Below are 143,055 nucleotides of genomic sequence, written 5' to 3'. Positions count from 1 at the left end.
TAGGAGACTGAAGGGCACCACAATCCAGGGACAGGGCTACTGTTACGGGGCGTCTCGGTGACAGATGACATCCTCCGCTACTTTGTGTGTATGTCTACCTGCGGGCATCCTTTTCCCTTGGGATGGTTTCCAGAGGTTTCTGTAATTATGACGATTGCTGGGCTTGCTGCTTCCCTGAACTTTGGGACTCCCCGCCTCCCACCGAGCTTTCCTGGTAGCTCAGTTGGTAAAGAATCCACCTGCAGTGCAGGAGACCCCGGTTCGATTCCTGGGTTGGAAAGATCCCCTGGAGAAGGGAAAGGCTACCCACTCCAGTATTCTGGCCTGGAGAATTCCATGGACTGTATAGTCCATGGGGTCACAAAGCAACTTTCACTTTCCCTTTCCCTCCCACCAGTTTCCATCAGTACCCCAGCTGAAGATAGCAAGGGTGGCCACTCAGACTGCACCACTCCATGAGGCACCAACCAAGAAGCACAACAGACACGATCTTTGTAGCCGTCATTATTATGCCAGTTCGATGCAAGAGGGACTTGAGCCACCGAGAGGTCACACACAGGTTAAGCAATTTGATTCCTGAGCCAGCACTCTTCCACGGGCCACCAGGGTGATGCGCTCAGTTGCTGCCAGGACCCAGGCCTGCAAGGATGGCAGCTCGAGCTGGCTGGGCAAAAGTGCTCAGGCATATGCGTTTGAGTGGAGGACATCATGGCATGTAGAAAAGGCGGCTGTCCGCGGGGAGCAATCACTAGAGTCTGCCATATTGCTGGGGACAACCTTGCCAGACCTTCCAATTTTTCAAGAGAAGCTAGGATCCAGAGTTGTAAGCGAAATCCCCTGGTTTTTGGAAACTGACTCAGAGGTTTTTTAAATGCTATGAGGCCAAACAAAACACATCAGCTGGCCAAATCTAGCCCCTGCGTCACCGGTCTGCCTCCACTGTACCGCGTGTGCCGTTTCTTTCTCTGGTTACATGCACATAGCAGACCCTACAAGGTGCATGCGTACTCAGTCTCTTCACTCATGTCCAACTCTTTGTGATCCTATGGACTGTAGCCTGCCAGGCTCCTCTGTCCACGGGATTCTCCAGGCAAGAAAACTGGAGGTTGCCATGCCCTTCTCCAGGGGATTTTCCCAACCCAGGGATCGAACCCGCATCTCTTACATCTCCTACATTACAGGCAAATTCTTTACTGCTGAGCCACCAGGGAAGCCCCACCCTACAAGGTAAATAGTGTTCATCCCCATTTAACAGACAAGGACCGAAAACTCAGAGGAAAGGAAGGGACTTGTCCACAGTCACTTAGCGGACACATACCTAACCTGGAGTCTGTGCTTTCTGCCAGGCCCTAAATTACTCTTTCAGGGACTGGTTGTTCCTGCAGATGGTAAAAGCCGGGGGCTCGTGGTTTCTCATACCCCTGGTGTCTCTCACTCAGTGCAGTGCGTGGAGTGAGGCCTGGAGCTCCACAGAGATGCTACTCCCCAACTGGGCTGCTTCAGTATCAGACACCACTCCTACTCGGACTCAGCCGGCATTGTCAGCCATTCCCCAGGGCCTTCTCTGAGTGACGGGGGAGACAGTAACCCTGGGGAGCCCTCAGCCTGGGTCACCAGAAAGTGGTAGTAGACCAGGTGGCCAAGTGCCCCAGTTAAGACAGAAACAAGAGGAACCCAATTTCTCCATCCAGAACCTGAGCTTCTGCTTCTGGGGATGGATCCCCTTGACTGAGCCTAGATGTTGAGACCATCTGGTCCAACTTTGTTTTGTGAACTTTATTATACACTTACAGGAGGATGTGAGCTGAATGCTGGTTCAATTAAGGAAAAGTTGTAACTTGCTGAACCCCATGAGTGCTGCTCAAACCTGGAAGAAGGTCTCTGGTGGGCAGCCACAGAGTTCTGTCCTTAACTTTGACCTGTATAACATTTTTGCTAATGACTGAGTTGAAAACATAACAGGCCTGTTCACCAAATTTGCAGCTGATTTAAAAAAAAGGAAAAAAGGAAAAAAATAAAAAAGGCAGATTGCAAAAACATCAACAGGATCCAGATGGCTCTAGACAGTCTGGACTGATGGGCTGAATCTAATAAGATAAAATAAAACAGAGATAAATGTCATGTCCTGAACTTGGCTTCAAGACAATAACTGCTCAAGGACAGGATTGAGGTGGACAGCACAGAAATGGGACTGAACAGTGGCAGGTTTTGATAGGTCATCCTGGCTGTGGCACTAAGAGAATAAGCCGGAATGTTCATCACAGCATTGGTTATTATGGCGCAACACTGGAAACAATCGTGGTCCAGTAATTATGGCTCCTCTGTACAATTGACAATGATACACCCATTAATAATAATAATGTCATACAAATACACTAAATGACATCAGTTCAGTTCAGTTGTTCAGTCATGTCCGACTCTTTGTGACCCCATGGACTACAACACACCAGGTCTCCTGTCCATCACCAACTCCCAGAGCTTACTCAAATTCATGTCCATTGAATCGGTGATGCCATCCAACCATCTCATCCTCTGTCTTCCCCTTCTCCTCCCACCTTAAGTCTTTCCCAGCATCAGGGTCTTTTCCAATGAGACAGTTCTTTGCATTAGGTGGCCAAAGTATTGGGTTTCAGCTTCAGCATCAATCCTTCCAATGAATATTCAGGACAGATTTCCTTTAGGATGGACTGGTTGGCTCTCCTTGCCATCCAAGGGACTCTCAAGAGTCTTCAACACCACAGTTCAAAAGTATCGATTCTTCAGCACTCAGCTTTCTTTACAGTCCAACTCTCACATTCATACATGACTACTGGAAAAATCATAGCTTTGGCTACACAAAGAGACATTTGTTGGAAAAATAATGTCTCTGCTTTTTAATATGCTGTCTGGTGATTCAGAGGATAAAGCGTCTGCCTGCAATGCAGGAGACCTGGGTTCGATCCCTGGGTTGGGAAGATCCCCTGGAGAAGGAAATGGCAACCCACTTCAGTATTCTTGCCTGGAGAATCCCATGGACATAGGAGCCTGGTGGGCTACAGTCCACAGGGTCACAAAGAGTTGGACGCTACTGAGTGACTTCACTTTCTTTCACTTTCTAGGTTGAGCATAGCTTTTCTTGCAAGGAGCAAGTGTCTTTTCATTTCATGGCTGCAGTCACCATCCGCAGTGATTTTGGAATCCCAAAAAATAAAGTCTCTCCCTGTTTCCTTTGTTTCCCCATCTATTTACCATGAAGTGATGGGACCAGATGTCATAATCTGAGTTTTCAGAATGTTGTTTTAAGCCAACTTTTTCACTCTCCTCTTTCACTTTCATCAAGAAGCTCTTTAGTTCTTCTTCTCTTTCTGCCATAATGGTGGTGTCATCTGCATATCTGAGGTTATTGATATTTCCTGCAGCAATCTTGATTCCAGCTTGTGATTCATCCAGCCCGGCATTCCTCGTGAGGTACTCTGCATATAAATTAAATAAGCAGGATGACAATATACAGCCTTGACATACTCCTTTCCCAATTTGGAACCAGTCTGTTGTTCCATGTCCAGTTCTAACTGTTGCTTTTTGACCTGCATACAGATTTCTCAGGAGGCAGGTGAAGTGGTTTGGTATTCCCATCTCTTGAAGAATTTTCCACAGTTTGTTGTGATCCACACAGTCAAAGGCTTTGGCATAGTCAATTAAGCTTTTTTGATGATCCAACGGATGTTGGTAATTTGATCTCTGGTTCCTGTGCCTTTTCTAAAACCAGCTTGAACATCTGGAAGTTCACGGTTCACGTACTATTGAAGCCTGGCTTGGAGAATTTTGAGCATTACTTTACTAATATGTGAGATGAGTGCAATTGTGCAGTAGTTTGAGCATTCTTTGGCATTGCGTTTCTTAGGGATTGGAATGAAAACTGACCTTTTCCAGTCCTGTGGCCACTCATGAGTTTTCCAAATTTGCTGCATATTGAGTGCAGCACTTTCACAACATCATCTTTTAGGATTTGAAATAGCTCAACTGGAATTCCATCGCCTCCACTAGCTTTGTTCCTAGTGATGCTTCCTAAGGTCCACTTGACTTCACATTCCAGGATGTCTGGCTCTAAGTGAGTGATCACACCATCGTGATTATCTGGGTCATGAAGATCTTTTTTGTATCATTCTTCTGTGTATTCTTGCCATCTCTTCTTAATATCTTCTGCTTCTGTTAGTCCATAGCATTTCTGTCCTTTACGGTGCCCATCTTTGCATGAAATGTTGCCTTGGTATCTCTAATTTTCTTGAAGAGATCTCTAGTCTTTCCCATTCTATTATTTTCCTCTATTTCTTTGCACTGATCACTAAATGACATAGTGAAATATTAAATGAAAAATAGCAGGTTACAAAGCAATGTGTGCAATTTGAGCCAATTTTTTAAAGGATTGGAGGGGAAAAGCTGTGGAAAGATAAAACCAAATGTGAGCCTGGCAGTTTCTGGGTGGTATTGGGGTGACCTGTATATAGGGAGAGGTCTCAGTAAGTATAAACTTTTGAAGGTTTTAAAAGGCTAATGCAATCCTCAGACATGTGCAATCTAGGGTCTAAAACGTTGGAGCAAGAAGTCCCATTGTTCTTTGCCACTATCAAGCCTGGGGTCTTGGGACCAGTTCCACGTACCTCCCTTTCACAAAGGACAACTTAGTGATAAACAGTGAGAGCAAACGTTCTGCATTCTTGCAATGTGCCTAGAAGTGTGCTAAGCTATTTTAATTGGTTGTCTCATTTAGTAGTTCCAGTGAGCCTCCCTGGTGGCTCACAGTAAAGAATCTGCCTGCAATGCAGGAGACTGGAATTTGATACCTGGGTCAGGAAGGGAATAGCTACCCGCTCCCATATTCTTTCCTGGAGAATTCCAAGGACAGAGGAGTTGGCGGACTACAGTCCACAGGATCGCAAAGAATCAGACATGACTGAGTAACTAACCCTTTCAGTAGTACTCCCTATGAGACAGGTACCAGTGTTTTCTCTACCTGTTTACAGACAACATTCAGAGAGGCCGAAGAACTTGCCCAAGGTCACACAGTTAGTGAACAGCAGCCCCAGGATTAACTGGATACATTAGGCAAGGAAAAGGAGACAGACAACTTCCCTGCAAGTAATGCAAATACTTCTGAGCATGAGGCATCAACCCCAGACCCACCCTGAGAATCCTCAATGTCAGGGCTGATTGCCAGGGGTTCTAACTGACTAAGGGTCCCTGGCCTGCTTGGGAGAAATTGGGAAGGCACCACTGAGACTGAATGTTGGAGCCACTGGGACTGAATTTCAGAACCCCAGGCTCCAGGATTAACCCTTCCTCACAGAAGGTGAAGAAAGCTTGCCTCTCAATTTTGGGGAGATCAAAGAACTTGCAACTGGGTTGGGGGTGGCAGGGAGTAGGAAAGTCAGCACAGGGTAATGTCAGAAAATTAGTCATCTGGGCTTCCCTGGTGGCTCAGTAGATAAAAATCTGCCTGCCAACGCAAGACACATGGGTTTAATCCCTGGTCCAGGAAGATCGCACATGCTGCAACTAAGCCCATGAGCCACAGCTACTGAAGCCCATGTGCCCTAAGCCTGTGCTCTGCAATAAGAGAAACCCTAGCAATGAGAAGCCCATTCACATCAACTAGAGAGTAGCCCCCCCATTTGCCACAACTAGAGAACAGCCCAAGCGACAATGAAAACCTAGCTCAGCCATAAATAAATAAATAAAGTTTGTATTTTTTTTAATTAGTCATCCTCCCACCTCATCCAGTGCCTCTAGTAGACTTGATCTCAGCTCCTTCTCATCAAGAACTGAACAGCCTAAAAGATCTACAACTCTGTGGGTGCCAGCCCATGTTAGACCAGCCAGAGTCTGCCATACCTTGGGGGAAATCTCCCTTGGTGAGGGGAAGCCCGTGACAGTGGGCCTGGAGAGCAAACCAGCACAGAGAGGCCACCCACGGTTCCAGGACAGGGGAAGGCATCTCTGAGCAGATCTTCTCCCTGGGGTCTGACCAAAGCAAGCACACTGGGACTGGGGCTTTGAAATCTGCTCTCCAATCTTGAAAACACGAATTAGTCTATAGGAGGAAGAGGCCTCTTCAGTGTGAATCCAGAGGGTAGTGCCAGCTTTAATGGGGAAGGAACAAGAGAGGCAGCTTTCAGCCCCTAGCCAGCAATGGGGCAGGTCTCGCATAAATGTTAGGTGGCCACAGATTGTCAGAGCAGTGTAGAAGGGGTTATGCTTTCCACTTTGAAGGCTATGAGGCTCAGGATTTGAGTGTTAACTCAACATCATTTCCCCAGGTCCTTAGCACATACCTGGATTACAATAGCTGCTCAAAAAAACACTATCTATTGAATTAATCAATTAGTGAGATGAAGTATGAGACCAGATTACCACTAAGGGCCCTTCTAGAACTATGTCTATGGTCCTGTGGAATTTATAATCAGTGTCTATAAAGTCCTGATTATTTTCATCATGACTCATTTCTTCCAGTGTGCATGTCTTCATTTAACCCAGCTGCAGTCCCAGTGGACAGGTCACTCTGCACTCCTTTCAGGTCATCACATCCCACTCTAGTTGCTTTACCCTGAGACCCCACATAGCACCCCGTGATGCCACCAAGCCCAGAAGTTGTACATTTGGTTGTTTACAATATTTTACATTTACAATGTACACAGCTACCACCGTGAGTGTTCGTTTGTTTTCCTTCTTGGTTATTTCCCTGGACTCGACTTTGCAAAAGGAGACTGTTGGATGTCTTTGCCCAACCAGTGACTAGTTCCTCTGGCACATTTGGGACCATAAACTCCAGTTCTTCCAGCTGCTGTGCACTGTAACGATTTCCCAATCCCAGAGCTAGCGGACAACAGACCCAGAACCTTCTAACTCAGAGCTAAGTGGTCTTAGAACATCCCAGAGTCTGCTGAGAATGGGAGCTCCACCGGGTTTTTCTTCAGCTCATTTATATCATGTCTGAGTTGCAAGAGCCACGATAAATGAGCTCCCCCTTCACACACCCATTCCAGAAGCTCTTTTGATATAACACCACAGTCTGGGCGATGGGTCCCAGGAGGCGGTCTCCCCGCACGAAATGATTCTCCTGAAATTCATTGTTTATTTCCTTCCTTCTTATAGCTTGTCAGTAGTGGGGGATGTGGGAAGACTGCAAAAGAAAGACATACAGGCGTCTGGGCTTCAGCAAGAGTGCTCATTTCAGATAGTAACGTTTATGGGCCTCAGACACACTGTCACGGAGAGTGAGCCTAAAACTGTCACGTCCAAGATTCCCAGCCCGGTGCAAACGGTCACATCTGACCCTGCCCAGCAGAGTAACTTAGCCAAAAATCTAAATGGTGTCCTGGCCCTTACGAGCCCTCCGGCAAGATGGGATGATTTCTAGGACCACCAACAGGGTACAAATCGTGCCCCTTCTTCCCACCATCCCCAAGTCAGCGCGCAGCAGGACTATCTTTTCTTGCTTGTTTAATGGCTGCCTAACGTGACCCACAAGACGCGAGAATGTGCTGTGTGTGCGTCTGCGGGTTGATGGATGGCGTACACTGCCGGGTAGATGGGATGGCTACAACAGGGACTGAGTCTCCCCCAACACCGACGCAGTGAGCTGGGGGCGGGGGGTTGCTGCCTGTCCCCTGCCTTCCCCATTATGATCCCTTCCTCTGGCATTTGCTTCATTACGATTTGTCACGCAAAAAGTTTTTTCTCTTTCTTGCAGTATATTCTGGGCTAATTTTAGAAATTTGTTTTCACCTTCCGACATTGACTCCTGGGGCAGCTTGCAAGCTGCCTGGAACGAAAAATCAATGGTGACAGCAGCAGAGTGGGCGCCGGGTCCTCATTAACCTGGAGCTTGGAGCAGCCCCAGCCCTGTCTTCTCCCGCAAGGCTGACCCTGGGCAAAAATGGGCAGCTGGGACGTCTTCCTCTGGTGGCCTTGATCTTTCTATTCTGAGCCCTCTCTGCCTGTTCTCTGCTTTCTCCTTTACCAAAACTTACTCCCCTGCCCCCACCCTTCAAGCATGGGGGATGGAGGGAGAAGATCTCTGAGTGCCTACCCATATGCCAGGCACTTGGCTAGGCAGTCTATATGCATGTTCCCATTCAGGGCTACCAATAATTCTAAGAAGTTGGTATTACCCCCATTTCACAGAAGAGGAAACTGAGGCACAAAGAGATTAAGAAACAAGCACAGCTAGTAAGGTGGAGCTAGGATGAGAGCCTCTGACTTCAACACCTGTGTCCTCGCCATTGCTTGCCATTACACTGGTACAGAAATCCATGAACTCTTGTTTGGGGGGTGGAGGGGGACAGCATGCCCCAGGGATACAGAAAGTGTGTTTTGCCCAGCACCCAGCTGCCCCCATTCAGTCAAAGGCTGTGCTGAGTTCTACACACAGGGACTGGCCCTAATGAAGTCTCCAGGGACCTCAGGCTCTGCTCTTAAGTCTTGGGCTCCACCCACAGGAGATGGCAGCATGGACCAAGGGAGCTCTAAATGAGAACTCACAAATCCCCAAAGTAGAATTGCAGCTCTCTGGCCAAGGGTTACTCACAAGATGTGCAGAGCAAGAGGTGGAGGCTGGGATCTTTGAAACGAGTCAAAGACAGCCAAGCGGATAGAGAGGCCAAGACTTCCAGAGTGGGGGAAATGCTACAGAAAGCTTAGATCAGCCTACCTCAGTAAAATATAATGGGAGCCATATGTCTATTGTTAGATTTTCTAGCAGCCACATTATAAAAAGTAAAAAGAAACAGGTGAAATTAATATTAATAATATATTTATTTAACCTAATATATCCCCAATATGATTTTAACATGTAATCAGTAGAAAATTCATTCATGAGATTTTTGCAATATTTTTTTTTAACTTTACAATATTGTATTGGTTTTGCCATATATCAACATGAATGTGCCACAGGTATACACGTGTTCCCCATCCTGAACCCTCCTCCCTCCTCCCTCCCCGTACCATCCCTCTGGGTCGTCCCAGTGCCCCAGCCCCAAGCATCCAGTATCGTGCATCTTTTTTTGTCCTAAGTCTTTGCAGTCTCATGTATGTATTTTACACTTATAGTCCATCTCAGCTTGGACTGGCCGACTTTAGGAACTCAATAGCCACACGTGGTCAGTGGATTCCGTATTATACAGAGCAGGGCTAGACCCACAGTTTTTAAATGATGTTCAGTGGAACTCAGTGTTCCTTAGAAGTATGCCTCACTGCCTAAATATTTGATGTTAATTTCATTTTGATGGATTTTTAACTCTTTAAAGTAGTCATATAGAAAAATGCACACTTAAAGATGTCCCACCCCAAACTTTAACAAATTGAAGACAATCAATAGGAAAGCTTGTGTTCGTATTTGAGAGAAAATATTAATTCATCTCCTTATACAAAAAAAAAAAAAAAAAGAAGAGAAGCTAAAGACAAAGGAGAAAAGGAAAGATACACCCATTTGAATGCAGAGTTCCAAAGAATAGCAAGGACAGGTAAGAAAGCCTTCCTTGGTGATCAGTGCAAAGAAATAGAGGGAAAAAATAGGGTGGGAAAGACTAGAGATCTCTTCAAGAAAACCAGAGGTACCAAGGGAACATTTCATGGAAAGATGAGCACGATAAAGGACAGAAATGGTATGGACTAACAGAAGCAGAAGATATTAAGAAGAGGTGGCAAGAAGACACAAAAGAATGATACAAAAAAGATCTTCATGACCCAATCACGATGGTGTGATCACTCACCTAGAGCCAGACATCCTGGAATGCAAAGTCAAGTGGGGCTTAGGAAGCATCACTGAAACAAAGCTAGTGGAGGTGATGGAATTCCAGTTGAGCTATTCCAAATCCTAAAAGATGATGCTATGAAAGTGCTGCACTCAATATGCCAGCAAATTTGAAAAACTCAGGAGTGGCCACAGGACCAGAAAAGGTCAGTTTTCATTCCAATCCCAAAGAAAGGCAATGCCAAAGAATGCTCAAACTACTGCACAATTGCACTCATCTCACACTCTAGCAAAGTAATGCTCTAAATTCTCCAAGCCAGGCTTCAACAGTACGTGAACTATGAACTTCCAGATGTTCAAGCTGTATTTAGAAAAGGCAGAGGAACAAGAGATCAAATTGCCAGCATCCGTTGGATCATTGAAAAGCAAGAAAGTTCCAGAAAAACATCTACTTCTGCTTTATTGACTACGCCAAAGCCTTTGACTGTGTGGATCACAACGAACTGTGGAAAATTTTTCAAGAGATGGGAACACCAGACCACTTGACCTGGCTCCTGAGAAATCTGTATGCAGGTCAAAAAGTAACAGTTAGAACTGGACATGGAACAACAAACTGGTTCCAAATTGGGAAAGGAGTATGTCAAGGCTGTATATTGTCACCCTGCTTATTTAACTTATATACAGAGTACATCACAAGAAATGCTGGGCTGGATGAAGCACAAGCTGGAATCAAGATTTCAGAAAGAAATATCAATAACCTCAGATACATAGATGGCACCACCCTTATAGCAGAAAATGAAGAACTAAAGAGCCTCTTGAAGAAAGTGAGAGGAGAGTGAAAATGTTGGCTTAAAGCTCAACATCAAGAAAACTAAGATCATGGCATCTGGTCCCATCACTTCATGGCAAATAGATGGGGAATCAATGGAAACAGTGAGACATTTTACTTTCTTGGGCTCCAAAATCATTGCAGATGGTAACTGTAGCCATGAAATTAAAAGATGCTTGCTCCTTGGAAGAAAAATTACGACCAACCTAGACAGCATATTAAAAAGCAGAAACATTACTTTACCAACAAAGGTCTGTCTAGTCAAAGCTATGGTTTTTCCAGTGGTCATGTATGGATGTGAGAGTTGAACTATAAAGAAAGCTGAGCACCAAAGAATCAATATGTTTGAACTGTGGTGTTGGAGAAGACTCTTGAGAGTCCCTCGGACTGCAAGGAGATTAAACCAGTCATCCTAAAGGAAATCAGTCCTGAATATTCATTGGAAGCACTGATGTTGAAGCTGAAACTCCAATACTTCGACCACCTGATGCGAAAAGCTGACTCATTTGGAAAGACTCTGATGCTGGAAAAGATTGAGGGCAGGAGGAGAAGGGGACAACAGAGAATGAGATGATAGGTTGGCATCACCAATTCGATGGACATGAGTTTGAGTAAGCTCTTGGAGTTGGTGATGGACAGGTAAGCCTGGAGTGCTGCAGTCCATGGGGTTGAAAAGAGTCGGACTTGACTGAGCGACTGAACTGATACAATAAGTTTGTACTATAAAACACTTTTTAATCTGTTTTAAATATTAGAAACATATATTAGATTTCAACTAAGGGATAACAAGAACAAGCAACATTTCTCACACATTTACTATGTTCCAAATGGTCTATGAGCATCAGCTCATCAAATTCTCACAACAAACCTATGAGGTGGGTAATTTCATTCCCCCTGCTTGCAGAGGACGGTACTGAGTCTAGGGAGTTCAGCGGCTGGCCCAAGGTGGCAAAAGCAAGGTCACGACTTTGAAGTTAACCCCAGCTGTCTAACTTTTAAATCAAAGCTCTATAAGCACCAGACTACAGTTAAAAGCAGAACAACCCACCATGCAGTATAAATTCTGGGCCTTGTCAAACTTCCATCTACCTCATATTACTTCCTCCCTCATCCAGGCTCATAGCCTAAGTCACTCACACTTTCATCTAGCCCTTAGACGCAGGCAAGCACACCACAGAGCATTCTGCTTAATTTAACAAACGTTTACTGATACTATTGAGACTATGTATCAGCACAAGCCGTGGTCCCTTCATAGCCAAGATATATTTCTCTAAATCCTGCCTAGCCCCCAACCACTGGGGAGAGGTTGGATTTTCCCCTAGAAATGATATGAAGTCAATGAAAGATTTAAGCAAAGGGGATAACCAAAAAGACCAGATTTGCATTTTAAAAAACTTATTTTGGTAGCTGCAGCAAGGGTAGGGTGGAGGGTCTTGGGACTAAAGAAAAGAAATCAATTAGAAAGCTGTCAGATTGGTGGTAGTAGATATGAGACAGGAGCACAAACAATAAAAATACGGGATCTTGGTGATTAAATAAATCATTGAGTTGGGGCCACAGAGAGAAAGCTGAGAAAGCTGAGGACTCTGGCTTCTGTAAGAGTGGTGAGTTAATGGTGAGACTAGTCACTGAAATAGGAAATACAGAAGGACGGCCAAGATTGAGGGGAATGAGTAGATGTGATGAGTTTAGCTTTTGATATGGGGGTTGACGTTGTAATTAATAGACTGCCCAACATCTACTCAACCCATCTGCCACCTGTCACACAGATTCAGTCTGGGGAATTCACTCCAGATCCAGGGTGGACATGACCATATAATTCAATCATAATAAGCCCATCCCATAATAATCCTCCTTGCCAATGACTGGTATGGCGCATAGGGCTAAGCCAATGAGCACATAGCATTCCCCTTGTGATTTTATTGGCATTGAGACCATAAGTTGACTCACTCAGACTGAAGGAAAGTATCTTTCTTCAACAGTTTCGGGCAAGGAGCTCTCCCTTGATAAGAAGGAAACAAGTAGTCCTGATCATTACCAAGAGCACTCCTCCAACTCAGAGGCTTGGGCTAAGACAATCCTAGGAAAAGAGTATAATCAAGAGAAAAACCCAGGCCCTGAATGAACTTATTGGCCCACTGGATCAAGCCACCCAGAAGCTCAGCCTGTCCTCCTCTGTGAGCCAACACATCTCCTGATTGCTTGAGGCATGTCAAGTTGAGTTTCCTGCTATGTACCCCTGCAAGTCTCCTAACTGATATGGATGTGTTGAATTGAGGTGGCCCAGTACCTGGAGCCCCCTGGAGGTGTGCAGTGCAGCATCCCCCAGGTGACCTTTGGAACGCTAAAGAAGTGGAACCCATCCGGCAAATGACATCAGTCTGAAGCTGAAGAAGGAGATCAAGCTGGAGATGCAGATCCGATGTCTTCAGATGGGATAAAAATTCAGAAAGTAGATAAGGTTAACCAAAGAAAGCACATAGAGTGTGCAGAGGGGAGAAGAGCAAGGTCAAGGACAGAACCCCAGGAAATGCTGACATTTTGAGGGCTCACTTGGAAGGGGTCTAAAGAAAATGAAGGAATACCATCAATTTAAAACAAAACTTTTAATCAGTTGATCATGAATTGTACACTTTAAAATGATTACAATGGTGAATTTTATGCTATGTGAATTTTGATCTTAATACCATCTATCTTTTTAAAAGAAAGGAATAAAAACAGAAGAAACAAGGATAAGTAAAGATGTTCTGACTGTGAGGAGGAGACTGAAAGAATATGGCCAAACCAGAGAGATGAAAAAATAAAAGGGAAAAGGACAGAGAAGGGATGGGGCGACTGCTGAATGGCAAAGGGCACCGTGGAAGGAGACATGGAAGAGAGCGAAGGATGAATGTTAATTAAGGTGTAGGCCAAGCTGCTTCAGCCATGAGACTCACAGCAGAAGTTCACGTCTCTCCCACACGCCAGTCCAGAAGGAGAGGCTGGTCCAGAACAGTAAGCTAGTGTTTTCTACAGGGTCTCGAGGGGCCCAAGTTTCTTCTCGCAGTTGCTCAGCTGTGTAGGGTCTTGCCTGTGTCCACAGAACCACAGCTGGCTCATCACTGACATTTCTAAGTTGCAGCCCACAGAAAAGGGGAAATGGACAATGTTCAGGGCAAACATTCCATATATGAGTGTGATCCAGTGGGAAGCTGAGCATGTGCTTTTGTCAATAACTTAGTACATGTCCATACATAGCTGCATGGAAGGCTGGGAGAGAATGGACATTTGGAGAGACTTAGCAAGCGCCAGCCAGAGGTCTAGGAAGATGTGGTAAGAGCTAGATAAGTGACTACCCCTCTCGTCCTCAGATTTGTCATCTAGGTTTATCAGCATCAACACCTGAAACTAGTCAAATAGATAATCATATGTCTAAACTCTGAGGAGCTAATATATAGCATGGAGACTATGGTCGACAATACTGTATTGTATAACTGAAATTTGCTAAGACAGTTGATCTTAAGCAGTCTCACAAAAATAAAAAGGTAAACATGTGAGGTGATGGATGTGTTCATTAGGTGGGTTGTGGGAATCCTTTCACAAAGTATGTTATATCAAATCATCACACTATATATTAAATATATTATAGCTTTCTCAATTATACCTCAATAAAGGTAAAAAAAAAAAAAACTTGGAAGGGATATGAAGAAAAATTTTCAGATTTAATATAAAGAAAAAAATAGATAGCCTTAGACAACCCTGAAGAATTTCAGGTTCTCTGATCACAGCGCATCAGCCACCACCCGCTTGCCCACTCAGGGGACAGCCTTGCAGCCCAGTTAATGTTGCATGACCTGCTGACTCTGTTGAACCTCTCCCTCCCTGCTTCCTGACCTGTCAGCTTAGCTCTGGGACTGCTCACCAGAACCAAGCAGAAAAGGAAAAACATCGCATTCAGGTACTTCGCATTATGTAGGTCATGAGTCTCTTTTTTATTTTTAATCTCCTTCTAACCACTGACTCTCCTCAAAATCCTTCCCTTGGCCTGGCCTCTGCTTACAACTATCCCTTATTTCTCTTCTTCCTTTCACCAATCCAACCACCAACTTGTCCCCAAGCCCCCTCCAACCTGGCATCTGCCCCATCACTCAGCTGAAACTGTCACCAAGGTCATTAAATTTAATGGCCTGTTCTCAACCCTCTTCCTCCTCCACCTGGCTGGGTCTCATTAGACACAATTGACCACCCCTTCCTTGAAATGCTACCTCTCTTGGCCACTGTAATGTGCCATTCTGCACACCTGCCATCCAGCCTCTCCCTCCCTCTCCATCTCGTAATCCTGCTGTGTGTCTTTCTTTCTGCTGCTGCTGCTGCTAAGTTGCTTCAGTCGTGTCCAACTCTGTGTTGACCCCATAGACCGCAGCCCACTAGGCTCCCCGTCCCTGGGATTCTCTAGGCAAGAACACTGGAGTGGGTTGCCATTTCCCTCTCCAATGCATGAAAGTGAAAAGTGAAAGTGAAGTCACTCAGTCATGTCCGACTCTTAGCGACCCCATGGACTGTAGCCCACCAGGCTCCTCCATCCATGGGATTTTCCAGGCAAGAGTACTGGAGTGGGGTGCCATTTCCTTCTCCAGTCTTTCTTTCTATGACACCTCAAAAGACAAATGCTAATGCACCTTTTACACAGGGCACTTACCCTGCTAGCCTGGCATAGTGGAAAAGTTATAACCTGGGCTCAGATCTCAGATGTGCCACTTATTTGCTGTGTGACCTTGGCGAGTTACTTAGCATCTCTGAGTTAGTTTCCTACCTGGAAAAACAAGGATACAGACACCCCTTTCAGGCTTTGTATTATCAAGTTAGGTAACTGCCTAATAACCAGTCCTTGAAACCTCAGTGGCTTAAAAAACCTAATGTTCCAGTCTAGTGGAGGTGAACAGGAGCCAGGGTTCTACTACATCAGATTCCAGAACAATTCAGTCCAGTGTCTCAGCCATCCCCCAGGGCTCAATGTTCTTCACTGGGTTTTCAGCAGACCCCAAGGGAAAGAGTGTGCATGCACACAGAGAAGACTGTCTGTGATATTTTTAGAGGACACCCTGAAAGTGGCATACATCGCTCCTACCCACAGTCCATTGCCTAGAACTCAGTCATGTGACTTGACCTGACAGCAAGGGGTGCTGGGACATGCAGTTCCAGGAAAAAGGAAAGGGGATTTGATGGATACACAGTATTCTTTCCTCAGCTTCCCTGGTGGTGCCATGGTAAAGAATCCGCCTGCCAATGCAGGAGTAGCAAGAGATGCAAGTTTGATCCCTGGATTGGGAAGATTCCCCTGGAATAGGAAATGGCAAGCCACTCCTGTATTCTTGCTTGGAAAATTCCATGGACAGGCGGGCTACAGGTCCAGGAGGCCCCAGAGAGTTGGACATGACTGAGCACACACCCGTGCCTTAGTATCCTCTCCATCATAGGGTTTCTGTAAAGATGGAAATAATAGGAGTAAATCTTGTGACATTTCTGGAGCATAGTAGGTCCTGTATAAACAGGAGCCATTTGCAGCTATTTTTTTTTTCCCCGCAGTTTGTCAACTTTCCCAAATGTTTAAGTCTAAACAGACAAAGGTTGAGATAAAGTAGGAGACTAGGGGAGAAAAGGGAGAAAGGAGGGAAACAAGTGTTGGGGACAGAAGCCGAAGCGCAGGCCAGGTTTGGGAGGTTAGAGCTTGGGCAGGGACTCACAAGGAGCGGGAAGCCCAGTGGCGTTGAGCACAACCTCTGATTTCCTGGCTAACTCAGGCTCCCACCTGAGCCAGAAAGGGCTTAGAAAGCTCTGAGTTTCCTTGGAAACCATTTCTCTGGCCCTCTCCACATGTTACCAGCCAAGTTGGTTGTAATCAAACCCCCACGGGGCAGAGAATGAGCTCTCAAACTGCCATCCTGGGGTTCCATCCAAATTGCTTGCATTTCCTATTTAAATTGGTAATTTCCCCACAAGTGTTCCTCCTGCCCATCCGGAGATTTGTTGGAAAAGAGAATGTTGGGACAGGCACCCAGACCCTACCAGGCCCCTTGGGAGAGCCTCCACACTGTCCTGAGTCCTTTGGCACTCCTCAGCACCAGGAACGGCCACTCCTGACCAGGACCCTGTCCTTGGGCCCCACTGGCCCACAGAGGGAAGAGCTTGGATGGCAGCATTGGAGAGAAGGCCTAACACGGCCACAGTGGGTGACTCCAGAATGGCAGGGGGCACCACTGTCCAGAGTGAACTGGGAAGACTTATGGTTGGACCTTTTCCAGGTACACACTTTCCAAGGGAAAGAGATGAGAGCAGGGCCAGAGCAACCAATGATCTCAAAGTACTCAAAGCAGAGGCTACGGGACTAGGGGACAGCTGGAGACATCCAGGGTGTTAGGCTGAGAGATTCCAGGAGGCCTTGAGCCGGCTCACCTGCACTCGCTTGGTGACAAGCCAGCCCAGGCCCTTGTGGAATGACAGGGAGCTTGGCCCCTGTCCCCTTTTCTTTCAGAGTGAACAGAGGGCCCATCTCAGACTAGGACAGACACTCACAGACGCACGCTCAGATACCTACACACGTGTATGCAGACACACACATGTATTAAGAGATCTGTCCTTGTATAGAGACAGACACACACCTGTGTCTCCAAACGTCATGTATCTGGATGCCCCTCACCAGCCACACCACACATGTTCATGTTCACGGTGGGCTGAGTGCCAGGCTGCAGTGAGCACATGGTGACAACCACACACGAGCCTCTGTGGACACACACACATCCCAGCACAGTCCAGCCAGCCAAGACGGTGTGATCACTGACTGGCACGTGTCCTCAGACACATGCATAGGAGACTGAGGAAGAAAGAGAACCAGGCCAGGAAATGGACCCCGCTGTGCAGGTGGCTGAGCGGGGTTGGGGGGCAACTTGGATTCCAAACCAGAAGTAGCTGGGCCAAGGAGAGGTGGCCGAACTGAGTCTAATTCAGCTGCACCTGAGGGTTTAATCTGGACATGAGTACAAAGTAGGGGTGGGAAGCACCATGGTGGGGCAAGGTGGGGCTTCCTGAGTGAAGCAGCTTCCCAGATTGCAATGGGGATCAGGGACCAAGAACAGCCCCCCAGGGGAGTGGGGGTGGGGGGCTTCCTCCCAAAGGTGAAGCTGGATATCAGGGCCTTTGCCCCGTGGAGAAACACAGGTAAAACCAGCAACCTGGGTACCTACAGTCAGGGGAGCCACTGGGTTTGTAGGCCCTGGGTGTCCAGGGTCCCCCAGCCTTCAGCACCTCTATCCAAGGAAGCTTGATTGTACCAGCCCCCACCCTCACTGCCATGCTAGGCTCCCCACTCAGAGCCAGGCTGGGCTAGGGTGGGCGCAGGGGCTTGGCAGGCAGGACCTGTGAGCTCCCTCAGTATTTTTCGGCTTAGGAAACTGGGGGAAGACCCACCCAGCCTCTGAATCAGCCCCTAGACTCGGTTATTCCTATTGCTGCCAGGAAGACAACTGGTAGACCCATCCTCCACCTCCAGATCCCACCCAAAGGCCTCACGGTCACCCCAGTTTAAAAGGGTCTTGGTCACACATCTTCACCAGCCCTTCCTCCCACTAAGCAGCAGGGAGCCAAGCTGCGTGACTGAGAGGGTGGGGAGCAGACGCTGGATTCTGACCCCCAGAGCGGCTGTCCCATCATTTCTCCTTCAGCCCCAGCATCGAGAAGAACCCCACAAAGCTTCACAGCCCACCTGCTCCTTTCTAGACAGACAGGTGTGAGAAGAAATGAGAACTCCAGGACAGCAGGTACAACCAGCTGTCTGCAGCTGCGGCTCTCCACACCTTCTGCACAGTCTGCTGTGGGGACAAGAGACAGGCCGGGTGACGTTTCAGAACGCTTGGAATTCCCCAGCCGCTCAGTGCCTTTCTCTCTGTATCTCTGTCTGTCTCTCTCTCTTGCCTTTTTATGTGCTTCTCTCACCGCCTAGGGTATCCTTTCACTGCATTTATCTCCTGGAAAACTCTTATTTAGCCTTCAAAACCCTGCTCAGGTTTCCCCTCTTCTAGGAAACATCTGCCTGGCACTCCCCCTGTCTGATGAATTACTCATTCCTTCTTCTGGGCTACCCTGAATCATAGCGTGTGTGACGATTATCTATTTATGGTGGGATGTCTGCCTTCCCTATTTGTGAGTTCCCTGAGGGAAGGAGCTGTATGGCATGTGTCTCTGCACCCCAGTATCACTCCAGTATCACCCAAGTATCACCCCAGGGTCTGACAGAACATGTCCAGGAGCAGCAGTGTAATACAGAAGTTAAGACAGTGGGCTCTGGAATAAACCAGTCTTGAGTTTGAATCCCAACTCTGCCTCTTCTAGCTATGGGACTTGGAGAAGTTACTCCAACTCTTTAAGCCTCAGTTGGCCCAAATATGAAATGGAAAGAATGATAATCATCACTATTATTATTTTGATAATCATCACAATCATCAAGAGTCATGATTGTCATGAGTAATAAGTGATATCATAAAAACTGAGAGGTTAACCCAGAGCCAAGCAAATTAATTACCTTTGGTATTACCTCATGAGCATCCATCCTGTCAATTCTTTGCTGAAAAGTCACAATGACTCCCATGCTGCCCTTCTGCCTAGAAATCTCACAAGCAGGTGAATACAGTTAAATGAGATGAGTTCCCTGACAGAGCAGGGGTGCTCTGGGAACCCACAGAAGGAACCACTCACTTTAATGGCCATGTGTTCTGGTGGTTATGTTCATGAGTTTGGTGTCAGAAAGGGTCAAGTTCAAATCCTGATTCAGATAGCAACTAGCTGCATTGAACTTTCGGAAGTTATATAAAAACTCAGAAATGCTGAAATGTGATGAAAATGTGATTATACAAATAATGTAAAATAAAATGTATCTGGAGGTGAGTGAGAAATACATCCCAGAGAAGGTGACATTAGCCTTGACAAATGAACAGTTTTCCAGGTGGAGGGGGGAACAAGGGCATCTCCAGTAGAGGGAGCAGCAAGTTAAAGGGCTCATGAGGGACTTTCCAGGGGGTCCAGTGCTTAAGAATCTGCCTTGCAACGCAGAGGACACAGGTTCGATTCCCAGCCGGGAAACTAAGATCCCCACGTGCCGCAGGGTAACTAAGCCCACGTGTTGCAACCACTGGAGCCTGCACACCACAAGCAGAGACAAATCCTCACAAAGAAAAGATCCCAAACGCCACAACTAAGACCCGAGGCAGCCAAAAATAAAGAAATAAATAAACACTTTTTTAAAAAAGATTCATGAATCCAAAGAACAATGAGAAGGTCCTAGATTCCAGATCACAGTGTAGAAACAAGCAGTGGCTGAAAAAGACCTAGAAAGAAAGGCAAGGGCCAGACTGGGACAGACCTGGAGTGTCATCCTAAGTGGTTCCTGACACAGACCTCCAATGACAAGAATCTCTCATCCAGGATATTCCTGGCATATATCTAGGGGCTCAATAGCTATTTGTAGGAAAAACAAATAAATAAGTTAGTAGCCCTGAGACCCTGACCCACGACTTTTTCTCTGTTGGAATTCCACTTCGGCAGGAAGCATCTGCCAGGCTTTGGGCAAGTCACATGACCTCTCCAGGCCTTGTTTCTGCACCTGAATTAGAAAGGGACTGGGCAGAATCATCACACACTAAGAGTTGCACAAGAGCTTGCCGCATTAAGCTCTAGAGTTCTTGGTTGCAATTCCCTCTCTGAACATAACATTTTTGAAAATGAATTATTTCCTCCATCACAAACAGCTTCATGCCCAACCCTGTTCTAGGAGCTTCATATACACTATCTCGCTGGGTCTTTGGGATCTTCCCATCAGGAAGGACTTCACTATTCCGTTTTACAGGTAACAAGCTCAAAGAGGTTAAGCCATGTGCGTAGTGCGCGTCGAGTCACACAGCTAACCAAAGCCAGAGCCAGGCCCCGAACCCCCTTTTCTCACTCCAAAAACTTGCCACCATGTTGAAGATTTTTTAAAGCCAATAAAAACCATTTTTCAAGTGAAACATGACATTGCTGGGAACCTCGATTTATAAAACATTAAAACCGGAGCTTCCCCTGTGGCAGACAGGGCAGGGGAGCAGCATTCTCGACTCACTTTTCTCTGGATCCCTACTCACCCTCCCCGCCTCACGGCCCACTGACCCCCACCCCAGGGCTCCACAGACCCCTGCAGGCCCAAACCTCTGCACTTCACCCCCTCCCGTGCAAGCCCCACAGCCAAGAAAACTGCATAAAAGTTAGACCCACTGAGGGCCCAGACATCAGAAGGATGAGTCCCGTGCTCCGCAGCTCACAGAAGAAAAATGTATTCCTTCTGATCCCTATCCATTCTCCCAATAAACCTGGCCTGCCATGTCTTAATATTCCTCCTACTAATGTGTCTGAAGTTCCCTCAGACGTCTGGTTCCAGCCTGTGAGTCTTTGAACTTGAGACATTCTGAGCACCCAGTAGTTGACTTAATAATTCGGGGAGACTTGAAAGGTGGTGCAGGCAGCGGTCAGCCAGATCTCTTCCACAGAACATGTGGGTAGGCTGGATGCTCTCCCTTAGGGCTCCTCTCCAGGGATGGCTGTTTGAATCAAAGAGTTAGGGATTGTGGCAAATTCATCTGCAGCCCCAACAGGATCCAGTGAGCAGGCTGTCCTGGGAATGAGAGGCGGGGGCAGCCCACCTACATCCCATCAGTAGCTGTGTCCTTGGACATTTAATAATCAGCTCTGCATGGCTTCGCACTATCAGAGCTTGGAATCGGGTTCTCTCTCCAGGCCCCATGGCTTCAAATTCATGTCAGAGGCAGGCTGACTCCCCTCTCTTCTGGCAGAAGACAAATCACTCCAGTTCCAGGTCATTGAGTCCCTTCCTGTGGCTGTAGCCCTGCTGTGACCCAGCCTCCTTTCTTGAAGAGATCAGGGTGCTGTGGGAGAGCTTGACCTCCCTCCTCTCAATAGCCCCCTCCTTGCAGGGAGAGAAGTTTCCTCCTCCCACCTAAGGGCAACCCTGCAGTCAAGAGGAAACACACTTCCTCAAAAATCTACACCTAGGACTTCCCTGGCAATTCAGTGTTTAAGACTCTGCACTTGCACTGCAGGGGGCACAGGTTCCCATCCCTGGTCAGGGAACTAAGATTCCACGTGCCAAAAAAAAAAAAAAAACCCACAAAACCTCTCCTCTGCCCTCTGGCAACAAAAAGGCTCAAGATCTCCTGATACTAATGGTGGCCTTTCCAGAGTGGTCCTAGCTTGTATCAGGTAGACTTGGATTCAAGGTCAGATCCCATTATTACCAGTTGCTTGATCTTGAGCCAGTCTTTTCATATTTGCATGTCAGTTTCCACATCTGTACAGCAGAAATTGTAGTCCCCATCTCAGAGAAAGGAGTTCTGTAAGATGAGGTGGTGATGCCTGGAAAGGGCTTAGCACAGGGACTGCTCTTTCACAACTCAAGGCTATTAAGTCATTATCATAAAATTGAGACACTATCCCATCAAGTATCTTCCCTGGTGGCTCAAATGGTAAAGCGTCTACCTACAATGAGGGAGACCCAGGTTCGATCCCTGGGTTGGGAAGATCCTCTGGAGAAGGAAATGGCAACCCACTCCAGTACTCTTGCCTGAAAAATCCCATGGACAGAGGAGCGTGGTAGGCTACAGACCACAGGGTCACAAAGAGTCAGACACGACTGAGTGACTTCACTTTCACTTTCATCCCATCAAGCTAAGTGCCTCTTTTCTTCCTTTCACTAGCAGATTTCTTATATTTCCTGAGCACTCAACCCCCCTTAGCCTATTTCAAACAGTACCCTGTCTTTACCCCTCTCAGTCAGGTCACCAATGATCCCTGGTGACCTAATTCAGTGGCTTCTTCTCAGCTTCCAATTGAGGCATTTGTTATTGATATCTATCTGTTTTCTTTCTTGAATTCTCTCCTCCTTTGGCTTCACAGCTACTCTCCTGGTTCTCCTCCAACTTCCATGATCAGTGGCTACACACCAGAAGCATCTGGGGAGCCTAAAATGGCAATGCCTAGCCTTGCGCCCTCCAGAAAGTCTCATTCAGTTGATATTGGAGAGAGTTAAGCACTCTAAGTGCATCCGGGTTTGAGAACTGCAGCCCTGGATGAAGAATATGCCCTTGACCTTTCTACTTGTTAAGATTGTTTTCAGTTTACAGAAGAAGAAACAAAGGAATGGTGGCTTAGATAAGAGAGTTTCATGTCTCTTGCAGGTATGGACTCTAGAAGTCTGGATGAGTTTGGTGGCTGCAGTCATCCGGGCTCAGATTCCTGCTGTCTCATGACACAAAAGAGCTGGTTGAGCTTCACAGCCTTGTTCCAGCCAGCAGGAAGGAGAGAGAAGTGAAAAGTGGTAAAGGTCTTCAGGGACCACCTCCCCTCCCTCCTCACTAGCCACAACTTAACACGTGGCCACACTCAGCTTCATAGGAGGTTGGGAAGTATAATCTTCATCCCCAGCTAAAACCTGGGGATCCTGATTCCTGAGGAGTAACAGTGGGCCCTGCCATGGTCTCTTCTCTCTCTGCAGCCCCTCATATGACAATCCCAGGACCTCTACCACTGCACCTGGCCACTTTCCCCAGCCACACCAGGGGCCCCTCCAATACAAGCTGTTCAAGCCTGATCTCATATTACCAAAACTCGAATGACCATGGATATGTGCTTCAGCTACTATAGGCCTTTATTTCCTTATCTGTAAAACAAGGTAAAAAAAATTTTTTTACATCATTGGGAAGATCAAAGGGTTGGCTAATAATATCCTGTGCCTTGTACACAGGAGGAGCTCAATACATGTTGATTTCTTTCCTCCCTTTTTTCTCTCCTAGTCTAGAACAACTATTCCCTTTCTCTATTCATGCTGTCCCCCTCCCAAACTGATACAAAGTTGGCCATTGAACCCTGAGGACAAGACCCCTAGATGTGGCACTGACCATACATGTCCTTGTTAGGACCATATGGCAGATGGGATGGGGATTAGAGCAACAGAGGAAGGAGAAATTATCTCTACAGGAAAGCTTATTCTCTTATCCAAACACTTCCTAGGAGATAGGACAATTTCTCAAGAACCAACTCTCTCTGATGACTCAGGAATCCCTCCCCCATCTGCTCTACCTCCCACATTTACCACAGGGACATCTCTTCTTTCTCCTTCACTCAAGGCTATAGGGCTGGAGGGCAGATGCACTGTTGGTCAAAGTCAAAAATCTGGTCAACTCCTAATTTCTCAGTTATGGACTGACCCAGTTCCCCAAGCAGAGACTGATCTTGGACCCTGGCCACAGATCACCCCAGACCCAGTCGCAGACTGCTATAGGTTGAGATTTCCTACACCTTTGCTAGTCAGAAGGTGGGGCCCAGCAGCACAGATATCACCTGGAAGCTTGTTAGAAATGCAGAACCCCAGGCCCACCTGAGCCACACTACACCAGAATCTGTATTAATATTAGTACCTTTAAAAAGCAACCCATTTGCAACAAGATGCAGCTAGAGATTATCATACTAAGTGAAGTAAGTCAGAAAGAGAAAGTCAAATACCATATGATATCACTTCCATGTGAAAGCTCAAATACGACACAAATGAATTTCTATGAAATGGAAACAGACTCACAGAGAACGGAATTGTGATTGCCGGGGGGAGGGGACCTGAGGAAGGGATGGCCTGGGAATTTGGGATTAGTGGATGCAAACTATTACATATGGGATGGATAAGCAATAAGGTCTTCTTGTATAGCACAAGGAACTACATTCAATATCCTTAATAAACCATAATGGGAAAGAATATGAAAAGGAATGTATGTACATGTGTACATACGAGTCATTTTGCTGTACAACAGAAGTTAACACAACATTGTATTTCAACTACATTTCAATTTAAATTTTTTAATTTAAAAAATCAAATTAAATTAACCCCATAATTTATCTCAACTTCCTCCAGGAGACAAATAATTTGACACAAATGGAGGGAGATTTTCCTTTGCATCTCCCCTTTCCTTCCTCTCACCTTCTCCAAGAACCCAGATCCACAAGGTAACGCATAGTATCCTCAGCAGGATTCTAAGTCCCTGTTCTTCCAGTCATAACTGAGCCAATCCCTTCCATCAGTCCTACCTGGCAATGAGCACAGCTGATGTGGAATCCTTTAATGCTGTATCTTCATTTGAATGATGTATTGTAAATTTATTGGGAGAATTAGAATAAAGCATGCAAAACCCCAAGAAGAATACCTAAAACATGGAAGACAGCCAGTAGGTTGGTGGTCATTACTAATGCCAGTTGTGTGGCCTTGACCGTCCCTGAGCACAACAGAGCTTCAGTTTTATCGTCGTCATTAGACATACATGACAACATAGAGTGGGTCTTACAGTGTGAGTCCAACCAGATTCCCAACTCAGTGCTGGGAGAGAGAATCAAATCCAGGATTAGTCAATGAAGAGAGGTGAGAAGACAGGGATATGAGTCCAGATATGAGTACGAGTAAACCCAGGAAGACTCTTGAGAGTCCCTTGGACTGCAAGGAGATCCAACCAGTCCATCTTAAAGGAAATCAGTCCTAGGTGTTCATTGGAAGGACTGATGCTAAAGCTGAAACTCCAATACTTTGGCCACCTCATGTGAAGAGTTGACTCATTGGAAAAGACCCTGATGCTGGGAGGGTTTGGAGGCAGGAGGAAAAGGGGACAACAGAGGATGAGATGGCTGGATGGCATCACCGACTCGATAGACATGAGTTTGAGTGAACTCCGAGAGTTGGTGATGGGCAGGGCGGCCTTGCGTGCTGTGATTCATGGGGTCACGAAGAGTCGGACACGACTGAGCGACTGAACTGAACTGAAACCCAGGATATGTTTGAGGAATAAGCATGAGGCCAGCTTGGCAGGAGCAGGTGACATTCAGAGGAGAAATAGATGATACAGAAGGATGATGGTGGCCAGCGATGGACCTTGAAGGCCAGACAAAGAAGACTGAGTTTATGCTGAACCACAGGAGGTTTTAGATCAGGAGGTAGAAGAGTGGCACCGAGGACAGAAAGAGACTAATCTAGGGCAGCCTGTGGTGGTAAAGCGTGGAGAGTGGATTCAGGAGAAATCGCTGTAGAATGTAGAGGGCTTGTTGACCAGCAGGGTATGAGAAGGAGGAAGATGGAGGGACAACTAGACAGTCATGATGGTGATATAATGACAGACAGGGCAACCCAGAGATGGAACTGTTTCCAGGTGGAAAGTGACGGGTTTTGCTTTTGAACTGTATTCTTTCATCTAATCAATATTTCTTGAGTATCTGCATGGGACTTTGAGTATTTCATGGTGTGCCAAGCTGACAGTTCCTGCCTGCCTGGGGACAGGATGACACCGAAGTGCCTATGGGGCATCTAGCTAGAGATATCTAGGAGGCAATTCAGAGAGGAGCCAGAGCTGGAGAAGATTTTAGGGTCATTTTCCCAACTGCCCTGGACATGCATTTCAGAAAGCATCCAGAGCTGGAAAAATCATCAGGAGCTTTCTTCAATGCCCAGACCCTGAATTGCTCACAATGCCCAGTCAAAGCCACCACAGTATCCAGTTTTGCTCTGCAGGGCCCCGCTCCAAGGTGAGCACGGGGAGAAGCAGCTCCTTTGGAGATGGATACCTGCCCCCAATTAACAGGGGCTCCAGCCTCTTGATTACCTGCTACTCATGATTGTAATCATCTAATTAGGGATTCATGCTCTTGACAGAGCTGAGCAGAAACATAGGCCATGAAATCTGGGCCAGGAGAGTCATCTTAGGTATACTGTGATGTGGACAAGGCTCTTCTTCAGCCCTGCCCCACCTTCAGCCCCATGCTGCCCTCCTTCCCTGAACTTCTCCAGAACACCCATATGCTAGCTGGTCCCCACTCTCCACCCTCCTAAACTCAGACTGTCTCCCTCTCTATGCCCCCTCCAGCCTCCCCTTTCAGTCTCCCATTTTCCTCATTCTCACTCCTGGCCCCTGTAAGCCCAATTAAGTCAACAAATCCTCAGGTAATTAAATACTGAGCATTTAGTGTGGGGATGTATCATTTGGAGGCAAGTTATATGAATGATACTATGGAATTATATTCTGGTGTGCTCTAATTGTAGGTACAACTTATCACTCACTGTGGCTTTTCTATGGATAATGGATATTTATATCTCTTTTACAGAATTCAGGGGCCAAAATAACTAGTGTAAATGATATAGAAGTTTAGGGTTGTATTTCTCTTTTAGTGACGTAGGATAGTCAGAACTGTAATTTTCTAGCATTCTTTCCTTAGAAAGAAAGCAATCCCTAGGTAACACAGCACTCCAGTGTAGAAAGACTATCTTCTCTGTCACCATATGCTCTATGATGCAGTTTCCAGGAATACACCATAGGAGGGACTCCCTTTCCTTCAAAACCTACTCCTCCAGTGATTTTTGTCAGTCTGGATCAAAAGTCTCAAAAAATATGCATTCCCTTTGACTCTGTAATTCTACCTCCAGAAACTTATTCTAAGGAAAACATATGTGCAAAAGTGTTTGTGGAGCACCGTTTAAAATAGCTGCTCATAAAAATGGAAAGAACTTAGGTGAAATATGTACACAGCGAGATGCTATGCAAGTTATTTACTTAATGTCTCTCAGCCTGAATCCACGCTTCTGCCGTCTGCTCCTGCTGCTGGGGCCAGTACTCTGCACACTCCCCTTCCCAGATTCCAGGTCTAGCTGGCTTCCTGTTAGGTTCCAGCTATGGGAGGCACTCAAAGAAGATTGGCAGGCAGGGCAAGACGAGACAGGACTGGGTTCCTATTTCTTCCTTCCCTGCCAGCACCACCCCCAGAGCGGCAGCAGCAGCAACCGGCTCCAGTCTCCACTTGCTTTCTGCACTCCCAAATCCAGCCTCTGCAGACTCCTCCAAGATACCAGCAGCAGCTGGCGGCAACCCTCTTTCTAAGTTCTGAGTGCCCCAGAGCTCTTAGGTCCTAATTTCTCCACACCTTTTCTTTTGTTCCTCTAGCCCTCACCTCAGAGTGGTACCTGCTTCCTGCAGTTATCATCTTTGATCTCTGAGTTTCCTTCTTGTTCTACCAGCTCCCCAACCTCTATGTAGCCAATTGCCTGTATTAAATTCCCTCTGTTTGAAGTACCTTGTGGGGTATCTGATGTCCTAACTGGATCCTGGCTAATACTGATTCCATTTCACATCCATCAGATGGGGGAAAATTATAAATGTAACAGTACCATGGGTTACTCAGGATTTCAAGAAACAGGAAATTTTACACATTGTTGATGGTATTGTAGATTTGTATAACTGTTTTAGAGAGCAATTTGGCAGGCAATATCTAGTAAAGTTAAAGGAATCAACCTTGCAATTTTGATTCGGGATATGAATGCTAAAGAAACTCCTACAGATTTCACAAGAACATAGCACCATTCTTTATTATCAGTAGAAAATGGATGTCCATTGACGGATGAATGGATAAAGAAGCTGTGGTACATATATACAATGGAATATTATTCAGCCATAATAAGGAAGGCGTTTGAGTCAGTTTTAATGAGGCAGAAGAACCTAGAGTCCATTATACAGAGTGAGGTAAGTCAGATAGAGAAAAACAAATATCAGATATCAATGCATACATATATATATATATATATACATGGAATCTGGAAAGATGGTCCTGATGAACCTATTTGCAGGGCAGCAGTGGAGACACAGGCACAGAGAACAGATTTATGGACACGGTGGCAGGGGAGGAAGGAGAGGATGGGACAAACTGAGAGAGTGGCATGGAAACACACACACGACTGTATGCACAACAGATACCCAGTGGGAATTTGCTGTATGACTCACGGAACTCAACGGGGCTCTGCAACAACCTAGAGGGGTGAGAAGGGGGGCAAGTGGGAGGGAGGTTCAGGAGGGAGGGGGAACAAAAGGAAAATGGATAAGTCAATTGTAGTATACTGATAATGGGATACTAGACTGCAGTTAAAATGAATAAATGAAAGTTACATATAGCAACGTGAATAAAATGTAGAAGCACCATTTTGAGTGAAGAAAGCAGTCAAGGGATGTATATAGTAGGATATCACTACATATATAAAGTTTTAAAGCCTACAAAGCAATACTATATATTACTGATAGTATATCTGCACACGGTAATGGGGATATTTTTATGTATGAGAAATGAGAAGTACTAGTTCTAGAATAATGGTAACTCAAGAACAGAAAAGAAAATGAAATCAGGAAAAGAAACACAGAGTCCTTTGGCTTTATTTCTTAAGCCATGGTGGTGGGTACAAACAAAATAAGGGTCCAGAAGACAGAGATTAAAGAGGTGGGTAGAGTCTGTGTTTAGAAGAAGGGAGGAAATGGGAGCCAGTCAGCATATCAAGCACCAATATCCATTAAAATGATTATTCAAAAATATAACATATCAACGTGAAGAGCTGTTAAGGACATAATAAGTTAAAATAGAGTACAAAACAGGATGTATTCATTAACCATTTTTTATAAAATACAATACATGTATATGTATATACACTGAGGGGAAATAGCTGGGAAAAAATACACCAAAATGGTAAGATGCCTACTCCTGGGTAGGAAGATTATAGATGATTTTTATTTATCTGTATCTTCTATTGTTTCTAAAACAAATAGGAACTTCTTATATAATAAATTCTTAAAGACTGTGTTTAACTTACTCCTACAGAAAACCCTCTCTTATTCACTGCTGTGATTGCAACATTCCACTGTAGCGTTTCCTAAAGCGTGGAATGTAAAATGTTTTTAGGTGATTCAATGCAGATTAAGCACTTCTTATTTTCATAAGTATATGTTTATTTTAACGTAAACTACAAAAATAAATTAGTTCCAACAAATGGAACTGAAACAACTGGACACCCACATACAAAAATAAATAAATGTAGACATAGACTTTATAGCCTTCACAAAAATTAACTCAAAATGAATCACAAACCTAAACCTGAAATGCAAAACTATGAAACTCTTAGAAGATAACATAGGAGAAAAATAAATTAGCACATCAAACCCATGATTCAGTTGATACTCAGATTTTTTAAAATGGGATTCTTGCAGTGCACGGGGACAAGGATTATCTTTTCAACAAATGGTGCTGTATCTGCAGGTTAGCTATATGGAGAAAATGTAATTTAGACCCCTACCTTGCTATACAAAAATCAATTCCAGGTATCCTAAATGTTAAAGATAAAATAAAGCTTCTATGTTAAACATAGGAGAATTTCTTGGTGACTTTGGGGTGCAAAGACTTCTTAAACAGAATAAAAAAATTACCAACCACATAGGAAAAGACTGAAAATTCAAACTGCTTTAAAATCCGGAACTTCTGTTTATCAAAGGACACCACTGAGAGAGAGAAAAAACAAAACAAAGAGTAGAAGATGGTTGTAATATTTATAATCAACAATAGACTTGCTTCTAGAAGATATAATGAAGCCCTACAAACCAACCATTAAAAGACAGACCACACAATTGAAAAATGAGCCAAAGATTTAAACAGGCACTTCACAGAAGATGCCCAATTATCTCACAAACATAAGACACATGAGCAGTTCTTCTGGAGAACTGTCAGAGCTCTCTCTCTCTCTCTTTTTTTTTTTTTAATAGTTAAATGATTTGTTGTTTTTGTTTTTTTTTTTATTCTCTTCCTTAATCTGAGAGGTGATTAGATGGGTCCATTTACTTTTAGAGTTTCCTGATTTTCAATGCATGATGCTGTACATTTAAGATTTGTGTACTCTTCTGTACATACATTATACATCAATAAAAAGATGACTTTAAAAAAGAAATTTGGGTAAAAACAATTTTTTCAGCCCTTTTGTTGATCTAAAGAAAGTTTGTGTTAATTGCTCAGTCATGTCTGACTCTGCAACTCCATGGGCTGTAGCCCCCCAGGCTCCTCTGTCCATGGAATTCTCCAGGCAAGAATACTGGAGTGGGTTGCCACTCCCTTCTCCAGGGGATCTTCCTGGAGTTTAGGAACATAATAATGCATCACATACCTTTCAAATAGAAACAATAGAAAGATAAGCCAAAAGCAAATAAAATTGATTACCTTTGGAGGGAAAGATGAGAACAAGAAGGAAATAGGAATAGAAATTAGATTTCTCTGCAGTGAAGCTGTTCATTTTTTAACAATCTTTATTCATAATCATGTAAATAGTGAAAGTGAAAGTGTTGGTCACTTAGTCATGTCTGACTCTTTGTGAACCCATGAACTGTAGCCCACCAAATTCCTCTGTCCATGGGATTTTCCAGTCAAGAATACTGGAGTGGGTTGCCATTTCCTCCTCCAGGAGATCTACCGGACCCAGAGATCAAACCCGTGTCTCCTGTGTCTCCTGCACGGCAAGCAGATTATTTACCCGCTGAGCCACCAGGGAAGCCCCAAATAGGCAATATAATTTTAAAATTCAGGTTGACTCTTTCATAATTTTTTGCTACATCTATGTGTTATCTTCATTATTATTAAACTGACTAATAGGTCTTAAAAATTAATTTATTTAAATAGGCAATATAATGTTAAACTAAATTAATTTTTTAAAACTATTAATCAATTTAATAAAGAAGGCAACACATAGACCAGCAAAAATTCTAAACGTGTCAACCTGAATTACTGGATTCACGTTGTATGAAAGTAAGATTTCCATATGAGTGGTTGTGTTGCCACGTCCCATGACACAGCCAGGCAGACATTGCTAATGCATCAGAGACCTTTCCCACTGATCCTAGATTTCATCTCAGACTCCAACTCAGCACAGCACTCTAGGAACAAGTGGGGAGAAGGAAGCAAGGGGCAAGACAAGGGTAGGGGATTAAGAGGTACAAACTACTATGGATAAAATTTAAAAGCTAGGGAATTCCCTGGCAGTTCAGTGGTTAGGACTCCATGCTTTCACTGCAAGGGAGCATGGGTTCGATCCCTGGTCAGGGAACTAGATCCAGTATGCCACGTGGTGCAAGTAAATAAATAAATAATCTACATGGATACATTGTACAACACAGGGAATACAGCCAGTTCAGTTCAGTTCAGTCACTCAGTCATATCCTACTCTTGGCGACCCCATGGACTGTAGCACTCCAGGACTCCCTGTCCATCACCAGCTCCCGGAGAACTCACGTCCACTGAGTCGGTGATGCCATCCAACCATCTCATCCTCTGTCGTCCCCTTCTCCTCCTGCCTTCAATCTTTCCCAGCATCAGGGTCTTTTCCAGTGAGTCAGTTCTTCACATCAGGTGGCCAAAGTATTGCAGTTTCAGCTTCAACATCAGTCCTTCCAGTGAATATTCAGGATTGATTTCCTTTAGGATGGACTGGTTGGATCTCCTTGCAGTCCAAGGGACTCTCAAGAGTCTTCTCCAACACCACAGTTCTTCAGTGCTCATCTTTCTTTACAGTCCAACTCTCACATCCATACATGACTACTGGAAAAACCATAGCTTTGACTACACAGACCTTTGTTGGCAAAGCAATGTCTCTGCTTTTTAATATGCTGTCTAGGTTAATCATACCTTTTCTTCCAAGGAGCAAGCGTCTTTTAATTTCATGGCTGCAGTCACTATCTGGAGTGATTTTGGAGCCCCCCAAAATAAAGTCTGTCACTGTTTCCACTGTTTCCCCATCTATTTGCCATAAAGTGATGGGACTGGATGCCATGATCAACTTTAAGTCAACTTTTTCACTCTCCTCTTTCACTTTCATCAAGAGGCTCTTTAGTTCTTCACTTTCTGCCATAAGGGTGGTGTCATCTGTGTATCTGAGGTTATTGATATTTCTCCAGGCAATCTTGATTCCAGCTTGTGCTTCATCCAGTCCAGCGTTTCTCATGATGTACTCTGCATATAAGTTAAATAAGCAGGGTGACAATATACAGCCTTGACATACTCCTTTCCCAATTTGGAAACCAGTCTGTTTTTCCATGTCCAGTTCTAACTGTTGCTTATATAAATAATTATAAATGGAGTATAGCTTTAAAAAATTGCAAATCACTAAGTTGTATGTCTGAAACTTTATAACATTGTCCTTCAACTATACCTTTAAAAAAAAAAAAAAAGCCAGTACTCAGGCAGCACCAACATAGGAATTAAAACATGTTTGCCATCCCCATCCTAGGAGAGCAGGTCTCAGAGAGTCAGGTAGAAACGGTTACAAACTCACCCAGGTCTCCTAAGTCCTCATTTCATCCACAGGAAAACTGAGGCTTTCCTAAGGACACACCAGGAGTTTAATTTTCCCCCTGCTACACCACTGCTGGCCTTAACATTCCAGCCTAAACCATGGGCCCCCGCACACCTGGGTGGAGAAGGCAGACAGAGCAGTCAGCTGGGATGATGTCTTCGAGGACTCCCAGGTAGGAACATCACAGTTGCCCCTCACAACAAGCCTGCTTCTGCATCCAGAGTTCCCTTCCCTAAACAACTGGGCCACTCTCTTCCCTAACCGCCATCACTGAGACTAAGACTCCTTTAAAGTCGTCCTTCCAGGCTCTGGAATGAAGTCGACCCACGGGGTGTGGTCAAGAGGCTCCAGCCAGAAGGATGGAGGGTTCCTGGTGAGGGGGAAGATAGATGGGCCACTGGGTTGGACCAGCTGTTATTTGCCAAGTGGAGTATCAACTGAAGCTTTGTTTTCCCCCAGACATTCCGAGGACAAAGCTAGTGGCAAAAGTTGAGCTCTGCTGGAGTAAAGAGGTATGACAACCACTCCTGAGGTCAAGGAAACTTCCCCTACTGCACAAATGCAAGAATATTCTTTGGAATTGAAAAGGGAGTGGGCACCCCATAATAAGTGTGGCCATACCCCCACAGGCCTCTGCAGTGGAATTTATCTTGGGAAAAAGTTGTGCACGCATCTTGGGGAGGCTTCTAGGGCAGGGCAGGTGTGAAGAAAGAAACAAGATAATGGTCAAAGGTAAACAAAGACCCAAAAGAACTGCCCTGCATACGTGATTTATACCTCCTCTTCAACGTGCTCCTCCTCGTTAGAGTGGACACCCATACCCTTTCTCTCTGGGTTTTGCCTCCTTGAAACAGTCTTGCTTTCAAAGAGGGGCAAAAGTCAGGGCCACTCTGCTTCTAGCCTCTATACTATGGTGGTCTAGTGGCTAGGGTTCCTGGTTTTCATGCAGGTTCAATTCCTGGGCAGGGAACTGAGATCTCTTTTCAGGACTGCTCACCGCTGTCTCTTGGAGATCACTGGGGCTGGACCCAGGTCAAAGGGCCAACACATGCTCTCGAGCTGTCTCAACCTTCTTTAGACAAAGGACCCTTTGAGAATTTGAATAAAACTATGGACCCTCTCCTGAGTTAAATACATCAAAACACAACATTTTTCACTTCATGTCGAAGGGCAAGGAGAAGAACTTAAGAATTCTACTGCATGATGCTGTGATGACAGTAACCATCTCCACTGTGTTTATCACATGGCAGGATGGTGCTAAGTACTACAGAGTTTAATCCTATTTAACTCCCTCAACACCAGCATGAAGTAGGAACCATGATCGCCTCCACTTTATAGATGAAGTAAGGCATAGGGAGATGATAGCCACAGGTTCAAAATTCAAATTCAAGTCTCTCATTCTTAAATGACTCACCCAAGTTTTTGATCTGGTGCCACTTATGTCAGAATTTCCTGGATCACTCATTTGAAAATGCACATTCCCCAGTCTGGGGTTCAGGAATCTGTATCCTTTTTAAAAAAACTATTTATTTATTTATTTGGCTGTGCCAGGTCTTTGCAGCAGCATATGGGACACGTGATCCTCCTTTCAACGTGTGGGATCTTTCGTCACAGCATGAGGACTCTTAGTTGCAGCATGGGATCTAGTCCCCTGACCAAAGATGGAACAAGGGCCCCCTGCCCTGGGAGCGTGGAGTCTTAGCCACCAGTCCACCAGGGAAGTCCCAGGAATCTGCATTCTTCTTTTTCTAATTTCTCTCTTTGGCTATGCTGCGTTTTCGTTGCTGCCCCCAGGCTTTCTCTCGTTGCAGCGAGCGGGGGCTTCTCTCTAGTTGCAGTCCATGGGGCTCTAGAGCACGGGATCAGCAGTTGTGACACACAGGCTTAATCGCCCTGCAGCATGTGCAATCTTCCCGGACCAGGAATCGAACCTGTGTCCCGTGCATTGGCAGGCAAATTCCTAACTACTAGACCACCGGAAAAGCCAGGAATCTGCATTCTTAAGGAGAGTCCCAGTTGATTCCCAGGTACCCAAGTTTGAAAATTGCTGCACGGTACCCAATAAGCAGTGGCCACACGGTCCAGTTTTAATGGCTGTATAACAAATCACCCAAGAATTTAGAGACGTAAAACAGCCGCCATTTTATTCTGCTCCCAAATTTGTGGTTCAGAAGTTCAGGTGGGGCGTTATTTCCACCAGACCCCATCGACCAAAGCACCGAGCTGGCCCAGATTCAAGAGAAAAGGAATCAGCCTCCACCTCTCCGTGGGGTGTGACCTAGTCCCACCGTGCACAAGCTTCTGCAATGAGCGCTCGTGTCTCCGCCATCTCTGCAATGAGCAATCTGCCCTTCGAAGCCCTGTTCACATGCAAAATCGGGTCAAAACAACCAGGCTGCTTCCATGAGAAGCCTGGAGAGAATAAAGCTCAACATTCATCAAAGTCGCTTTCTAACAGGCTTGCTCATGCTCCGTGGTTCGCCCCTTCTGCTTGGGGGAGAGCCGTGGCAGCTGCACCACACACCTCAACAGCCACCCTCAGGAAGTGCCCCAGTGACCACCTTTTCCGGGCAGCTCATGAGCTCATGGACTAATCAAAAAAATATGTGTTCACCCAGCTTTCTTCTTTGGTCAGGTGGCCTCACCTGGGGCATAGGGTAATCTGATGAGCAACCCAGAGTCAAAATGAAAAAGGTTCAAAAAGGGACGTCGTTGAGAGGGAAGATGTAAATTGGTACAACCTTTCCAAAGGGCAGCTTGGCCATATGTATCAAAATGTAAAATGTGTGGTCCTCTTTGACCCAGCACTCTCACCTCTAGAATTTAGCCCAAGGAGATAACAGCCCAAATGCAAGAAAACGTATGCATAAGCACTACGTGGGCAGGAATACACAGTGTTGTTTATAGTAGAGAAAAATTAGAAACAACCTCCACGCCCCCCTGGCAGTGATAGATTAGGCAAATAAACTGCCTAGTATTAATTTTCAAAGAGTGAAGTAGCTCTGTATGGAGTGATATGGAAAAATCTCTAAGACACACAGTTAAGTTGGGAGGGGGGTGAGTATTTGAACCATACATATCATAAATCATATTTATATAAAACTATATATGCTTCAGCACAAAAAGAGATGACTGGAGGAAGGTCCCCTGGAATGTAGCATTTGGTGTGAATTTTGGTTTCTTCTGTATTGTTAAACTGTTTAATAATGAGGAGGCTTATACTTACTATAGCTGTGAGCTGTTGTAATCCCCTTACTTATGTTAACTCACCTTATCCTGACAACAATGCTATGAAGTGAATACTGTTATTATCTCCATCTGAGAGGACATGCGTACGGAGGCACATAGAGACCAGTAGTGCACCCCCAGCCAGTAAACGGCAAAGACAGGAGCCAAACCAGGGAGTCAGGCTCTACAATCTGTGCCCTTATCCATTAAGCTACCCTGCCTCTACCCAGCAATTTCATAAAGCATATTCACCAAAACATTAAAGCCGTTTTTTAAAAGTCACCAAATGGGCCCTAACAATTTATTACGTTTCAAGAAAGAGTCTCCACGGGTCTCTGCAGGGGATTTTCCTGCCCTTTTATCCACTGGGTGTACAGACAGAATTCCTCCTGGGAGAAGTCCAAGGGATGCCACACAGCCTGCCTCAGGGAGGCCTGTGGTGCGAACAGGAAGTGAAGCAGACCCAGTGGGAGGCTTGTTCCCTGTGTCAGAGTGTGGGGTCCTTCAGGTCTGTGGCTGATCAAAGTTCAAGAAAGGAACCCCTGGAGCCTGCATCCTGCAAGCTGCAGCTCCTGACCTGAGGCTAGAAAAATGTGTTACGATAAATGTCTATTTCAAATGAGACCCCAGTGGCTAGACCATGAGATTAGCAGATGGTGGTATCAAAGGATGATCACCAGAAGGGGTGATGGGTGGGACCAAAGGATGCAGGGATCCATCCAGAGTCTGTCTGTGGACTCAGGTGTGCCTGCAAGAGGGCGAGGCCTCACACCAGGAGCTGTGGTATGAGGATGGAAGAAGAATAGGGGGGAAAACTCATCCTAAAGGAAGGGAGAATTGCAGCCCAGATCTTGGTCCAAAGACAAAGGTGGAGGTAATTCTGAGCACAGCTCCACTGTGTCACCTGGTTCCCCAGCACATCCCAACAGCCTCGGCCCTAGGACCTGACACGAGATGCCCCCATAAACACAAGCGGGAGTTTGAGGAACGTTTCTCTCCTACCTCCCTGGGTATCTGCCAGCAGCTGAGTCAGCAACAGACCCCCACTTTAGGACCCTAGGCACAGTGACACAGGAGTTGCAGCCCTTTCGGCCCAGGGGACTTTGCACTTCTGCAGGGTTGGGAGGGCAACAGCAGACACTGGTGGCTGTTGAAGGCACTTGAGGCGCTCTCGGGATGCCAGGAAGAACCTGAGAAGGGATTGAAGGTATCAGGACTTGCCTCAGAGCAGTTAAGGGTTAAGTTACCCAAGGAGGGGCTTCCCTGGGGGCTCAGCTGGTAAAGAATCCACCTGCAATGCAGGAGACCCAGGTTTTTTCCCTGGATTGGGAAGATGGGTCAGGGAGATCTCCTGGAGAAGGGAATGGCTACCCACACCACTATTCTTGCCTGGAGAATTCCATGGGCAGAGGAGCCTGGCGGGCTACAGTCCATGGGGTCGCAAAGAGCTGGACGTGACTGACTGACTAACACTTTCACTTACCCAAGGACAGTGTGTAGTGTGAGAAGCAGAGTTTCAGGTACAAGTTCGCAGATGGACAGGAGAGAAACTGAGCATGCAAGGAGATCAAAAGTGCGATCTTCTACGTCCTGGGGCTTCCATATCCTGGGGCTTCCCACCTCATCACCCCCAGGCCACCCCAGCCTGCTCCTCCTCCTCACACTCGAGAGCCCCCTCCCCAGCTAGCTTTCAGTGCCCCCTGCCCTGTCCACACCATCTCGACACCCTGGTCGGGGTCTTCCTCCCATTAGGAGTCCTCAAGGATCAGGTACTGCTGCCAGGCTGGAGGCAGAAGGGATCTTACTCTGGAAACTCTTTTTAAAGCAGAGCAAGAAACAAATGGCTCTGCAGTCCACCGGGATCACCTAGGATTGGAAATTTAAAATGCATTAAGGTTGAGAGACCTATAAACATGTCATAACATGCTCCGCAAGCTTCTGCCTCTGGGACTTGCAGGCATGGGAACCCCAATGGGCACTGGCAGACACGTTCACAGTGAACACAGATGGGCACACACGCCCATCAAGCCTATCCCTGAACACACTCCTTCACACCTGTGCTCCTATGTGCACACACATGACAGACACACACAGATCTGCACACACGGTCCTCCAAATAGAGGTGCACATACAGACCCTGCACACACACTCCCATAGGAAGCAATGCACAGCTACATTCAGCCCCACCCCTGGGTCTATTCGTACCGGCTGCATTCACACGTGCACACAAATTTGCACACTCATCACCCCACAACCTGCACACATCTTCACCCTGCATATAAACAGATGTACACACTCACACACACTGATCGCACCCACATCTAAGGACGTGTGTTCACTGTTGCTGTTGTTGTTTAGTCTCTACGTGTCTGAGTTTTTCAGACCCCATGGACTGTAGCCCTCTGGCTCCTCTGTCCATGGAATTTTCCAGGCAAGAATACTGGAGTGGGTCGCCATTTCCATCTCCAGGGCATCTTCCCAACCCAGGGATTGAACCTGTGTTTCCTGCCTTGGCAGGCGGACTCCGTACCACTGAGCCACAAGGGAAGCCCACACATTCGCATACACTCATCCAAAATGTAGACATTAATATGCATACACAGTCATCCCACACCAAACGTATGCATTCACTTTACTCAAAGCAGAGATGTGCACAAACATGAATGCGTGCCCGCCCACATGGAGTGTGTATACAAACTCAGTCCACCAGGATGAAACATAATTACATAAACATTCGGCATTCCCGCCGACTCCAACAGCCATCTGGGTGACCATCCAACAGCCTGGACTCTTGATTTTTTTTTTTTTAAGCTTTCTTTTCTTTGGAAATGGTGCCACCATTTGCCCAGTGACTCTTCCAAGAGCCTGAGCATCACCCTTGATTCTGAAATCTTCCTCGCCCTCCACATCTAGACCGACTGTAAAGCCAATCACTTCTCTCATCTCCGAAGCCATCATTCTGCTCCATGGCACCATCCCCTATCTGCACCACTGCTGCAGACCCCACCTCAGAGTTCTTAATTCCACTGTGGCCACCTCCAATCCCTCCTCCACACGGCAGCACAGAGCACAAGACCCTTCAGTGGCTCCCCTCACACTCTAACTAAGTGGGCAAACTCCCTACCCAAGTCCACAAGTGATCAGACCTCTGTCTCTCCCACCCTTACCTCACTTCATACCCTCTTACCCGTCCCCCTCCTCACTACACTGGTCTCCTTTCACAGACTCGAGCACCCAATCCCTTCCTCCTTCAGAACCTTTTCATAAACATCTCCGTCCACCTAAGATGCTCCCCACCTCTTCCTATGGCCACACACCCTCTAGGTCTCTACCAAAACGTCACCTCCTCCAAGAGGGACTCCCTTGATTTTCTAAACAGGATGTGTCTCATCATGTTTTTATTTTTTTAATTGAAGTATGGTTGATTTACAGCGTTGTGACAGTCTCTGCTGTATGACAAAGTGACTCAGTTTTACACGTACATACATTTTTTTTTAACATTTTTTTCCATCATGATTTATCCCGGGGGATTGGATATAGCGCAGTTCCCTGTGCTATACAGCAGGAGCTTGGTGTTTATCCATTCTAAACTTAATAGTTTGCGTCAACCAACCCCAAACTCCCCGTCTATCCCTCTCTCCACTCCTTGGCAAACACAAGTCTGTTCTCCATGTCTGTGAGTCTCTGTTTTGTAGATGTGTTCATCTGTGCCACATTTTAAATTCCACATAAAAGTGATATCATATGGTATTTGTCTTCTTCTTTTTGACTGACTTCATTTGGTATGATAATCTTGAGTTGCATCCATGTTGCTGCAAATGGAATTATTTTGTTCTTTTTTATGGCTGAGTAGTATTCCATTGTTTATATGTAACACATCTTTATCCATTCATCTGTCAATGGACATTTAGGTGATGCTGGAAGGGATTGGGAGCAGGAGGAGAAGGGGAAGACAGAGGATGAGATGTCTGGATGGCATCACTGACTCGATGGACGTGAGTCTGAGTGAACTCCGGGAGTTGGTGATGGACAGGGAGGCCTGGCATGCTGTGATTCATGGGGTTGCAAAGAGTCAGACACAACTGAGCGACTGAACTGAACTGAACTGATGTCTTGGCTATTGTAACTAGTGCTGCTATGAAAAAAGGGGTGCGTGTATCTCTGTGAATTACAGTTTTACTGGGGTATATGCCCAGAAGGGGGCTTGCAGGATCATATTCCCCATCATTTTGAGCCCATGCATCTTGTCTCCAGCACAGCACTTACCCCCATAAGCAGTTTATGTTCACGTCTGCCTCCCCCTAAGCCTGCACTACCCAGTAGAGCAGCCACAAGTGGCTGATTCAATAAAATCAAATACAATCACAATTTTAGCTCCTTAAGCTAGCCACATTTCAAGTGCTCAGGAGCCACATGCAGCTAGTGGCTACTGCACTGCACAGCATGAACATTTCCATCATCACAGAAAGTTCTAGACTGCAGCTTGGAGAGCAGGGCAATGTCTCCTCTACTCACCAACAGGTACTGTGTGATCACCGTGGTGTCTGGCACATAGTAGGGGCTCAAGGGATACTTATTGAATGAATTCACGCACGTGTACTCAGCCCTAAATGGAGAGTCCCTCTTCCTGTCAAAGACCCCTTTCAAATGCCACCTCTTTCTTGAAGTCGTCTCAACACCCTTCCCTTCCCCTTCCTCCCAGCCAGAACGCTTATATCTCTGTCACAGACAGACAGATCCTATGGGGCACCATCTTGCGTTTGCTGCAAGCACTTTTACCCCACACCAGCTATGAGATAAGACAAGAGGAGGAATGGGCCAGGCTGTATCCTCAAGACGCCCTTCCATCCATCTCTCTGGAGGCAGCAGAACAACTGCATTAAAAGCACAGGCACTGGACACAGCAACCCCGGCTCACACCCAGCTCGGCCTCTTCCTAGAAGTGACTTTGGGGAGCTGGTTAAACCTCTTTGAGCCTCCATTTCCTCATCTGTAAAATGTGGGTACTAATGCAAGCTTCACTGCTATTAAAAGTGAAAGAACCCGAGTCAGAAGTGTTGCAGTGTTCCCTTGAGGGCGCTGCCTACCTTAGCAGAAGGAGGATTCATTTACATCCCACCAGCTGTATACACAGCCTTATGTGAAAACCCCAGCTTGTTCCTAACTTATTCCAAAGATGTCTGAAATTCTTGATAGATGGGTGCTTCAGGTCACTGCCCAGATGGCCTAATGATTAACAAGGCTCTGATGCTAGCCTCATGGCTGCAAGTCAGGAGCAAAACAGCTGATGGCTGTATCTCAGTAATTAGTTTAGATTACTAATTAGATACTAAAAAACTAGTACTCATACCAAAATTTCGCTAAAAGCAAGCTATGTTTACCTCTGAGCCCCAGGCAAGGCCTCAAAGGTTGTATCACCCAAGATGGGGTGGGAGCCACGTCTGACCCTACTTGGTCCTCCTGGCTTGAGTCTCTCCAGGTAGGATGAGGGGGGAAAAGGCCCTGGCCAAAATGAATGATCAGAAAGGGAGGAGCAGTCCCCATGAGGATGCTCAGGAGGATATAGGAGGGGAGATTATAGGGAATTTAACCCTCGAGAAAAACACAGCATGTGCAGTGCTAAAGTCATGGAATTTGATGCCAAACTGCCTTGGTTCAATCCCAGGCTGATCCTCACTGGCTGGGTGACCTTGACCAAGTAATTTGTCCTCTCTATGCCCTTCTCTGTGTAAGCAGGGGAAATGGTAATACCTACTTCAGTGGTTCTTTGAGGGAGTGAATTAGTTAATATTATTTAACGCTTAGAATAAAGCCTGGAACCCGTTAAGGTCTGTACATGTTTGTTACACAAATTGGGAAAGAGAGTGGAGGAGGGCTAAGAACTGGGTCTGGGGAATCTCCCTCCCCCTTTGCCCTCTCCTTTTTCCTATGTCACCTTACAAAACCTCCTTCCCACTTTCTCCAAAGCCCTCTGCACCCAGCCATCCCACCCCCCAATTCTAGGCAGATTCCATCAGACCCCAAGTGGCTCGAAGGAAATACAGGGGATTGAAACATGGGGATAGAGGCTCATCGTCAGCCAGAGTGTGGGAATTAAAACTGCAGTGAGGGTTCTGGAAGGTCTCACAGAGGCCGAGAAGTGCTCGGAACACTTTCTGAATGAGTGCAGCTTTGTTCAATTGGAAATCTTAATGCAGCATATAATTCTCTGGGTAGGCCTCACATGGCCATAATTTGGCTTTTTTAAAATACTGAAATAACACTGGTACATTAGCAAAATCACCTACATTTCAGTACAACAATACACAGTACCAGAACACTGGCATATTAAATTTTAAGAAGTCTTAGAATCCCCTTATCACTCTCAGATTTCATGGTCAAGAGCTGCTTGGGAAGAGAATTCATGGCATGTCCACTGAGGCAGCCTCTCGGTTGTGAAGCCTGGGACCAGGGAGTTAGAGAGAAAGGAGAAAGAGAAGAAATCATTGAAATAGACAGATGAGCATCAGGCCTAAGGAAGGCAGCATAAGAGCCCCCAAGTTCAGTTCAGTCTCTCAGTCATGTCCAACTCTTTGTGACCCCATGAATCGCAGCACGCCAGGCCTCCCTGTCCATCACCAACTCCCGGAGCTCACTCAGACTCACATCCACATCCATCGAGTCAGTGATGCCATCCAGCCATCTCATCCTCTGTCGTCCCCTTCTCCTCCTGCCCCCAATCCCTCCCAGCATCAGAGTCTTTTCCAATGAGTCAACTCTTCGCATGAGGTGGCCAAAGTACTGGAGTTTCAGCTTCAGCATCATTCCTTCCAAAGAAATCCCAGGGCTGATCTCCTTCAGAATGGACTGGTTGGATCTCCTTGCAGTCCAAGGGACTCTCAAGAGTCTTCTCCAACACCACAGTTCAAAAGCATCAGTTCTTCGGCGCTCAGCTTTCTTCACAGTCCAACTCTCACATCCATACATGACTACTGGAAAAACCATAGCCTTGACTAGATGGACCTTTGTTGGCAAAGTAATGTCTCTGCTTTTCAATATGCTATCTAGGTTGGTCATAACTTTGCTTCCAAGGAGTAAGTGTCTTTTAATTTCATGGCTGCAGTCACCATCTGCAGTGATTTTGGAGCCCCCCAAAATAAAGTCTGACACTGTTTCCACTGTTTCCCCATCTATTTGCCATGAAGTGATGGGACCAGATGCCATGATCTTAGTTTTCTGAATGTTGAGCTTTAAGCCAACTTTTTCACTCTCCTCCTTCACTTTCATCCCCCAAAGATGCCCACATTTTAGTCCTCGGGATGTGTGAATGTAACCTTGCAAAGCAAGAGACTTCCAGGTGTGATTCCATTAAGGCTTCTTTCCAGATTATCCTGGGTCTTCTGCGAGGGCCCAATGATAATATCCTTATATCAGGATTCTGCAGGATCCTTATAAGAAGGGGGCAGGAGAATCAGAGTCAGGGAAAACGAGATGACAGTGATGACAGAAGCAGAAATTGAAGTGATGCAAGGCCACAAGCCAAGGAATGAGGGAGGCCTGGAGATGCTAGAAAAGGCAAGAAGACAGATTCCTGCCCCTACACAGAAGTAACACAACCCACTCACCCATGTTCTACTTCTGAACTCTAGAACTGCAAGGCCATACATTTGTTGTTGTCTTCAGCCACAAAGTTTGTGGTAATTCATCACAACAAGGATAGGAAATTCATACAGAATCCAGGGACTTCTCTGGGGGTCCAGTGGTAAGACTCCACACTCCCAATGCAGGGGGCCCAGGTTCAATCCTTGGCCAGGTAACTAGATCTCACGTGCCGCAACCAAGAGTTCACATACGGCAACAAAGACTGACGCTCCCACGTGCTGCGGTTAAGACCCAGTGCAGCCAAATAGGTAATTTTTTTAAAAAATACAGAATCCATAACCGATAGGAGGGTGATTGATTTAACAAAGATTTATTGAAGTCCTACCCTGTGCCAGGCACTGCTCTGGGCCCTGGGGAGGTGGACAAAGTCATTCTCCAAAGCTTCTCATTCTAATGAAAAGAGACAGATAAATAAATGAATAAAAAGTACATAGGGAAAATAAGAAAGGGTGACATGAACGCTACTAGTTACAGAAAGGGGCTCCTGTAGATTGCATGGTCAGGGAAAACTGTCATAGGAAGTAGCCAGAATAATGAAGAGCCAGCCACGTACAGATCTGGGAGGAGAGCATCTCAGACAATATGGTTAGCCTTTGCTCTGTAACAAACTACCCCAGAACTCAATAGTATAAAACTACCCTGTATTTGCTCCCAATTTTGCAATGTTGGCAGAGTTCAGTGACAACAGCTCATCTCTGCTCCATGTCACATCAGTTGAGATGATCCAACTGGGGCTGGAGAGGGTACTTCCAATATGGCTCACCCAGATGTCCCAGCAAGTTGGGAGCCAGACACTGTGCTAGGCGCTTCCACATCCACTAGCCTCCCTCTGTCTTCCCAACAGTAGAGTGATTAAGAATTGGGGGCTTCAAATGCCAGGCAGAATAATTTATACCAGGCACCCAAAAAGCTGCACGATGTGATCCCTGGTGTGTCACAGACACACAGTGGCCAGTTGTCAGCCCTGCTGCTTCCAGAACTCAGATCGCAGGAGCCACTTCCTGCATGCCAGGCACACGTTCTAAACTTTCCAGATGTGTTAGCTCATTATATCTTCACAGTAGCCTTATGAAATGAGTCCCCACATGACAGATGGGAGCACTGAGACCCAGAGTCACACAGTTAGAAACTGGCAGATTTAGAATTTGAGCCCAGGAAGGTTAACTCCAGGCACCATAACCTGTACTGCCACACAGCCAGCATCTGGAATACCCAGATCTAAGGATGGCTTCCCTCTTATGGGGGGAGGCACAGGAGATACCCCAGACTTTGCTGGAGAGGGGCACGGACCAAGGCAGCATGATGCTTGGAGTAACACACACACACTTACTATATATAAAATAGACAAACAACAGGGACATACTGTATGGCACAAGGAGCTACACTCAATATTCTGCAATAACCTCTATGGAAAAAGAATCTGAGAGCTCAGATGCATATGTGTAAAACTGAATCACTTTGCTGTGTACCTGAAACTAACACAACATTGTAAATCAACTATACTTCAATTAAAAAAAAAAAAAAAAGAACCAGCTTGAGAGTAAGATCAATGTGGGGCCAAGGTCTGACTGCCACTTCTTAGCTGCAAACCACAGCGAAAAACCTTATATTCACTGAGCCTCCACTTCCTTTTAATAACAGGGAGATCCTCATTTATCCACTCATGCATTCATTCAACCAATAGATGTTGCTGCTGCTGCTGCTGCTAAATCGCTTCAGTCTTGTCCGACTCTGTGCGACCCCATAGACGGCAGCCCACCAGGCTCCTCCATCCCTGGGATTCTCCAAGCAAGAACACTGGAGTGGGTTGCCATTTCCTTCTCCAGTGCATGCATGCATGCTAAGTCGCTTCAATCATGTCTGACCCTGTGCGACCCTATGGACAACAGCCCACCAGGCTCCTCTGCCCATGGGATCCTCTAAGCAAGAATACTGGAGTGAGTTGCCCTTTCCTTCTCTGGCAATAGATACTGAGAGTCTCTTATATGCCAGGAGCTATGCCACGAGTGCCACACATACACTCTCCCCTGTCCTCGTGAATCTGACATTCTAGCTGGGAAGACAAATGGGAAAACAGGTGAACACACAAAACAGAGTTAAGCCCTAATGAGCACCATGAAGGAAATCAGCAAGGAATAGAGGGGAAAGAGCAGGAAGGGGATCTCCTTTGGATGAGAATGGTCACGGTAAGCATGAGAAGGAGCTGGCCACGCAGAGAGGAGAAGCGAGAACACCCAGGCTGGGGAAAGGGCAGGTGCCAGAACCCCAAAGAAGTTTGAGAACAGCCTAGCAAAGCTGGCGTGCAATGAAGGGATCATCGCGGAAGACGCTCATCACTCTTCCCGGCTTGTCATGAGCTTGAAAAGGGATCCTGCTTGGAAGGCAGGCGGCATGACAACACCTGATACGCGGTAGACACTTAATAAATGTAAGCTCTCTTTTCTCCCTCCGCGAGCCGGGTGCTCTGGGTCCAGAGAGAAAGGTTCCTTCTCGGGGAGGGGGTGGGGGCAAAACTTCTGGGCATCTTCAGCCACGAAGCCCCGATGGCTCCTCGAGGTCCCCGAGCTCCAAGCCTGTTTGCCACCATCCAAGTGCGCACTTTCTCCCTTTGTCTAATTATTCCTAATTGGGAGAAAAATTGTTTGGCAAATCAGCTGGCATCTCCTCCGCTCCGGTGTCCTAGCAACCCAGCTCTCAGGGGTGACACGGGAGAGGAGACGCTTTGCCGCCTCCGCAACCGCAGGGAGCGCCAAGGCAGGGCGGGTGCCGCGGCGAAGCCCCCAGACTGGCGGCTCCCCCGCCCCTGCGCCCCTCTCCGCGTCCCCTCCCGCGTGCGCACACACCCGCGCACAGACGCGCGCACACTCCCTCAGCAGAGGCCACCGGCTCCGGCCCTCCCCGAAACGTCACCTCAGCCTTTCCGGAAAGCAGAAGGTGTCTCAGAAATAGATTTCTAATTTTCCAGCCACCTGCTCGGCTGAAAGATATTCTGGAGTTTATAATTACTTTTTAGGCACTTACTAGAGTCTAGTTTCTAGGGCAACTCGGTGCACCTCTTAGTACCCGTATGGATAAATCACAGCTTCCGGCTTAGCTGGGGTGGCCTGAAGGGCCCCAGCCAGGCCCCGGGGAGGAGACTGCCTTCCAGCTTCGTTCAGGCTGTTTAAGAAAAGCAACACTGACCTCGAGGGGTGTGGGAAGGCGTGAATGAGATGATGTGGGTACAGCTCCTGGAACAGGCCCCGGGAAGTTCGCCGAGATTATTTAGCAGCTGTAGTAACGGTTTTAATGAAAACAGATGGCATGGCCTCCACCTTCTGGAAGCATGCAGACTCGGGGGCCAGGCCTCCGAGGCAGAAACGCCTTTGGAAGCCAGAGAGTGTGGTGGCGGGACCAGAGTTCCAATCCCCACCGCACCACTAACTGGCCATGTGATCATGGCGAGTTATTCGCCACCTCTGCTCCTCAGCCTCCCCTCCCGGGAAGTAGAGATAATAATGGCTCCCACCTCAGAGGGCTGTGAAGGGGCTTAAAACAGTTAATTCATGGAAAGCGCTTAGCGTGGTACCTAGCTTATGGTGAGCACCAAGTATTCTATTACTGTTAATATTAAAAAAAAAAAAAGTCACAGAACAGCTCCACAGGGCCAAGAAAGCCCTTTGTGGGTAACAAGAAACACCAGTGGCTTCAGGGAGCTTACAAACCAGAGCAGAGGTCTCCCAGGGGAGGAAAAATACCCACATATTGTAATTTCCTCTTATATTTTTATCTCATCCTTTTTCATTTATATTTCTTGTATGTCTTACAATGAGTATATTATATATAAATAGCCTCATTTAAGCCTGTTTCAAGGACAGGAAAACATGATTCAAAAAAGGTAGGAGAGAGGGTGAGTAAAACAAATTATTTCAAATGGAAGGGGCCCTGGGAGTCATTCAGTCAACCCACAGACACTTTTCACACATGGAGACACTGAAGGCCAGCAAGGGAACCACACTCAACTCAAAGTCTCACCAGAAACAAGGAGCCAAAGCCCCGAGAAATCCACAGAGAGCCAAAGAAGCTGGAGCCACAGGACTCCTGGGAGACAAGGGTGCCCATGGGCAGTGCAATCAGGAAGGCTTCCTGGAGGAGGGCATGGGAACCAAACTTTGAATGAAAGAGCAGGGTCACATCTGGGCAAACCCAAAACAGAGAGAAGGAGCCATTGCTACAAAGCCCCCTACAGGGGTTCCCAAGGGTCATGATGTGGGTGGGCCCTCCCCCAGGTCCTGGTCCGCTGACCGTGGCACACACTCACTCTCAGTTGCCACCTCCTCCCCTCCTCCGCTTCGTCTGCCTGTCTTCTTTGGGTCAGTCTCTGTCTTTTCTGAGGTCTGTGGTCTCATTCTCTGACCTGGGGCAAGGGGCCAGGGGGCGGGGCGGTGGGGGTCTCCTCCCTGGATCTGTGCTGTGGGTCCTGTCTCTCTGGGTCTCTCGACCTTCTCAGTCTCTCTGCCTGGGAGCAGGCCTGTGGGTTGACCGGACTGTCTGTCAGCTCCTGGGCCTGTTTGTCCAAGTCTCTCTCTCTCTGCTTCTGAGTATGTATGAATGGGGACGATACATACCTGGGTTTCTTCATCTCAGAGTCTGTCTGTCCATCAGTCTGTCTGCTTGACGTCTCTCTGGGCCTCTCTTTAAGCTGGTGATTCTCAGTCGGGAGACCAGTAGCATTTCTTGGGAATTTGATAGAAATATATATTCTCAGCCCCTCCTCCCCACAAAGATTCTTTCTTTGACCAAACTCTATTCACACTCCTTTGAGCTCGTACAGCTGAGTTCTTTCCCAGTGGTTTCCACGTTCATCTCTGCATTGTCTGATTTTAGCAAGAATCCTGCTAAATCCATTTAACCAGAAGCCCCTACTCTCTCAATAGATATCTGATCAGTTTCCTCATCCTCCACCATCCCTCACTGGATGTCTGATCACCCTGGTCTGCCACCAGCAAGAGTCCTGCAAGGTTGATTTAGCCAAAATCTCCCCTCACCCCTGATGTTTCCCCTTAGCAGTTTTTCATCCACTGACCCTGCCCACTCTGCTCTTTGGCTGTAAACTCCCACTAGCCCAGTCTCTCTCCCTCGATGCAAAATCCCATGGCAGCACACTTGGTACCTATCTGGGTATCACCCCCACACCACACCCCAAATAAAGTCTTCCTTACTGTGCTCTAAGAAGCAGCATTGAATGTTTTTTTTGCCTTTAACACCCCAGACAGACCGAATCTGAACACTGGAGATGGGCCCAAGCAATCTCTGTTTCTATAAGCTCACCCACCCCCACCCCCGGGTAGCTGGGGTGTCAGATAAGTTTAAGCATCAAGTCAATCTTTCTGGTCTGTTCAGAGTGGGGGATGGATGGAGGAGGGCTCCTTACTCTCGGCCTTGTCTGTCACCGTGTCACTGTCCCTCTAGGTCTGTGTGACATCAGAGGCCACGAGACGGAAGCATCTGCATCCCCAGCGTGTCCCTCCCTTGCTGCCCCCTGTCCCCAGTGGCTCAGAGGCAGACAAAGCGCAGACAGCTGAGAAAAGGAGAGCTGCCCAGTTAGAAGCGCTCAGCAGCTTGTTGACTGACCACAAAGCCTGGGAAGTCTGCTCTGGATTAACTGGGAGAAGCATCCACTGCTCCTTCTGCTGGAGAGGGTCACACGGCTCTGGTCAGATCACCTATTCCAGCGGCAGCACACAGTCACCTGGAGCTTTAAAAAAAGCTGCCAGTGCAGCAACACAGACGGACCTAGAGACTGTCATACTGAGCGAAGTAAATCCGCCAGAGAAGGAGGAATAGCTTATGACACCCCTTATATGTGGACGCAAAAGAAACGATACAAATGAACTTATTTACAAAACAGAAACTGGCTCACAGACTTAGTTGCCAGAGGGGAAGAGACAGTTAGGGAGTCTGAGATCAACATGTACACATTGCTGTGTTTAAAAATGAGTAACCAACAAGGTCCCACTGTACAGCACAGGGAATTCTGCTAATGTTAAGTGGCAGCCTGGATGGGAAGGGAGTTTGGTGGAGAAGGGGGCCATATATATATATATATGAGTCCCTTTGCTGTCCACCTGAAACTTTCACAAAATTGTTAATCAGGTATACTCCAATATAAAATAAAATTTTAAAAATAAATAAAGCTGCCAGGAAAGACTGCTGGAAATTCTGATGCAGTTGGTCTGGGTGAAAGCCTGGGCATCAGCATTTTTAAGCACTACCTGGGTGATTCTAATGTGCAGAAAGCAAAGTCGGAATGTAACCCTCGTTACGTTCCCCTTAGAGATGGAGATAGAGATCCCCCTTTTACAGATGGAGAAACTGAGGCTCACAGAGGGAAAGGGCTTCAGCAAAGTCAGGTCACTACAGTGGCATAGCTGAAGTCTGAACCCAGAGCTGGTCCGCGGTCTTTATCCCACTGGGTGCTTGCATTTGGCGTGTAGCACTGTCATTCCGTGTGACTCGCTCACTTCTGGTCTCCCAGAGTGGTGTGTGCTTCGCTTTCCAGCCAAGACAATGGCAGCCCCCACACACACGGCCACAGTCCTCTGCCCTGGCCCTGGCCCACCAGCTCTGCATCTCAGAAACAGCTGACCCCTCCCAGCAAGTGAACTCTCCTCCCTGGGCTGCTTGCAAGATTATTATTTCCCCACCATGGAGATTTCCTTCCTGATAACCCCTGGAGTGCCTTCCTACATCCCTACTCCAAGTAAACACTCTTCCCCAGGCCCAAGCCCCAGAATCTGGCTGGCAGATTTCACCTGATAAAAGGCAGGTGTTTGCTTTCTCTTGAAGTCAAGCACCCCATGCTTTGCAGCTACAGGACTGACAGCAGTGTGATTGCCTGACAAGGGTATCTTAGACCTACTGCAGAAGTGCCCCAACCCACAGGAGTGACCCCAGACCTGCGCAGGGGTTGGACCACAGGCCCTCTTAAGCTCAAAATGTCTTTGAAGCCTCATATTTTCTCTTTAAAGCCTTGTCAACTTTGCATTCTACTCCATCATGCATCACAGTTTGTTTCAATATAAAAATCATGCCGATTGATTGAATGCTGACAAGGACCATGTATTACTTTTGTAATGTAAAATATTCAATTAGTAAGTAAATAAAAGGCTTCTAATTCCTTACCATCAAGTAAAACTGATGATCCAGTGAGATACCAGATTTCTCTATGGCTTTATGAATTCCCAACACACCTGGGGTGTCCCCAAGGGCATCCCATAATGTATTTATTCTTTCTTTTACTGACTCATTCAACAAATATTCTTAGTAACTACAGAGTCCCAGGCACGGGGCTCAAGTCTGAGGATATGATGGTGCCTAAAAGAGAAATGCTCCCTGCCTCCAGGGAGCTTCCAGTCCACTCAGGGAACCAAGATGTTACAACACACACGTACACACACAAATAAAGGTGTAATTAACAACATAATAAACGCACTGTAGAAAAAGCAAAGGATGCACTGAGCAAGATTAATGGAGGGAACTAAACTTATTTCCAAAGGAGTGACATATAAAAGATGGACATGATTTAGGCAGGTAAAAGGGAGCAGTGGGAGAATGTTCCAGACATAGGTAATAGCCCAGGAGAAGAAGGAAAAAGAGATAAACCCAAACCTTTCAAGAGGCTCAGAGATGACTCCTTCATCTTCTGCAGCCAGAGCTCCCAGGCTGGAGGTAGGAGCAGGCCCCTTCACGAGCCCTGGGAGACAGCCAGGCACTCTGCCAGCCACAATCCAGCTGCAGTCTCTGGGCACAAGGCCACCTGTGATCACATAGCCAGCTTCCAGCTCCACACCAGCCCTAAAGGAGAACCTAGAGCCAGGTGGGGTGAGGTCTGCTGAGACCCACGGATTAAGCCCTTAAGGCAAAGCACAGGACTGTGTCAACTCTAGATCAGGGCCAAACCCAAAGAATCCTCTGGGCTTCCCCACATCTACTCTGAAGTCTGACAATAGTATCTGCAGGGCACATGGATATAGGTGAACAGCCTTTAGGCACCATAGGCCCAGCTGCCTTCTGAGCCCAGGTCTGGTCAGAGGTTCCATCTGTTGCCAAAGTCAGCATCTCACCTTGTGCTCCAAGTGTGGACCTTTGGCCCCCGCTCCTGATTTGCTCCCCTGATGAGTGAGTGAAAGGCGCTTAGTCGTGTCCCACTCTTTGCAACCCCACGGACTACACAGTCCATGGAATTCTCCAGGCCAGAATCCTGGAGTGGGTAGCCTTTCCCTTCTCCAGGGGATCTTCCCAACCCAGGGATCGAACGCAAGTCTCCCACGGATGGATTACTTGCCAGAGAGAATCCTGGAGTGGGTAGCCTATCCCTTCTCCGTTGGATCTTCCCAACCCAGGAATCGAACTGGGGTCTCCTGCATTGCAGACGGATTCTTTACCAACTGAGCTATCAGGAAAGCAGCTCTGATACACTCCTGGCAAACCAGTCCAGGTACGACTGGGGACTGCCCCCGTCCTGTCTGGGCCAGACCTGTGTCCTGAGCACTCAGAAACCACAGCAGTGATGGGTTTCTTCGGGGGACCTAGCTGAGCCCAGTTCCTCCCCAAGGTGACTCCCACAGCTACCTAGAGGCCTGGCTGGTTCCCCTCCAGGACCCTCGCCTCCTCCCAGCTGGACTACTGCCCAGCTTCCTCTCTGGACTTTCAGTTTCCATCATCCTGCCTCCCGAAGCCAGAGTGACCTTTCTAAAAACACACATCTGATAGTGTTACTTCCCTGCTTCAGATATTTCTGTGAGCTTTGCATCCTTAGAATAAAGTCCAAGCTCCTTGGTAAAACTCAGGCAAATTCTGCACCCCCAGCCCACCCCTCTTCTCCCATCTTCCAGAAAAAAAAAAAAAAAAGACTTGTAAAGGAGGAGGGGACGTAGGAGAAGGCTGAGGGGAGTGTGTAGGAAAGCATTCAGAGGCAGGAGCACAGACTGGAACGTCCCAAATCTTGGGCCTGAGCGCCCCTCCACCCACCCAGCTGGCAGCAGAGAATGGCTCCTCGGCGGGCTCTGATGGTGGCCAACTTGGCCCTCTGCTGCCACCCAGAGGCTGAACGGATCAGGACAGGCAGGTGAACTGGCCACAGCGACCCAGAGGGGAACCCCTCTCCCCAGGACTCCTCAGTGGTGAACAAGGTCGGGTCAAGAAGGGGGGAGGGCAAAAGCAGTGGTCTCAGACAAGGGTGACAGTGTCAGGATCCAGTTTAAAGGGTCCTAAGCACACTTCTATTATGCATCTGCCATAATGTTTTGTAATTTACCTATTCCCACATCAGGAAGAGAAAGGGAGGACAGAGGATGAGATGGTTGGATGGCATTACCGACTCAGTGGACATGAGTTTGAGCAAGCTCCAGGGGTTGGTGATGGACAGGGAAGTCTGGCGTGCTGCAGTCCATGGGGTCGCAAAGAGTCAGACATAACTGAACGACTGAACTGTTCCCACATCTGACTCCCCGACTAGACCCTATAATTTAAGGTCTCTGCTCACAAAATAATCCCCTCCCCTCTGGTCAGCCAGCCTCCCCAGCCTCTCCTGCCCTTATCACTCTGCCTTTTTCTCTCCAAATCCGGGCATCCTGGGGAACTGTCTCAGGACAACTAACTCCAGTCTAGCTTCAGCCTGTCCACACACCACCCCACCACCACCACCTGCCTGCCTGAAGTGGTTCCTGCCTCTCTCACCACCACCTGTGCTCCTGTAATTTATTCATTCATGGAATACGGAGAGCCTCCTAGGAACCTGACTACACACTAGACCCTGGAGTGACCATGGTGAGCAGACAGACAAGGCGTCCCCTCTCATGGAGCTTACCTTCCAGCTGGGCAGACAAATGAAAAAGGTACTTTCCGGTGGTGATACACTGAGTGATGATCAGAGTACTAGGAGTGGCACTGAGGAGATAAACTGTGGTTGGGAAGACCTCTCTGAAGCCAGGTGTAATTTATTTTTTTGGGGGGGGGAGTATAATTGCTTTGTAATGTTGTGTTAGTTCAACTGTACAACAAAGTGAATCAGCTATATGTAAATATATATCCCCTCCCTCTTGGACCTCTCTTCAAATCCCCCATCACACCCTCTACGTCTTCACAGAGCACCAGGCTGAGCTTCCTGTGCTTTATCCAGGTTCCCACTAGCTATCTATTTACACATGGTGGTATATATATGTCAGCTTATCTCCCAATCAGTCCCACCCTCCCCTTCCTCCCCTAGGTATACATGTTCGCTCTCTATTCCTGCCCTGCAAATAGCTTCATTTGCACCATTTTTATAGATAAATATCATATGTTAACACATATATGTGGAATCCAGGTGTCATGGTTTTACAGTATGTCCACAAAGCCTATGAAATATTTCCACCCCTTTCAAAAAGTAGAATCTCTTTGGTGACTCATTTCTAACACCAAGAATAAGGCAGAAGAATGTGTTGACCAGGTATGACTTCCAAGATTAGAAGGCACTGTGGATTCCTCCTGAAATGACTCTGCCTTGCTCTTGTTTTCATCCTAGGGGACCAGCCAGTCATGAAGATGCTCAGGGAGCCCCGTGGAGAGGCACAGATGGCTGGGACCTGGGGCCTCCGGCCAGCAACCATGTGAGCACACTATCTTGGAAGCATATCCTTTGGGTTCAGTCAAGTCTTTGGAGGGCTGAAGCCAGTGCCAGTATCCTCTGTGCGGCCACATGAGAGACCCTGAGCCAGAACTACCTGGCTAAGCCACCCTGGGCCAATTCCGCCGCTAGACACACAGGCCCAGTGCCCAGGGCCCACAGGACTTTCTAGGACCCACAAAAATGTTTTCATTTCCATTCAAGTTAGGAGAAAGAAAGAAATTTTAGGCCAAAAAAAAATGCTTTAATATGTAATATGAAGGTAACTATCTTTATACCAACAGAGTCATAAAATACAACTTTTAATATTCTTTGAAGAAGAACAGAGTCAACAAAGACAAACATCGTAACATGGTGCTGAAGCTGCCCTCGAATTCCTGACCACAGAAACTCTGAGATAACAAATATTTGCGATTTTAGGCTACTAATTGGGAGGGTAATTTGTTACGTGTCAAGAGAGCACTAATCTACTAGCCTCAGGAAGAGCACTGCAGACAGGAAAGAGCAAACATGAAGGCCCCCGGGGTAGATGTAATCTTGCTCAAAGATTAGATCAGATCAGTCGCTCAGTTGTGTCCGACTCTTTGCGACCCCATGAATCGCAGCACACCAGGCCTCCCTGTCCATCACCAACTCCCGGAGCTCACTCAGACTCACATCCACATCCATCGAGTCAGTGATGCCATCCAGCCATCTCATCCTCTGTTGTCCCCTTCTCCTCCTGCCCCTAGTCCCTCCCAGCATCACAATCTTTTCCAATGAGTCAACTCTTCACATGAGGTGGCCAAAGTACTGGAGTTTTAGCTTTAGCATCATTCCTTCCAAAGAAATCCCAGGGCTGATCTCCTTCAGAATGGACTGGTTGGATCTCCTTGCAGTCCAAGGGACTCTCAAGAGTCTTCTCCAACACCACAGTTCAAAAGCATCAATTCTTCGGTGCTCAGCCTTCTTCACAGTCCAACTCTCACATCCATACATGACTACTGGAAAAACCATAGCCTTGACTAGACGAACCTTTGTTGGCAAAGCAATGTCTCTGCTTTTGAATATGCTATCTAGGTTGGTCATAACTTTCCTTCCAAGGAGTAAGCATCTTTTAATTTCATGGCTGAAGTCACCATCTGCAGTGATTTTGGAGCCCAAAAAAATAAAGTCTGACACTGTTTCCACTGTTTCCACTGTTTCCCCATCTATTTCCCATGAAGTGGTGGGACCAGATGACATGATCTTCGTTTTCTGAATGTTGAGCTTTAAGCCAACTTTTTCACTCTCCACTTTCACTTTCATCAAGAGGCTCTTGAGTTCCTCTTCACTTTCTGCCATAAGGGTGGTGTCATCTGCATATCTGAGGTTATTGATATTTCTCCTGGCAATCTCGATTCCAGTTTGTGTTTCTTCCAGCCCAGCATTTCTCATGATGTACTCTGCATATAAGTTAAATAAACAGGGTGACAATATACAGCCTTGACGAACTCCTTTTCCTATTTGGAACCAGTCTGTTGTTCCATGTCCAATTCTAACTGCTGCTTCCTGACCTGCATACAAATTTCTCAAGAGGCAGATCAGGTGGTCTGGTATTCCCATCTCTTTCAGGATTTTCCACAGTTTATTGTGATCCACACAGTCAAAGGCTTTGGCATAGTCAATAAAGCAGAAATAGATGTTTTTCTGGAACTCTCTTGCTTTTTCCATGATCCAGCGGATGTTGGCAATTTGATCTCTGGTTCCTCTGCCTTTTCTAAATACAGCTTGAACATCAGGAAGTTCACGGTTCACATATTGCTGAAGCCTGGCTTGGAGAATTTTGAGCATTACTTTGCTAGTGTGTGAGATGAGTGCAATTGTGCGGTAGTTTGAGCATTCTTTGGCATTGCCTTTCTTTGGGATTGGAATGAAAACTGGCCTTTTCCAGTCCTGTGGCCACTGCTGAGTTTTCCAAATTTGCTGGCATATTGAGTGCAGCACTTTCACAGCATCATCTTTCAGGATTTGAAATAGCTCCACTGGAATTCCATCACCTCCACTAGCTTTATTCGTAGTGATGCTTTCTAAGGCCCACTTGACTTCACATTCCAGGATGTCTGGCTCTAGGTCAGTGATCACACCATCGTGATTATCTGGGTCGTGAAGATCTTTTTGTACAGTTCTTCTGTGTCTTCTTGCCATCTCTTCTTAATATCTTCTGCTTCTGTTAGGACCATACCATTTCTGTCCTTTATCGAGCCATCTTTGCATGAAATGTTCCTTTGGTATCTCTGATTTTCTTAAAGAGATCCCTAGTCTTTCCCATTCTGTTGTTTTCCTCTATTTCTTTGCATTGATTGCTGAAGAAGGCTTTCTTATCTCTTCTTGCTATTCTTTGGAACTCTGCATTCAGATGTTTATATCTTTCCTTTTCTCCTTTGCTTTTCACTTCTCTTCTTTTCACAGCAATTTGTAAGGCCTCCCCAGACAGACATTTTGCTTTTTTGCATTTCTTTTCTATGGGAATGGTCTTGATCCCTGTCTCCTGTACAGTGTCACAAACCTCATTCCATAGTTCATCAGGAACTCTCTCAGCTATAGCCCCTTAAATCTATTTCTCACTTCCACTGTATAATCATAAGGGATTTGACTTAGGTCATACCTGAATGGTCTAGTGGTTTTCCCTACTTTCTTCAATTTAAGTCTGAATTTGGCAATAAGGAGTTCATGGTCTGAGCCACAGTCAGCTCCTGGTCTTGTTTTTGCTGACTGTATAGAGCTTCTCCATCTTTGGCTGCAAAGAATATAATCAATCTGATTTTGGTGCTGGCCATCTGGTGATGTCGATGTGTACAGTCTTCTCTTGTGTTGTTGGAAGAGGGTGTTTGTTATGACCAGTGCATTTTCTTGGCAAAACTCTATTAGTCTTTGCCCTGCTTCATTCCGTATTCCACGGCAAAATTTGCCTGTTAGTCCAGGTGTTTCTTGACTTCCTACTTTTGCATTCCAGTCCCCTATAATGAAAAGGACATCTTTTTTGGGTATTAGTTCTAAAAGGTCTTGTAGGTCTTCATAGAACCGTTCAACTTCAGCTTCTTCAGCGTTACTGGTTGAGGCATAGACTTGGATTACTGTGATATTGAATGGTTTGCCTTGGAAACGAACAGAGATCATTCTGTCGTTTTTGAGATTGCATCCAAGTACTGCATTTCGGACTCTTTTGTTGACCATGATGGCCACTCCATTTCTTCTGAGGGATTCCTGCCCGCAGTAGTAGATATAATGGTCATCTGAGTTAAATTGCTCAAAATGACTTACTTAACCCCTTTTGGCCTCAGTTTTCTCATCTGTAAAATGGGGGTGATATCATCACAGCTCCCCATTAGGCTGTTGTTGGGGATTGAATGAACAGAATCTGGCACAGAGTAAGCGCTCTATGTTTGCTATTATTATTCAGCGTCCTCCTGACCTCTTTTTCTCTTTTCATGTCCTGCTGGCCCCCAATATCTGAAGGCCTGAGCCATCCTCTCACCTCTCACCCAGCCTTCTCCCATCCTGATCTCCACCAACAAACACATCCAACAGGTTTCCAGATGGGATTTTGAGCTAGGCGAAGTAGCTGTTCCACAGATGGGGATGGGAGACGTTCAAGTTTTGCAGCTCAGTCCTTAAATCACCACCTTCTTTGCCCATTACCCGCTTCTTTATTAACTTTATTAAAAGTAACTTTATAAAAAAATAAAAGTAACTTTATGTGTTTCCTTATGGCTGTGCTGGGTTTTCGTTGCTGTGACTGCTCTTCTCTAGTTGCTGTGAGCAGAGGCTACTCTGGTTGTGGTGCACAGGCCTCTCAGTGCAGTGGCTTCTCTTGTTGCAGAGCACGGCCCTCGCTCATGGGCGTCAGCAGGACCAGCTCCCAGGCTCCAGAGCACAGGCTCAGTAGCTGTGGTGCATGGGCTTAGTTGCTCCACAGCTTGTGGGATCTTCTGGACCAGGGATCGAACCCATGTCTCCTGCATTGTAGGCAGATTCTTTACCACTGAGCCATCAGGGAAGACCCCACTTGCTAACTTACCCAGATCCACTGAAAGTCTCCTACAACCCTAGAAAATTCCTGATTCTCAGGCAAAGCCCCTGCTTTCTACTAAAACCCCACTGTTCTCCATGCATCCCCCCGTGCTCTTCCACCACTGTGACAGTGTAAAGGCCAAAGCAGGGCCACAGCCCAGGGTCCCAGACACAGGGTGGAGAGTGGGTCAAAGTTAACTTACAGGGACTTCCCTGGTGGTCCAGTGGTTAAGACTCCACGCTCGAAGTGCAGAGGACCTGGGATCAATCCCTGGTCGGGGAACTAGATTCTACACGCCGCAACTAAAGGTGCAGCCAAATAATTTTTTTTTAAAAATCAGATCAGTTCAGTCGCCCAGTCGTGTCCAACTCTTTGCGACCCCATGAATCGCAGCACTCCAGGCCTCCCTGTCCATCATCAAAAAAAATAGAATAGCATAAAAACAAACAAAAAAGCAAACAAACCAAAAAAGATTAGATATATTCACATACACTCCTGTAACCAGAAAGAAGGCTGAACTGTCCCTTTGCTTAGGACGAGTCCTTCCCACAGGATCACAAACAGGTGAGATGGGAGGTCATTGTCCATGGTGGACTGGCTGGCTGTGGCAGACGTGTCAGTGAGGTTTGCCCCGCTTACTCCCCCTGCTCAGTAAACACACCGTATTCCATCACAGTAATAACAACAGCAGTAATACTAATCAGTAGTCAGAGTGCTTCTTCTACACCAGGCACCATCGTATGGGCTTTGCATGCACTCTGTCCTCACAGCAACCCCATGGGGAGTGGACCATTATCACCTCCAGTGATAAACTGAGAGTACAGAAAGGCGAAGTAAGTTGCCCAAAGTCACACAGGGGTCAAGTAGGAATTTAAAGCCAAGCACCCCATCAGCAGAGCGCAGCCTGAGCCATACAGGCCTGCATGCCCCGCCTATCTAGTCCTCAGTGGCTTGGAGCCCAGGGTGGCCAGTCCACAGGAGGAGGAGCCGAGTCCATCAGTAGCTCTGTTAGCTCACCTGGCAGTAGGGGGCACAGAGGTCACAGGAGAAGCTGAGCCTCCAAGATGCTGCAGGGACAGATGACCTTTGGGGCCCGGTGTCAGAGAGGACCGAGCAGCAGTGCAGACAAGAGCCAGGATGGGATGATGTGGGATAGCGGTAGAGGAGCCTGGGACAACCTCAGTTCTGCAGCTCCCAAGTTCCAGGCTGCTGGAGGCCTGGTGGTTGAGTGCTTCTGCACTCAGAGACCTAGAAACCCTGCTGCATCTGAAACAGGAGGGAAGGAGACAGGGGACAACTTTTGAAAGGATGATACAGCTCATGGACACAGCATAAACCTATTAGAATCAAATGGGTCCAAGATGGCAGACAGGCCAACTTCGACTAGACCTTGATCCTCAATCAGCAAGCTAAGTGACACATCCAGAGACAGTTCCTGCTGCTAAGTCGCTTCAGTCGTGTCCGACTCTGTGCGACCCCATAGACAGCAGCCCACCAGGCTCCCCCGTCCCTGGGATTCTCCAGGCAAGAATACTGGAGTGGGTTGCCATTTCCTTCTCCAATGCATGAAAGTGAAAAGTGAAGTGAAGTCGCTCAGTCACGTCCGACTCTGTGCAACCCCATGGACTGCGGCCCACCAGGCTCCTCCGTCCATGGGATTTGCCAGGCAAGAGTACTGATGTGGGGTGCCATCGCCTTCTCCGGAGACAGTTCCAAGGCACCCTCAAAAGACCAAAAAATAGGCAGTGGCCCAATTCCTGGAAATCTCACCACCTCCCCAAAACAGTTGGAATGATCCTCCCACTCATTAGCCTATGAAATTACTTCAGTTCAGTTGCTCAGTCGTGTCCGATTCTTTGCAGCTCCGTGAACTGCAGCACGCCAGACCTCCCTGTCCATCACCAACTCCCGGAGTTCACCCAAACCCATGTCCATTGAGTCGGTGATGCCATCCAACCATATCATCCTCTGCCGTCCCCTTCTCCTCCTGCCTTCGATCTTTCCCAGCATCAGGGTCTTTTCAAATTGAAATTACTTAGCCCATTAGAAGTAACTACCCCACATTTTGGGGCTGCCGCACCCACCCTCTGCAATGGCCCACACTCTGTCTGCGGAGTATGTTTGTCTCTCAATAAATCTGCTTCTTGCCTATCACTTTGTCTCTCACTGAATTCTTTCTGCAATAAGACATCAAGAACCTGAGCTTCATTAGGTCCTGAAACTAGGTCTGTGAGTTTTGGCTGGGTTCAAGTCCCAGCACATGGATTCAAGTCCCAACCTGAGGTAAACAGATTCACATCTGCAGGAAATCCCCTTCGTGAGGCGAGCTAGGGAAAGTCTCCCATCCTGGCTCTCAGAAGAGCCCTGAATGTACTGTGTGACCTTGGGCAAGTTACCTAAACTGTCTGAGCCTCAGACTACTGTGTGGGATGGAATTTTGTGAGAATTCAGATACTGTGTGTGGAGCAACTTATCACTGCCGGCACGCGATAGGTGTGAAGCAAATGGTAGAGACTTTCAGGAGATTTCTGGTGTTTCTCCCCCACCTACTCTCTTTTAGGTCTTCCCTGGTGGTTCAGACAGTAAAGAATCTGTCTGCAATGCCTGAGACTCGGGTTCGATCCCTGGGTTGGGAAGATCCCCTGGAGGAAGGCATGGCAACCCACTCCAGTATTCTTGCCTGCAGAATCCCATGGACAGAGGAGCCAGGTGGGCTACAATTCCTTTTGGTGAACTGAATCCTGGGTGGGCCCAGTTCAGACTTGGGCTGGGGCCCTGGTGCCACTCGGCCAATGGGACCCTAAGTGAGCTGTGTGGCCTGACTGTGGTGCCCTAGGTTCCACCTCCCATGCCCCGTCTGGGTGAGAACACTGCTGTGGGACACCTGGGCCAACCGTCCACAGCCCAGCTCCTCTCGGGGCCCTGACCTCTGCCCAGCCATCATCAACTCCCTTCCCTGCCCCAACAGCTGGAATCTGTCCCCATTGCGTTCCTTTAATAAACTTGTTTGGAGATGATGTAAAAATTCACACGCAGTTCAGAGAGCTGTTGTATACCCTTTGTGCTTGCGTGCTCAGTCATGTCCAACCCTCTGCAACCCTTTGGGGTGCAGCCCACCAGGCTCCTCTGTCCATAGGATTTTTCAGGCAAGAATACTGGAGTGGGTTGCCATTTCCTTCTCCAGGGGATCTTCCCGACCCAGGGATCAAACCCACATCCCTTGCATTGCAGGCGGATTCTTCATCCCCGAGCCATCGGGGGAGGCTGCCTTATACCCTTCACCTAGTTTCTTTCCTGTTAACTTCTTACACAACGTGGTGGTATGCTTATCAAAACCCAGCTATTACCGTTCACACGGTTCTGTATCCCAAACTTCAGATGTATACAGACTCCAATGTCACTCTCTTTTCCACGTGGTGTTTAAATTTACTGAGTGTTCTGTGCCAGGATAGAAATGTTCCGAGCCCAGCTCTGCCCTCAAGGAGTGCACAGGCTAGGGAGGTGTGGGCAGGGCAGGGACCAGATATGGAAAAAAGTTGCTGATTAACGGTGGGAGGAAGCGTGCCTTGCCCTTAGCTCCCTCGGGCGATGGTCTCAGTCTGAGCCAAGGTTTGAGAGACAAGTAATACCAGCCCCCTTTTCTTTCTTCACCGTCTCCAGAAACCAAAAGCTCTTCCCCAGGTAGTGGCCTAGGGGTTCCTGCAGACCCGTTTCCCAGTTACTTCCCAGTGAAGACAAAGGCTTGAACCACAGAGCGATGGAAGACTAGGAGCTCTGGAAGCAGACAGATGGGCCAAAGCCCAGCTCTCCCTCACTGCTGTGTGACTGAGCAGGTGACTTAACCTCTCTGGACTTCAGTTTCCTTGCTCTTTCCTTCCCTCTCTCTCCATCTCTCTTTCTGACCCTACTTTTGCGGACTCTTTCAGACTCAGCGGCTTCCTGTCTCTAGTTCATCTCCCCTCAGTCACCCCCAGGCTTGGCCCTCCCCCATCTCAAACTCCTTGGAGTCCCATTAATTCTGAGAGGCTGTGTGTACGGATTGCCGCCTGGCCCAGTCCTGGGGCTCAGAGAACTGTGTAATTATCCACTTGGAGCCAAGGGGAAGCGATAACCAGTTCTTCCTCCCTCCTTCCCCGCCTGCCTTACGCTCATCCATTTCCCCCAAACATCCCCAGGGAAGCTGATTACAGAGAAGCCGGAAGCTGATTACGGGTGAAGCCCTCTGGGCTGGGCGGGGTGGGGCCCTCATTAGGTTGTAGAAGGTCAGAGAAAGTGAGCAGGGGCATCCCTCCCACCTCTACCAGGACTACGGCCCTGTGTCCCTCACCCCTCCACCCCACCCACTCCACCCCCTGCCCTACCTCGTCCCCCCTAACCCCCACCACACCCCACCCCACTGCCCCCCCAACCCCCAGCCCGGGCCATTTGTCTGCTCGTTCATCACAGCTTAATCTTTAGACCATATCTCCAGCCTGGAGCTTGCCTGTGTTCCAGCCTCACTCAGCCAGCTCTCCCTGGAACATCTCCGCGTGTACATTCCACTGGCCCTTAACTCTCCAAACCTGGACACACTGTCTCCCCCTGCTTCCCCCACGCTGCTCCTCCTGATGTCCCAAAGCACCAGTTACAGGTTCTCAGTAACACATCCGACATCATTCTTGCCTCCCTCCCCTCAGTGAATCCCTAATAACCACCCATTTCTCTGTTTACCACAGACACCAGCACCAGCTTCCATGTCCTAAAAGTCCCCTGGGAACAGACCCCTTTGTCTGGACAGCCTGGGGTCCCTTCAAATTGGCAATGCTCAGGTCTGACTAGATCATCTGCCCCTCCCCGCCTCTCCGATCTCTCAGTTTCTATCCATGGCACCTGTTCTTCCCAGTCACTGATCCCAAACCTCCCTGCCTCCTCCTCCTTTCTACCTGCAGCCAAACATGCCCTGTGTTTTGACAGGAGAATGAACTTCGGGGTCAGTAAGAATTGACCTACCATCCCAGTTTCATCATTTCTTAACTGTGTGATCTGGAGCAGATAGTTTCACCTCTGAACCTCCATTTGCTCATAAAATGGGGCTAAGGGTACCCACCTTGCAAAACTGTTGGGAAGATGAGTTGTAAATGTCCAAAATTACCATCTCAAATGACTGTAGAGCCAGGCAAGTCCCATACAGGAGTGCAGAGGCCTGGTGGGGTCAGTTCAAACTGGAGCGCAGAGGCCTGGTCAGAGCGGGGCTGGGCTGTGCTCAGTTGCTCAGCTGTGTCTGCCTCTTTGGACCCTATGGACTGCAGTCCACCAGGCTCCTCTGTCCATGGGATTCTCCAGGCAAGAATACTGGAGCGGGTTGCCATGCCCTCCTCCAGGACATTAAACCTAGGCACAATGAAAATATCTTGCTTAATGTTAATGACTCTTAGACATGTCTATATTATATTAGCAAACAGACATTAATACTAGATTTTTAATATTGAATATTTCCCAGTTCACGTGAACCTGAATTTCATTTAAGCTAATGTCTCTTGTATTTAGAATACAGAAGGGGCAGCCATTCGTAACTCCAGCTATTGATGCCACAGGGAATATGGGCCCCATGTTGTTAAACTTCTAGTTTTTCAAGAGCATCCCCCAACCATCTTTTCATGTGGAATCTCCAGATTTGTATACATTGGCAATTAGTGAAATGTTTCTTTAAGGTCTAGGAAGGCCAAACAAAACATTTGCCTCCAGGTCACCAGTTGGTATTCTCTGATGTGTGCAAGGAGTTAGACCCAGTGCACATTCATAAGTAAGAGTCAATAAACATTAATTTCCTTCCCTGCCCTGCTTATTGATTCTCTCAAAAGGAAGAAAAAAAAAATAGTAATTCCCAGCTTCTCTTCCCACTCTACTCACATCATCATTACCTCCATGCAGTTCTTACTGGCCAGCAGGCCTGTCCAGTCACAGACCCAGCAGGACTCTGCACCTTCACCCAAGATGCCTCCAGTCGCCAGCTCTTCCCTCCTAACCCTCACCACCCCTACCCCACCACCCCTACTCCACCCCTGCCGGTCTTCTGGGCAGAAGGGAGCTCTTTGCTTCTTTGCTTAGGTCTGATCCTTCAAAGCCCTCTCCCTTTCATTGTCTCAGTTATCCTTTCAACAATCTATAAAGTAATTATTATTGACCCCAATATGCAAATGAGGAAAATAGGTTCCGGAGAGTGTCTGTCAGTCAGCAAACACTTTTCCAACACTTGATATCCACCAAACTCTGTTAAATGGCAAACCCAAGGTCACATAGAGTACTCTTGGTTGCAAATGTTGTTATTGTTCGGTTGCTAAGTTAGGTCCAACTCTCTGCGACCCCTATGGACTACAGCACGCCAGGCTCCTCTGTCCTCCACTATCTTCCAAAGTTTGTTCAAACTCATGTCCGTGGAATCAGTGATGCTATCTAATCATCTCATCATCTGCTGCCCTCTTCTCCTTTTGCCTTCAATCTTTCCCAGCATCAGGGTCTTTTCCAATGAGTCAGCTCTTTGCATCAGGTGGCCAAAGTATTGGAGCTTCAGCATTTCCTTTAGGACTGACTGGTTTGACTTTTGGACTCCTTGCAGTCCAAGAGTCTCAAGAGTCTTCTCCAGCACCACAGTTCGAAACATCAATTCTTTGGCATTCAGCCTTCTTTATGGTCCGGTTCTCACATCCATTCATGACTACTGGAAAAACGGAACTCAACTAAACAGACTTGGGCAAAGGAACCACTTAGTAGGGAACAGCACTGGGTTCCAAAGACAAATGGAGCCAGGGACACAAGTGCCTCCCAAGCACTCACTTGTTCTACTTTTGTTTCTGCTTTCCTCTCTGTCCCTGGATTATCATCTCACCCAGCAGAGCAGCATTTCCAAACAGCAGGCTGCCAGCTGATCCAGAGCCTCACTTCTCACAGTGTTCATCCCTGCCCATGTTCAAAAGCCTCAGGGAAGTACCCTTGGTAGATCAGCGTGGGTGACATTGTCACATTGGGCTGACCCACTGAGCAAGGTAAGTGTGACTCATGAGCTCAGTTTCAGGTCAGTTTCACCCTGGGCCAGTCAACAGTCCACAGAAGAGCAAGCTTATGAGGCTTGCTGGTGAGTGTATGGATGGCAGAATCGAATTGGGCAGGAATGAGGCTGCTGCTTGTTCAGCAACAGATGTCTTAGTTTGAGCCCCTCCAAAAGGCAAGTCTGAGATGCAGATTTGCAAGCCAGTTGCTTTTGGGGGGAGGTGATCCCAGGAAACATGGCCATGGGAATGGGGGGCAAGGCCAAGAATGGAAGGAAGCTGGTGAAGGGTATGTAATTGAGTGAGTTTCTGTGAGCAACTAGGCTTGGTCATGCTGGGGATTGAAGTCAGTCTAGGAAAGACAAGGATGTGGTTGAGATAGCAATCTCAACCCATGGGGGAGGAAGCTGGAGGAATCATGCCCTGACTTCCACCCATCATTGTTTGAGGGCTGCCCCTGGGGAGGCATCAACCCCCTGGTACTTCCAGGCTGCCCCATATGCAGGCAGAGGGGTCCCAGAAGCCAAAAGAGCCTCAGCCAAGAGGGGGGTGCTGGCCACTGGGCGCTGGGGGCCCTCCTGCTATACATCACCAGGCTTTACAAAGGGCCCCTCAACCATCAAAACAAAGCGGGTAAAGGAGAAGTGGCCTGGTTTCTGACAGCACTCACTACCTGTACTGACCACTGGATGGAACAAAACTTAAATTCAGATCTGTCCAATTGTTTGCAATAAGCCGTATGGTCCCCACACTAGGCTGTGACTGTGCAGAGGTGCTGAGCATCCAGGCCAGAGCCCAGAGGGCGGTCAATGGCCCTGGGATGCCGGCACCGGAGAATGTGGTGACCAGTGGCCAAAACGGCAAGAACTGTACATCGGCCTCCCCACCCTCTGCAAAGGAGGTCACACAAGCTGCTCAAAGACAGCAGGACACCCGGTGGTTGGGGCATCAGTTCAGTCTTACTGTGGGCCTGGCTGGAGGGATGGGGAGCCATGGAAGCCTTGGGTCCCCAGCTTCAGCTATTGTGGGTCTCACTGCTGCCAAGATCCAGTCTACCCAGAGTCACAGAAATAGTAGAGAGAGGCCAAGGGGCAAAACCAGCTCCAGCCCCCTTGGCTGAGAATTGGAGCATAGGGAGAACTGGCAGAGGGGGCCTTCCCCCTGCACTCCAGTGGTTAGGAGTCTGCACTTCCAATGGAAGGAGTGCAGGTTCAATCCCTGGCCCAGGAACTAAGATCCCCCATGCTGTGCAGTGTGGCCAAAAAGTCAAAGTTTGTTTGTTTGTTTGTTTCTAATAAAGAAGATGAAGAATCAACCGGCAATGGATCTAGGGCCCCAAAGGAAGAGCATGGCTATGTGCCCACCTGGGGCCAGCGGAAAATAAGAATGTCCACCCAACCAACCAGATAGCCAGAGTCTACAGAACGGGAAGTAAGAAGGATTGCTGGGGTGGGAATTAAGGCAGCTGAGTTCCATAGCCTGAGCTCTCAAAACTGTATCACTTCAGCAGCCTCGTGCCCAAGGATTTGGCAGTGTTGTGGCTTTTTTACTTTCGATAACCAGAATCATTCCTCCATTCATCTTCAAATATCCATTAAGCACTTACTATGTGCCAGGTGCCATGCCCGGTGTTGAAGACGCAGCAACGAGCATGGTTCCCAGGGCCCAGCCTCTGGGCCTGGTCCTTGTGAAGAGCATAGTCTAAAGGAGAAAAGGACATGAAACACACAAGCACACCGATAACTCGAGGGATGCAGCTGTGATAGGGACACAAGGGAGAAGCACGTGCAAAGAGAATAAAAAGCAAAGAACCTGACCTAGTCACAAGGGTTGAGGATGGCTTTTCTGAGAGTGACGTTTATGTCTGGAACTTGATGCTGGCTAGCTTGTTCAGCCACTCAGTCGTTTCTGACTCTTTGTGACCCCGTGGACTGCAGCACGCCAGGCTTCCCTATCCTCCACTGTCTCCCAGAGTTTGCTCAAACTCATGTCCATTGAGTCCATAATGCCATCCAACCACATCATCCCTTCTCCTGCCTTCATCTTTCCCAGCCGTCAGGGTCTTTTCCAATAGGTTGGCTCTTCACATCAGGTGGCCAAAGTATTGTAGCTTCAGCTTCAGTATCAGTCCTTCTAGTGAATATTCAGGGTTCATTTCCTTTAAGATTGACTGGTTTGATCTCCTTGCTCTGCTAGGGACTCTCAAGAATCAAGCACCACAATTCAAAAGCATCAGTTCTTCAGCACTCAGCCTTCTTTATGGTCCAACTCTCACATCTGAACATGACTACTGGAAAAACCATAGTTTTGACTATATGGACTTCACTGGTGGCTCAGACGGTTAAGCGTCTGTCTACAATGTGGGAGACCCAAGTTTGATCCCTGGCTTGGGAAGATCCCCTGGAGAAGGAAATGGCAATGCACTCCAGTACTATTGCCTGGAAAATCCCATGGACAGAGGAGCCTGGTAGGCTACAGTCCATGGGGTCGCAAAGAGTCGGACATGACTGAGCAACTTCACTTTCACTTTGACTATATGGACCTTTGTCAGCAAAGTGATGATGTTTCTGCTTTTTAAGATAGTGTCTAGGTTTGACATGGCTTTTCTTCTAAGGAGCAAGCGTCTTTTAATTTCAGGGCTGCAGTCACCATCCCCAGTGATTTTGGAGCCCAAGAAAATAAAAATCTGTCATTCTTTCCACATTTCCCCCATCTATTTGCCATGAAGTGATGGGATCAGATGCTATGATCTTAGTTTTTTGAATGTTGAGTTTTAAGCCAGCTTTTTCACTCTCCTCTTTCACTTTCATCAAGAGACTCTTTAGTTCCTCTTCACATTCTACCATTAGAATGGTTTCCTTGTATATCTGAAGTTGTTGGTATTTCTCTCAGCAATCTTGATTCCAGCTTGAGGTCCATCCAGCCTAGCATTTCACATGATGTACTCCACATAGAAGTTAAATACACAGGGGGACAGTATACAGCCTTGATGTACTCCTTTCCCAATATTGAACCAGTCCGTTGTTCCATGTCTGGTTCTAACTGTTGCTTTTTGACCCGCATGCGGGCCTCTCAGGAGGCAGCTCAGGCGGTGTGGCATGTTGCGACCCACACAGTCAAAGGCTTTAGCATAGTCGAAATTAAGCAGAAGTAGATGTTTTTCTGGAACTCTCTTGCTTTCTCTATGATTCAACAGATGTTGGTAATTTGATCTCTGGTTCCTTTGCCTTTCCTAAAACCAGCTTGTACATGTGGAACTTCTCAGTTCACGTACTGCTGAAGCCCAGATTGAAGGATTTTGAGCATTACCTTGCTAGCATGTGAAATGAGCACAACTGTGCGGTCGTTTGACATTCTTTGACATTGCCTTTCTTTGGGATTGGAATGAAAGCTGACCTTTTCCAGTCCAAAATGTTCTGAGTTTTCCAAATTTGCTGACATATTGAGTCCAGCACTTTAACAGCATGATCGTTTCGGATTTGAAATAGGTCAACTGGCATTCCATCACCTCCACTAGCTTTGTTCTTAGTAATGCTTCCCAAGGCCCACTTGACTTCACACTCCAGGATGTCTGGCTCTGGTTGAGTGCCCACACCATCAGCATTATCTGGGTCATTAAAACCTTTTTTGTATAGTTGTTCTGTGTATTCTTACTACCTCTTCCTAATCTCATCTGCTTTTGTTAGGTCTTTGCCCATATTTTTGCATGAAGTGTTCCCTTGGTATCTCCAATTTTCTTGAAGAGATCTCTAGTCTTTCCCATTCTATTGTTTTCCTCTATTTCTTTGCATTGTTCTCTTAAGAAGTCTTTCTTATCTCTCCTTGTTATTCTTTGGAACTCTGCATTCTGTTGGGTATGTCTTTTTCCTTTGCCTTTCACTTCTCTTCTTTTCTCAGCTATTTTAAAGTCTCCTCAGACAATCATTTTGCCTTCTTGCATTTTTTTTTCCTTTGGAATGGTTTTGGTCACTGCCTCCTGTACAGTAGTATGAACCTCCATCCATAGTTCTTCAGGCACTCTGTCTACTTGATCTGATCCCTTAAATCTATTGGTCACTTCCACTGTATAATCAAAAGGGAATTTAGTTTAGGTCATGCCTGAATGCTCCAGTGGTTTTCCCTACTTTCTTCAATTTAAGTCTGAATTTTTCAATGAGGAGTTCATGTTCTGAGCCACAGTCAGCTCCAGGTCTTGTTTTTGCTGACTATATAGAGCTTCTCCATCTTTAGCTGCAAAGAATATAATCAGTCTGATTTCGGTGTTGACCATCTGGTGATGTCCATGTGTAGAGTCATCTCTTGTGTTGTTGGAAGAGGGTGTTTGCTATGACCAGTGTGTTCTCTTGGCAAAACTCTGTTATCCTTTGCCCTGCTTCATTTTGTACTCCAAAACCAAACTTGCCTGTTACTCCAGGTATCTCTTGATTTCCTACTTTTACATTCCAGTCCTCTATGATGAAAAGGACAACTTTTTTGTGTGTTCTAGAAATTCTTATAGGTCTTCATAGAACCATTCAACTTCAGCTTCTTCAGCATTAGTGGTTGAGGCATAGACTTGGATTACTGTGATACTGAATGATTTACCCTGAAAACAAAAAGAGATCATTCTGTCTTTTTTGAGATCGCACCCAAGTACTGCATTTCAGACTCTTTTGTTAACTATGAGGGCTACTCTATTTCTTCCAAGGGATTCTTGCCCACAGTAGTAGATAAAAGGATCACGTGAATTAAATTCACCCATTCCCCTTCCATTTTAGTTCACTGTTTCATAAAATGTAAATGTGCAAAAGGTAACACACTCATAAAATGTCAGTGTTCACTCTTACCATCTCCTGCTTGACCACATCCAATTTACCTTGATTCGTGGATCTAACTTTCCAGGTTCCTATGCAACATTGTTCTTTACAACATCCGGCTCGGCTCTTGAGATACAGCCTGCTCTGTTCCCCTTTGCCTGGCAAATAAAGCCAGTCCTACTTCTCCTCCATTACTCTGTTTCTGTGTTTCTGTTTGACTTGGCACAGAAAGCCAAGATTTTGGCAACAAACCTGGGGGCTCGTCCTGGATCTGACCATTGGCAGGCGGCCCCTCAGGGCCACTCAGCTTGATTGGATGCTTGGGGATTTCTCTCTGCACCAGCTTCCTCCGGGGGAGTAGAAGGTTGGAGGATTTCTCTGAGGTCAGATCGTCAGGGTTCCCCTGCTGTAGGGTTGGGCCTTGGTCACACCCCGTCCACCACCTTGGCTGCGGAACTCGAGGCTGCCGTGGAGAACAGGGCAGAGGTTGCCCTAGCAGCTGCCCGGGCTTTCTTTGTCTTGAGGACACCTTCGTTTTCCCTTCTCCGCATTGCCCCAGACTTCCACTCCGAGAAGACGTTACATTTGGAGGATCAGAAAGAGGGCATTTGGTACCTCGCAACACACCCGCCAGCAATTTGGTAAGTCCCCTGGAGTGCATACCAGGGCCTCCTTGACCTTGCCTGTTTGGGGAAACTTTGATTCCAATTTGGGGAGTTCTCCCTGTGAAAGGCAACTCCATTTGCAAGGTGCGCGTTGGACAAGTCGCATGTCTAGTGGGACTGGGAAGTCACATTTGAGGGCGTTTGTGCCATTTGGCTTTTGACTTCCGGACATCTCTTTGCCATCCATTTTATTTCTAGTGTGACTTCCAGCTGGCGAGGTTCTGCTTTGGTTTGGTTGGCTTGGTTTGGCTCTTTTGGTTTGAGCACACTGACATCTGGTATAAATTGCCTGAGCTGAAACGGGGAGCACTTCCTCTAAGCTCCCACTCCCAGCATGAGAAGCCCTTTGGAAACATTTTAAGTGACAGGTGGACATACAGCTATGATCCAATGCCCAAAAAAGAGGCCTAAAAATGACCCTCTTACAATTAGATCTTTATTGCCACAAGATGAGAAAATCGACTGAAGTTCCCTAAGGTTCAGGATTCTTCTATAATTAACAGTCTGGGGCTGATCATACCAAGACCCCACCTCCCCAGAGGAAAAATCCCTGCTGGGACAAGTCTGCTCTTGTTATCAGGGCCAATTTGAGCACTGTCTGGTCTAAATTTGGACTGTGAAACTATGACCGCAGAAAAAGATGATTTTTTTTTAACTGTATTGCCACAATATTCTTTATTTTTTTTCACAATATTCTTTAGACTCCCGAGAAAATTGGTTAAAATTTTTATGAAATTTTCCTACTAGGAGAAGATGCTTTTCTCTCCTTGTGCCTTGAGACCATGGATCTCAGGGACATTTATCTAAACCATCTTTAATTCCTAAAAATGAGAAAAACAAGAAAAAAAAAACAGGAAAAGAAGCCTTAAAAATTTTTTCTTATTCCAACTGTTATTTTTAAACTAGTGTTTTATATTATGATATCTGATTCATGACTAAGTTTGGAAAACAAAGTTATGAAATCTCTTGTTGTGTCTATTTGGATATATGTATATCTCAGTATGTATCTTTGTCTCTTTTTATTGCTTCTGAGATTAATTTGTAAATGAGCTCTATTTAATTGGCTTAAAGAAAAGTACATGCATGTTTAGGTGCTCAGTTGTGTCCAATTATATGGGACCCCATGGGCTGTAGCCCGCCAGGCTCCTCTGTCCATGGAGCTCTCCAGGCAAGAATACTGGAGTGGGCTGCCATTCCCTTCTCCGGGGGATCTTCCTGACCCAGGGATCGAACCTGTCTCTCTTGAGTTTCCTGCATTGGCAGGCAGATTCTTTACCACTGGGAGGTAGGCACTTAAAAATCAAACAATTCTAAGTGCAAGAGAAATTAAGCTAAAGGATTTCAGGTTCATGTGAACTGGGAAATATTCAGTATCAGATTAATACTTGATATTAATGTTTGTTTGTTGATGTATATGTCAGTACTTATAATGACTGTGGTAAAGATTAGTGTTGCTTCAGGCTCTGCCTGTGGTAAAAACGTGGTTGGGATTTTCCCTCTTTGACCAGCCTTGTTATGGGTAAGATTTGTTCCATCTTGAAGCCACCACCCCTTCAGGGTATTTTTACAAGACTAGGAGATCTTCAACTATGCCCCCATGAAAAGCAATTGGTATTTCTCTCCCTGTGCCCAGGCCCTCGGGAGGACAAAATAAATAGAGTGGGGAATGGGGAAAAGCCTTTTGAACTTAAGAGGGAAAAATTGAGATTTCTCATTCAGTCTTTATGTAAAAGTTAACTTGTAAATGGACTATTTTAATTGACTTGAAAGTAAGCACTTAAAATTAAATCTATAGAAAATTGGCCAAGATAAATTTTAGGACCCATGGTCTGGGAAATATTCAGTACGGAATTGATATCTACTATTGAAAGTGGCTTAAACTTGTTGGTTTGATTAATATAGAAATGTCCTTAGAGTTATCAATGTTAAGTATAGTATTATTGTTGTACCCAGGTATATTAGAGGTCAAATAAGACCTTATTCCATCTTCTACAGATTTGTCAACAAGAAAAGTAACTCAACGTAAAAAAAAGAAAGAAAGAAAGAAAAATGAAAAACTTCTAAGAAAAGTAAGATATGTGTTTTTTAGTAGAAGATGTAAGAAATCAGATATTGAATTATGTATGATCAGGATTCTCTGAGATTAGACCAGTTTAGTTGGATAAATGGATTTTTTGTTAGAAATGGACTAGAACAAGACTGGATTTGGTTTCTCCCTCAAGTATTCTTGAAACACTGCTTTTGATGACAGATCATGTGAGTTTCTTTGCCTTTAAGTGATTTGTATTATTTACTTTTGAGATCTATGGTTACTTTGGTTAAGGAATGTGTATTGTCTCACAGTGACTGATGATCTTAATCAAGTGTTTTAAAACTTTTTGACAAGCTTCCTAATATCAAATTTTAATCAAAGTTCTTTTCATTTCCAGCTAGCTTTGGGACACATTAGATGGCCCCCAAGTTGTCTTAAAGAGAAACATTTAGCTAGAATTATTTTGTATGTTAAATGTGATCATTCATAATTCTGGCTACTGTAACCAAGTTTCTTTATCAATTAATCAGATATTTAACCATACCTTTTTGTACTCTGATGCTGTTACAAAAAGTGTTTCATTATCAAGGAAAATGAAAGTGTTAATCACTCAGTCATGTTTGACTGGGATCTCATGGCCTGTAGCTTGCTTGTCTGTCCATGGAATTCTCCAGTCAAGAATACTGGAGTGGGTTGCCATTCCTTTCTCCAGGGGATCTTCCCAACCCAGGTATCAAACCCAGGTCTCTAGCATCATGGGCAGATTCTTTACCATCTGAGCCACCAGAGAAGCCCTTCATTATCAAAACGATTCATAGGAAGGCATAGAAGCAGTTACAATAGCTCCTCATCAAGGTGATGGTTATGCAAGGATTCCAGCCCAAACTGACTAAAATCAGAAACTGTCCTGCCCTTGGGCCCCCTAGATCACAGTCCAGAGATTTTTACTCCCTGACAGGCAGAGTTGACACCCCTGCTCAGCCTTGAAGCAGTTACATAAGATGGACATCACCCTTCTGCTTCCATTAAGAGTATGGGAGTAAAATCTGGGGGTGGGGGATAAAATAGGAGGGAAGGGGCAGGGCACAAACTTTGAAGGAATGAGGTAGCCTGAGGACATGAAATGGATTAATTAGAAGCAAATCAGTCCAAGATGGTGGACTAGTACTTGAACTTCAGTATACATTCTTTGTAACATATCAGCAAGCTAAGTGAAGGAGGTCACTTGGTTTTTGAAGGGGGTCACCATTATCTTCATTACCTCCACCATAGTTTGGCCTCAGGTCAAACAACAGGGAGAGAACACAGCCCCACCCATCAACAGAAAATTGGATTAAAGATTTACTGAGTGTGGCCCCACCTATCAGAACAAGACCCAATTTCCCCCTCAGTCTATCTCTCCCCTCAGAAAGCTTCCATAAGCTTCTTATCCTTATCCATCAGAGGACAGACGACTGAAAACCACAATCACAGAGAACTAACCAAACTGATCACATGGACCACAGCCTTGTCTAACTCAATGAAACTATGAGCCATGCAGTGTAGGGCCACCCAAGATGGACAGGTCATGGTGGAGAGTTCTGACAAAACGTGGTCCCCTGGAGAAGGGAATGCTAAACCACTTCAGTATTCTTGCCTTGAGAACCCCATGAACAGTATGAAAAGGCAAAAAGATAGGACACTGAAAGAGGAACTCTCCAGGTTGGTAGGTGCCCAATATGCTATTTGAGATTAGTGGAGAAATAACTCCAGAAAGAATAAAGAGACAGAGCCAAAGCAAAAACAACACCCAGTTGTGGATGTGACTGGTGATAGAAGCAAGGTCTGATGATGTAAAGAGCAATATTGCATAGGAACCTGGAATGTTAGGTCCATGAATCAAGGCAAATTGGAAGTGGTCAAACAGGAGATGGCAAGAGTGAACATCGACATTTTAGGAATCAGTGAAACTAACATCCAAAAAAGATGTCCTTTTCATTATAGGAGACTAGAATACAAAAGTAGGAAGTCAAGTGATACTGGGAATAACAGGCAAACTTGGCCTTGGAGTATAAAATGAAGCAGGGCAAAGGCTAACAGAGTTTTGCCAAGAGAACACACTGGTCATAACAAAAACCCTCTTCCAACAACACAAGAGAAGACTCTACACATGGACATCACCAGATGGTGATAATCAGATTGATTATATTCTTTGCAGCTAAAGATGGAGAAGCTCTATACAGTCAGCAAAAACACGACCTGGAGCTGACTGTGGCTCAGAACATGAACTCCTTGTTGCCAAATTCAGACTTAAATTGAAGAAAGTTGGCAAAACCACTAGACCACTCAGGTATGACCTAAATCAAATACCTTTTGATTATACAGTGGAAGTGACAAATAGATTCAAGGGATTAGATCTGATACACAGAGTCCCTGAAGAACTATGGACAGAGGTTCACGACATTGTACAGGAGGCAGTGATCAAGATCATCCCCAAGAAAAAGAACTGCAAAAAGGCAAAATGGTTGTCTGAAGATGCCTTACAAATAGCTCAGAAAAGAAGAGAAGCTAAAGGCAAAGGAGAACAGGAGAGATATACCGATTTGAATGCAGAGTTCCAAAGAATAGCAAGGAGAGGTAAGAAAGCCTTCCTCAGTGATCAATGCAAAGAAATAGAGGAAAACAATATAATGGGAAAGACTAGAGATCTCTTCAAGAAAATTAGAGATATCAAGGGAACAGTTCATGCAAAGATGGGCACAATAAAGAGCAGAAATGGTATGAACTTAACAGAAAGCAGAAGATATTAAGAAGAGGTGGCAAAAATACACAGAAGAATGATACAAAAAAGATCTTCATGACCCAGACAATCACGATGGTGTGGTCACTCACCTAGAGCCAGACATCCTGGAATGTGAAGTCAAATGAGCCTTAGAAAGCATCACTACAAACAAAGCTAGTGGAGGTGATGGAATTCCAGTTGAGCTATTTCAAATCCTAAAAGATGATGCTGTGAAAGTGCTGCACTCAATATGCCAGCAAATCTGGAAAACTTAGGAGTGGCCACAGGACTGGAAAAGGTCAGTTTTCACTCCAATCCCAAAGAAAGGCAATGCCAAAGAATGTTCAAACTACTGCACAATCGCACTCATCTCACATGCTAGCAAAGTAATGCTCAAAATTCTCCAAGGCAGGCTTCAATAGTATGTGAACCATGAAATTCCAGATGTTCAAGCTGGATTTAGAAAAGGCAGAGGAACCAGAGATCAAATTGCCAACATCCACTGGATCATCGAAAAAGCAAGAAAGTTCCAGAGAAACATCTGCTGCTACTGCTAAGTCACTTCAGTCGTGTCCGACTCTGTGCGACCCCATAGACAGTAGCCCACCAGGCTCCCCCGTCTCTGGGATTCTCCAAGCAAGAATACTGGAGTGGGTTGCCATTTCCTTCTCCAATGCATGAAAGTGGAAAGTGAAAGTGAAGTTGCTCAGTCGTGTCTGACCCTCAGTGACCACATGGACTGCAGCCTTCCAGGCTCCTCCGTCCATGGGATTTTCCAGACAAGAGTACTGGAGTGGGGTGCCATTGCCTTCTTCAAGAAAAAACATCTACTTTTTCTTTAGTGACTATGCCAAAGCCTTTGACTGTGTGCATCACAACAAACTGTGGAAAATTCTTCAAGAGATGGAATACCAGACCACCTGACCTGCCTCCTGAGAAATCTGTACGCAGGTCAAGAAGCAACAGTTAGAGCTGGACATGGAACATCGGACTGGTTCCAAATAGGGAAAGGAGTACATCAAGGCTGTATATTGTCACCCTGCTTATTTAACTTATATGCAGAGTACATCATGCTAAATGCCAGGCTGGATGAAGCACAAGCTGGAATTAAGATTGCTGGGAGAAATATCAGTAACTTCAGATATGCAGATGACACCACCCTTATGGCAGAAAGCAAAGAACTAAAGAGCCTCTTGATGAAACTGAAAGAGGAGAGTGAAAAAATTGGCTTAAAACTCAGCATTCAGAAAACTAAGATCATGGCATCTGGTCCCATCACTTCATGGCAAATAGATGGAGAAACAATGGAAACAGTGACAGACTTTATTTTTCTGCAGATGGTGACTGCAGCCATGAAATTAAAAGACGCTTGCTCCTAGACAGCATATGAAAAAGCAGAGATATTACTTTGCCAACAAAGGTCCATCTGGTCAGAGCTATGGTTTTTCCAGTAGTCATGTACGGATGTGAGAGTTGGCCTATAAAGACAGCTGAGCACTGAAGAATGGATGCTTTTGAACTGTGGTGTTGGAGAAGACTCTTGAGAGTCCCTTGGACTGCAAAGAGATCCAACCAGTCCAGGAAGTCAATCACGACTGATTTCCTAAAGGAAATCAATCCTGACTATTCATTGGAAGGACTGATGCTGAAGCTGAAACTCCAATACTTTGGCCACCTGATGGGAAGAACTGACTCATTTGAAAAGACCCTGATGCTGGGAAAGATTGAAGGTGGGAGGAGAAGGGGATGACAGAGGATGAGATAGTTGGATGGTATCACTGACTCAATGGACATGAGTTTGAGTAAGCTCCGGGATTTGGTGACGGACAGGGAAGCCTGGCGTGCTGCAGTCAGTGGGGTCACAAAGACTCAGACATGACTGAGTGACTGAACTGACTGAAACTGAAAGCTCCCACCAGTGGTAGCCCAATTCCATATAAAGAAACTTTTAAGGAAAGAAAATGTAAATCAGGAAGCTTTCAGATAAACTGTTAAGAATGATTTTGCTTTAGAAATATGTCTAAAATATTCTCTCCAGATTGTTGTAACTTGAAATTCTAGAGTTATACTAAATTAAGTGAGGAAAGTTTATTGAATAGCTGGGTCATTTCCAAATAAGATACTGAAACATTAATTACTGAATATTGGCTTCCTCTTACAGAGAAACTAAAGGTATTTGGGCATCCCTCTTGGTTCAGTGGTAAGGAATCTGGCTACAATGCAGGAACCACAGGAGAGGCAATTTCAATCCCTAGGTCAGGAAGATCCCCCAGAGGAAGGCATGGAAACCCACTCCAGTATTCTTGCCTGGAGAATCTCATGGACAGAGGAGCCTGATGGGCTACAGTTCATCGATCGCAGAGTCGGACACCACTGACGTGACTTAGCACACGTGCAATACTGTTCTTTACATCATCAGACTTTCCTTTCACCACCAGGCACATCCCTTGTGCTTTGACCCAGCCCCTTCATTCTTTCTGGAGTTATTTCTCTGTTCTTCCACTGGAGCATATGGGACACCTACCAACCTGGGGTGCTCATCTTCCAGTGTCATATCTTTTAGCCTTTTCATACTGTTCATGGGACTCTCAAGGCAAGAATACTGGAGTGGTTTGCCATCCCTTCTCCAGAGAACTCTCCATTATGACCCGTCCATCCATGGCATGGCTCATAGCTTCATGGGGTTGCACAAGGCTGTGGTCCATGTGATCATTTTGGTTAGCTTTCTGTGATTATAGTTTTCATTCTGGAGTCTGTGGATTGTAGTTCTTGCTTCTTCTGTCTGATGGATGAGGATAAGAGGCTTGTGCAAGCTTCCAGATGGGAGGGACTGACTAAGGGGAAAACTGGGTCTCGCTCTGGTGCACTGGGCCATGCTCAGTAAATTTTTAATACAGTTGTCTGCTGTACTCCTTCCCTGTTTGTTGTTTGGCCTGAGGCAACCCAATCCTAGGGTCTACAAGCTCTTGTTGTTTTGTTGTTGTTTAGACTCTTTTCGACCCCATGGACTGCAGCGCACCAGGATTCCCTGTCCTTCTCTATCTTCCAGAGTTTGCTCAGGTTCATGCCTACAGGCTCTATGGGAGGGCTGTTGGCAACCTCCAAGAGGACTTATGCCAGCCTCCCAAGACTGCTGCTGCCGGTGCCCTTGGCCCTGCAGCAGGCGACAGCTGACCCATGCCTCCACAGGAGACCCTCAAACACTCACAGGCAGGTCGGGCTCAGTCTGTTGTGGGTCACTGCACCTTTCCTCAGAGAAAATGAAGAAAGAGCATTAAGGTATGTGCAAAGGCCCTGAGATTACAAAGAGATTCCTCCATTCTAAGAACTAAAAGAAGGCCACAGTGCTAAAGCACAAACACAGAAGGAAACAAAGGGTGGCAGAGGCCAGATGGCTCAAGACTTTACAGGCCATATTAGCCAACAGGAGATTTTTCATTTATTTTGGGTTGGGCTTCGTTGCTGCACGGGCTTCTCATCTCGGTGACTTCTCTCTTTGCAGAGCACAGGCTCTAGAGTATTTGGGCTTCAGTAGTTACAGAATATAGATTTGGTTGCCCCACCACATGTGTGATCTCCCCAGACCAGGCTTGAACCCATGTCCCCTGTATTGGCAGGCATATTCGTAACCACTGGACCAGCAGGCAAGTCCAGCAATAAGACATTTTTTATTTCAAGACAATGGGGGAGACTCGGAAAAACCTGGAACATTTTAAGGCTTGTTTTCCATGTTTTGCATTTTCCAAAGATGACTGCTGCAAGTGGGCAACATTAGAGAGGGGTGAGGGAAGAGTGGGCAGTGTTACACGCCTGATGCATTTAGAGCGTTTGGCCCAGTTTCTGGCACAGAGGAGGCATGCAGTGATGAAAGTGATATTATTACCCCATCACCCAACCTCCCCACCTCCCGAGTGGGAAGTGAAAAGACACCACCTTGGCCCCACAGGCCAACCTAGCTTGTTACTGCAGGACCCAAAGTCTGCTCACTGTTAGGAATAGCAGTTTTAATAGGTAACTGGTGGGGTATCAGGTCCTGGTGCCTGTGCATTCAGAAGGGAGCCTGGGGGGATAACTGGTCGCTGGAAAATACTCCTGCTCTCACCTACCCTACACCCATTAACTGGGAGAACAGAGGGGTCAGTCCAAGCCAGAACATGTCAGAGGTGATGACAAGAGTCGGGAGTGCCTGGGCTAAGGACTGGGGGAACACAGAGGGCAGAGAAGGAGCCAGGGAACAAGAAAGAGCAGAGTGCAGAGGGGAGAGGATGGCAGGTCTATTTGCAGGTCAAATGGCTCTGCAGCAGCTCCTTTGACACGTCTGTTCCCATCTCCCCAGAAGGAGCAAGCCCTTCTCCAGCCCTGATTCCCGCGGCCTTTCTCCCTAACTTGCCAGCTTCCTGAACACGTGCAGTCTGCACTTTCCCCACCCACTTCTCTCTGGCTTCCGTCCCCATCACTCTGCAGAATTCCCTCTAGCAAAAGTCCCCAGGGACCTGACCAGCCTCTCTGACACTAGGTTTCCTCCTCTGCCCGCCCTGTCTGTGCTTTCTCCTCCAAGAGCATCTTTCTGATCTGCTTCTTAAAACATCAGTGCTCCTGAAAGCTCTGCCTGGACCATCATCTCTTCTCACTCCACACACTCTCCCAAAGCCACCTGGTCCACTCCAGTGGCTCCCACCACCTCCTTGGGGCTGGGAACCCCCAAAGTACCTCCCCAGCTATTGCTGCCAGCTGCTGGCTATGAACAGTCCACGTGATCGCCCTCCACACCCAGCACGTGGAACCCTGAACCCACTAACTCCCGAACATCTGGGAAGAACCTCCCCATCATCTTCCCCTCCCCACCTCCAACAACCTGCTCTCCTCCTGTGAACTGTTTTTTTTAACTGGTCTCACATGCCTCTTCTCTCGCACAGAAGGAGCTTTCTACACATACAAGCATCATTGTTTACAGATTCCATATGGGTGAGTTCATCGAGTCACTAAAATTTACTTGTTTAACCCCAAAATCAATGCCTTCGCTGTCACCTGTGGACAGGCACAGGGCAGTGGAATGCTTGAGTTGCCTGATGTGCAAGGTCCCAGCTGAGGCTGAACAAGCAGATGCTTTGCCTTCCACTTTCAGCTGATACTGTAAACAAATGTCCCATGGGAGGTCAATTGGTTGCTATTTTTTCACATTTTGGGGCTTGTGGAGGTGATTCTGCTGTTTAAACTGGCCCCCAAGTGTGGCACTGAAGTTGTCTGGTATTCCCAAGCACAGGAAGGTTGTGGCGGGCCTTGGGGAGAAAATACCAGTGTTAGATGAGTTTTGTTCGGGGATATTTGGGTCCAGTGGTTAAGACACTGTGCTTCCGCTGCAAGGGGGCACAGGTTCAATCCCTGGTTGGGGAACTAAGACCCTGCATGCCAAGGCCAAAAATAAAAAAAGGATAGAAGAATGAGCTTTGTTCAGGAGTGAGTATAGTGCTGTTGGCTGTGAGTTCAACATTAATGATTCCACACTGTATATAAGTAAGGTATGTTTCAAGAGAAACACACATAAAACATGGTTATGTATTGATCAGTTGATAAAAATGTCATGGTCAGAGGCTCGTAGGAACCATCCCCTACATTTCCCCTGCTGAAGTCTCTGGATTTGCTAATTCAGTGTTTGTAGTGACTTACAGAACATCACTACCATGGAGAATGAGAACTGACCATACTCATCTGATCACATAGCCTCCTTCCTTCCCTGAGGCCTCCCTCTGCACAGGAGATAATCCAGACCACTTAGCAGAGTGTTTCAGATCTTTCTTGGTCCAGAACATCCTTGCTTTTTAGCGCCACCACTGATAGGGCCCACATGGGGTCTTATTGATAAGATGGTTCGTTATGTCGACTTCGCAAGCAAGCAAAGAATAAATCACAGTGATCTGAGACTGACCAAATTGCCCAAATGGCATCCTGTTATATCACTGGCGCCTATCTTCTCAAAACTGCGAGATCACCAGATTCTAGACCTCTGGCTACGTGACATCCTTCCAGAGGGCTTTTCATGGGTGGAGTCTAAGGACTCTGTCAGAAAGGGAGGACACTGGTTCTCCTTAAGAGCCAGTCACCCTCTCTCTTCCCTCTAATAAATTTCCTTTTCTTGTCTGACTGCCCTGCTCGTTCTCTTTTTCTCTGCACTCGCCTTACACCCACCACTCCCTCCTCCAACCCACTCTCCAAAGCTTTTCCATCATCTTTCACTGCAGGCTCTAAGCCCTCTGCCTCAAAGGCCTTTCCTCCTTGTTGCCTCTTGATGAATTCCTACACGTCCTTCAAGACCCAGCTTACATGTCACCTTGTCTGGGTCTTCCTCTGGCAGAACTTGACACTCCCTCTCTGTTCCATGTCTCTTTGGCTCTGATCACAGTGTCATATCCAATCTAGTCACGTGTCTCCTCTCTCCTGTACACGGTGATAGCTTGGAGGAAGAATGCAGAGGGGGTAGTTGTGTGTGTCTCTCTCTCTGCAGAGTGCATGCGCTTCACACATCATTCATTCCATAAACATAAACGGAGGCCTAACATGGTACCTAACAGGCCCCGTACTAGGCGTCCAGGGGCCAGCGCTGCCCCACGCATGTGTAGCACTGGGCCCACAGTGTGGCCTGTGTGTAAGAGCGTGTGCGTGTGGGATGTGCCACACTTGCTGTGGACCTGCAGTGTTTGTGGCTCTCGGACACATCGTCCATTGAATTCAGGCCCAAGTGACCTGCTGATAAAGAACATCTTAGAAGCTAACCCAACAGGCTGCATCCAGGCACTAACGAGAAGCCCTCCAGGGAATGCCCTGCCTATCCTCCCCACTCCCCAACAGGCACTGCCTGACCCAGGTTCTGTCTTTTTGTCCCAAAGACATCATCCATCCCGTGAGATTTTATCTGGTGAGCCGTCTGTCTCCCATCCTTTCTCTGCCTTCCTTCATCTCAGGGAGAGGAGGTTAGAAGCAGGGAAAGATGGGGGGAAGCCGTATGGGGACCCACCACATGCCAGGCGTGTGCAGGCAGCTCACACGCCAGAGGCAGTGGCAGGAAAGGCCTCCTCTGTGCCAGGCACTGTCTGGCACTGTGCCTCTGTTGGCTGGGCTAATCCTCGTGCCAACCCTCTGAGGTAGGTGGTGCTACCGTCGCACTGCACAGACAGGGAACTGATGCCCAGCAGGGAGAGGCAGCAGCCAGGCCGGATTCAGGCCACAAAGCCACCACCCTGCACTGCACATGCTGTCCTCACAGGGCACACCTCACGGGCACAAGATGTCTCATTGTACACCCAAGAAACAGACCTGAATACACCAGAGGTGAGATTCAAGTCCAGGGTTGTGAGATTCGAGATCCAGGGCTGGACCCATATGTAGCGGTGCTTGAGCTCCAGCTGTAGGGGAGTGAGACCCAGATGCAGATGTCCCCTGCCGTCAGGCACTTCCTTCATTTGCCTGCCCCATTAGACAGGGAGGCACCTGCTCTGGACAGGACTTGCCCACCCCAAGTCCCTTCTACTGGAGCTCCACACATCCTTATACCTGTGTGTCTCTGGGCCCATCTGTGTGCCGGGGGTGCTAGTGATAAAGAACCCACCTGCCAACGCAGAAGACACAAGAGACGTTAGTTCAGTCCCTGGGTTGGGAAGATCCCCTGGAGGAGGAGGGCGTGGCAACCCACTCCAGTGTTCTTGCCTGGAGAGTCCCATGGACAGAAGAGCCTGGCGGGCTGCAGTCCATGGGGTCACAAAGAGTCAGACACGACTGAAGAGACTGAGCCCACACCCAAATAGGGAGACCCTGCCAACCGCTCCTGATCCTCTCTTTATCCGTGTAACCTAGCGCCAAACACAGCGCCTGGCTCAGAGCCAAATCTCAGGAATGATTCTTGAATTTAAAGAATGGGGTAGAGAGTAGCTCCTCAGGGCCGGGGTGGAGGGTGAAGGACAGGCAGCTGCTCAGGGGTTGGGGAGGGGCTCGGTGTACGTATTTTGGGGAGAGATGGGGCTGTGTATGTAGGGGAGAGGCTGATTTTCTGTGTAAGCCCTTATGCGCTCAGTGTCAGGGTGCAAAGACTGAACTAGATTCCAGCAGCAGTGGGAGCCTGGGCCTCTCGACTGTTCCCTGACATCTGTGCAGTCGTAAGAGGCTGTGCAGCTGGTGCTGGACTTATCAGCTGGTAATTAAGGCCAAGTGGGTGAGTTCCTGAGGGTCTGGGGCTGATCTGTGTTGCGTCTTGCTAACGACAAGCCCCTAAAAAATGTCTATTGGTGAGGACTGATTTGTTCATTCAACGGGTGAGTCCCACCTGGAACAAGTTCAACTATTTCAATGCCATCTGATGATAATGTGAAAGCTCAGGGCCGTGGAAGCCCTGAGATGAGGCCCTAAGCCATCTGGGGCTGCACAATCGGGGAAAGCTTCTTGGAAGAGTAGGCCAGGCAAGGAGAAAGATGACGGAAAGGCATTCAGGTGGGGGCTATAGATAGGCAAAAGCATGTGGGCTGGAGACAGAATTTCGGACTCAGTTCCACAGGTCACTGAAGCCGTGAGAACGAAAGGCCCTGAAGAGTAACTGGAGAGGGAGGAGAGTCTGGAGCAGCCCACAGAGTCCCAGGAAGAATCAGAAGGAGTTTCTGGAGAAGACAGGCCTTGGCTCCTCCCACACAAGGCCAGGGATGGGAAGACAAGCCGGGGGTCAGAGTGGACCTGTGGTTGTCCCCAAGAGGATGCCAGGATTTTTAGGCTCAGCGCCCTAAAAGGAGGGCAACCATAAGTCTCCTGGGCCTCAGGAGAGGCAGTCCTGGGAGGCTGGGGCCCAGCCAATGGCAGTTCCCAGCCCAGCTGCTCCTCCTCCTGGCCCGAGGCACACCTAGGCTGCCTGCCGAAATCTGCGGGCTCTGTCCTAGGTTTTCCCAAACACCCTCCCTGGTTCTGACATGAGTGCCGGCTGCCCGCCGAGTTGGAGTGCTGGCGGCCAGGACCCGGTGCCCAGAGAGCCCTGAGGAGTAGTCGCTCAGGTAAGGCCAAAGGCCATCTGTGTCCAGAGGTGCCCTCCGCACACCTGGCACACCCAGATGTGGGAAGACTTTGCTGACTGCGAGTCAGGGGAGTGGCCGGGGCACATGGCCATCCTGACGGTGGAGAAGGGAAGGGCGCCTCCCGCCCCTGCTCTGGGTTCTCCCCCTTTCTCCTCAGCTGTCAGCAGAGGTAGGAGCCAGGGACTGAGGGGGAGAGGGGCTCACAGAGGGGCCAGGAGCTGAGCAGGTGGGGCATCCCTGCCTGGGCCTGCGAAACCCCGCCCCCTCTCTGGGTTGGGCTGGGCAGGGAGCCCCTGGGCTGGAGCCTCCTCAGATGCTCCCTGAGAAGCTGCCAGGGGTTCCGCCCACCTCAGGCAGGACTGAGCAAAGACCGGCGGGTGATTCAGAGCAGGGGCCCCACGTTCAAGTTGTAGGTGGTATAGACAGGACAGCAGACAGGGTAGGGGGCAGAGTCACTCCAGCCTCCCTCCCTGTGGATCTGTGGGGCTGGGGCAGGGATTGCGCACAGCAGGCAGCTTCCCAAAACCTGAGGAAAGGGGCCCAGACCCAGAGCATGGTCCATGAAGCTAGCCTGCCTGGGTTCAAATCCCAGCTCTGCTGCTTACCATCTGTGTCACTGTGGGCAAATGGACTAAGCTCTTTGTGCTCCACTTTCCGCATCTGTAAATGGGGAATAAAACCTGTACCCTTTTGTACAGTTGCTGTACTGATTCATGCCAAGTGCTCAGATAATCTGGGGGGCGGGGCGTGGAGGGGAGAACAGCATTGTGACCTCCGATATGGAGCAGACTTGGAAATGGCAGCAGGAACCCCTTAAAGCGGGAGGCTGTGCAGACAGGCTCCCTGAGGTTCTGGGGAGCCCAGGGGGCTAAGACCATGCTGCATGCATCAGTGGACCCCCCAGGAACCAGACAGAGCTTCCAAGAGCACACACAGGCACTCCTCACTCTGAACCATAGTCACGGTGCCTAATTGGAGATAAATTGGATTCCTATGTGTTCACAACCTCACCAGTAGAACTGACCAGAGTGGCATTGCTCATTTTGGTGTCTTGACAAGGCTGTCCCACAAGATGACAAAAAAAAAGTTTCTGTGATCAGAAGAGTTGGTGCAGTGCTACCTATTCTGACCCCTTATTCATAATGTGAATGTATTCACAGGGTCAAGCAAAGGGACCTGTTTAACTTTGCACTGAACACAGTGCTTGCCTACCTTTCTTAAACATGGAATCCTTCTCCTGGCTTCTGTTGCCAGGCCACTGAGCAGCATTCCATGGAATGCCAGTTTGGGAAGCACAAGAACACGAGGCTCCTCTATGAAGCCTAACATACAAAGAGAATCAATGTTCCCTCCTTTTTTTTAGCTGGTTTGCCATTGGCCTTGCTTCAGATGCGTCACACATGAGCAGGACAACTGTCTGGATATTTCTAATGTTAGACCAGATGGGAGTTTGGGGACAAAGTTCCAACCTTCTCTTTAGCCCCATCTCCCAAGCCGAGTAAAAGGCACAGAACAGGTTCCCTTTGGGAGGAGGCTGCCTAAAGGGAGAGAGCCGTGTTCAGAAAGGAAAAAAAAGTCATTCCAAAATCTGGACCACTGAGGAGGGGGAAGGGTCAGGGTTAGGACAGACAGGGAAGGTAGCATTAGCCACCCCCTTAAGCCCTGGGAGGAGCAGGTGGCTTTGCTTACTTTTATGGGGGAGAGTTGGTTCTGGGCTGAATTACCTGTGCTCCGGGCCCACCTCTGCACCTGATCAGCTGTGACCCTGCATAACCCCTCTGAACCTTGGTTCCCCCGTCTGTAAAGGGGACGAGGATAGAGCCCAGCTCTGCCATGGCCATGAGGATCAAAGTTAATGACCCGGTTCTATAAACCAGGAGAGGGAGTGCTCTCTAAACGTGGGAAATGACCATCATCCTCTCTCCGCAGTAGCCGCCAACGCCGGGGGCCACCATGAACTGGGGGATCTTCGAGGGGCTCCTGAGCGGGGCCAACAAGTACTCCACAGCCTTCGGGCGTGTCTGGCTGTCCCTGGTCTTCATCTTCCGCGTGCTGGTGTACCTGGTGACAGCCGAGCGAGTGTGGAGCGATGACCACAAGGACTTCGACTGCGACACTCGCCAGCCGGGCTGCTCCAACGTGTGCTTCGACGAGTTCTTCCCCGTATCCCACGTGCGCCTCTGGGCCCTGCAGCTCATCCTGGTCACGTGCCCCTCGCTGCTTGTGGTCATGCACGTGGCCTACCGCCAGGCCCGGGAGAAGAAGCACCAAGAGGCCATTGGGAAGGACGGCGGGCGCCTCTACCTGGACCCCGGTAAGAAGCGGGGAGGGCTCTGGTGGACATACGTCTGCAGCCTGGTGTTCAAGGCCGGTGTGGATGCCACCTTCCTCTACGTGTTCCACTCCATCTACCCCAGATACACCCTCCCCCGAGTGGTCAAGTGCCAAGTGGCCCCGTGTCCCAACGTGGTGGACTGCTTCATCTCCAAGCCCGAGGAAAAGAACATCTTCACTCTCTTCATGGTGATCACGGCCCTCGTCTGCATCGTCCTCAACCTGGTGGAGCTGGCCTACCTGGTGAGCAAGAGATGCCGGGAGTGCCTGGAGGCCAGGAAAGCCCGGTCTGAGAGCCTGGACCACCGCCTGGACTGGGTCACCTCTTCTTCCAAACAGGGCGATCTCCTCTCAGGCGACCTCATCTTTCTGGACTCAGATGTTCCCCCTCCACTCTTACCAGACCACCCTCAAGACCACGTGAAGAAAACCATGCTGTGAGGGGCTGCCTGATCAGGCCTGGGTTGGAAGGACCCGGGAGCCAAGGTGCAGCCTTGGGGGTGGGGGTGCTGAGCTGAGAGTAGGGGCAGACAAGAGGGCGAGTCAGGCGGCCTGGGTTCAAATCCTTTCTCCCCAAGTTCCTGCCACCTGCACCAGCTGTGTGACCCTACGCGAGTTACCACCTGGAGCTGAACCTCGGTTTCCTTTTGTGTACAATGGAGATGATGAGCCCTGCTGAGCAAAGCCGGCGCTGTGAGGAGGGCTTTAATAAGAGAATATACACGCACATGCCTCCAAAGTGTGGGGTCCACGGTCAGGGCTTAATAAAATTCAGTTCATTCACTGATTCAAGGAGACCTTTGCTCCTTCAACCTTGGTGAGCTTTATTGACTCCTTTCATCAACTTTTCGGCCCCTGCACAGGCTGCACTTGATCTAGCCAGGTAAGGACTGACGTGACTTAGCAGCAGCAGCAGCAGCAAGAGGACCCCCAGCACTCCTGGGGGGTCATGCTCCTTGCTCTGGGTCAAGTCTAGCCTTTATCCCCAGTTGCAGTTTTTAGGCCCATGGGTTGTCTGCAAAGAGAATAAAGCTTAGTGAATAAGCAGTTGTGTGTCTCAGGGGAAAGTTCATGGACTTCTAGTCATAACATTTGACTTTGAACCCAAGTTCCACTGGGACTCTGGGAGAGCAACTGCAGCTCCTCTCCAAAGTGGGTTAATAATATCGAGCCGGTGGGATGGCTGTGAGGTGGGATGAGCTCCCGGCTTCAGACGAGGTTAACCGGCTGTAAAAGGCCGCATAAATGTTAATCACTGGTATTAGGAAGTGCTCTATAAATGCTTGTGGGAAACGAGACAGAGGAGCCCCTCCCTGGCTGCATATTAACCTTCCCTATCCCAGGCTCAAGGCCTGTCTGCAGCCCCTGCCGGGTCAGGCTTTTATTTCCCCGAAGCCCAGGCCCATGGAGGGTGGACTGGGAGGCTGTGCCTGGTCCCATGCCAGCTGGAGAATTTCATGCTGCAACCTGCATTCCTTGTCTCCACCTGGGCAGCGGTGCCGTACCGAGAGGAACGGAGGGTGGGTGGATGGGTAGGCCCTCCCACCCCCACATGTCTCACCACCACTCAGATACGTCCTGCCAGAAGCAGGGAGCAGGAGGAGGGGCAGTGCAATCCTGGGCTGAATCAAGATTGCCCCTTTCCATAGATGTGAGCTGCTGAGGGTCTCACCACCAGGCTTCCAGAGAAATGGGTAGGAGAGAGGCCTAGGGACAAGAGGATGGGGATATTTAGGCAACGGTGTGGGAGGCAGGGGCAGGAAAAATGCCATTTGGTGCTAACCTGGGCCCAAGCATGAACATACCAGGCTCTGGTGCCTGCTCAGGCAGTTTCACCTGTATACCTGTCAGCACGGCAAGCCAGACCCAGCCATACCCACTGAGCTGCAGAGAAGGCGTGGGCCAGCGGAGAAGAGCCACAGGTGTTTGCCCTGAACGCATGCCCGGGAAGTCCGCCCACCTGTCTGCCTGCCCACCCAGTCACTCCCGTTTGGCTCACTAGTTCGGAAAGCCCCACCCAGCAGGGGAGTGAGGAACAAAAGCTGCCTCCGGGAGGTCCCCAGGCAGACGGGCAGACACGCCAGCCCAGGGCCAGGAGAGCGGCTGCTAGAACCAAGCAAGGTGAGGACCAAATCGGGCAGGAGACTGAGCTGGGAGGCAGAGACCAGGTGGGCTGAGGATCCCAGGGGACCGAGGGTGGTAGGTTGGGCTTTGGGAGATGTAGGGGCAGACAGGATCTCTGGAGAAACTCCAGGGAAGCCTGAAGGAAGGGGAAGGACTGTCCTGCCAGACCAGAGGGAAGACAGGCGACTGGAGATGAGATAAAGTAAGAGGTGGGATGAGGAAGTTTCACTGGGTTGAGCACACACAGAACACACAAATGTCTACTGTGTGTTCCCTGGTCCAGGCTCGGTACCGAGTCCTAGGGAATCAGAGATGAATGAGATATAGAGGCTGCCCTCCAGCAGCTGCCAGTCTGGCATGCAAAACAGGTAAACAGACCATTTACGTACCCGTGAGGCACTCTGCCAGGACAGATGGAGGAGGGTGCTCAGAAAATGTCCCAAAGGCACCAGGTCTGAAGATGGCTGATTCCTGAGTCGGGGCAGGGTAGGGGCCAGAGGCAGAGTAGGACAAGATGGCACTCCAGCTAAGGGGTGTGGAGGATGGAGCACGCAGGACATGGCCTGAATGACACAATGGCCCACATGGGCAGCAAACAGCCAGCAAGCCGACGGAGAAGGAAGGTGTCTCTGAAAGTAAAGGTAGATAGATGGAGGGGGGAGGACCATGCCAGAATCTTGCCTCTGTCCCTTCCCCAATGCCTCCCAAAGGCTGGAATGGTTAGAATTCCAGAGAACCCACTGGGGTGAGGACAGCCAGCCCTCAGGCCCAGCGCCGAAACAGGAGGTGGCAGGATGATACCAAGCCACCGTGATTCCAAAGAGCCTGTTTGCTTTGTAAGGGAATGTCGGGTGGGGGATGTCCTGGAGCCAGAAAGAAGATGAGGGTAGATATTATCTGAGGTCTGCACAGGGCCTGGCTCAGGCCGGTGCTCACTTGGAGAAAGTTGAAGAGTAAAGATACGTTTCCCTCAGACTTCCCCGGTGGTCCAGAGGTTAAGACCCCAGGCTTCCACTGCAGGGGGCAGGGGTTCAGTCCCTGACTGGAGAAGTTCTGCATGCTGTATGGTGTGACAAAAAAAAGAAAAAAAACAGATACACATCCCTCCCCTCCTGCCCGGTCCAGCCCGGCAGCCCGGCAGCTGGCCAAACAGTGGATCATCCAATCCACACTTTTTTACTGTTTCTTTAGAAGTTAGGTGACACGTAGACACGTAGAGCTGAAGGCTGGAGTCAGCAAGGTTGGTAGGCACATCATTACAGGATGATTACCCTTCACGTGCACCTATTACTCTATAGAATGAAATATGTCCTGACTTTGGAACTGGAAGATGGAAGCTCAAGACCAGCTCTACCACTTCCAGCCATCCGCCTTGGGCGGGTGCCTCTCGGGGCTTTAGCTCCCTCCCTCTGAATCTAGGACAACGGCAATCCCTACCCCACCAAGTCATGGCCAGTGTGGACATGATAACACGATGGTTGTGAAATCATGTGCCCATCACGCCCTTAATGAAGGTGCCCATTTCCAGGTTCTTCCAGCCCTGTGACGCCAGGGGCCAAGATCGTCCACTCAGGGAAGCCAGGCCGGGGTCAGCATGAATTGGGCGTTCCTGAGGGACGTGCTGAGCGGGGTCAACAAGTACTCCACGGCGCTGGGCCGCATCTGGCTGTCCGTGGTCTTCATCTTCCGCGTGCTGGTCTACGTGGTGGCGGCCGAGGAGGTGTGGGACGACGAGCAGAAGGACTTCGTCTGCAACACCAAGCAGCCGGGCTGCCCCAACGTCTGCTATGACCAGTTCTTCCCCGTGTCTCACGTGCGCCTCTGGGCCCTGCAGCTCATCCTGGTCACGTGCCCCTCGCTCCTCGTGGTCATGCACGTGGCCTACCGCCAGGAGCGGGAGCGGAAGCACCGCCGGAAGCACGGGCCCCACGCGCCATCCCTGTATGACAACCCGGACAAGAAGCGGGGCGGGCTCTGGTGGACCTACCTGCTGAGCCTCCTCTTCAAGGCAGCTGTCGACGTGAGCTTCCTCTACATCTTCCATCGCCTCTATAAGGACTACGACATGCCGCGGGTGGTGGCCTGCTCCGAGTCGCCCTGCCCCAACACCGTGGACTGCTACATCTCCCGGCCCACAGAGAAGAAGATCTTCACCTACTTCATGGTGGCCACGGCTGTCCTCTGCATCCTCCTCAACCTCGGTGAGGTCTCCTACCTGGTGGGCAAGAGGTGCCTGGAGATCCTTGGCCCCAGACCCCAGGGGTCTCGGCGCCGGGCTCGCCTGCTGGAGGCGTGTCCACCATATGCCCTCTCCCCGGGGGAGCACCCCCAAGATGGGAACTCTGTCCTAATGAAGGCTGAAATGACCACGGTTGATGCAGCTGGGTTTCCATAACTGGTGAGGTCAGCAGCTGAGACCACCAGAGCCTCTGCCTGCTCCAGAAAGCCACCACAGGGCAGGTGGGGAAGGCAGGTGTGGAGCTCCAGACGCCGACCCAGGGACCAATGCTAGGAAGCAGTTTGGTTTCTGGGTCCTGAGCCCCGGGGGAGGCAGGTTGATAGCTGATGGGGACTTTAGTATACGGAAATAGGGTATGTCAAGTCCTTAATAAATATGATTTTCTCAGTACTTTGCAGATTGGGGACAGGGAGGGATGGGAAGGAAAGCGGGGGAGGGGGGGTCACGATGGACCTTGGAGAGGCGGCCAAGACCACTCAGTGGGCATCTGAGTCCTGGAACCTCAGATCCAGGTTTACCCATCACACACACACCCACACACACACACACACACACACACACACTCCCACCACACACTCCATAGAGCATGCCCCCACGAGGTGGTGGGAAGCCCAGAGGTTGATCCAGTGGTCTCTGGACTCTGCAACCAGCTGGTCAAAGCAGGAGGAGAGATCCTAGGAGACCCTGTGCCAGTAAGAGTTGGTGCCCCTCAGCTAAGTGCCCATGGCTCCCCCATCCAGGCCTCTCTAACCCTGCCCAGCACAGGTACCCAGGGGTGAGTCCTTCAAAGGATGAGGGGGAAGGCCTGGTGTGGGTGGGACAGCGCTGAGAGGGAGTCCGAGATGGGGCGTCTGCCTGTGTGTTTAAGAGGCCCATCCCCACGGGCCAGGACCCATGGAGCGCCTCCAAGCTGACAGGTTCTTCACAGATCCTTAAGGCTGAGGGACTTCTCTTTACTGAATACACAATCCTTCCACCCTACACACACCACTCAGATCTCAACAGCTCCTGCAATGAGCTGGACTAGCTCGAGTCCCAGCACCCACACCAGTCTGACTCATGGGACAACCCTCTGGGAGACCCCCAGGCACCTCCCATTCAGCAACCCCTAAGCTTACCATGTCATCTTTCCCCAAACCTGCTCTCCTCAAGCATCACCGCCCACCCACCCCCTAACACCCCACCATAAACAACACTGCCACCCACCCAGTTGTCCGAGCCAGGAACGGGTCTGGTGGCATCCTCCGCCCCTCCCCACCTCCCAGCCCCTCAAGGCCCACATCTCAGTGTGGCACAGAATCCCACTAATTTCAGCCCCTGAAAGTTTCCCGAGTCTGCCTCTCCTCTCCCACCCCATAGCCATATCCCTCCCACTGGGCCTCTCCCCCTGCCCTCCTTTACAAGGACAGAGTGGTTGTGTACAAATCTGACAACAACACTCCTCCGGCTGTGAAAGTCCCTCCACTACGACCACCATCCCCACTGCCCTCCACCAGGCCCTGTTGACCTCCCCAGCCTCACAACACCCTCTCCTCTCTCCTGAAAAGTGAAAGTCTTACTCACTCAGTTGTGTCCAACTCTTTGTGATCCCATGAACTGTAGCCCACCAAGCTCCTCTCTCCATGGAATTCTCCAGGCAAGAATACTGGAGTGAGTAGCGATTCCCTTCTCCAGGGGATCTTCCTGACACAGGGATCAAACCTGGGTCTCCAGCATAGCAGGCAGATTCTTCACTGTCTGAGCCACCAGGGAAGCCCCCTTTCTCCTGGTACCACCAATAACATACCAAAGGGCTTGAGGATCCTCAACCAGACACGTCACGCTGGGTCGTGCCTCCAGCCTTCAGACATGCTGTTCCCTTGGCCTGGAATGCGCTTCCTCCCTCCTCTGGGACACTTCCTCAAACCCCAGACAGCCTTGACCTCCTCCGTGTGCCGGCCACTCTACCCAAACTAGAGGGGTCCGTTCTCCCCATCCGTCTGTGAGCCCTTTACACATAGGATGCTGAGTCGTCCAGCTCCCCAGCTGCCTTCAATAAATGTTTATTAAATGACTAAATGGTCTATGAGCTGCTTGACACAAGGGACCATGTCACATTTATCTGAATCTGAATCCTCCACCACAACTGGCCCAGGGAGTTCAGCAAAGTGTTTCCTTGTTTGTGTGTTTTGTTGGTGGTGTTTTAATTAATCCAGCCTACAACATATTTTGGCCACCTGATGTAAAGAACTGACTCATTGGAAAAGACCCTGATACTGGGAAAGATTGAAGGTAGGAGAAGGGGATAACAGGGGATGAGATGGTTGGATGGTATCACCGACTCCAAGGATATGAGTTTGACCAAGCTTCGAGAGTTGGTGATGTCAGGAACCCTGGCGTCCTGCAGTCCATGGGGTTGCAAAGAGTCGAAAACAACTGAGCGACTGAACTGAACTGAAAGTTTGCTGTTGTTGTTTTTAAGTGTAACTCTTTTTGAGAACATATTTTAAAAGCAGTCTAGGAACATTTAGGACAAAGAAATAATAAGGATACCATAATTAAATGAATTCAAGACATCCTTAGGGGTACAGTTTATACAGCCATCCCTTGATATCCATGGAAGATTGGTTCCATATCCTTTTTCCTTAATTAATTTTTATTGGCGTATAGTTGCTTTACAATGCTGTGTTAGTTTCTACTGTAGAGCAAAGTAAACCAGTTATATGTATACATATTAATACATCCCCTCTTTTTGGATTTCCTTCCCATTTAGATCACCACAGTAGTGAGTAGAGTTTCCTGTGATATATAGTAGATTCTCATTAGATAGTAGTGTATATTTCAGAGAAGGCAATGGCACCCCACTCCAGTACTCTTGCCTGGAAAATCCCATGGATGGAGGAGCCCGGTAGACTGCAGTCCATGGGGTCACTGAGAATCGGACACGACTGAGCAACTTCACTTTCACTTTTCCCTTTCATGCATTGGAGAAGGAAATGGCAACCCACTCCAGTGTTCTTGCCTGGAGAATCCCAGGGACAGGGGAGCCTGGTGGGCTGCTGTCTATGGGGTCGCACAGAGTCGGACACGACTGAAGTGACTTAGCAGCAGCAGCAGCAGGGTATATTTGCCAATCTCCCAGTTCAGCCTACCCCATTCCTTCCCTCAGCCTAAAGGTTTTTATAGGTGAGGAAACTTTGGCCTGGAGAGGAGACAGGAACTTCCAAGTCCAAAAGGATGAGCCGAATCTATGGGGGGCTAGGTCCCCCATGACCCTTGGAGAACCTCCACGCCTACCCCTGATTATGGGACAAGATCAGAGAGTTACCCCCGTCTTAGGTCAGGGTCCCTGGAAGCAGGGCCAGTGGCAGGAGTTTGTGTGCGGGTGAGGAAGAACAAAGGAAGCAGGAGAGTGAGAGGGCGGAGCCGTGCAGGGTATGTGTTCTGGGAAACTCAGCCTTGGCCTGAGCCCCATGGCATGAGGGGACCTTTGGATCGTAAATCCCATCACAGAATTGTGCCCCCAGAGTAAAGAGCATCTGATTTTGGAACTCCCATAGCTGTCAGTCATTGGTTTCAGGCTTCCCCAAGCAGGAGGGCTGGTGGGGAAGGGTTGATGGGTCCCACTCGGTCAAGGTCAGTTCTCTGGGGGCAGCTATAAGCCATGAGTGGATGTCCCCCAGGAATGAGAGTGTGGGCGGGGCACCAAAACCATCCACTGACCACCCGACCCCAGGAAACATGATGGCCCCCACCACCAAGCCAGACCAGAGCTGTGACCACCCAACTGCAGAGAACAGGGCGGCCGTCTCAACCAGCTCAGAACCAGACGGCCCCACACTGCTCAGCCCAAGGCAGCTCCCGCATGTAGACCCGCAGACCCGCCATAGACAACTCCCTGTGACACTCCAGGCTCCTTACTCCAGAAGCTTCCAGGTCCAACACAGGGCAAGAGCATCATAGAACCTTGACTAACCCCACACCAGGCCTTCTCATGGGCGCTCTTCCCAGAGGTCTTTAAGTCCCAAGCCACTGAGCCCGGTGGAGACGAGACACCACCTGACCAGCCAGAAGCCATCATTCTCTGTCCTTCCAGCGCCATGTTCCTGAAAACTCTTCCCTCCCTTTGGTCCTGCCATCTTTCTCCTCCACCTTCTGCCCACCCCCACAGCTGCACCTACTCTCGTTCACTAAAGACTGGAGCACGTGACTGTGACCTTCTGGTATTCTCTCACGGCCCACGGCCGCAGGGACCACTCGTGTGTCACTCTGCCCTTTTTATTCCAAGCCAGCCTCGTGGCCCCGGACCTCCTCCTCCACTGCATTTAGCCAGCCGCTCACAGGACCGCAATGCGGTCCTGGCTTCCCCCAGAACTGCTCCAGCTCTAGAATCTCCCATCCAGTTCAGGTCGGTAACTATTGACTGTTCACTTCAGTCAGGTGCACAGGATTTCTCTGGGAAGAATCAGGCAACAGTCCCTGACCTCATGGAGCTTACGTGCTATGAAGAGGATGGCTAATGAACTCCTGACATGCCCGGAAGCCGCGGGTAGGGGGCGGGGCCAGCAGTGGCTGGGGAAGAGGGAGGGGAATTCAGGCACCCAGGAAAAGCTTCCCCGGGACTTCTTAAACTGACCTAGAGAAAGAAGAAGATTTTGCCAAACACAGAGAGGAAGGGATTCCAGGCAGAGGGGAGAGTATATGAAAGCCTAGCACAGAGATCAAACTTCATGCCAAGGATCAGAAGGAACCCAGGTGGGCTGGATTCAGGCAAGCGGGCTCATAGTAGGCGTCAGGCTGAAGTAGACAGCGGCTGGACGTGCAGCGCTTTCTCTAGCAGTCTTTGTTAATGATTTCAAACTTTATCCTAAAAACAATGAAAAGTTACTAGGGAGACTTTGCACATGTGATCTAATTTACAGGGTCTGGTCACAGTGCGGAGGGGCCAGGGCAGGGCTCTCTGTTTGAAGCCTGATGCAATAGTCCAAGTGAGAGAGAGCAGTGGCCTCAACCAGGGTGTGCACAGGGTGATGGAAAGAAACAGCTGGATCAAAGAAATGCTTATGAGACAGAATCAAAACGATGTGGTGACTTGGTTGGGTGTGGGGATCAGGAAGAGAGCGGAATCAAAGTGACACCCAAGTTTCTGGTTCTGGGTGGTGGTGCCACTTACCGAGCGCAGGAGTAGGTGTGCGGACAATGCTGATAACTTCTGTTTCAGATATGTCGAGTTTGAAATGCAAATAAGATGTCTGGTCGCCCCCTCTCATTCACTGACCATATTACATCCTGGCTCACTGCTAAGACACTTATTATTGTTCACACCCAAAACCTTGACCGCTCACTTTCTGGACTTCCTTGTTTCCAACAATCTTTTTTCCTCCACCTGTCAAACCTCACCACATGCGTGCTCATAGCCTAGACCCCATTTGTAATGAGAACTGCACTGTCTCCTCTCTCTTGTCCCCCTCCAGCAATCTTTCTGCCACATCTACTGGTCAATAACCCCACTATCTCAATATCCATCACCCCCTTCACATCCCCACCTTCCCTCCTAACTCCAGTTAAATTCTCCGGGTGGCCCCTGTTCCAGAATATCTGGAGAATAATACCACTGGACTGCCTGGTTTCAGGCGCAACTTCTGGCCACAAAGCTCAAGTGGGCACTCCACATGTCTAAGAAATTCTGCATTTCCCTAAAACTTTAACCCTATTCTCCAAGATGACCTTATCATACCTCTCTTTTCCCCAAACCTCAAGCCCCCATTCTCTTAATCCCCCATTTCAGCAGAGAGCCAGGCATCCTATGCCAATGGGCAATAGAAGCAGTAGGCAAGCACTGGCTCATCCCCGTCCACCAAGTCCGCCTTCTCCCCTTAACATGGATGAAGCATCGTGCTCCTGGTAGCCCCTGCTGCACGTGGGCACTGTCCCCCGTCACCTATCACCCACCCCTACCCCCGACTGTGTTCCACAGCTATTGCCTCACTATTCCTTCTCTGTAAATATATCTTATAACATTTCCCTCTCTCTTTTTTTAAAATATCCTTCTCCAGCTACTACCCCACTTACAAAAAAACAAAATCCTCTAAAAGTTGTCTGCACTTGACATCTCCACTTCCTCATCACTTTAGCTATTTCTATGAGGACTGCTCTTATCAAGATCATGAATGGCCAACACTGTTGCCAAATCCACTGGTCCTCCTGATCTTGCTCCCTCAGCAACACTTGGCCACGGAGAGCTCCCTCCTTAAACACCATCTCCCCTTGGCTCCCAGGCAGCACCCTCTCCTGACCTCTTCCCAGCTCGATGATGGGTCTTTCTTGATTTCACTAATTGTTCTTGCTGATCTCTAAACGCAAAATGCCCCAGGGCCCAGTTCTCCACCCTCTTTTCTCCTCTATCTACTCTGTGATCTTGTCCAGAAACATCCATAAAATCATCTCTAGACTGATGACTCTCACATTTATAGGTTCACACCTAACCACTCCCCTGAGTGCTAGATTCACGTTTCCAACTTCCTGTTGATCATCCAAAAGGGAACTCCTAACCTCCCAAAAGAGGATAGATCTATGTTCTGTCCTGGTCTTCCCCATCTTGGAAGATGACATTCCCGTCCACCCAGCTGCTCGATTCAAAGACCTAGATGTCTCTTTCCTCATAATCACGTCCCCACTGTTATCGAGTCAAGCTGGATATAATTTCAAAATGTGTTCAAAGTCCATTCCTTTCCTACCACCTCTGAGAGCCACCTCATTGAACACTGAATACCTGAAGTGGCTCCCTGCCCCAACTCTTGCTCCTCCACACTTGCTCCTCTATATGGCAGCCTGAGAGATCTTCCTATCATGTAAATCAAACCAAGTCACTCCCTTCCTTGAAACCCTCCAGTGACTTCCCATTGTGGTTGTAAAAATGACGATAAAATCTTTGCTATGGCCTGCAAGGCCCTACCTGGTTAGGTGCTGGCTTCCTCTCCAAATTCATCTCCCTAAGCCCTCTCCTTCTCGAATGCCACCTCTCCTCCCCCACACCCCAACCCCCCCTCCCCCACATACACCAGCCTTCTCCTACCACAGTGGAGTCTTTTTGCACCAACTTCTGCCAACCCTCTTCCCCAGAGCTTCACACGACTGTCTCCTTGGCATTCTCATCTCAAATCAAACACCCTCTCCTCCAGGAGGCCCTTTCTGACCCACACCTCCCCCCATGAAACAAACACACAGGCCACACAGTCACCCTCTACCACACGACCGCATTTTTATACCCTTCATGGTGGCTGCTAGTCTAGGACATTTTCTTATTTGTCCACATGTTTATTCTCTGTATCAGCCCACTAGGATGGACTCCTTGAGAACACCGACTCTGTCATGCTCACCCCTTTATCCACCCGCACCCAGGATGGTGCTTGACACACAGTAGGCACTCAACAAAAACGCTTCGACCCACTGAGCGAGTGGTACCCAGGTGAAGACGTCTAGTAGGCTGTGGGTATAAAGGGGGAAGCCCCGGCCAGGAGATATCAATTTGGGAGTTGTCAGCAAAACATCTGAACACTCTTAGACGCTCAGTCGTGTCTGACTCTTTGCAACCCCACGGACTGTCACCCGCCAAGCTCCGCTGTCCATGGGGATTCTCCAGGGAAGCATACTAGAGTGGGTAGCCTATCTCTTCTCCAGGGGATCTTCCCAACCCAGGAATCCAACCGGGGTCTCCTGCATTACAGGCAGATTCTTTACCAGCTGAGCTACCAGAGAATATATGAGATAAGATTTTGCTTCAAAATTATCTCGGAGGTAGCAAAGATCTGTCTCATATCCCAGTCCTTACAAAGTCTCCCGCATTACAGGGCACGCTGTCAATTAGCACATTTAGAACAACAAAAGGCTCTTTGGGGAAAACTTGTTAGCCTAAAATAACCTCAATCAATAAAGTTTTGGATATGTATGGGGGTCACTTGGTAGAATCAGAAAATAATGGAGGCAAAGACATTTCAATTAGATTCAAATACTATTTCTGGGGGAATGACCTTATAATTGCAAGTATTCATCTTTTTAAGCAAGCCATTCTTATAAAAAGTCACTTCAAGAACAATAAAGAAAGTGGCTGTGTTGTGGAGACAACACACACATACCAAATGTTTAGTGTATTTTAGTTCAGTTTATTTATGCAGCCTAGTATCATGCAATCAGGCTTTTACTGCAAAGAACAGAGTTTACAGCATCATACACTGATTCCAAAAGCACTATGACAAGTAATTTGGGCAAAAATAAAGTTCATGTATTCTATAAAAGGTTCATGATAACAAAGCTTCAGTGATACTAACCCAGGTTTTAAAGAGAAATATTAAAAGTTTAAATAAAACTACTTCATAAAACAGGAGGAGGAAAAAAATAAAATGTCTTGCTACAATGTCTTATACGACATCTGATTTTTTAAATGTATAGTGAACTAAGTTAATAAAGGACATTATTATTTAAACCACAATAAAAGTTTACAAATTCAAGTTAGCCCCCAAACTTTTTGGCAAGTCTTCTCACTGGGAATCTAGGGGATTGCTTTTAATTTGGTTTTTATCGCAAAGAGTCCGACACGACTGAGCGACTGATCTGATCTGATCTGATCTGATGGTAGGTGGTTACTTAAGCTCTGAGACTGGCTAATACTATACAGAGGCTATTTGGGGGAGAGATAAGAAGGAGCCCTTGGATGGACGCTTAAAGACCAAATGGAGTGGGACTGCGGGGTAAACTGCTATCATAAAAGCCCAGGGGATACAATGTCACAGAGGAGGAAGTTAATGGCAAAAGCAGAGAGAAGATTCTAGGAAGAGTTTCTAAGAGAAGAAGGTGCCCACTGGGGCCTAACACTGTCACGGGTCAAATAAAGACCGCCAAGTGTTCATTAGATTAATAAAGATGGTCATAGGTGCCCGTGGCAGGAGTATCATCCACAGAGAATGGGCTGCAGAAACCAGGCCCCAGTGAAATGAGGGGACAATGTGAAGGCCAAGCAAGTGGGGACAGCAAGAGAGGACAACTGGATGGAAAATGGGGGCTGAAATAGAATGGAATAGAATAGAATAGAAAATGAAAGGATATTGACTCAAGAGAATGGGGGCAGTCAAGCAATTTATTTATATATATATATATAATGAGAGAGACTTGGGAATATTTAGAAGTGGTAAGATGAATCCAGTAGAGGGGAAAGAAGGTCAGCGTCCCCAAGAGAGTCAGAGGGGATAGGGAAAGCCCTTGGAGGCTCAGACTTCGACAGGAGAAGGACAGGTCAGCTATTGTAACAGGAAGGGAGGGAGGGAAGGGCGGGGCAGGGACGAGTCACCCCACTCTCTAACCACAGCTTCCCTCAGCCTTCACTCTCCCGCCACATCTGCCCATGTGTGTTGACCTCACAGGCACCTCCAGACCTGACCTGTGACCCTCTCTCTGTCTGCCAGCCCCTCCTACATTCCTGTCCATCTGTATCCAGCCTAGACTACACAGAATCCCTCCCACCACCCTCATCTCACATGGGAGCTTCTAAATAGATGTTTGCCCAACTCCCCACCCCCACTAAGCAGAGACATTACTTTGCCAACAAAGGTCCATCTAGTCAAGGCTATGGTTTTTCCTGTAGTCATGTATGGATGTGAGAGTTGGACTATAAAGAAAGCTGAGCGCCGAAGAATGGATGCTTTTGAACTGTGGTGTAGGAGAAGTCCCTTGGACTGCAGGGAGATCCAACCAGTCCATCCTAAAGGAGATCAGTCCTGAGATCATTGGAAGGACTGATGCTAAAGCTGAAACTCCAATACTTTGGCCACCTGATGCAAAGAACTGACTCATTTGAAAAGACCTTGATGCTGGGAAAAATTGAAGGCAGGAGGAGAAGGGGACAACAGAGGATGAGATGGTTGGATGGCATCGCCAACTCCATGGACATGAGTTTGGGTAAACTCCGGGAGTTGGTGATGGACAGGGAAGCCTGGCATGCCGCAGTCCATGGGATTGCAAGGAGTCCAAAACGACTGAGCGACTGAACCGAACTGAACTGAACCCCCGCTAGAGGCCAGCCTCTCTGAGGGCAGGAACACAATCTACCTGGTTTGCCGATGTGTCCTTAGGCCCCACACCATGTCTGATGTATAGTCAGATGGTAAGAAATACTTGCTGAGATAAAACTGGAATGAACTGCTATCCCACCAATACCCTCATTGTCCCTCTGCCCCTCCTGCTTGGCCAACCCCCAGCCCAGATCCATCCAACCATGCCGTCCCACCTCCATACCCTGCGCTGGGCTCTGCTGGTGAGAATCAGGCCACCAGCCCTAGGCTGCTGCAAATTCATGCTCTCCAGTCCACGTGAGTCTCAGTCCTCCCTGCTTCACTCTATCTGCTGCCCTTCATGCTGGTTAGCCTTCTCAACTTTCTCCACTCTCCTTGCACCTTCTAGCCAGTTCCATCTTGTTTTCATCCGACCTCTCAGAGAAAGTAGAAGCTGTCTGAGAAGAACGCTTTCCTATACACAGTCACCAGACCTACCGTATCCATACAGGTCCTCCTCCTTCCCCCCAACACAGAAAAGGGGGTGAGCCTGCTCCTTCCAACACTTTAATCTGCCCCCCACCCCGTGCTCAGATGCCCTCCCTCCCCACCTCCTCACTCTTTCCTGTTTCTTCAAGCTCTGCTTCTTTCCTGGCTCTCTCAGCATCCAAGCATGTTCACCTCTCTCCCATCCAAAAACCAAAAACAAAATCCTTCTTTGAACCCCTATCTCCTGCAACTTCCTCCTCATCTCTCTCCTGTCTCTACATGCTGACCTCCCTCTGATTCCCACCAGCTATGAGCCAGTCTCTGGCCCAGCACCCCACTCACACCTTCCCTTGCCAAGCACACCAAAGATTCCTTTGTGAGTAAGCCCAGTGGATGCTCCCAGGCCTTGTCTTAAAGCATGAGTCATTTTAGAGATTAAGCAGCCCTTCCTTCTTGAGCCTCTTCCCCAATATATCCTGTCCACTCAGGATTCTCCTCTCCCTCTAATCTGGGGTGCTAAAGTGACAAACAGATTCAAGGGATTAGATCTGATAGAGTGCCTGAAGAACTATGGATGGAGGTGCATGACATTGTACAGGAGGCAGGGATCAAAACCACTCCCAAGAAAAATAAACGCAAAAAGACAAAATGGTTGTCTGAGGAGGCCTTACAAATAGTTGAGAAGAAAAGTGAAAGGCAAAGGAGAAAAGGAAAGATATATGTGTTTGAATGCAGAGTTCCAAAGAATAGCAAGGAGAGATAACAAAGTCTTCCTCAGTGATCAATGCAAAGAAATAGAGGCAAACAATAGAATGGGAAAGACTAGAGAACATTTCAAGAAAATTAGAGATACCAAGGGAACATTTCATGCAAAGATGGGCTCGATAAAGGACAGAAATGATATGGACCTAACAGAAGCAGAAGATATTAAGAAGAGGTGGCAAGAAGACACAGAAGAACTATACAAAAAAGATCTTCATGACCCAGACAATCACGGTGGTGTGATCACTGACCTAGAGCCAGACATCCTGGAATGCAAAGTCAAGTGGGCCTTAGAAAGCATCGCTAGGAACAAAGCTAGTGGAGGTGATGGAATTCCAGTTGAGCTATTTCAAATCCTAAAAGATAATGCTGTGAAAGTGCTGCACTCAATATGCCAGCAAATCTGGAAAACTCAGTAGTGGCCACAGGACTGGAAAAGGTCACTTTTCATTCCAATCCCAAAGAAAGGCAATGCCAAAGAATGCCCAAACTAGCGTATAATTGCACTCATCTCACAAGCTAGCAAAGTAATGCTCAAAATTCTCCAAGCCAGGCTTCAACAGTACATGAGCTTCCAGATGTTCAAGCTGGATTTAGAAAAGGCAGAGGAACCAGAGATCAAATTGCCAACATCCGCTGGATCATCAAAAAACCAAGAGAGTTCTAAAAAAATCTACTTCTGCTTTATTGACTATGCCAAAGCCTTTGACTGTGTGGATCACAATAAACTCTGGAAAATTATTCAAGAGATGGGGATACCAAACCACCTGACTTGCCTCCTGAGAAATCTGAATTCAGGTCAGGAAGCAACAGTTAGAACAGGACATGGAACAACAAACTGGTTCCAAATCAGGAAAGGAATATGTCAAGGCTGTATATTGTCACCCTGCTTATTTAACTTATATGCAGAGTACATCATGAGAAACGCTGGGCTGGATGAAGCACAAGCTGGAATCAAGATTGCTGGGAGAAATATCAATAACCTCAGATATGCAGATGACACCACCCTTATGGCAGAAAGCAAAGAAGAACTAAAGAGCCTCTTGTTGAAATTGAAAGAAGAGAGTGAAAAAGTTGGCTTAAAACTCAACATTCAGAAAACTAAGATTGTGGCATCTGGTCCCATCACTTCATGGTAAATAGATGGGGAAACAATGGAAACAGGGAGAAACTTTATTTTGGGGGGCTCTAAAATCCCTGCAGATGGTGACTGCAGCCATGAAATTAAAAGACGCTTGCTCCCTGGAAGAAAAGTTATGACTAACCTAAACATCATATTAAAAAGCAGAGATATTATTACTTTGCCAACAAAGGTCCATCTAGTCAAGGCTATGGTTTTTCCAGTAGTCATGTATGGATGTGAGAGTTGGACTATAAAGAAAGCTGAGCACAGAAGAATTAATGTTTTTGAACTGTGGTGTTGGAGAAGACTCTTGAGAGTCCCTTGGACTGCAAGGAGATCCAACCAGTCCATCCTAAAGGAAATCAATCCTGAATATTCATTGGAAGGACTGATGCTGAAGCTGAAGCTCCAATACTTTGGCCACCTGATGGGAAGAACTGAATCATTGGAAAAGACCCTGATGCTGGGAAAGATTGAAGGCAGGAGGAGAAGGGGATGACAGAGGATGAGATGGTTGGATGGCATCACCAACTCAATGAATATGAGTTTGAGTAAGCTCTGGGAGTTGGTGATGGACAGGGAGGCCTGGCGTGCTGCAGTCCATAGGGTCGCAAAGAGTCAGACACGACTGAGCAACTGAACTGAACTGTACTGAAAGGCAACTGCCCGTCATGCATCCTGGCCTGCTTACCTCAAGGTGGATACGTGCTCGGTGGGGCCACTCAGAGCTCTTCCCTGGGTTACTTGAATCCTTCCTGAGGGCGGTGTGTAGCAGCAAATCCTGGGGAGGTGTGCACTCAGAGCTGCTGCTGGCCATGAGCAAAATCCTTTTGCAGAAGCCCATCCATACAAGGAGAGAGGAAGCTGGCAGCAGTCCCAGAGGAGCAGGGCTGATCCAGGCAGGAGCCAGGTCCTAGAAAACAGACCTGACTCTCGCCAGGTGCTTGTGGGGCCCTCATGTACCCCTGCCCATCCCACATTTCTGCAAACCAATTAATTCCCCTTTGTGCCCAAACTAACTCAAGGTGGGTTTCTGTCATTTGCAATCCACGGCACTGACTAATACATCCAGGCTTCTAGAACACCATCATTCTTCCAGTTTTCTGCTGCTCCAATAACTCCCCCTCAATCTCCTTCTCCTGCCCTCTTCATGGGCAAGGTCCTCAGGGCTCTGTCCCAGGCTGTCCACCCACAATCTTCAGTGGCCTGCCCTCTTCCATGGCCTTCATCACCATCTGGACAGCGATTACTCCCAAACCCATATTTCTTTTCCCCTTTTCTTTTACCTTCATTTTTTTATTGTGAGAAAATACATATAACATGACATTGCCACTTTAATCACTTTTAAGTGTAAAATTCAATAGTGTTGAAAGTATACAACCCTCACTTCTATTTCCAGAACTTTTCCATCACCTCTGCAAAAAGTCTCTACCCATCAAACAATAACCCCTATGCTCCCCTCCACCCAGTCCTGGTGACTGCTGACAACTTATTGTCTCTATGAATTCAACCTGTATTTCGTATAAATGAAATCATGTGATATTTGTCCTCTGTGTCTGGTGTATTTCACTTAGCATGTTTTCAAGATTCATCCATGTTGTAGCATGTCTCAGAACTTGATTCCATTTTATGGCTGTCATGTACGGATGTGAGAATTGGATTACAGAGAAGGCTGAGTGCCGAAGAATTGCTGCTTTTGAACTGTGGCGCTGGAGAAAACTCTTGAGAGTCCCTTAGACTGCCAGATCAAACCAGTCAATCCTAAAGGAAATTAACTCTGAGTATTCACTGGAAGGTCTGTTGCTGAAGCTGAAGCTCAAGCATTTTGGCCACCTGATGTGAAGAGCCATCTCATTGGAAAAGACCCTGATGCTGGGAAAGATTGAAGGCAAGAGGAGAAGTGGGCAGCAGAGGATGAGATGGTTAGACAGCATCACCAACTCAATAGACACGAATCTGAGCAAACTCCAGGAAATAGTGGAGGACACAGGAACCTGGCATGCTACAATCCACTAGGTCACAAAGCACTGGGCATGACTCAGTGACCAAGCAGCAACAATATTCTATTGTGTGGGGGACCACATTTTGTCCATCTGTTCTTCCTTTGATGGACATGCAGCTTGTTTCCAAACACTTGGCCATTGTGAACAGTGCTATGCGAACGTTCATGCCAGGTATTTGTCTGAGTCTCTGTTCCAGGATCTTTCAGGTGTACACCTGGGCGGGGACTTGCTGGTCAAGTGGTAATTCTATGCCTAACTATTTGAGGACACACCGAGCTGCTTTTGGCAGAGGCTGTGCCATTTTGCATTTGCACAAGCAAGCCAGGAGCGCTCCCAGTGTTCTTCTCTTTCCCGAGGCCCAGGCCCACGCATCCGGCTGCCTCCAGAGGCCCATGCATGGGTGTCTCCTGGGGAACTCAGACCACCCAGTAGGGCATTTGGCTGTAGAGGACAGCCTGGCTGTGTCGAAGCAACCAGTCCTGAGCACACCCCAGCTCTGAGGGTCCAGAACAGGCCAAGTGTTGCAAGTTCAGTGAGGTTTATGGATGGAATAGGGGATGCAGGCAAAACTGCCTCTACAGGCTTCCATCATAACAAAGAGTTTCTACAGCCCACATCAGAATGTTCCAACAGCCCCTATCAAAAGGTATGCATCGGAATACCATCACAAACAAATACCATTCAGCAAATTCCAGGTGCAAGGTCACTGCCGCTGTCCCCTCCCCTCCTGCCCTGCTCCTTTTCTGCTCCCAGCTCGGCTAACGGCCAGCCACCCATCTAGGCACCTAGCTCACGTCCTCCTCAGTATGCAGGAACAGTGAGTTCAGGAACCACAGCCCTGCAACCCAGACCCATGCTAGGCTCTAGTCCCTGGCGCCCAATGCCCATCACCTCCTTGGCCCAGGATCGTGGTTCCCAAAGCTCTCACCCTGCAGGGGACTGGCTGACTTCAGGCAGACTGCACATGTCTCACCCCAACTGGCTTCACCCGGTCCACAAGAAAGGGCCCACCTGACCCTTGAGGACCAAAGGTTTGGGCCTGGTGGCAAGAAGAGAGGGAGACAGACAAGGCTCAGTCAGTAAAAGCTTCCTGGAGGAGGGTGCATGGTCAGACAGAGACTTGTGGAAGGCCAGAGGTTGGGACCATAAGCTAGAAGGGGCTCATTAAACAGTGGCTGCGTGCTGGCCCAGGGCTGGGGCTTATTGTGCTTTGGTCTACAAAGTGCCCGACCCTGTTTCAGACACTGGGAATACACCAGTGGACACAAGACAAAAATGACTGTAGATTGTAGTGATGGGGAGACAACTAACAAGAAGAATAAGCAAAATATGCTACATGATTATAGTGCTAGGGAGAAAAATAAAGCAGGAGAGGAAGGAGCAGGGCTGTAGGAGGTAGGTTGCAACATGAATGGGGAGGCCAGAGAAGGCAAGGGAGCAAGCCAGGCAGAGGTTTGTGGGGAAAGTGTGTCAGCTAGAAGGGTGAGTTCACAGGTGCTGAGGCTGGGGAAGATCCAGCATGCACCCAGGACAGCAAGGAAGTCAATGAGGAAGGGCAGGGGAGAGCCAAGAGATGTGGGGAATGAGGCCAGAAGGTTCCAGTGAGGCCTGAATAGGATCAGCTCACATAGGCTAAAAGCCACCCTGAAGCCTTTGGCTGTCACTCTGAGTGATCAAGAAGACAGTGGACCATTTTGAACAAAAATCACTAGCTGTGTTCGCAGTAGATGCATGGGGCGGTGGATAAAACAGGGTGGCCAGCTGTAAGACTACTGTAATAATGCAGGAAAGAAATAACTCATGGCTTCACTGTTGGCAGAATAACACTAATGGAGTCAGTGAGAAGTTTCTTGATTCTAAATCTGAAAGTAACAACAAAATAATTCACGGACATCAAGAGTTCGGGCTTTTTGAGCATAAGCCACCTGTTCTCCTTGCTCAGCCCTTGCAATAAACCTTTCTTGGCTCCAAACTCAAAAAAAAGAAAGGAAGGAAAGAAGAGGGGGAAAAAAAAAAAAAGATTCACCAACATTGAATGCGCGGTATGAGAAAAATGAGTCATCGTGAGTCCATCTGAGGCCTGAACAGGTAGGTAAGTAAAAGTGTTGTTTACTCCAAGAGTCCATTAGTAGAGAAGGCTGGAGAGGAATCCAAGGAATAGGTTGCCAAATAGAATACAGGACACCCAATGAAGTTTCAGTTTCAGATAAACAACCAATTTTTTTTTTACTTTAAGTATGTTTCATGGACTATCTGAAATTCAAATTGAACTGAGTATCCTGAGTTTGGGGTTTTGTTTTTACTTTTCTTTTGCTTCGTTTCTAAACCTGGCAGTTCTATTAAGAAGCAGCTGAATTTGGGAGGTGATAAGTTTGCACTCATTGGAAAAGACTCTGATGCTGGGAGGGATTGGGGACAGGAGGAGAAGGGGACGACAGAGGATGAGATGTCTGGATGGCATCACTGACTCGATGGACGTGAGTCTGAGTGAACTCCGGGAGTTGGTGATGGACAGGGAGGCCTGGCGTGCTGCGATTCATGGGGTCGCAAAGAGTCAGACACAAATGAGCGACTGAACTGAACTGACTGACTGAAGTTTTCAATACCTGCTAGACGTCCAAGGGGAGGGGTTGATCTGGAATTCAGGGAAATTGTCTGGGCTGGAGATAAGTATTTAGGAGTTGTCAGCCTAATTTTGATATTTTGAACCCTGAGAGGGATGACATTACCAAGAGAGTGAGAAAGGACAGAGAAGTGTCCTAGGAATAAGCACCCTGATATTTAGAAGTCAGAGAGATCGGGGATGAGGGGAGGGTGGGACCAGCAAAGAAGACCTAGAAAGAAAGACCAGAAAGGAAGGAGAAAAGTCAGGAGACTGGTGTTCTGGCCGTCAAATGCTGCTGGGAGTGCAAGGAAAGATACACGCTGAAACTTGACTGTGGGGTTGATCTATGGAAACATTGGCTGGAATAATGTGGAGCAAAAGCCTGATTAGAGTTCCAGAGAGAGAATAAAAGGAGATGAGGCATTAAGACAACTCATCTGAGAAGTTTTGCCATTAAAAAAAAAAAAAAGGAAAGAAATGAGGCTGAGGGTGGAAGATATGTGGTCAAGGGAGTTCTGTCTGTTAGGATGCAGAAATACCAGGATGTTTATTGTCATGGGAAAGACTGGGTAAAGAACAAAAGGGTGATGACCAGAAAAGAAAGAGGGCGTGGTGAGAGGTCCTGGGGTAGGTGAGAAGGGACGGGAACCCCAGGACACACGTAGACGGGCTGAACCCTTCCCCAACTCAGAGAAGCCCCGGATTACCTCTATTTGAGGATCAAGTTGAGCAGTAGAAGTTCCAGGTCACTCAGGAAGTCCTGAAAGGAAAGTAGCATTCAAGCCTAGCTCTGGGACTAGCCTCTTTCTACCCACAGCCCCAGACACGCAGCAGCAGGATGGGAAAGCCCCCACACTCCAGCCAACCTGCTTTCCAGAGGGTTCCGTCTGCCCCATCTCTGTGCTCAAGGGTGGAGAGGGCCTTCAGGGCTGCCCACAAACACAAGAAAACCCCAGCAGGAGAGAGAAGGCCCCGCTTGGGGCCCCGGCAGAGCTGCAGACTCAGGGGGCATCAGCAGCTGGGCCCAGCCTGGGCGGGAAGACCACAGTGGCAGGCTTCGGGCCTGCCGCCCCCGGAGAGCAGGTGCAGGCCTGCAGGGGAGTGGGGGTGGCAGGGGCAGCTGCCAAGCCCGGGTGCAACACAGCCCCGCCCTGAGGCAGGAGGATGGCCTAGATGGCCTCGCACACACTCCCCTGTTCGGGAAGCAGAACCTCGGCGTGGACAGCACGGCCTGGAGGTCCTCCCTCTGGAATAGGGACCCTTCCAGCTCACTCCAGAAACAGCAATGGCATCTGGCAAGGTCAGAGTGATAGGACCCGGGCAGTCAAATCAGCTGGTCACTGGGCCAGAATAACCCCACCACACATACAGCCACACATGCACACAACCTCACAAAACCCTACCAGTCACCTCCACACACACACACCAAACCTACACAGCTGTACTCCAAGCTGCCCCCATGACACACAGCTACCCCACCCCACTGAGTAACAGACAGTCCTCACACATCACCTTTTACTTTACAAATAGGAACTGACATCGACATCCAGCGAGCTCCCTGCTCTCCTGGAAATAATTCCAAGGGATATTCTGAAGAGTGAGTGCTGAGGAAGTGGGTGAGGTCTCTTCAGACAGGCTGACCAGGGAATACCCCTGTGAGAAGGTGAGACCTGAATAAGGAGGAGGAAGCTGCCCACTGAAGAGCAGTCCAGGCAGAAGGAGCAGCATTTAAAGGCCAGAAGGGTAGACTGAACACAGCTGCTTGTAGAGCAGAAAGTAGGCCAGTGTGCCTGGGCAGCGGTGACCCAGGGAACGTGTGATGGCAGGTGAGGCGGGACCAGGCCACTTGGGGTTTTGAGGGCAATGTCAGGAGAGTGGGTGTCAGAATAAAAGTAATGGTACGTCTCTCTAAGATTTTAGCAGGGGAGCGATGTGACCTGATATATAGCATTAAAGCACTACTTTAGCTGGAAGAAACCATGGGAGAAGAACTTTTTTCAATTCTCAGAATGGGGAAGACATGTCTAATTATAACCAAATCCAGAGGCCATAAAAGACAAGATTGACATGACTGGACCACATTAAAAAAAAAAAGTTTAATTCTGCACGGCAAAAACCCCATATGCAAAGACAAAATACAAGTGTCAGACTTAGAGGGGAGGGTGAAATCCTTGTTATTTGCATTATAGACAGAGGGTATATTTCTTTAATATGTAAAGAGCAACTAGGAAATCAATAATTTTAAAGACACAACCACCCAACAGAAAAATGGGCAAAAGCAAAAGACAGCTCACAGAAAAAGAAACACAAGTGGCCCTTAAGTGTACGAAAAGATGCTCATTCTCACTCATAATAAGAGAAATGCAAAATAAAAATATAATGAGATACTACTAGCAAAGATCATAAAGTTTGCTAATGCACTACATTGATAAGAATATGGGGAAACAAGCATCTCTTACATAAACTGGCACATCTATGAAGGAGATTTGGCAATATCTATCAAAATTTTAAATGAGGGGCTTTCCTGATGGCCCAGGGGTTAAGATTCTGCCTTCCAGTGCAGGGGTTACAGGTTCAACCCCTGGTCAGGGAGCTACGATCCCACATGCCTTGCTAGCAGCCAAAAAAAAACAAAACATAATACAGAAGCAATATTGTAACAAATTCAATAAATGCTTTTAAAAATTTTTAAATAGCATACTTTAACTCCAAAATTCCACTTCTAAGAATATCCTACAGACACAATTTTAAAAACGTGTTCAGTGATGCTTGTCTAACTGTACTTATTGCATTGATGTTTACAACAGGAAGAAATACAAGATTGAAAACATCCTTAATTTTCATCAATACAGTAGTGATTAAATACAACACATATGCTATTCAGTTGTGTTTTTTTTTTTTTAAGAAACAGCTTTACATACACTATAGGGGAAAAATGAAATACTATTCAAATATTTTTTGATCTGATAGCTCTATACCTCCTGACAGAGGAAATGTCCTATATTTTGTTACATGAAAACAGCCAAGTGCAGAACTATGTACCCAGCATACCTCCATAGGATAAATGAAAAAAAGAGAAATATCTATCAAGTGGAATATGCAGTTGATCTCAGGAAGGAAAAAACGGTCAGGTGGGCAGCCCTGGTACATAGTCTGGTGGCCAGGGAGACGTCGAGACTGGCACTAGGAACGTGGAACTCGGCAGCCAGAAGACAGTACTGCAAGCCCCGGGACGGGACGAATTCTCCCAGGAGGGGAGAGGCTGAAACCAGGATGAGAAGGCACAAGGAAACCAGGAGTCGAGGAAGCTAAGGGAAGAAAGTGTTTTGAGAGGAAAGGAGCGTTCAGCTGTGTCAGGTACTTCTGAAGATGCAGGAGGAGGACTGAGACATTACTGCCTGGGAATCCGTGTTGACCTTGACAGGGCTGTCTTTAGTTACACGGTTGGGAGGGAACATTGTTCAAAAGGATTGAAGAGGGACTAGGAGGTGAGGAAGTGGAGAACGAGGCTTGCTCTGAAACGCAGCGCCAGAGGTGGCAAGGTGCTGTTCAGCCTCGGCAACAATTCTCAGAGTGGCCTCTGATGGCCTCAGCCCTGTGGTTTTGCCCAACCCAGAAACTCTACACGGCTGCAGCCTCCGGAGCTGGCTCTGCTCCTTCTCGTCTCTGTGACCCTGGACAAATCGCCTAACCTCTCTGTGCCTCAATTTTCTCTTTCATAACAGTGGGAAGGATTGTACCTTCCTCATCCAGCAGCATGAGGACGAAGTAAAGCCTGCCCGATAGTGCTTGGACCAAAGATGCCTCTGAGCCCCAAGGCAGTGATAGTTTTCTACAAGGAGCAGTAAGTAGGGCGATGGTGTGATCGATCTTCCCAAGTGTGGGGGTACTTTGGAGAGTAAGAGGGGGTGCTGTTACTTATACCAGGGCCACAGGCCTAAGCCAGTACAGTCTTGGGGAAAAGCCATAAATAATCACCCTCCTGCTAGCAACATCATCTAAGACAGGGAGTCCTTGGGCCCTTTGGTGACTAAGATCCAGACTCCTGAGGAGGCCGGAAACCCTGGAGGTTCCCCGACAAGGCTGAGGCCCAGGGACTCCCATAGGTTCCTAGTCATGACACATCAGTCAAGAAGACAAAGCGGCCTTGTCGTCAGAGCCCAGCCCATCTCAGCCCAGTCCAACCCGCAGGCCCCGCCCGCTCCTCAGGGGGGTCTAAAGTACAGGCGAGGCGCCCTCACCTCCCGCTTAACCACCCCCCCCACCCCATCCCCCCCTCCCCCCGCACACACAAACAGGATCTGCCCCTTGCAATAACTCCAGGTAACAACCTCCTCCCATCCCACCCTCACCCCTGGACAGAGGATCCACCCCGCTCCATCTCCTTTCCACAGCAGAGTGCCTCTTCCTGCTGCGGGCACACGTGTCCTGCCCACCCCCACCCTGGTTCTCCAGTGCCCCTGCCCCCACTCCAGGACGCGGAGCCTGAGCCACGCGCGTGTGCGGGGAGAGCAGCCGCCCACGCAGGGTCGAGGCCAAGGACCAGGCGGGGACAGTGACCCGCAGGGCGCGGACGCAGTCGCCGTGGTAACACACGTGGGCGAGTCCCGATTGCAGTCGGCCCGGGGACCACTTGGCACTTAACAGTGTGGAGCGCTTCACGCCCCGAATCTTATTGGAGCCTTTGCCACACAGCCCTGCCCAGGTCCACCGATGCCCCGGTTTCGCACACGAAGAAGAAACCGAGGCTCAGAAGAGCGAGCGTCAAGCCCCGACGAAGGTCGCCGGAGGAGCCAGGCACCGCGTTGGGACGAGAACCCGACCCTCGCCGCGGGCGGCTCGCGAGCTCCTCCCCCGACTCGCCCTCCCCCAAGCCGCCCCCGGCTGTGCCTGCCGCCACGCGCCTCCCCGCGACTGCAGAGACGCGGCTCCCTCCCTGCCCACCCGTGCTTCGGCTCTTGAGGACGCGGGGACCTGGCTCCCCCGCTGGCCGCGCCACTGCGGGTAAGCTTCGGGATGCCTCCCCACCCTGCGACCACGCGCGCTGAGCGCCCCCGGGTGACCCCGGGCGGGGCTGGGGCTTGCTCCTGCCTTCCGGCCAGGCTGAGCCTGGGAGGTGAGAGCATGGGAAGAGATGGAGGGACCTCCCCCACCCCACTCCCCAGCTGCCTTCTCACCCCCTCGGTTCTGGGCGGGGTGGGGGCTCCAGCTGCTGAAGGTTCCTGGACAACCCCCTCCCATGTCGCACAAACTTAATGGAACGGATGGGAACTGGGGGTGGCGGGTGGGGAGAGAGGGGTTCGGCCCCGGGGAGTGGGGCCGACCGGTGGGCACTGTGGAGTGGGCAATGAAAGCTGGGTTCGGCTGGGTGCCAGGGCATGGGCAAAGCGGATCGCAGGGAGCTGCTGTTGGGGACGGCGGTGGGGACCGGAACCGGCTCCACCAGTCCCCAGCCTCGGCTTGGAGGGAAATTCTTTGCCTGTGAGTCGCGTTCCTAGGGCGTGTCAGGCAGGACTGGGCAGACAGGACTGGAGGGTGGAAGGTGTTGGCCAAGGAGGGACAGCCCCCAAGTGGGCTGGCCTGGGATGGCTCAGGTGGAAACACCTGTCAGGACCCCGCTCCTCCCCAGGCTAGCAGAAGGAGTTCCAACCTCCACTGCAGTCTTCTTGAACTCCCACCAGGTGAGTGGAAGGCTGCGGAGGGAATGGTCTTTTATGATCCTTACAACAGCTCAAGAAAGTAGGAATTATTTTCACCCTTTGGAGATAAGGCAAGAAAGTCAAAGAGATTATCTGGGAAGTCACCCAAGGAGAAGGGGTAGAGCTGAGGCTTGAATCCAGATGTGGCTCCAGGCTCCATATACATCCCACTGCCCCTACCCAAAGGTCTTGGAAGGAATTGGGGGGGGGCGGTGGGGGGAATGACACTTTTATATGCTACTGCCAGTGCATATACAATAATTGCCCTTGTGAAACAGAAATTTATGAAAATTCGGAGAGGTAGAGGATTAAACAAATACTTTAACTCCTAATTCCCTGGGTCGGGAAGATCCCCTGGAGAAGGAAATGGCACCCCACTCCAGTATTCTTGCCTGGAAAATCCCACGGTTGGAGGAGCCTGATAGGTTACAGTCCATGCGGTCACAAAGAGTCGGACACAACTAAGCGACTTCACTTTTTCACTTTAATTCCTAATGGTAATTAAATTCTAGGAAGAAAATAAAGGGGACAGGAGAAGAATGACTGGGAGGGCAGGGCCTCCAGGTATCTAGGGAAACCTCTAATTAGAAGATGTTTTAGCAGATGTTTTAGTGATGACAAAGGTCCAGTCATGCAAGGTTCTGGAGGAAGAGCACTCCAGGCAACAGGAATAATTACAAAGTCCCAGAGGCACTCATTAGCGTGTAGGAGAGTAGGGTGAGGATGTAGAATCCGGAGTTTTATTCTAAGTGTAATGAGAAGCTAGTAGAAAGTTGTTGTTGTTACTGTTTTTTTGCTTTGCTGGGTCTTTGTTGCTGAGCAGGCTTTTCCTTAACTGTGGCAAGCCAGGGGCTACTCTTGTTGCAGTGCGCAGTCTTCTCATTGTCGTGGCTTCTCTTGTTGCAGAGCACAGGCTCTAAGACCCTCAGGCTTCAATAGTTGTGGCTCTAGGGCTCAGTAGTTGCATTTCCCAGGCTCCAGAGCACAAGCTCAATAGTTGTGGCACATGGGCCTAGCTGCTCCATGGCATGTGGGATCTTCCTGGACCAGGGATCAAACCCATGTCCCCTGCATTGGCAGGTGGCTTCTTTACCACTGAGCCACCAGGGAAGCCCTAGTAGAAAGTTTTAAACGAGGGAGTGACATGACTCAACTTAATGAACTCGGGGGGCATAGGAGCAGACACTTAGGCCAGCCAAGTGAGTGAAAGTGCCTCAGTCATGTCTGAGCCTCAGTCATGTCTGACTCTTTGCAACCCCGTGGACTATACAGTCCATGGAATTTTCTAGGCCAGAACACTGGAGTGGGTAGCCTTTCCCTTCTCCAGGGGATCTTCCCAACCCAAGGATCGAACCCAGGTCTCCCACAGTGCAGGCGGATTCTTTACCAGTCGAGCCACAAGGGAAGCCCAAGAAGCCTTCTAGGCCAGCCAAGAGGCTATGGCAATAATACTAGCCAGGGTGATGGTGGCTGGGAGCAGGGTGGTGGCAGTGGAGGGGTGAGAAGCAGCGATACAGGGATGGTCCTGCAGTCCTTGTGCACGCTCAGTCACACAGCAGGTCCAGGAGCTCACAGGCCCGCATGGACACATGAAGAGGCGTATGCTCCTATACCCTCTAGGCAGATACTAGGTGCACTCAGGCAGACCCACCCATCCACACCCTGTGAGTCACTCCAGGACTGGGAGGAAAATGTGTGATCCAGGGACCTTAGCAAAGTATGGCTCCCCACCACAAAGCCTTGGCATCCCACATGGCTGGGGTGGCTGGGGTCCCTCAGGCTCCAGCACAGCCTGCAACGGGTGTCCCTAGATTTTCCCTGGAACTGATGTCCCCAGGAACCAGACCATCACCCTCTCCATGCACCCCCTCAGCATGAATTGGTCTCCCAACTTCACCACCCTCACTGGCTGTGAGACCTTGGGGAGGTTGATTTTCCCTCTCTGAGCCCCAGTTTCCTCTCCAAAGAATGGGGTTCATGACCCCAGTTTCACAGGATGGTAGTGTGGCATCAACGAGGTCAGTTCTGAGAACCTGGTCTGGGGCAGACATCCATCGGAAAAGGAGAGAGAAGGTGGTAGAGAGCCCAGCTCTGAATTCAGTTCTAGTTTTAAATGAGTGACCTGACCACTCTATATTTCACATCACAATGAGTAGCCAGCATTTACTGAGCACTTACTGTGTACTGAGTGCTTTGCAATCATTTTCTCATTTGATTATCAATTTCTTTATCTGTCAATGAGAAGCATAATAGTGCCTACCTCACAGGGTCGTTATAAGGATTGAATGAGTTCCCTGGTGGCTCAGACGGTAAAGCGTCTGCCTGCAATGCCGGAGACCTGGATTCGATCCCTAGGTCAGGAAGATCCCCTGGAGAAGGATATGGCAACCCACTCCAGTACTCTTGCCTGGAAAATTCCATGGACTGAGGAGCCTGGTGGGCTACAGTCCATGAGGTTGCAAAGAGTCGGACACAACTGAGCAGCTTCACTTTCACACATAAAGTGTTTAGCTTCTGGCCTGGCCTCATAGTAAATGTTCAATAAGTAATAATTATTGTTATCAGCAAGTGTGCATTCCCTTCCTGCCAGCATACTGGCTCTGTTACTTTGGGCAGGTTACTTTACCTGTCTGTGCCTGTTTCTTCCCTGTAGCTTAGTAAGAATAGTCCTGATGTCTTAGAGTCGTTGGGATGAGCAAACGAATCCATGCACATAAAGAACTGAGAATGGCATCTGGCACTCAGTAAAAGCCCTGTGTGCGTGGCGAAGTCACTTCAGCCGTGTCCAACTCTGCGACCCTTTAGACGGTAGCCTGCCAGGCTCCTCTGTCCATGGGGATTCTCCGGGCAAGAATACCGGAGTGGCTTGCCATGCGCACCCCTCCAGGGAGAAGTTCTCTAGGGCCTATTGGTTCACATAGGGGTTTTCCTATTCTGTCAGGAGGGCACGGCCCCGGCGCCCCGCCCCAGGCACCATGGACTGGAAGACGCTCCAGGCTCTGCTGAGCGGAGTCAACAAGTACTCCACAGCCTTCGGGCGCATCTGGCTGTCCGTGGTGTTCGTCTTCCGCGTGCTGGTCTACGTGGTGGCCGCGGAGCGCGTGTGGGGGGACGAGCAGAAGGACTTTGACTGCAACACCAAGCAGCCGGGCTGCACCAACGTCTGCTACGACGAGTTCTTCCCCATCTCCAACATCCGCCTCTGGGCCCTGCAGCTCATCTTCGTCACGTGCCCGTCGCTGCTGGTCATCCTGCACGTGGCCTACCGCGAGGAGCGCGAGCGGCGGCACCGGCAGAAGCACGGCGACCAGTGCACCAAGCTCTACGACGACACGGGCAAGAAGCACGGCGGCCTCTGGTGGACCTACCTGCTGAGCCTCGTCTTCAAGCTCCTCATCGAATTCGTCTTCCTCTACTTGCTGCACACGCTCTGGTACGGCTTCGGCATGCCCCGCCTGGTGCAGTGCGCCAACGTGGCGCCCTGCCCCAACACCGTGGACTGCTACATCGCCCGGCCTACTGAGAAGAAGCTCTTCACCTACTTCATGGTGGGCGCCTCCGCCGTCTGCATCGTGCTCACCTTCTGCGAGATCTGCTACCTCATCTTCCACAGGGTCGTGCGAAGCCTTCACAGGAAGAGGCAGCCCGGGGGCCGCAGCCACGCCCCCTCCGCCAGCCGGGCCTCCACCTGCCGCTGCCACCACAAGCTGCTGGAGGCTGGGGACCTGAGCCCGGACTCCCACGACAACAAGCTGTGTGCTTCGGCTCCCACCATGACCCCCATCTGACCACGGGGCTGGGGGCCATCCTGGGGCTGCCGTGGGGACAGAAGCAGGGTCGTATGGTGCCGGTGGAGGGGCCCTACGGGTGCTGGATGCCCCCGCTCTGAATTCACTACACTATGCAATTTCGTTTTTAGCAGGTTTTTCCCTTTCGAACGCTGGGCACTGTGCTGTCTATCTGGTATAGGTGACACCACAGGCCCAGTGGCAGCCCTCCTGGGACTTGAAACAAGCCAGTTAACTGTTGCCTACCAGGTGACACTTGGCAGGGCTTCCCCTAACCCAGGAAGGAGTGATCAGGAGAGGCTTCCTCGAGGGAGGAATGTTTAAGGGAGGTAAGATGAGCTTCTCAGCAGGGGAAAGCAAGTGCAGATGCCCAGAGGCCATAAAAGAAAAATGCTTGCCTTGGGTTGAATGCACCCGGCCAAAGGGCATCTTCCTTCTGGAGTGGCACCCAGATTCCTGGGGAGGAAAGGAAGTGTCCACCCAGCAGTGGGGGCCTGGAGAGCCTGGGAAGAGAAGGAGGCTCTGGCGACACCCAGAGAGCCTCTGGGTCACCACTGCCCTCCAGGAAGCCCCCACGCCCCTGGTCATTTCTCCAGCCTCGGGCAGCTTTGCTCCCATTTTCCTTCCACACTGTGCTCAGTCTGGTGCCAGCCTTTCAGGGACTTGAGATGGATGTACTGATAGGAACATCCCCAAGGCATTTTCCTTGAAATCAATAAAGGCTGTGTTTTATACAGGTAGGCTCTCCTCTTTTCTCCCATGCTCCCACCCACTTCCCTGGTGGCTCAGACAGTAAAGAATCTGCCTGCAATGCGGGAGACCAGGGTTTGGTTGGGAAGACCTCGGTCGGGAAGATACCCTGGAAGAAGGAAATGGCAACCCACTCCAGTATTCTTGCCTGGAAAATTCCATGGATGGGTCGCAAAGAGTCAGACACGACTGAGCAACTAACACTTTACCAGATAATATCTCCAGCCCAAATCTTCCACCAAATGCCACCAAGCAGCTCTATTTGCATGACCCCAGACACATTCTTTGCCCCTTGAACCACTGGGGAAGCAATACAACTATAACATGAATTTACACACATTTGGAATGTATTCAAGTATTTTCTAAAATATTTTCATTTTTAATTTTTCACAACAAATTGTTTAAAAACTTTGTTTTTAATTTTTCATCTTAATTATATCCTTTTAGATGTACCTTTGGTGGGCTGCAGTCCATGGGGTCGCTAGGAGTCGGACACGACTGAGCGACTTCACTTTCACTTTTCACTTTCATGCATTGGAGAAGGAAATGGCAACCTACTCCAGTGTTCTTGCCTGGAGAATCCCAGGGACAGGGAAGCCTGGTGGGCTGCTGTCTATGCGGTCGTACAGAGTCGGACACGACTGAAGCGACTTAGCAGCAGTAGCAGCAGACACAGAAAGCTCAACACACCCTAAACCCAACCCACCCACAAGACCCTAGGGCCAGAGAAGGTAGCCCCCAGAAGAGGACAGAGCTCCAGGCTGGGGCTGGGTGCTATCCGGAATGGAACCTACAGATACATATGCTGCGATTGCATATGTTGTCACAAGAGGGCGCTGTGCTCCCTCTACAACAGGACCGCTACTTTACAACCACACTCCGCCCTGAGCACACACAATCACAGCCCTCTGGTTGTAAAGACAAACCACACCACCCTCCTCCTTTGTAACCTGATCATTGCCATCCACATCCGTTGCCTCACCCTATGTACACAAAATCCCTGTTGCTCATACTTTTCACTCCTGTGTGCTCTCTACAGGCTTCTCCAACAGCATGCAGCCCAGCCTCACCCAAGTACTGTCCAGCTCCTTCCTTTGCCCTGAGCATTTTCTCCATCCCAGGCTCCCCGGCAGACACAAGGACTGTGCAGGGGAGTAGGATCTGAGCCCAAGGAGCTCAGAGTCTGGGGGAGACAGATGCACTCGTGCCCTGCACTAACCAAGCCCAGGTGGTTCCCAGCCCCGCTCCCAACACCATGTGCTGACCCGAAATTTAGGGAACACCCAACACCCAAGCCAGGTCAGGATGGAAAGCAAAAGGGGGTGCAAGGTTGTACTAACCCAGAGGAACATTTAGTAACTATCAAAGCCAAGGCCAGGAGCCAGAAATCCAGGAGGCACTGAGCCAAGAGCTAATGCAGGGAAAGGGACCAGTCATTGCGTCGACAGAACAGGCTGGGGTTCACCTTTGCTCTCCTGTGTGGCCATGACCCGGGTGGATAAGCCAGCCAAGTTTAAAGGGCCCAGGGCTGGGCTGACACCCACCTCCCAGGTTGAATCACAGCTTAAGCACTTCAGGACCACAGCTTCACCACACTGCACCTTGAGCAGGCTTTCAGAACCTCAGTCTTGTCATCAATACAATGGGAATTGTATCAGTCAGGGTCTCAAAGAAATAAGATGGCACATTCAAACCAAGGAACTGCAAAGAGTTTTCCTTGAGGGACTGTTTTTGAAGGTATGGGCCGTGTGTGTGTGTGTGTGTGTGTGTGTGTGTGTGTGTGTGTGCTCAGTTGTATCTGACTCTTTGTGATCCTATGGACTATAACCTGCCAGGTGCCTCTGTCCATGGGATTCTCCAGGCAAGAATACCGGAGTGGGTTGCCATGCCCTCCTCCAGGGGATCTTCCCAACCCAGGGATCGAACCCACGTCTCCTGTGTCTCTGCATTGGCAGGCGGATTCTTTGCCACTAGCGCCACCTGGGAAGCCCCAAAGGTATGGACATGATTAAGGAAACCTGCAAAGGGTGCTCTGGGGCTAGTACCAGGGTAGCAATGGAGGGGGTTGCTACACAGGAGCTGCAAGGATGCATCGAAGTACGGCAATCAAATACCATGGCTTCACTCTCCCATCTCCTGCTCACCCAGCCAGTGGCTCCCACTGACCCAACACAATCAGAAACAAGGGCAAGGAAGCCCATTGAGGCAGTACAGCTCAGGCTCCCAGGGCACAGAGCAGATCCGAGGGGCAAAAGGAACATATTCAGCCCGGTCTCAGAATAGTGTCCACTCCTAGGATTGTTGTAGAGATAAAAGGAGACAATGTCAGTAACACATTAGTTCAGTTCTAACATATCCAGTAGATATCCAAGCACACCCATGCTTAGGAAAGTCTGCTCACCACCCAGGCCATCTCCTGTGTCAATCCCAGCTTGGAGTGGATGGTTGCAAAGGTCCCAGGGAGGGGTGATCTCCACCTATTTACTGCCTTGCATTCCAGCACCTTCCAGGGCCTGGTTAAGAGTGGCTTGGAGGTCAGAGCAACCAAAGAATACCACCAGTTATCCCAGCACGGACTGGGCCTCCAGTCCTGGCCCCACTTCTCCAGGCTGTGGGCCAGGACCACAAATGAGGGAATATTCCAGCCCTAAGCATCCCACCTTGGGCCTGAGAGCTGACCCCAGCAGTGCCATTCACACTTTCCATCCAACGCGTGTTGAGTTACTATTCACTATCCAGAGTCCCCAGCACACACACCACCATCACAAAGTGACTCTCAAGTCTCCTGGCCTTCTCTTCTGAGGGTTCAGTTCAGTCGCTCCATCGTGTCCGACTCTGAGACCCCATGAACTGCAACACCCCAGGCCGCCCTGTCCATCACCAACTCCCAGAGCTTACTCAGACTGATGTCCATTGAGTCGGTGATGCCATCCAGCCATCTCATCCTCTGTCATCCCCTTTTCCTCCCACCTTCAATCTTCTCCAGCATCAGGGTCTTTTCCAATGAGTCAGTTCTTCCCATCAGGTGGCCAAAGTATTGCAGTTTCAGCTTCAGCATCAGTCCTTCCAATGAATATTCAGGATTGATTTCCTTAAGGATGGATTGATTGGATCTCCTTAGAGTCCAAGGGACTCTCAAGAGTCTTCTCCAACACCACAGTTCAAAAGCATCAATTCTTTGGCACTCAGCTTTCTTTATGATCCAACTCTCATATCCATACATGACTACTGGAAAATCCATAGCTTTGACAAGATGGACCTTTGTTGGCAAAGTAATATCTCTGCTTTTTAATATGCTGTCTAGGTTGGTCATAACTTTCCTTCCAAGGTGTAAGCGTCTTTTAATTTCATGGCTGCTGTCACCATCTGCAGTGATTTTGGAGCCCCAAAAATAAAGTCTGCCACTGTCTCCACTGTTTCCCTATCTATTTGCCATGGAGTGATGGGACCAGATGCCATGATCTTAGTTTTCTGAATGTTGAGCTTTAAGCCAAATTTTTCACTCTCTCCTCCTTCACTTTCATCAAAAGGCTCTTTAGTTCTTCACTTTCTGCCATAAGGGTGGTGTCATCTGCATATCTGAGTTATTGATATTTCTCCCGGCAACCTTGATTCCAGCCTATGCTTCATCCACCACAGCATTTCTCATGATGTACTCTGCATATAAGTTAAATAAGCAGGATGACAATATACAGCCTTGATGTACTCTTTTCCCAATTTGGAACTAGTCTGTTGTTCCATGTCCAATTCTAATTGTTGCTTCCTGACCTGCATACAGATTTCTCAGGAGGCAAGTCAGGTGGTCTGGTATTCCCATCTCTTGAAGAATTTTCCAGTTTGTTGTGATCCACACAGTCAAAGGCTTTGGCATAGTCAATAAAGCAGAAGTATATGTTTTTCTGGTATTCTCTTGCTTTTTTGATGATCCAACAGATGTTGGCAATTTAATCTCTGGTTCCTCTGCCTTTTCTAAATCCAGCTTGAACATCTGAAAGTTCACAGTTCATGTACTGTTGAAGCCTGGCTTGGAGAATTTTGAGCACTACTTTGCTAGCATGTGAGATGAGTGCAATTGTGCGGTAGTTTGAGCATTCTTTGGCATTGTCTTTCTTTGGGATTGGAATGAAAACTGACCTTTCCAGTCCTGTGGCCACTGCTGAGTTTTCCAGATTTGCTGGCATATTGAGTGCAGCACTTTCACAGCATCATCTTTTAGGATTTGAAATAGCTCAACTGGAATTCCATCACCTCCACTAGCTTTGTTCGTAGTGATGCTTCCTAAGGCCCTCTTGACTTTGCATTCCAGGATGTCTGGCTCTAGGTGAGTGATCACACCATTGTTGTTATCTGGGTCATGAAGGCTTTTTTGTATAGTTCTTCTGTGTAATCTTGCCACCTCTTCTTAATATCTTCTGCTTCTGTTAGGTCCATACCATTTCTGTCCTTTATTGTGCCCATCTTTGCATGAAATATTCCCTTGGTATCTCTAATTTTCTTGAAGAGATCTCTAGTCTTTCCCATTCTGTTGTTTTCCTCTATTTCTTCTGAGGGTACACACCTCTGTGTCCTCTTCCCCCACCAGCTAGATTCACTGCAGGCTTCCTTCAACAGTGCTTATGCTGATGATGTAGATTTCATATACACACTTCAAGTTTACATCAGCTGCATGGTGTGACAGCCAACCTGCAGCCCAAGGCCAACAGGTTATTTTGTATTCATCACCCTGATCCAAGCCCCTTGATATGGACGGAATGTTTGTGTCCTCCCACAACTCATTTGTTAAAATGCTAACTTCCAGTGCCATGGTATTAACAGGTGGGGCCTTTGGGAAGTGATGGGCCATGAGGGTGGATCTATGCTCTGATGAGAAGAGACACGAGGCGGGTGGTCTCTCTCTCACTGCCACGTGAGGACACACTAAGGAGACAGTGCAGCATAAAACAGGAAAAGGGCCTTCAGCAGGAACCCCACCAGGCTGGCACCCTGATCTTGGACTTCCAGCCTCAGAACCACGAGAAGTAAAGCTCTGTTGTTTAAACACCCAGTCTGTGTGTTGTTACAGCAGCCTGGGCTGAGACACCCCCATCATCGCTAAGCGATCATTGCAACAGTCTCCCTGCTTCCTGCCCCCCGACTCTGTAGATGCTGCAGAAGAGTTAGGAGAGCAAAAGGGCATCAGCGGAAAGGGGAGGAACAGAACCGAACAATAAGACTCGTCTGTGGGAGCTCTGTGTCCATCAGACAAATGCGGTCGGTGAGAGGAGTCCCATGTTGCATGGAAATGGTCCGACCCTTGACCATACTTGGCTCAGCCGTTGCCCGGGGCCACTCCAGCAGGGCCTGGCCACCTGCACCGCTGAAGCAGGCCTGTAAGTGCCAACAGCTGGGGACTGTCAGCTGGCCACGCTCCCCAGCTGGGCAGCGAGTCCTCTGTTGAGGGAGGCCGTCTGCATCCACCACCCACTCCCACAGTCTAGTCCCAGAAGGTGGTCAGAGCGATCCCCTAAAACCTAAGTCAGGCTGTGTCAGCTGGCCACGCTCCGCACAGCTGGGCAGCGAGTCCTCTGTTGAGGGAGGCCGTCTGCATCCACCACCCACTCCCACAGTCTAGTCCCGGAAGGTGGTCAGAGCGACCCCCTAAAGCCTAAGTCAGGCTGTGTCACTCCCCTGCCCCAAACCTCTAAAGGCCTGCAGAGACCTACAGGATTGGTCCCACCTGTTCCCTTCGCGAACCCATCTCTTCTTCTTGCTGACCTCAATGTCATGTTGACCTTCTTGCTGTTCCCTCAAGCAGGAAACACCAGGCACCTTCCTGACTCAGGACCTTTGCTCTCTCTTTCCCTCTGCCTGGAATGTGCTTTCTCCTAGAGAGCCACTGGGCTCCCTCTTTTCCTTCAGGGTCCACAACAAAGGTCAGCTGCTTTTTAAGAATTTCGCACCTCTCCCGTTCAAAATCAAGGCCCTCCCCCACCCCCACCACCAGGCCCTATTCCTCCTCTCCTGCTTTACTCTCCACCTACCAGGTATCACCCTCTATCACCCTCTAACAGTTCTGTATTTGTCTGTCTCCCTCCAGCTAAAATGTAAAGCCCACAAGACAGGGATTTGTGTTATTGCGGTTCCCTGGTTGAGCTCTAGTGTTTAGTCCTCAGTAAATAATTTATTGGATTCACAAATTTATATATGAGCCTGGTTCCCTGCTAGGTGCTGGGCATGTAAACAGGACTCAGTCACCGGCCCTCAAGGGGCCCACCAGGGGAGGAGTAACAACAAACAGAAGTAAGCGATGCACCCTAGGTGAGTCGGGGAAATGGGAGTGTTCCATCTCTCTAGAGATTCCGTTTTGCAAGTTGAAAATGCTCTAGAGATCCATTGCACAATAATGTGAATGAACTTAACACAACTCAACAGTGTGCCCAGGGGCGGTAGGTGAGCCGCCGAGGGCACGCCTAATCCAGAGGAGGCCAGCAAGGGGACCTTCTAGGAGAAGGGACATGGAGCAAAGTCCCGAGTAGCTGAGCACATGAGGTAAGAGGGAACAGCACAGACAAAGGCGAGAGTCAAGTATGGCTGGATGGTTGAGAGAAAGAAGAGAGAGGAGGCTGCAGAGGTAGCTGAGGCCAGGAGGCAAAGGAGGATTTTAAGCAGGGCGGTGTGTGGTCTGATTTCTGGGGAAGGGTGGAGGCTGGGCGGGAAGCCAGGAGACCAGTTGGGAGGCCACTGAGATGGTGGCCTACACAGGGTCAGGGCAGTGGGAACGGTGGGGAGTGTGGAGATCTAAGGATGTTTCCCAGGTGGAAGGGCCAGGTGTGGGATTGTCTTGGCTGACCCCGGCTCATCCCTTCCCAGAAGGGGTGGGGTCATTCAAACTCTGACCTCCAGAGCCCCTGGGGAAGGGTGAAGGCAGCTCCTCCCTCCTTCCCAGTAGATGGGATCAAATCAGATCTGGCTCTGGGAGAGCCAGCCACAGGAGAGGAACTCTGGGAGCAGAGGCTGCAGTGGGGGCGTGGTGAGAACCCGCCTCCAGGGACCTCGGTTCTCATGCCCTCAGAGGTCAGAACTTAGTGGGCGCAGTTGTCAGCTCTGGAAGTCCAGGAGGCTCAGCTCAGCATGGTCCTCAGGGACAGGCCTGGAACGGGAAGTCAGCTCAGCCTGATCCTGAAAGTTCTGAGGTCGGAGCTGAGCCCACCGCACTTGGTGCCCCAGAGGTCCTCCAAAGGCAGGACCCTTGGGGACCCGTCATGGGACACCAGGAGTCCACAGGCTGAATCCTGTTGTGGAGAAACGCAGGACCTTTCTGCCACCAAGCCTCAGACACCACCTTCCACATCCCGTTTCCTGAGCTGCACCATCCTTCAGCAGTATTCCACCTGAGCTGCCTCCCTCTCAGCGCTTTCTGCTCCACCAAGACCCACCCACCGACCCTTTCGGTCACAGAAATGTTTCGTTACAACGCTTTTAGCCACCAGCCATTGGAAACCTTTCGGTGTACTTGTATTATGCTGTGAGCTTTGATTGGATCTCCCATTAGCCCTACGGGTAGGATCTATTATGTCCCCAATCTACAGAGGAATACACTGAGGCAGCAGGGTGTGAGCAACTTACCTAAGGGCCCAGGGGTCAACAGCAGCCTCAACTTCTAGGCCCTATGGCCTCTCCCACCAAGGCAGGTACAGCCTCAGGACCTGGCAGCCTTTGTTCCTGCAGTTATTTTGCCTAGAATATTCTCCCCACCCTCCACCTGGCTGATGAGAGTTGCACATATCTAAGTATGGGGAAGTCACAGCTTATGCAAGAGTTAATTCGAATTTTATGCTAACTAAAACATCCTGTTTGTGGCCCTATCAAACACATCGCACAGTGCTTTAAGTATGAAAGAAAAGGGTGCATTGGCCAGAAGTAAAGAATGTTCATGTTAAAAATAAAGGTTACATCACGCCTCCCTTTCTGGAACACCGATGCTGCTCCTCCTTCAATGATAAGATTTTCTTCCCAGGTGCCAAGGCCGTACTGACTCGCTGTGTACTGCTGATCTGTGATTTCGTGGGTTTTGGTTTTATATTTTCGCAACTTTGAAATATCCCTCACTTGTTTGACGTTCTTTGTTCTAACAAGATATAAACTGTGCTGAAAAATCATGCTTCTCCAGAGCAGTTGCACCGAGTTATCTGAGAGGCTGTCTCCTGGGCAAGAATACTCAGTTTGGCTCAAATAAAACTCTTTTCTATTCCTATTATAGACTCCTGATTATTCCCATCCCTCTGGCTAATGCTGTCTTCTCCAGGAAACATTCCTAACTGAGCCCCCCAAGTCAGGAGAACTTTGCATCTTTACTCTTCACCAAGGGCCGATGGGCACAGTTCCCGCCTGTCTCCTCTAGCCAGTGAGAGTCACAGGCCAGGGACCACATCTGGCTGGTTTTATGCTCAACTCCCCAGCTCCACAGACAACGCCTGCAGCCCACAGAAGTTCACAGAAAGGATAATGCCTGAATGAACAACGGGCAGGCCCTGCCCCCCCCTTACTTCTTCTGGATGCCTCCCCCCACCCCACATTTAGAGGCATGAGGATGGGATCCAAGCTAAAGGTCAGGAGAGGTCCCCCCACCACCCCCATCCTATCTCTAGAGGACCACGGGCATTGCTGCCCTCTGATGGTGCAGCCTTCCCAAGAATGGGGATGTTTAAGATTTCGGCAAGAACAGGGGCTGACTAGAGACCCCCAGCTTCACCACAGACACTAGGGAAGGCAGATTATAACCCCCTCTCTCCCATGCCCTAAGGAGGCTTCATTATCAAGTCCTGGTATGGCTCTGGGCACACAGTGGCCACCCCACAAATGAGGGGTCTTCTCCCTTCTCAACAAAAGCAAGAGGCCCCCACGGTCAAGGAGCTGCCCTTCCCAGGAGGCCCCACACCCTCACCCCCACCTGCCCATCTCTCAGAGCCTCCCAGGACAGCTGCCTGAGGTCAGAAAGTTCTGGCTGTAATCCTTTCGCATGCAGCCACCCTGGAAAACATCATCCCTCCGGAGAACCTCTCTGTTGCACAGCCAAAGAAGCAGTCTCTCCCCCACGCTCCTCGCCCCCGACTCCCAGTGCCACTTCCCGGGCCCTTTCCTTGAAAGTGGCTTCAGGGAGCCGGCGCCTCCCGTCCCGCCCCCCACCTCCCGCTCGGAACAGCGCCCGCCGCCCGCCCGCCGCTTCCTGCCCCCACCCCGCCCCGCGCGCTATTTAAGGCGCCCCCGCCGCCCGGCGCCGTCCAGCAGGGCTCCCGCGGGCGCCGCTCCGGCCGACTTGCGTCCCCTCCGCCACCTGGGCCGCCCGCAGGCCGGCGGTGAGTTGGGCTGGGGGGCGTGCTGGGGCGCCACCTGCCAACGGACCAGCGGGCAAGGGACAGGGGGCCACCTGCCAGGGGCGGAGGGTTGCTGCGGAGGGCACCCACAGCGGGTGTGGCTCACCCAGCCTACCTGAGCTGGCCTCAGAGGCTAAGCCAGGTTCCTGCAGTCTCTCGCTGGACCCTCATAACCCTCGGAGGTAGGAACGTTAACATTTTCCAGGAGAGGAGACTGAGGTACTAAGGGGCTGTCACTTCTCCGAGGTCGAGGTCTCCGTTAGTAGGAGAGGCAGGATTTGAACCCAGGTCTGGCTCCAGAGCCCGGCTGTAAACCGCTTTGCTCCCACGAAGAAGCACCTCCCCATCCCCTTTCCCCCACCTTCCTCCCCGCCAACTCTCCCCCTGAAGTTCTGGGAACTCTGTGGCCTGTGCCTCCAGCCTGCTATGACAGTTCCTTTCAAGAGCCTAGAATCTGGCAGCAACAGCTTTGGCAGGGGGAGGGAATGGAGAAATGGGACCGGAGATCAAGAGTGGGTACTTAAGCGGCAGGTGCTCGCTATTGCTGACAGGTGGAGCTAATGCAGGATGCTGCCTTGAGTGTCTAGCATGCCTTCACCAGGAACTCAGAGGTTAGAGTGAGGCCAGCTGGGCGAGAGCTGCTGGGGAGGGGAGAGGGGACCTGAGGCTTTTAGCCCCCTGGAAGCTGGAGTTATCACCACCACCTCCCCCTCACTGTCTGGGGACAGCCTGTCCTGGGCCAAAGGGAGGAGGAGCATGGCGCAGCTCTGTGACCTTGGATGGGTTCCTCAAATTCTCTGTTCCCTTAGGCTCAGGAGGCTCACCTGGATCCAGAGCTCCTTCGGCTGGGTCAGGAGGGACCCAGGTGGGACTAGACAGGGCTCCTAGCTGTACCCTTGCCAGAGCTTAGCAGCCATCAGCCAAAGGTCTGCTTTTAGTCCTGCTGGGTGTGAGCCCCCAGGCCAGTCCCTTCCCCTCTGTGAGCTCAGTTTCCCTGTAGGTGGAATACGCGTGGGCAACCTCCCGCAGGCCTGTTGCTAGGACAGCTGAGAAGGACGCTGACCGTGTCTTATGCCTCCCTACAGACGGAGGCCCGGGAGCCATGGGCGACTGGGGCTTCCTTGAGAAGCTGCTAGACCAGGTCCAAGAGCACTCGACTGTGGTGGGCAAGATCTGGCTGACAGTCCTTTTCATCTTCCGCATTCTCATCCTGGGCCTGGCCGGCGAGTCGGTATGGGGCGACGAGCAGTCGGATTTCGAGTGTAACACGGCCCAGCCGGGCTGCACCAATGTCTGCTATGACCAGGCCTTCCCCATCTCCCACATCCGCTACTGGGTGCTGCAGTTCCTCTTCGTCAGCACGCCCACCCTGGTCTACCTGGGCCACGTCATCTACCTGTCTCGGCGCGAGGAGCGCCTGCGGCAGAAGGAGGGGGAGCTCCGGGCACTGCCAGCCAAGGACCCACGCGTGGAGCGGGCGCTGGCATCCATAGAGCGCCAGATGGCCAAGATCTCAGTGGCGGAAGACGGTCACCTGCGGATCCGCGGGGCACTGATGGGCACCTATGTGGCCAGCGTGCTCTGCAAGAGCGTGCTGGAGGCGGGCTTCCTGTATGGCCAGTGGCGTCTCTATGGCTGGACCATGGAGCCCGTGTTTGTGTGCCAGCGCTCACCCTGCCCCTACCTCGTGGACTGCTTCGTCTCTCGCCCCACGGAGAAGACTATCTTCATCATCTTCATGCTGGTGGTCGGACTCATCTCCCTGGTGCTCAACCTGCTGGAGCTGGCGTACCTGCTGTGCCGCTGCCTCAGCCGGGGGGTGAGGGCCCGGCAGCGCCAGGATGCGCCCCCAGCCCCGGGCACCTCCTCGGAGCCTTACGCCGACCAGGTCTTCTTCTACCTCCCCATGAGTGAGGGGCCCTCATCCCCGCCGTGCCCCACCTACAACGGGCTGTCGTCCAGTGAGCAGAACTGGGCCAACCTGACTACGGAGGAGAGACTGGCTTCTTCCAGAGCCCCCCTCTTCCTGGACCCACCCCCCCAGACTGGCCGGAAATCCCCCAGTCGCCCCAGTAGCTCTGCTTCCAAGAAACAGTATGTGTAAGGGCCTGAGGCTTCCATCACCCCGCAGCGGGGCCTGGGAAGTCTTGCTGCCTTTTAATGCAAGGTTCCACAGAGATGGCTGGGGGAAACAGGTGCTGGCTGGCCAGAGAGCCTCTTTGCATGTTGTTCTTGACACCTGCGTCCTTCCTAATGACCAGAGGGCACCACACTTTGCCCTCCAGAATGTGGCTTTGTCCCAGGCACAGACAGAGCCAGCGTGGGGTGCTCTTAGCCAAGGGTGTTTGAGCCCTTGGTCTTTTTCACCTGGTTCAGAGGGATTCGGAGACAACTTACCCCACCCCCACCCCCGTGGCAGATTCACCTCCACCCAGGTTGTCTGCACGCCCTGTCCTCTCAGGAAAGGCTGGTGGAGGCTGCTGGGTCAGCCTTGATCACACACACACACACACACACACAGACTCACACACACACAGCCTGTGCTGCATCTGGCCCTGTCAAGGGGAGTGGGGTCTTGTTCTCATCACTCCTTCCTACTTCCACTGTTTATCCTTCTAAAATAAACAGGACTTGATCACAAGCGAGGTGTGTGTTGATACTGTCATGATGTACCTTGGTGTGGGGGGTTGGAGGACAGTTGCTTTGCCCAGGGTTCCTTGCCTCTGCAATCCCAACACCAGCCAGTGCCTTAAACCCTCAAACTCCTATGTACCAGCTCTCAGCAGCTCTGAGTCCTGAACACTCTGCCTTCTGAAATGCCTCAGCACCAGCCTCTTCTTTCCATCCTCACTGTCCCAGCCCCTTCAACCTGTCCATTAATCAGTGGGCTAAACAGTGTCTATCCTCATCCTGCCCCCCGGCCATCCAGCACCCCGGCCATGCTCCCCACTGCAGTGTGCTTCCTTACTGGACACTGCTCCTCACCTGCCCTGGGCTTCCCTGGTGGCTCAGAGGGTAAAGAATCTGCCTGCAATGTGGGAGACCCGGGTTCAGTCCCTGGATCAGGAAGATCCCCTGGAGAAGGGAGTGGCAACCCATTCTAGTATTCTTGCCTGGAGAATCCCGTAGACTGAGGAGTCTGGCAGGCCACAGTACAGGGGCTTTGCAAAGAGTCGGACGTGACTGAGCAATTAACACTCTTCACCTGTCTGCCTGCCAGCCAAGCCCTTCAGAGTCTGGCTCAAGTGGGCCTGCAGTCCTTGGTGTTTGGGGAGGCTGGTTTAGACCACTTACCCCTGCTGCCTTGGCCCTTTCTTGTCTGCCCACCAGAAGGAGCAACTTAAGGACCTGCATCATACCTCCTCCCCATGCACCTAAAACTCAGAACAGACAGTGGTCGTGTAGAGAGGTGCACGGGACTGTCAAGGTCCAGTGGAGGAATGGAATCTTGCCTCTGAGTCACAAAGGTTTCGGTGGGGGGGGCGGGTAACAAATGAACTGGATCTTGACAGATAAAATAGAAGTCTACCGTGAAGGGAAGAGGACGTCTTATTTAGACAGAAAATTGCGCACAGGCAAGAGGAGGGGAACCACTGAGGATTAAGGGGGTGCTCAGGGCCTGATGAGCCATCTGGGATGTGGGAGGTACAGCTGATGAGTCCAGTGCTGGCAGAGATGACCTTCCATGTGGAAGCTGACCCAGATGGAGGGAACACTCAGTGGCCCTTGAAGGAAGCTGGTTGTCTCCCCTACCCAGGGAGGTATGGGGCTGGGCTTTTAGGAGGGAGTGGGGTCCATCTCATGTGGCCACACACTTCTCCTTGAGAGCCTTTACAGCAGGGGAGCAACTTGGCCCTTCCCACCAAGGTAGGTCTTCAAAGCACCAGCTCTGTATCCTTGACCCCAGGGTTTACTCACTCACTGCTTACCCAGCAAGTCTGAATGCTCAGCCTGATAAGTTACAGTCCTCACTCTTCTAACTTTGGTTCCCCTTGTTCCCTCTGAATTCCCTGAGATCCAATCAGACCAGCCCTGTCATAGCTCCCCAGACTCACTGGGTAGGTTCTCATCCTGGTCCTTTGCCAGCCTCTTCCCCAACACTTCCAAACCCCACCAGTCCTTTAAACACAGCTGTACCCCAAAAAGGCAGAGCCTGAATGCAGAAGAAAGAGTAAGATAAGCTTTGATGTTAGAGAGTCCTCAGTTTAAATAAGGCCTCTAAGACACATAGGAGAAGGCAATAGCACCCCACTCCAGTACTTTTGCCTGGAAAATCCCATGGATGCAGGAGCCTGGTAGGCTGCAGTCCATGGGGTCGCTAAGAGTCAGACACAACTGAGCGACTTCACTTTCACTCTTCACTTTCATGCATTGGAGAAGGAAATGGCAACCCACTCCAGTGTTCTTGCCTTGAGAGTCCCAGGGACGGGGAGCCTGGTGGGCTGCTGTCTATGGCGTCACACAGAGTCGGACACGACTGAAGCGATTTAGCAGCAGCAGCTAAGACACATAAAGCCATGTGGTTTTAATCATTTCATTTCTCCAAATCTCAGTTTTCTCAACTATAAAATGCAGATAATATTGCCTGCCTCACAGGTATAAGAAATAAAAATAAGAGAAAGTACATGATTGCACCTGGCTCCTAATGTCATGCAATAATACTCAGCTCACCCTCTTCAGCAAGCTTAGCATTGGTTCTTCCTCCTCCAGGAAGCCCTTCCTGACCTCCACCCAGTCTCCAGTGATGGAGACTACCTTTCAGCAATCTGGATCGCTGCTTGGTATGAGCCTATTTCACACACTCTCCACCCCACTGAGTCCCTAAGGATCGCTGGGGTGATGCTCTGAAGTCACTACGGGCCTAGACCTGCACTGACTTTGACTATGAAAGGAGGAATTAAGTTAGGCTGGGCAGAAAGCACACCATTCATGCGTTAGAAGGGCGTAACTCCAGGAGGCTGAAGTCCCCTTCAAGGGATTCTTGCCTTCTTGAAACCAAGTACAAGTAAGACATTTTGATCTGTTATCTGGACGCTTGTTCAACATTTTAAATTTTTCCAATTTTCTAAATATCCATTAGCAAAACAACTAAGTTATCAAGATCTGAATTCAGAGCATCTTTTAGCCTCTCCCCCATTGTTAGACTTACCACTTCAATTAACTGCTACACCTGTACGATCTAAAGAGCTCTGTGGGAGAGAATGGATACATGTACATGTATGGCTGAGTTCATTTGCTGTCCCCCTGAAACTATCACGACATTGTTAATCAGCTAGAAAAAGTAAAGTAAAATCACTCAGTCGTGTCCGACTCTTTGCAGCCCCATGGACTATAGCCTACCAGGCTCCTCTGTCCACGCAGTGTTCCAGGCAAGAATACTGGAGTGGGTTGCCATTTTCTTCTCCAGGAGATCTTCCCAACCCAGAGATTGAACCCAGGTCTCCCACATTGTAGGCGGATGCTTTACCGTCTGAGCCACCAGGGAAGTCCTCGTTAATCAGCTACACTCTAACATAAAAACAAAAAGTTAAAAAGAAAAATAAAGACAGCTCTAAAATGACAGAAGGCTGTGCAAAATAAAGAGCACTGTAAATTTTAAAAGGTAGCAGGAGGGCATTCTCCCTCAGTCAGGCTGAGAGGCCAGAGCTGTGGGGTCAGAGGTTGGTCTCTTAGAGCCAACCCCACCTGGGGGCCCTGGGAGCCTGTGTTTCTGATGTCCTCTGCCTGTCTTGGCCTGGAAAGGTGGGAGAAGACAGGTGTAGGTGAGTGAGGAGGGCATCCTTCCCCTCCCTCAAGGCTCACCCACTCTGAGCTTGGTGTCAGGGCTGAGGTCAGGCCAGGGCCCAGGGACGTGGGCCTTCGGCAAGGCTGGTGTTGAGTCCCAGACTGGTGGCCGCACAAACACAAGGGCAAGTGGGCTGGGGATTTAAGGATGAGGCTAGTGCAGTGGGGAAGGGCTCACACAGATTAGGGGCCTTGAGATGAGGACTTATGCAATGAAGAGCGGCTGTAAGCCCCGGCCCAGCCCTACTCACTTCCTAGGGCTGTCATAACAAAGTTCCACAGACTGGGTGGCTCCAGTGACAGAAATGTATTGTCTCAGTTCTGGAGGCCAGAAGTCCAAGATCAAGGTGTCCACAGGGCTGGCTCCTGGCTGTGAGGGAGAGTTTGTTCCATGCCTCCCTCCTGACTTCTGGTGGCTTGCTGCCATCCTTGGCATTCCTCAGCTTATAGATGCATCACCCCCATCTTTGCCTTCATCTTTGTGTGGCATTCTCCCTGTGTGCCTGTCTGTCGTGGGTCCAAACTTCTCCTTTTTATAAAGATACCATTCCTATTGGATTAGTGTCATCCTAATGACTTCATTTTAGGGCTTCCCAGGTGGCTCAATGGTAAAGAATCTGCCTGCCAGTGTAGGAGATGCAGGTTCAATGATCGCTGGGTCGGGAAGATCCCCTGGAGGAGGAAATGGCAACCCCCTCCAGTATTCTTGCCTGGGAAATCCCATGGACAGAGGACACTTGCGGGCTATAGTCCATAGGGTGGCAAAAAAGTCGGATGCAACTGAGTACACATTCCATGACTTCATTTTAACTTGCTCACTTCTGTAAAGACCCTATTTCCATATAAGGTCACATTCGAAGTGGCTGGGGGTTAGCAATACCTTTTGGGGGAACACAATTCAACCCATGCCACCACTCCATGGGCCCACCTCACCTCCAAGCACTGATAGAGGAAGTCAAGGAGAAGGTTAATACATGCTGAACTGAACACTACTGTATTTAAAACAGATAACCAACAAGGACAGGGAACTCTGCTCAATATTCTGTAATAACCTAAACCAGAAAAGAATTTGAGAAAGAACAGATACGTGTATATGTATAACTGAATCACTTTGCAGTACACCTGAAGCTAACACAGCATTGTTAATCAAATATGCTCTAATATAAAATAAAAATTACTTATATGTATGAACAATATGAGCACATATAGTACTCAGGCATCTCTTTTGTGATGTGGCTTGGATGGAACACAGCAGATTCACATTTCATTTCTTCCATCACATTCTTTTTCCTCCCACCAGCCTATCCCTCACCACCAAAATCTAAGTTGGTAACAGGCAACTCTCAGTCACAGAAAGAGCTGGAGGAGGCTTGACTCCTGCCTCCCACTCACTTCACTGTGGCCCTTTCTCCTCTCTGGGTCTTTAGTGTCACCATTGTGAAATGAAAGGATTGGATGAGAGACAGGTACTTGGCAGCTGTGAGGAGCATCACAGGAGTAACTCGTCCCTAATCATTGACCTGCAGCTCACAAGAGATTTGTTATTTTTCATGAATCAGAACAGATTCAAGATTTTTTTTAATTTGTTTATTTTTAATTGACAGATAATTGCTTTACAGAATTTTGTTGTTTCCTGTCAAAACTCAAGATGAATCAGCCATAGGTATACATATATCCCTCTTGAACCTCCCTCCCATCTCCCTCCACATCCCACCCCTCTAGGTTGATACAGAGCCCCTGTTTCAGTTTCCTGAGAGCTACAGCAAATTCCCATGGGCTATCTATTTTACATACGGTGATGTAAGTTTCCATGTTACTCTTTCTATACATCTCACCCTCTCCTCCCCTCTCCTCATTTCCATAAGTCTGTTCTCTATGTCTGTTTCTCCATTGCTGCCTTGCAAATAAATTCTTCGGTTCCATTTTTCTAGATTCCGTATATATGCATTAGTATACGATATTTGCCTGGAGAAGGAAATGGCAACCCATTCCAGTACCTTGCCCAGAAAATCCCATGGACGGAGGAGCTACAGTCCATGGGGTAGCAAAGAGTCAGACACGACTGAGCAACTTCACTTTCACTTCGCTTCACGATATTTATCTTCCTCTTTTTGATTTACTTCACTCTGTATAATAGACTCTAGGTTCATTTCTTATAATAAGGTCAATTCCAGTCACTTGAATCCACATTGCCTTTCTGAGTAAGAAAAAGACAGGGTTATGTGGAGTGCACTGGGAATTTTTCACAAGCCAAGGTCATCTTATCTGCAGCCCATGGGAGCGGTGAACATCATGAGCTGCACATAAACAAAGCCGAGAGCTCATGGGCTGGCTGATGGCAAAACTTCTTCCCAGTCTAGTGTGCTGACTCACTGACCACTGGGTTGCTGACCTCGTGAATTTACCACTGACCTCCAGTGCCTTCAATGGCGGGGGAGGGGGGGGTCCTTCATTTCCTTTCACACTAACGTCAACTTGATTACTGATGTTTCCAGGAAGAGGTATTCCTCTCAGGATTGTTAGAACTTCTTTTTCCACCTTACGGTTTCTCCCACCAGCCGTGGCTCAGACTTCAAGGGCCACTTAAGGCTCAACAGCTCTGCCCTTCCCACCCAAGCACTGCAGCCACCTACTGATAGCCACCAGGCTGGTCCTGAGCATGTTCTTCTCCTATTCCTCCAGCTGGCTGAATTTCAGAAGTTTCCAGCCAACCTGAAGTTTGTCTACTTTCCTCTAAACATGTGCCACAGTCCCCTGGGTGCTAGATAAGATACTCCAGGTGGTCAGAATCCAGATTATCACCTCTCTTGTCTCAAAATTTCTACCTCTATTAATGCAATCTAGGCTTATGTTAACTTTTCTATTTTCTTCTCTTTTTCATATATAGAACCATATATGAATAATATATGGTTCTATATATACTATTATGGAATATAATAATATTCTATATTATTGGGGAAATAAATAAAGGTAGTAATGCATGATCATTATAGACAATGAGATCCCACCATCTAGGGGTAACAATTGCTAATATTCAGAAGAGATTCCTTCCAGACACTTCCATGTATATATTTAAATAAAATCTGAATAAAGGTATAACCATAATTTTGTATTCTGCTTTTTTTTAAGTTTACATTAAATCATAAGCCTTTTCTTCATGTTATCAGGTATCTTTTGGAAACCGTTTCATGTCTTTATCATATGGCTTTATCACTAGACGGCATGTTAAAAATCAGACATCTCTTTGCTGACAAAGATCCATATAGTTAAAGCTCTGGTTTTTCCAGTAGTCATGCATGGATGTGAAAGTTGGACCATAAAGAAGGCCGAGCACTGAAGAATTAATATTTTTGAACTGTGGTGCTGGAGAGGATTCTTGAGAGTCCCTTTGTCAGCAAGGAGCTCAAACCAGTCAATCCTAAAGGAAATCAACCCTGAATATTCATTGAAAGGACTGATGCTGAAGCTGAAGTTCCAATACTTTGGCCACCTGATGCAAAGCCAACTCATTTCCCTGATGCTGGGAAAGATTGAGGGCAGGAGGAGAAGGGGACAACAGAGGATGAGATGGTTGGACAGCTTCATCAACTCAATAGACATGAGTTTTACCAAACTCTGGGAGATAGTGAAGGACAGGGAAGCGTGGCATGCTGCAGTCCATGGAGTCACAAAGTATTGGACACAACTTAGCAACTGAACAACAAAAAGTATCTACTTAACCATGACCCTAATGTTGGATTTTTAGATTGTTTACAACTAATTATCCTCTATTATAAATCTGGGCTTCCCCGGTAGCTCAGCTGGTAAAGAATCCGCCTGTAATGTGGGAGACCTGGGTTTGATCCCTGGGTTGGGAAGATCCCCTGGAGAAGGGAAAGGCTACCCACTCCAGTACTCTGGCCTGGAGAATTTCATGGTATAGTCCATGGAGTCACAAAGAGTCGGGCACAAGTGAACGACTTTCAAAAATTCAAATAAATTGTACTGTGATGTGGATCTCTGTACGTGTTTTCCAAGTTGTCTGTTTCCTTAAAAGAAAGACATTCTAAGAAGTGAAATTACTGGGTCAAAAGGTATGACATTTAAACTTTTTAAAAGTTAGGGGCTTTTTTCTGATTGTGAAAGTAATTCATTGTGGTTGATTCAGAAAAGCACAGCTAAATCATAAGAAGTAAACTACATCTGAGGGTGTAGAGACAGTGGAGCCAAAAAGACTGAAAGTAGATGCTCATGTGTCCCCTCCTCCATTCTGAGCAGCAAGGTGACCACCCTACGCCTCCCTACCCTCTGGAGCTGAGTAGAGAGTGGGAGTACCATAAAGAACATGGAGGAATGAAATGGAAGTTACACACTGAATGACGAGACCCTCAGCCATCTCCCCCTAGCTGGCTCCCAGAGGGCTGGTTGATAGATAAGACTAAAAGAAGATCTGATCTAGACATCCAGGCAGGGAAGGCTCCCTGAGAAGGTGAGCTTCAGCACCTGAAAGGTGAGGAGGAAGGCTCCAGGGAAGAGACGGGGAAGAACATCTCACATGGAGGGAACAGCTGGAGAAGAGAGGGGATCCATACAGTTGTTCAGGACGGTTTTAGACGTAACACAAGCTTCTTTCTGGCAAAAATGTCGCATATATTCAATAGTATTGTATGAAAGTGTCCATTTCAAAGCACTCACACTAGCACTATTAAAATTGTTGATTCCTTTATTAATTATTAATAAGGAAAAAAATATCATCTTTCAATGAATAAGCTTTGATTAGTAGTGAGCCTAAAGATTTTAAGATATAATCTTTAACGTGTGTTTCTTCTGTGATTTTTTTTTTTTTTTTTGGCCCATTTTTCACTCAGGTTTTCTGCTTTCTGATCAGTTTGTGTAACTTCTTTATAGACAGAAAATTTCAACTCTTTATCTGGTATATTTGTTATTTAAAAAATTTCTTGGGACTTTCCTGGTGGTACAGTGTTTGAGAATCTGCTCTTCCATTACCGGTTCCCCTACTCAGGCAAGTAAGATCCTACCCTTGACAGGGCGACTAAACCTTTGTCACAGCTACTGAGCCCACGCATTCTAAAGCCTGCGCTCTGCAACTAGAGAAAGCCTGCCCACCGCAATGCAGAGCCCATGCACCGCAGGGAAGACCCAGTCTTCGTTTCCACCTCAATGAAGCCCAGTCAAAAAAAAAACAAAAAAAAAACTCTCAGTGTGTTATTTTGTCGTTTTTAATTTCTATTTAGTCAAATATATCAGTTTTTTTCTTTTTTATTAATTTTTTTTTATTGAAGGATAATTGCTTTAAAGAATTTTGTTGTTTTCTGTCAAAACTCAACATGAATCAGCCATAGGTATACATAGATCCCCTCCCTTTTGAACCTCCCTCCTCTCTCCCTTCCCATCCCAACTCTAGGTTGATACAGAGCCCCTGTTTCAGTTTCCTGAGACATACAGCAAATTCCTGTTGGCTATCTATTTTACATATGGTGATGTAAGTTTCATGTTACTCTTTCCATTCATCTCACCCTCTCCTCCCCTCTCCCCATGTCCGTAAGTCTATTCTCTATGTCTGTTTCTCCATTGCTGCCCTGTAAATAAATTCTTCAGTACCATTTTTTGAGATTCTGTATATATGCATTAGTATATGATATTTATCTTTCTCTTTCTGACTCACTTCACTCGTATAATAGGTTCTAGTTTCATCCACCTCATTAGAACTGACTCAAATGCATTCCTTTTATAGCTGAGTAATATTCCTTGAGTATATGTACCACAACTTCTTTCTCCATTCATCTGTCGATGGACATCTAGGTTGCTTCCATGTTCTGGCTATTGTAAATAGTGCTGCAATGAACAATGGGATACATGTGTCTCTTTCAATTTTGGCTTCCTCAGGGTATATGCCTAGGAGTGGGATTGCTGGGTCATATGGTGTTTTTATTCCTAATTTTTAAAGAAATCTCCATACTGTCTTCCATAGTAGCTATACCAATTTACAGTCCCACCAACGATGCAAGAGCGTTCCCTTTTCCCCACCCCCGCTCCAGCACTTACTACTTGTAGACTTTTAATGATGGCCATTCTGACCGGTGTGAGCTGATATCTCATTAATTTTTTCTTTACAATAATCCTTACTACACAAATTTTTGATATTAGCTTGACCATATATTGCATTTTTGTACATAAAATGGCCTATTTCTGGACTACCAGAATTCTGTTCCATCAACCTATCAAATTACATGATACTACCACCCTTTTCATTAGAGTAGCTTTGTAACACATCTTAATATCTGGTAGAATACATTCTACCAAAGAATTGATGCTTTCGAATTGTGGTGCTTCTTTCTTGAGAATCCCTTGGACTACAGAGAAATCAAACCAGTCAATTCTAAAGGAAATCAACCTGAATATTCATTGAAAGGACTATTGCTGAAGCTGAAGCCCCAATACTTTGGCCACCTGATGTGAAAAATCGACTCACTGGAAAAGACCCTGATAGTGGGAAAGATTGAATGTAAAAGGAGAAAGGGGTGGCAGAGGATAAGATGGTTAGACAGCATCACTGACTCAATGAACATGGATCTGAGCAAACTCCAGGAGACAGTGGAGGACAGAGAAGCCTGGCGTGCTACAGTCCACGAGGTAACAAACCGTCAGACATGCTAAGCGACTAAACAACAAACAATTGTTTTTACTTTTCTTGAGAATCTTGGAAGCCAGATATATATTCTCCAGGCAGATGTTTGAAAGAATCTTCTGTGTGGAATCCGACAGATCCAAAAGAAAAGACCTATAGAAAGGGGCACTAGGGTTCCCCAAGGAAACAGAGAGCTAGATGCTCATGCAATGAAGACCGCACGCAGGAAGCCCCACCCATTCACCCAGAGCAACTTCTCAGTGACTCTCTCTCAAATATGAGCACACAGCCAAGGACGTCAGGCACTCAAGGGAAGCATCTTACGTGAAAGAGTCTGAAACCAACAGAACCAAGTTTTCCAGAGAATACAGATTATGTATGGAGACTAAAACTTCTTCTAACTATCACTCCTTTCTTTAGAAAGATAAAAGTGTATTACAGCCTTGAAAAAAAGTGACGATATGCCAAATAAGAAACATGCAGAGAACAACAAAATCAAATTCTTGGAAAACAAAACAAAACATAATTTGTTGTTTTTCAGTCACTCAGTCACGTCCAACTCTTTGTGACCCCGTGGACTGCAGCATACCGGGCTTCCCTGTCCTTCACTGTCTCCCAGAGCTTGCTCAAATTCAAGTCCATTGAGTCGGTGATGCCATCCAACCTTATCATTCTCTGTCATCCCCTTCTCCTCCTGCCTTCAATCTTTCCCAGCATCAGGGTCTTTTCCAGTGAGTTGGATCTTCATAATATCTGTATCTTTGTCTTTTACTCTATTTTCTGATGTGGTTGCCTAGCTATCTTCCAAAATGTTTATTGAAGTTTTCAATTCTACTACTATCATAATCACACTACTACTACTTCAATAAATATTTTGGAAGATAGCTAGGCAACCACTCCAGAAAATAGAGTAAAAGACAAAGATATAGACATTACAAAAGTTTAGCTTTTTTTAAGTTAGAAGACCAACTAACAGGAGTTCTAAAAAGGGGAACAGAGAAAAAAGTGAAAGTAATCAGAGAAAATCCTAGATTGAGAGGATTTTCAATCAGTAGTGCCCGGCTCAATGGACAACATAGGTCCTCTATATTGTCTGAATATTTTCAAAACACAGAAGACAAAGAGATGCGCCTACAAATTTCCAGAGGAAGATAAAACACAGTCTCAAGAATCAGAATGGCATCACACTTTGCAACAATGCCAGAGGCTACAATAGTAGAAAATGAATCACAGCCTTCAAAATTCTGAGTCAAGTGATTTTCAAGGTGAAATTCTACACCCAGGACAATGACCAACAAAACTAGACTATATGCTCTGCAATTGTTTTAATAGCAGATTCCCTGAAGGCTTGAACAAACTTGCTATAAAGCCAGCTGGACTCAATGCCATCTTTATGTCATCCTTTAAAATGTTTTTCACTGTCACTCAGTGACTATTTGCCTATTCAAAATTTTCTTCTTCATGAATCTATCTTAGTAATTTATATTTTGGCACAAAAATTACCTGTTCAATTGTTTGAGCAATCTTTTGTCATCAGACCATATATTCTCACTTTACTTACACTTCAACTAAAAGCCTTAGTAAAATCGTTCCTAGGCTTCTTTGTGTGCCATGTAGAGAGAGACGTTTCAAAATCAGGGTCATGCTAGTTTGGCAAAATATAATTGGAAAGCTTTCCAGCTAAAACCCTCAAGTGTTTTACATGTGGGCTGCCACTAAGCTATGACTAAGCCTGAGCTCCTGTAATTGTGAATCTGAGAATTAAAAATGACACATCTGACATCTGCACCAGCGAAATGCCATCATGTCCACTTCAGTCCATTGCTCCAGCTGACAGGAACCATCCTCTTAAATCTGGATTCTGTCATCTGGACTATTAGCCACTTCTAGCTTCCAGAAATTGGATTTATTTTTCATCTGACAAATCTTGAGAGTTTAATGCAATTAAATAGCCTTTCCTGATGGAGACTATGTTTATTCCAGGATCTGTATGTTTGGGGTCTTTGTTAAGTGGAAGATGTTGTTTCTAAAAGGCATATCCTAAGGCTTCCCTGGGAGCCTAGTGGCTAAGACTCCACACTCCCAATGCAGGGAGCGCAGGTTCCATCTCTGGTGAGAGAACTATTAATAAGTCCCACAGGCTGCAGCTGAAGATCCCTCATGTGGCAACTAAGACCCAGCACATCCAAATAAATAAATACTTTAAAAAATAAAAGTAAGTATATAAAAGGCATAGCCTTTGCTCCGCCCCCTCCAAAGGTGGGGAGGCAGGAGAGCAAAGTGCCGCACGAACCTGAGAGTGTAGGGGACCTGACTACCCAGGCCACGTCCTGGGCTCAGTGAACAGTGGTCAGTCAGGCTTGGCTGTGGCCCAGAGGAGCTCTAAAACCAGGAACAGAAGCTCAGTGTAGGGAGGGTGAATTCCCACAAGGGGGAATGAGGGCAGACACAGGAGACCAAGCCCAGCACACAGCCCAGAAGCATGAGCTGTGTTAGGTTAGGACTATAGGTGCACAAGCCAAGTTTTAGCCACGGGAAGACCCATTCTCAGCCCTACAGTAGTTGGTTCCTGCAGAGAACAGAACTCAGTAAGGCAGCGAGCCCAGGATGGCTCCCAAAGATGGGCTCTAAAGAGGCCTCTAGACAGACTGAGGTGATGACAACTGAGTGTGGTCAG

At 48.4% G+C, this 143,055-nt stretch overlaps 4 protein-coding genes and 1 long non-coding RNA gene across 11 annotated transcripts; 4 read left to right on the top strand and 1 right to left on the bottom strand.

Annotated features, from left to right (window-relative positions):
- Positions 1-70,478: 70,478 nt before the first annotated feature.
- GJB5 (gap junction protein beta 5) lies at positions 70,479-87,821 on the top strand. 4 transcript variants are annotated; one of them, XM_061412606.1, is made up of 3 exons: positions 70,479-70,811; positions 72,831-72,904; positions 86,605-87,821. In XM_061412606.1, exon 3 carries the CDS (start codon positions 86,629-86,631, stop codon positions 87,448-87,450), a length of 822 nt encoding a protein of 273 aa, XP_061268590.1. In that variant the 5' UTR covers positions 70,479-70,811; positions 72,831-72,904; positions 86,605-86,628; the 3' UTR covers positions 87,451-87,821. The 4 variants fall into 4 exon arrangements, with proteins under 4 accessions (XP_061268590.1, XP_061268592.1, XP_061268593.1 ...); XM_061412608.1 differs by lacking the exon at positions 72,831-72,904; XM_061412609.1 differs by lacking the exons at positions 70,479-70,811; positions 72,831-72,904 and adding an exon at positions 83,279-84,654 and having other exon boundaries at positions 86,608-87,821.
- Positions 87,808-91,759, top strand: GJB4 (gap junction protein beta 4). Of its 2 annotated transcripts, none has more exons than XM_061412611.1 (2): positions 87,808-87,892; positions 90,662-91,759. In XM_061412611.1, the coding sequence occupies exon 2, from the start codon at positions 90,728-90,730 to the stop codon at positions 91,526-91,528; it is 801 nt and encodes a 266-aa protein (XP_061268595.1). In that variant the 5' UTR covers positions 87,808-87,892; positions 90,662-90,727; the 3' UTR covers positions 91,529-91,759. The 2 variants fall into 2 exon arrangements, with proteins under 2 accessions (XP_061268595.1, XP_061268594.1); XM_061412610.1 differs by lacking the exon at positions 87,808-87,892 and adding an exon at positions 88,716-89,130.
- On the bottom strand, positions 87,937-90,751 carry LOC133244885 (uncharacterized). Its single transcript, XR_009735541.1, has 3 exons — positions 89,523-90,751; positions 88,571-88,716; positions 87,937-88,024 (listed from the first exon to the last, which is right to left on the bottom strand). It is a non-coding gene; the product is annotated as an uncharacterized LOC133244885 (long non-coding RNA).
- A 20,926-nt stretch (positions 91,760-112,685) lies between the features above and the next one.
- Positions 112,686-118,599, top strand: GJB3 (gap junction protein beta 3). Of its 2 annotated transcripts, none has more exons than XM_061412587.1 (2): positions 112,686-113,380; positions 117,017-118,599. In XM_061412587.1, exon 2 carries the CDS (start codon positions 117,051-117,053, stop codon positions 117,861-117,863), a length of 813 nt encoding a protein of 270 aa, XP_061268571.1. In that variant the 5' UTR covers positions 112,686-113,380; positions 117,017-117,050; the 3' UTR covers positions 117,864-118,599. The 2 variants fall into 2 exon arrangements, with proteins under 2 accessions (XP_061268571.1, XP_061268572.1); XM_061412588.1 differs by lacking the exon at positions 112,686-113,380 and adding an exon at positions 113,677-114,057.
- A 9,239-nt stretch (positions 118,600-127,838) lies between these two features.
- On the top strand, positions 127,839-130,607 carry GJA4 (gap junction protein alpha 4). Of its 2 annotated transcripts, none has more exons than XM_061412604.1 (2): positions 127,839-127,948; positions 129,052-130,607. In XM_061412604.1, exon 2 carries the CDS (start codon positions 129,069-129,071, stop codon positions 130,068-130,070), a length of 1,002 nt encoding a protein of 333 aa, XP_061268588.1. In that variant the 5' UTR covers positions 127,839-127,948; positions 129,052-129,068; the 3' UTR covers positions 130,071-130,607. The 2 variants fall into 2 exon arrangements, with proteins under 2 accessions (XP_061268588.1, XP_061268589.1); XM_061412605.1 differs by lacking the exon at positions 127,839-127,948 and adding an exon at positions 128,006-128,148.
- The last annotated feature ends 12,448 nt before the right edge of the window (positions 130,608-143,055 follow it).

The sequence above is a fragment of the Bos javanicus genome, chromosome 3 (assembly GCF_032452875.1).
Source record: "Bos javanicus breed banteng chromosome 3, ARS-OSU_banteng_1.0, whole genome shotgun sequence".
In the NCBI taxonomy this organism is placed as follows: domain Eukaryota; kingdom Metazoa; phylum Chordata; class Mammalia; order Artiodactyla; family Bovidae; genus Bos; species Bos javanicus.
The sequence above is the reverse complement of the archived record's forward strand: the minus strand, read 5'-3'. Positions and strand labels throughout refer to the sequence as shown.

Excerpts from the sequence above, each read along its gene's own strand:
- GJB5 (XM_061412608.1), top strand. The coding sequence starts at position 86,629 with ATGAACTGGGGGATCTTCGAGGGGCTCCTGAGCGGGGCCAACAAGTAC.
- GJB4 (XM_061412611.1), top strand. The coding sequence starts at position 90,728 with ATGAATTGGGCGTTCCTGAGGGACGTGCTGAGCGGGGTCAACAAGTAC.
- GJB3 (XM_061412587.1), top strand. The coding sequence starts at position 117,051 with ATGGACTGGAAGACGCTCCAGGCTCTGCTGAGCGGAGTCAACAAGTAC.
- GJA4 (XM_061412604.1), top strand. The coding sequence starts at position 129,069 with ATGGGCGACTGGGGCTTCCTTGAGAAGCTGCTAGACCAGGTCCAAGAG.